A 144,179-nucleotide genomic window follows, 5' to 3' on the forward strand; every position below is an offset into this window, starting at 1 on the left:
CCAGGCACTCATTGAGCTTTAAATTATATGCCTATTTTATTTATTCTTATCAAAAATTTTGTGAGAAAGTTTCATTTTGCCAATAAGAAAACTGACACCTGGCAAGCTTAAATAATTTATGCAAGGTCACGCATATAGTGAGTGATGATCTTAAACCCAGTCAGTCTCCAATGCCTATGTTCTTATACTTCAAAAATTCAAGATTTTGACTTAATGTCTTTCCACCAAAAAGATTTTAGTGGACTTGATACAATGAGAGCGGTGAATTCTGGGAGAATAATGAAAGAGCAGCTGTTTGCAAAGAATATAGAATATATACTTATACCCCTACCCAGGTAGATTTCCCCTTCTCTATTGTACCCTCCCTATATCCCACGATTTCTTTTTCAGTTATCACCTGCCAACTGGTGTCTAACCAAAGAGAGTTTACCCGAAGTCAGTGATGACTGCTAAGCTTGGAAAGGTGGGGGTTGGGGGGGGGGTGAAGGGTAGATGCAGCAGACCCCAGAGATAGCAGAGCACCCGAAGAAGGAGCCTTATGTAGAAAACCAGACTTGGCCAGAGGCCCTTGTCCCAGACCCCCAGCTCTGAGAATGAAATGTTGCTTCCTAATGGACTTTAAATTACTAACATCGCTAAACTCTCCCTTAATAGACTTGTAAAGATCTGCTTGCTACCTTTCCCCCCCTTCATGTAGAATTTGTAATCAAGAGCCCAATTTTGTCATTTGGAAATACTAATTATCTAATCATGCCATGCTGCATAACGTACTTGTCTGCCCAATTAGCTAGGACAATTATTAAAATTCAGAGGCCTAATTATGTCTCAATTTAATGCTGGCAAACTTGCATACAGAGCAGTAATTAAAATCCTCTCTTTCCCTCTGCCTTTAGGGCAGAGGATGATTAGGCCCTGTCAGGGGGTGTACTGAACTGAACCAGTGAAGCGTATTGTGCAACATGACCCTGCATTGTTAAGTGTGTCAACATATTAACCTGAATTCCCTTCAGCCCCCACATAATCACATTTGGTGGAGGAATAAAGGAAGCTAAAACATGAAGCATTTTATTAAAAAAACATAAATTCTTTTTAATTAATGCTATGAGAGTTCTGATGAATTTCATGCTTCCAAGTGCTGGAAGACATAAAGACTGGCTCATCTAATTACTAGTAAATTTGCTCTTGTTAAAAGTACTTTTTTTACTCATTTAAAGAAAATAATTTTTTTGGTGGTATAATCAAAAAAAGAAAGGAAAAAACCCTAGCTAGTTGGCTTCCAGTGATACAGTTGATTACCAGATCTGTTTGATGATGGAACACAAGTGAATGTTGACTTCCAAAAGAATCAAACCCAGGGCTGGAGGCATTTTTTAAAAAGGCTAGAGTTTAATACATGAAACAGCAAAACATTAAAAATCATAATATTGAAATAAATTCAAAATATTTATCTTTTGAGCTCTTCAGTTTGATGTCTGAAATGAAATAATCATATGAAGACCAGGACACTGTATAAATTCACTGCTCTGGAAGCCCCTCAGCATCAGGAACCCAGACAGTGTATCTGCTCTGCAAGCACCTCAATCCTTTTTCTAAACTAAGGAGAACCACAAAATCCATCACAACTTCAGAGATGTCCTCCAAATTCTGGTACCATTCATGACAGAATGCATGGTAGATTATTCAAGTATTCAAGAGAAGAAGGAAAGTATTCCATCTTGACCAAAATTGGATTATTCTGGAGAAAACTTTCAGTTGCTTCCAAACGTCTTGCTGCATGGATAGCTTCCAGAGAGCAAAACACACACACACACACAAACACAAACACAAGCGCGCACAAGCATGCGCGCAGTCCCACTTATTTAGGCAGATCTTACTCTCAACTGCTTTCACTTTGAATCTGTGACAACCTGACATAGTAAGTAAGACAATTACTACATGGGGCAATTAAGATACTGTCCACTACTTCCTAATCATGGCCAGGGCAAGACTAAAACTGAGTTCCCCTTGCTGCCCAGTGCATTAGCCATCAGAAAGAGTGGCTGTGGACACCAATGAGGAATAAGGAATACCTGCTTTCATAGAATATCTCCAATTGAGACCAAAGTACAGATAATGTAAGTAACGAGGCAAGAAGGGACCAGCCTATATACTAAATACTGGAGGCCCTCTCTCTTCAATACTTATTTGTAACATATTAGTCACATCTGTTCACTTTTGATACCTTTGATATCTTCTCTCTTTAAATTTCTGTATTTGACTAGGTATGTATAGTTATATCTGACTGGGTGGTAGAAAAGGTAGAATTCCTTCCTCCTAATCTTGCACTGAAACTGAACACAATGTGGGGCAGAAGATGGTGCTGGGAACAATTCTGCCTGGTACATGCCCTCCTACTACCGACTGATCGTCTCCACAGGAGCTGGTTGGCTGGAGCTAGGACAGGCCCTTAGGCGCTTGTGCTATAAAACTAGAGGGGTGGCCCCTCCCCCCGACCTCCCACAGAGTGTGCCCTATGTCTTGAAAATGGCCTTGCTCTGAGTCTCTTTGGATGGCAAACTGAAGTGCAAATCTGTGTTCTGACTTGTTCCCGTGGCTGTCAGCATGTTTTCCTCTTGTCAGCAGCAATTGACTGGTCAGGCTCACCCCTGTACAGCAATTGTAACAGCTCATTGACAGACTAGTGACCCAGCTGGACCTGATAATGGAAAACTATTGATTTTTGTGGGCTCCACGAATCTAAAATGAAGGACCGATGTAATGTCATCAATTGTCTCAGACTCTGATAACCCAAGGGAAGAAAAGTTTCGGGACTGCTTGAATTTCCTGACAATGGTGTTTCAAAATCCCACTGAGTACATGTTTTTAAAAAAGATCATTTCCTGGTGTTTTCCTTAAATAACCCTGATTAGCCCATCAGGGCTTCAGTACCCTAGCGTTGGATGTTAAATACAGTGGGAGTTAGCATTGCCAACTAGCCAATAGGTCCAATACACCATTCAGGAAAGACATTGATGGACAGGCACTTTGAGAAGAAAATGTTAAAGGTGTTTTTTTTGTTATGAAACAAACTCACAGAAAAAAAAAAAAAAATTGGGAGAGAACCAAAACATATTGCCTCTCAATGTATGAAACTTTGATAGAATCCCAGGACTGTAATTAGCCTGTGTCTGTTAACTATGCTGATTTTTAGTAGAAAGGCCATGGGTGTCTGCCGGGAGAAATAACTATTTAGTTTTGTATTTAAAACACTCTTCTCTTTAGTGGATAATTTCAAAACTCTCATTGTTCAGTCTATTCTTCAGAAACAGTAAGTTTCTTAAACCAAATTAGCAATGGGTTAGAGCTAATTTTGCCCACTGGACAAGTCCAAATATCTCTTAGCAGGCCTCTGTGCTGAGTTATGGATAGTATGTCAGTTAATGGCTCTGCTGAGGGAACTTTTATGTTTTAGTCATCATTTTTTAGTCTATGCATCAGGGCCACATCAGTGAACAAAATTCTGCCCTCACTGAGTTTACATTTTTAAAAAGATTTATTTTTATTTATGCATACAAGAACTGGGGTGTAGGCTAGAGGTGCATGGGTGGGGTGAGAAGACTCATTAGAGAGAGAGTGGGGAGCAGAACAAGTGGATCTACTGAAATACACTGTTGAGGGGAGCAGCAGGTGAGACAGGAGAGGTCTGCTGCACCATATGGGTTAGCTCCCTGGCCAGGGATGGAATTCCTGCTGCAGTGGCTGCCCATAGCTTGATAGTGCTGAGACTTAAGCCCTTGTGCCACCAGGAAGACCCAGAGTTTACATTCTTATAGGAGGAGACAGATCATAAGCAAAATAAATAGGTGATTTACATAGTGTACCAGAAGGTAATTAGTATACTGAAGACAAACATAGCATAGAAGGGGACAATGAATGCTGGATGGTGTGTGTGTGTGTGTATGAGTGTCTGTGTGTGTTTCTGTGTTGGCATGTGTGTCTATGTGCAAACATAGCTTGCACAAAATTTAAAAGCTTGTTAGAGATGGCCTCACTGAAAATATGACATTTGAGTCTTTCTTTTCAATCTCACATAACTAAGTCAAGTCACACTTACACGTGTATGTTTGTATGAATGAGTATTTTACCAGCAAGATTATAGACTCCCCCAGGGACAGCAACTATCTTACTTGTCTTTAACATCATCCATGGGGCCCAGCACAGAAGTGGGTCCCTTATGTGTATTCAAAAATACTGTTTAGATGAATGGATGAAAAATAAATGAATGAATAAATAAAAATGGAATGAATGAATGAATGAAAAAGGAGTCTGAAGGGAAATTTCTTTAAAAAAAAAGAAAGAAAAAAAGGGAAGGTATTGATCTTGGATGCCAAGCTGATACATTTAGTTCACAGTCCACTTGTAGTGAGAACATAATCATCTTATGGTCCTGATCAAATTCAGAATTTCTTGGAGGAGAATTCTGAAGGCTAGATAAACCAGAGGATACAGAAATAACAGCCATTGCTCACAGAGGGCTGGGGAGAGAATTCTCAGCCGGGAAGAACAGCCCCCCGCCCCCCGAGGTGACAAGTCCAGGTGTGGCTGGGCTCCTATTCACACGAAGCTGCAATGTTCACACTCTCCTGTAATGGTCCCTTGATGGCCTTTGATTAGCTGCATCCGTTACAACACGACAGCTCCAGTTTTCTAGCGCTATCAGAATCAATGTTGCTAACTGCTCTGCTGCCTATTAGTAAAGACACACAAGGTTGACACCTGAACAAAATTAAACCAGAATTAAATAAAAAAGAAGAAGAAGAAGAAGAATCCACTGGCATTTGAACTCTAACAAATAGAAAGCAGTTGGTTTCAAGAGCACAAGATTTCCTGATGCCGTGATGTGTCTCGTAGCCCAGCCCAGGCAACAGCCACTGAAGGTGAGGGGCTGGGTCACACATGCTTTCAGGTTCTCTAGAGTGGCTGCAAGGAGGCCTTGCAGGTCACAAAACAGTCACTGAATAAAGAAACAGAAAGGCTACCTTTATGTGTGGATGGATGAAGGTGAACATTTTCCAGTCTATGTCAGATTTGGCAGAAAATAATTTAAATCAGTGGTTCCCATGTGCCCATCTGCAGACACATGCCATTCCACAACTCAGTTGTTTGAAGACAACTAAGTTTATGTGATGTTATAAAGCAAAATTTAATCTTTTAGAAATTCCAAAACTGTAGAGCCTTCCTGGTGGCATAGCGGCTTGAGCGCAGCGCTGTGAAGCCGTCTACAGCCTCAGCAGCGCCAGTTCGATTCCCGGCCAGCCAGGGAGAAACCCACATGGCGAGACAGACCTCTCCTGTCTCGCCCGCTGTTCCCCTCAGCAGTGTTTTCCTCAGTCCGCCTGTTCTGCTCCCGGCTCTGTCTCTGGTGACTCCTCTCACCCTCCCGCGCCTCTGGCCTGTACCCCAGCTCTTGTATAAATAAATCAATCTTTAAAAAAAGAAAAAGAAAAAAAAAAGAAATTTCAAAACTATAGTCTTTTGGGGTATTAAGTATTTTTATCAATAATGATAGTAAATGAAAAGTACTTTGATTAATATCCTTACTTGAAAAGGAAAGATAAAAGGTGGGCAAAATCATAACTGGTCTCAATACCTTAAAATTTACTTTTCTGTGAAAGTCAAAAGAATGAATGAATCTCAATAACCCATTCATAACCATCTTAAAAATAACAATTATAACCATATAACTGAGAATAAACAGAAATGCTTGCATCAAGACACATAGCACTAGTTGTGATAGATGTATCCACACTGGACTAAATTAGAGCTAGTCTTCTTAAACTTCTTTTAGATTTTTCTACTTAACCAGTTATGGATTTTTAAGCTCAAATCTGAATTTATTGAAATGCTGAAGGATATGATCATAATTATCAAAATTTTAACTTCAACGTGGTTTCTGATAACGTGGTTCTTACCTCCAGCTCTATATGTCAGATCTGCAGCTAGCTATAGTTCCACAGTAATGATCCATTGAAGGAGAAAATCAATTGTTTCCTTGCTTTTTAATTTTCTTATTCAAGTAAAAAAGTTCAATTAATATTTAGTGTTTTGCTGTGCTCTGTAACTTTCACTGTAGATTTAAATGTATTAATTATCTTTCCAATAAATCATAAAATAATATTTCTTTTTTAAAAATATTTATTTATGCATATAAGAAATGAGTTATAGGCCAGTGGTGGGGAAGAGAGGATTCACCAGAGACAGAGTGGGGAACAGAACAGGCAGATTGACTGAAATACACTGCTGAGGGGAGCAGCGGACAAGACAGGAGAGGTTTGCTGCACCATGTGGGTCACCTCCCTGGCTGGGGATCGAACTCGTGCTGCAGTAGTTGCAGATAGCCTCATAGTGCTGACACCCAACCAGAGAGGCCCCAACATAATATTTCTTAACAGAGGATTGCTAAGTACGCTAACTCTGGGTTCAGTATCACCTCTATTTAAACTCATTCCTCTTACATCTTTCAGAATGCTTTAGGCTGCAAGTAAAAGTTATCTCACAAAGAGAGGCAAAATTCTCTCAACTCTCCACCTAACATGGAGAATTAACAGTTAACTATACTGTATTGTGTATTTGAATTGCTGAGAGAATAAATCTTAAATGTTCTCCTCATAAGGAAAAAAATTTTGTAACATACCATCTAACTTGTGGCAATCATTTTGTAAAATCAAATCTATCAAATCACTATGTCATACATCTTAAATTAATACAATATTATGTCAGTTATATTTCAGTAAAATTATAGGGAATAATCTCATTGCTTCAGTGTTGATTGATTTAATATCTCAGTGATATCATTGGGCCTCAGATTTTTCCTCCCCATTCCTCTTCAGCCATTTCAGGATATTGGCTTGTCCATTTATGCTTTCTTCCTTCATGGTGGCAATATGATAATACAACTCCATGTGTCACATGCAGCTAATATCCAGCCACAGAAAAAGGGGACAGACCTCTGTTATGTCCCTCTTTAAGACTTGGAGAATACTTTTTCTGAAGTCCTTCTGACTATGCCTCAAGACTCACCCCCATTCGTTCAAATACCCTGAGGAACCATACTATGAGGAAGCCTAACTAGCTGCTTGGACAAGTACTGATATATCAGATAAATTAGGGAGATCATCTTGAATCTTCCAGCTCAGTCCAAATGGATGCAGCCAAGTGAAAAACTGAAAACAAAACAGCAGAACTGTTCAGCCAAGTCCTGCACAATCTCTTAACACAAAAATCTTGAGAGATAAAATGGTTGTTATTTTCAGTCTTTAAGATTTAGAGCAGTTTGTAAGTACAACACTCCACAACATGATGTCTAGAACAGAGACAATTCAAATGTAAAGACGTTGAGAGGATGAAATAAGAAAATAAAAAAGGGCCTCCCCGGTGGCTCAACGGTTGAGCGCTGGGTTGTGAAGCTGCCCGGGGCCTCTGTGGCACCGGTTCGATCCCCGGCTGCTCCCCGGCCACCGGAGGAGGGCCCCACATGGCGCACAGACCTCTCCTGCCGCCCGCTGCTCCCCTCAGCAGTGTACTTCATCACTCTGCCTGCTCTGCTCTCCCCTCTGGCTCTGGTGAATTCTCTCACCCTCCCACACTTCTGACTGTACCCAGTGCATGTATAAACAAGCAAACAAACAAACAAACAAATAAATAAATAAAAACATGCCTCTATTAAAAAAAAAGAAAAAAAGATATGCCATAAAAACAGTAAGTACATGAGTACTGAAATTACTACATTAATATTAGATCAAAGTAGACTTCAAGGCAAGGAGTATTTCCAGAGATAATGAGTAATATTTCATAAAAATAAAAGGCTTAATTCATCAGAAAGACATTATAATTATGAGCATGTATCTATATCAGAATTTCAGAATATATTAAGCAAAAAAAATGACAGAACTAAGAAAGATGAAATTAAGAATTATAAAATTTTTAATGCTTGCTCATAATCAGACCCCAGAAATAATAATATCGAAGAGCGGCCTCCTTGGTGCCCTACGGGTTAAGTTTCAGCACTCTCACTACTACAGCCTGAGTTCGACCCCCACCCAGGGAGCTAACCCAAATGGCGCGACAGACCTCTCCAGTCTCGCCCACTGCTCCCCTCAGCAGTGTATTTCAGTAGATTTGCCTGTTCTGCTTCCCCGCTCTGTCTCTGGTGAATCCTCTCTCATCCCATACCTCTGGCTATACCCCAAATCGTCTATGCAAAAAAAAAAAAAAAGAACATTGAAAAGCTGAACAACAGAATCAACCACTTTGACGTAATTGACATTTATAGACCCCTATACCCACCAACTGAAGAACAGACATTATTTCAAGGGCACATAACATGTTTACCCAGATAGACCATATGCTAGGCCATAAAATATGTGTCAATAAATTTTAATAAACTGAAATCATACAAAGTATGTTTTCAGATCACAAAAGAATAGAATAAGAAGAAGAGAGTCAAAATAACTCCCAAATTTTTGGAAATTAACACACTTCTAATAATTGAAGGGTCAAAGAAGAAATCACAAGGAGAACTGGAAAATATGTTGAATTGAATGATAATGAAGAGAAGTCTGAAATCAATTATCTACATTTTCCATGAAGAAACTGGGAAAATGATGAGCTAATCAGAGCTACAGTAAAAAGTTTTATTAGGAAATAACAGAAAATGTAAATCACCCTATATTATCTAGGAAGTTGAATTCACTCTTAGAACAACAATGAAAACAGCAAAACTCGAGGTCCTGTTGGCATCACTGGTGAATTCCATATAATCATAAAAGGAGTAATGATATCAATTTAAAGTGAAGGGGAAAGCATTTCCAAATTCTTTTCATAATGAGGCCAGCATAACTTTGCTGCTAAGACTTTAAAGACATTAGAAAGAAAGAAAACTGCAAACCAGGGGTCTCCCTGGTGGCACAGGATTTAAGGACAGCGCTATCAAGCTATCACCAGCCACTGCAGCAAGAGTTCGATCCCCGGCCAGCCAGGGAGCAACCCAAATGGTGCAGCAGACCTCTCCTGTCTCGCCTGCTGCTCCCCTCAGTAGTGCATTTCAGTGGATCTGCCTGTTCTCTTCCCCGCTCTGTCTCTGGTGAATCCTCTCACCCACGCCCCCCTACCTCTGGCTTATACCCCAGTTTTTGTATGCATAAATAAATAAATCTTTAAAAAAAAAAGAAAAAAGAAAACTGCAAACCAGATACACTGTATGACTAAGAAATCATTAACAAAATATTAACAAATTAAATACAGCAAGATATAAAAAGGATGTATATCATAGTCCAGTGAAGTTTATCCTGGGAAATAAAAGCTAGCCTGCCATTTGAAAATCAATGTCATTTAGCTCATTAACAAAATAAATGAGAAAAAAACCATCGAACTATTTCAATAGATTTTGGTAACAGTGCCCATTCATAATAAAAATTTTCAGCAAACTAAAACTATGGCAACTGTGATAATGTGATATAATAAGAAATATATTTTGTTTTTAACCCAGTGTTGTAATTTCTTAAGTCATAAGAGGTCTAAGGGCATTTTTTGGTCACATTATTCAGCTTTTATTCCCAGTTCCTGAAATAGTTTCAGAGCATAAAGGTGAAATGCGGGTTTTTGATGTACATAACAAGCTCTTTTCGACCACACCTGAGTTTATGTTAATGAGGTGATTTTGGGAAAGTCCTTAAGATTACCACAGGGTGAGAGCTAGTTGCCAGGGGAAGCAACCAAGTGATTACTGGATTGCAACTTTCCTCTCCCACCCCATTCACCCCCCACCTCTGGGGAAGGGAAAGAAACTGGAGGTTGAATCAATCACCAATGGACAATTATTTAAGCAATTGTCCTTATGTAATGAAACCTCCATAAAATTCTAAAGTATTGTGGTGGGAATGGGGGTGTGTGAGGGGGTGGGAATTTGGAGGGTTTTGTGGAGTTCACTGGTGAACATGTGGAGGTGCCAGGAGGGTGGGCAGAGAGGACTTGGAAGCACTACACCCTCCCCTCATACCTTTCCCGAGGCTTCTCCTCCATTTTGCTATTGCGGAGCTATATCCTTTGGGAATCTAGTAAGTAAATGTTTTCCTTAGTTCTGTGAGCCATTGGAGCACAAACTGAAACCCAAGGATGCTCCTATTTATGGCTGGTGAGTCAGATGCACAGATGATAACCTGGATTTGCAAGTGGCAGCTGAGTAGTTGCAGTCTTGTGGAACTGAGGCTCTCTCCAGGTAGTGTCAGAATTGAGTTAAATTATAGGATGTTCAGCTGGGGGCAGGAGAATCAGAGATAAGCTTAGTGTGAGGGAAAACCCACACACACATTTGGTGACCGGAAGTACCAGCAGTGAAGTACTGAGGGTGGAGTATTCCGTGACTAGACAGGACACAGAAGAGTTTTTCCTGTATAGTATCTATGAAATAGCAGCAGGTAACAGCATACATATTACACTGATTTTCAAGTAATATGTTGAATACTTTCTTCTTAACATTGGGAATGAGGCAACATTGCCCAATACAACACAGCACCAGAGTTCCTATCAGGGCAAAGATATAAGAAAAAAGCATAAAGATTTCAAGTAAGGAACATAGTATCTGTGTTATCTCTATTTGTAGATAAATTTAATTAACTAATGAGTAACTTTACAAATATGATGGCTAATTATTTGTGTTGTATTTTATTTATTTATGCATACAAGAACTGGGGTATAGGCCAGAGGTGCGGGATAGCAGGGGTGAAAGGGCTCACCAGAGACAGAGTGGGGAGCAGAACAGGCAGATCTACTGAAATACACTGCTGAGGGGAGCAGCAGGTGAGACAGGAGAGGTCTGCTGCATCCTGTGGGTAGCTCCCTGGCTGGAGATTGAACTCATGCTGCAGTAGCTGGTGATAGCTTGATAGCACTGAGATTTTACCCACTGTGCCACCAGGGAGGCCAGCACCCAGATACTTTTGATCAAGTATTATTCTGCATGTTTCTGTGAGGCTTTTTTTGGGTAAGGTTAACATTGAAATCAGTGGACTTTGAGGCTGCCCTCCATAATGCTGGGTGGGCCTCACCTGGGCAACTGAAGACCTGAATGGAACAAAGGACTGAACTTCCCTGAGACCAAGGAATTCTGCCAGTAGATGGCTATCACATTGGAAGTGCAACATTAGCTCCCATCTTGCAAATTTTGGACTTGCTAGGCTCCATTATTATGTAATAACCTAAAATAAATTTCTCCTTCTATATGTGCACACTTTATTGATTCTGTGTCTCTGGAGAAATCTACTACCACAAGATAGAAAAATCCAAAGTCAAGATGTAAAAATCAATTGTATTTCTTTTATTTCTGTACACTAACAAAAACCAGAAAAATGAAATACAAAAAACATTCCATTTATAAAAGAGCATCAAGTAACAGAGAACATTTAGTAATAAATTTAACAAGATGCATGTGCAAACTTCGTCTATATTAAAACTAAATAATGCTGAGAGAAAGTGATATTGCTGAGACAAAAAAAGAGGCATTTCACATTCATGGACTGAAACACTTAATGTTGTTAAGATATCAATGCCAGCAAACTTTTAAAAATAGAAATTGACAAGCTGATTTTAAAAATTAAATGAAAACGGAAAGGACCTAAGATACACAAAACATTCTTGAAAGAGAAAAACAAAACTGGAAAACTTAAATTATTTTATGTCATGACTTATTATAGAGCTCCATTAATTAAGAAAGCATGGTATAGGGCCTCCCCGGTGGCGCAGCGGTTGAGCGCTGGGCTGCGAAACTGCTCACAGCCTCTTGTAGCACCGGTTCGAACCCCGGCCGCCGGTGAGGGTCCCACATGTTGTGCAGACCTCTCCTGCCGCCTGCTGCTCCCCTCAGCAGTGTATTTCGTCGGTCTGCCTGTTCTGTTCCCTGCTCTGGCTCTGGTAAATTCTCTCACCCTCCCGCACTTCTGACTGTACCCAGTGCTTGTATAAATAAATAAATAAATCTTTAAAAAAAAAAAAAAAGCATGGTATCGTAATATATAATTAAATTGAATAGAGAATTATTTACAGATTCAATGCAATCCAAAATTCCAATGACAGTTTTCACAGAAGTAGAACAGATAATCCTAAAATTGCATGGAACTTAAACTACCCAGAGGAGCCAAAACAATCTTGAGAAAGAACAAAGATGGAGACATCATATTCCCTGATTTCAAACTATATAGAAAGTATAGTTAGCAAAACTATATGGCCTGGGCAGAATAAACAAGCACATAAGTGGAGGGAACAGAATAAAGAGGAGAGAAACAAATTCATACATAGACAGTCAATTAATTTATGACAAAGGAACCAAGAGTATACAATGGAAAAAGGACAGTTTCTTCGACAAATGGTGTGGGAAATCTAAACAACCACATATAAAAGAATAAAACTGGACCACTGTACATAAAAATTAACTCAAAATGGATCACAAATTTGAATGTTAGATCTGAATTCATAAAACTATAAGAAAACATAAGTGGCAAACTCCTTGACATCAGTCTTGGAGATGATATTTTTGGATTTGACATCTAAAGTAAAGATAATAAGAGCAAAAACAAACAAGTGGGACATCAGACTTCTAAAGTTTTTGCACAGCAAAGGAAACCATCAACAAAATAAAAAAGGCAACCTACCAAATGGGAGAAAATATTTGCAAATATGATAAGGGTTTAATAATAAAAAAATAGAAAGAACTCATCTCGTAGCAAACAAAACAATCTGATTAAAAAATGGGCAGAGAGCTTGAATAGATATTTTCTAAGGACATATAGATGGCCAAGATACATGAAGGAAATATAAAGAAAAATCACAATTTTTTTGTGATTTTCACTTCATACCTGTTAGAATGGCTGTTATCAAAAAGATAAATAACAAATATTGAGGAGGATGTAGAGAAAACATCCTGTGTACTGTTGGTGGGAATATAAACTGTTTCAGTCACTATTGAAAACAGTATGGAAGTTCCTAAAAAAATGTAAAATAAAACTAGCATATAGCCCAGTAATTCCACTTCTAGGAATTTAGCCAAAGAAAATGAAAACACGAACTCAGGAAGATGTGCATTTCAGCATTATTTACAATAGTCAAGATATGGAGGTAAACTAAGTGTCCACTGATAAGTGACTGGATAAGATGTGGTATATACAGCAGGTCCCCTAAAAATATAATTATGATATAACATTGGTGGAAAAAAAGAGATTCTAGCCTGTGTTGAACAAAATGGTATTCAAGAACTTGCTTTCATTATGTTGTTTCACTTAGTCAATTTCCAAGCGCCTACTTGAGAGCCTTATTTAGTAAGTGAGGACTTATTATATATGTCTATAGTTATGCTTCATTGAGTGATAAGGATATTTTGAGAAATGTGTCATTAAGCAATATCATTGTGTAACAGCAGCATATAATCACACAAAGATAGTATAGCTTACTATGTAACTGGGCTATACTATATGGTATAATCTACTGGAGTCACCGTAGTTTTTGCAGTCCCTTGTTGACTGAATAGTCATTAAGTGATGTGTGACTATATAGAGAATGGAATATTATTCAACCACAAAAAGGAAAATTTTACTATTTGGGACAATGTGGATGGTCCTTGAGGGCACTATGTTAAATGAAATAAGTGGGAGAGAGAAAGACAAATACTATATGATCTCACTTGTATGTAGAAGCTTAAACAAAATAATTAACTTCTGATAACAGAGAATAGACTGATCATTACCTCGGCTGGATTAGGGTGAAGGATGGACAAAATGGGTGAAGAGGGTTAAAAAGAACAAACTCTCAGCTATGAAATAAATCCGCGGGCAATAATATACAGCTTGGTGACTATAGTTAATAATACTGCATTGTATACTGAAAAGTTGCTGAGGGTGAATCTTAAAACTAAATCAGAAGGAACTTGTAACTATATCTGGTAATGTATGCTAAAAAACCTCCGGTGATTATTTTGGAATACAAACAAATATTGAATCACTATGTTGTATACCTCAAACTAATGTTGTGTGTTAATTATATCCAAATAAAAATAAATAAATACAAGCAATTGTGGTAAAATATGCATAGCATGAAACTTACCATCTTAACTACTCTTAAGTGTATGTATGCTTCAGTGGTATTAAATGTCAATACAGGGCCTCCCCTGGTGGCGCAGCGGTTGAGCGCTGGGCTGCGAGGCTGCCCACAGCCTCTGCAGCGCCAGTTCGTTCCCTGGCCGCCAGCGAGGGTCAAAAAAAAAAAAAAAAAGTCAATACATTCATGTGTGCAGCTATTACTACTACCCACCTCTAAAACTCTCATCACCATGTATATCACTAAAACTCTGTACCCATTAAATAATGACTCCTAATTCCCTCCTTTTCCAGGCCCTCACATCCACTATTCTACTTTCTGTCTCCATGAATTTGACTACTCTTGATGGCTTGTATAAATAGAATCATTTGTCTGTGTTCTCACTTTCTTCACTTAACAATGTCCTCAAGTGTTCATCTGTGGTGTAGACTATGTCAGAATTTTCTTCCTTTTTTAGGCTGAATAACAGTCCATTGTAGATATACAACACATTTTGTTTATCAGTTTATCTATCAATGGACAATTGGGTTGCCTTCACATCTTGGTTATTGCAATTAATGCTCTTTGAACACAGATGGGTATACAAGTACCTCTTCAAGACTCTGCATTGATTCCTTTGGGTATGTACACAGAGGTGGAATTGCTGAATCACACGATTTTATTTTCAACTTTTTAATGAACTGTCATACTGTTTTCCATAGCTGCTGCCTCATTTTATATTTCCACCATCAATGCACAAGGGTTCCATTTCTCCACATCCTTGTGAATACTTGTCATTTTCTTTTGGGACAGTATTCATCTTAATGGATATGATTATGGCTTTGGTTTGCATTTTCCTGAAAGCTAAAGATGTTGAGCATTTTTTTCATGTGTCCATTGGTCATTTGTATTTGGAGGAATGTATTTTAAGTCCTTTGCCCATTTTCTACTTGGGTTGGATTTGGTTTAGTTTCTTGCATAGCTATTTTATGATTTCAGCTTACTCATAAATATTTTTAATAGTACACAAGAACATTCAATCAATATGAAGACATATATACATAAGTAAAGTATCCCATTCATGCCTCCTACCCCAGCATGTCCGTCTCCCCTACCTCCTCGCCCTACAGGGCACGGAACCGCAAACTGGCTGTTCAAATTCCAGCTCTGATACTTACTAGCTGTCAGGTATCAGGTACTTAACACTTCCTTGCTACTACCTACCTCATTGAATTGTAGGGATACTAACAGTACCAGCTGCAGTGAGTTGTTTTAAATGAGTTAATTCAAGTAAAGTGATTAGAACAGTGCCAGGCACATAGTTTAGTACCATATGAGTGTTAACTCTATGATTACTTTGGCATGTCCCCTTGTAGAACTTTCCTGTATCTTTACATACATACATGCACCTTCAGAAACAGATCATTTGGGAGTGTTTTCCCGTATTTGACCAATGTTTTGCCCGCCTTCTCTGGCCATCACACTGTGCCCATTTATAACTCACATGCAATCAGTTTCTGATGCTGAAGGTACACAACTTTTAGCTTTGCTCCCAAGTAACTATAAGCAGATCATTTCCTCCAGCTTTCAGGTGGAATTACAGTAGAGGCTGAACCAATTTTTTTTTCAACTTGTATATATTTATTTTTAACATTTATCATTTTTTAAATTTTTTCAGACAATATTTGCTTCCCCCCACCCTGAACCAAAATTTTTACATTATCCAAAGGGTAATTTTTTAGTGGCTAACCAAAGATCCAGAAGGACTGGGTTCTCATTGGTTTTGCCACTAAGTGTACCTTAAGGTCCAGCTGACATTATCCAGTTCTAAAATCCTTGAGGAGAATGTGCACCTACTTGGAAGGATTTTTTCAGAGAGTAGCAAAGGGCAAACATACCTCACAACAGACAGGAAAACTCTCTAAAACTCTTCTCTGACTCCCCAGAAAGCCACATTTCTTGGCAACAGAGACTTGCTCTCTCTCCCCGTCCCTGCAGAATCCCAAGGCTCCGGGCTGTGGCTCTCCTGACTCCCTTGCATCCAAGGCCTGTGTGGGGCTTTGTGTTTTTTTCCCATGTGGAGTGATCCGGCCTCTTATAATCCCATCACCTTTCACCTCCAGGTCCAGTACTGACAAGGTCCAGTGACCAGGAAGACAAATTGGTAAGGAAAAAAGACTTACAATTTAATATATGTATATATATATATATATATATATATTTCTATTCATGGCACATAATTAACCCTGAGTCAGTCATTTCTTCCCCCGACCCAGAATCCTTGCCCTCCCCTTTGAATTTCATCCTACCCACTCTCTTCCCTTTTCAGGTCATGTCTTGTGAAGGCCCCACCACCTCCATTCAATATTACCTCAGTCCAAAACAAGTTGTAGCAATTCTGGATCCTTCTTTCCCCTCAGAAGATACTGTCTTCTGAGAATAACATATCCCGGGGAACACCAATCATTACATTATACAATTCTTTCAAAAAACAGAAATTATGAACATTTCAGAAATTATTCATATTAAATATGTTCTTAACAGTATAATTTTTTCCTCAGGGGTCTTAAGACTAACCTTATTTTTGTTCTCTATGGAAAGCTAGTTTTCCATATTTTTTTCTATTTGTTACAATAAAAGGCAAAGAATTTCTTTAATATTTCCTTTATGCAAGATTTTTTGAAACTCATATAGTCCCTGAAGTTTTTTTCCCAAGTATTAGCTAACTGTTGCTCAACACTACAGGGGTGGGGAAGGACAAACAGGAAGAGGAGGGACCCTTGCAAACAGCTCTTTTTAGTTGTATGTAGGGGACATCTTTGTTTTCAGAAATTAGTCTTGGATCAACTTAAATCCTTTCTGTTTGGCAGTCACAGCCCAACTCTCACTAATTTCTGTGGCATGGGGATACTTGCTTTCTCGCCACTGGGTATTCACAGCACTGTCAACTTTCAATGAAATTGCCTCTGCACTATTAAACACCTATTATTTCCTTGAAGTTTCCAAAGCTGTGAAAACTTGTGAGGTTCATAAGAGTTATTAGAGGTCCGCAAGTTGAGTTAGTATGGATTTGAGCCCCACACAGTGAGACACCCAGCAAATGTAACTAACATTTCCCTCATGATAGAAAAAGTAATCATTCACTTTCACATTACTATTTTGTTAAAAAAAAAAAAAATCCCTAAACCTCTCTCCAAAATGCCAAATTTCTATTAAGCCCAAATAGAAGAGTTTGAAATTTTAAATAAGGTACTCAAGGAAGGTGACGTATGAGAAAAGGCCTGAAAGGAGACAGCTTTGCAGAGATGCTATAGGAATGTGGCCGGTGTTTTCATAAAGCAATGAAGTGGCTGGAATAGCTGAGACAGAATAAAGAAGATTGTAGGTTATTAAACGTTATTGTAAATTTGCTTAACGTTTGCTTAAAGTGAAGCCACTATAGGATTTTGAACCGATAAATGGTGTGATATAACATGTTTTAATAGAATCATCAAAGTGCTATGTTGAGAATAGGCTGAAGTGTAATAAAGGGTGTAATAAGCTATGTGAAAAATGATGATTTTCATTAAGATGGAAACAGTGGCGGTAATAAGCATGGGTTGCATTCTGGATGTATTTTTGATCTTTACTGAGATGTAATTTATATACAATAAAATATACCCATTTAAGTGTGCATTTCTATTTAGACAAATTTGTGTAACCATTACCACAATCAAGACATAGACGAGTTCATCACCCCAAAAAGTTGTGTCCCCATGCAAAGCAACTTGCCTCCACCAGCCAACCAGGCACCAAATGATCTGCTTCCCGCCACTATACATTAGATTTCTTTTGTAGAGTTTCACATAAATTAAAACTATAACTTAGGTTCTTTTCATAACTAGTGTCTTCCACTCAGTTTGGTTTTAAAATTTACCCATTTTTTTTTCTGCATGGATAAGTAGTTCATTCTTTTTTATTGCTGAGTAGTAGTTCATTGTTTTGATAATTCACAGCTTACTTATTCAATAATGTTAATGATTATTTGGATCATTTCCAGTTTTGGACTATAATGAATGAAAGTGTTTTGCATACCTTTATGTAAGACTTTGTGAGAATATGTTTTTATTTTTCCTAAAAACAGAGTAAATACGTAGAAACTTGATTGTCCTGGTAAGTACATCACAGGACATGGTAAGCATATGTCTAACTTTTTAAGAAACTGCCAAAATGCTTTCCACTGTGTTTGTATCATTATATTTTCTTACCAACAATATGTGAAAGTCCTAACTGTTTCTTATTTTTGCCAATGTTTATTGTTGGTCTTTAATTTTGGCCACTCTGGTGAGTGTGTAATGTGTGGTTAATAAGCCACACATAATCCCATTGAATGTGTGCTGAATTCAGTGATTTTTATCTTTTGCAATTTAAAAAATTAAAATAGAATTCACATACTGAAATTCACTAAATTCTACAATTCCATGGATTTCAACATATTCACAGTGATGTGCAACCATTAGACTATATAATTCCACAACATTTCTGTTATACCAAAAAGAAATCTCCTATCTGTTATCATGCCCATTCCCCCTACCTTCCTACAAGGTACTGCCCCTCCACATTCTCAGGTAACTACTAATCTACTTTCTGTCTCTATGGATTTGCCAATTATGGACATTTTGTATATGGAATCATACTGTATTTGGCCTTTCATGTCACACTTCTTTCACTTAGTTTATTTTCAAGATAACTCATGCTTTCATTTGTATTAGTACTTCATTCACTCTTATGGGTAATAAATCACTGCGGAGAATTACTCACATTTTATCTATCCAGTCATAATTTGAGGGATATTTGGGTTTCCTTTTGGGCTGTTATGAATAATTCTACTATGAATAATTCTACCATGAAAAAATTCATGTGCAAATTTTTGTGTGAAAACATTTTCAATCCTTCCTTTTAGAAGAATTGCCAAACTGTTTCCCAAAGTGGTTGCACTACTTTTACAATCCCAGTAGTAATATATGAAGGTTCCAACTTCTCCACATCCATGCTAACATATTTTATAGTTTTTTTGCAAGCATCTTAATGGTTCCGATAGTCACAGAAACGATTCATCTTTCCCTATTGAATGGTCTTGGCACCGATGTCAAGGGTGTTAGGGTTTTCTATGTATAATATCATGCCACCTGCAAACAAAGATCATTTTATTTCTCTTTTTTCCAATCTGAGTGGCTTTTGTTTTTCTTCACTAATTGCTCTGGCTAGAACCTTCAGTACAATGTTGAATAAAAGTAATGAGGGTAGGGCCTCCCCGGTGGCGCAGCGGTTGAGCGCTGGCTTGTGAAGCTGCCCGCGGCCTCTGCGGCGCCGGTTCGATCCCCGGCTGCTCCCCGGCCACCGGAGGAGGGTCCCACATGGCGCGCAGACCTCTCCTGCCGCCCGCTGCTCCCCTCAGCAGTGTCCTTCGGTCCTTCTGCCTGCTCTGCTCCTTCTGCCCCGCTCTGGCTCTGGTGAATTCTCTCACCCTCCCGTGCTTCTGACTGTACCCAGTGCTTGTATAAATAAATAAATAAATCTTTAAAAAAAAAAAAAAAGTAATGAGGGTAGACTTTTTCTTGTTATTGAACTGAGGATCAAAGCTTTCAGTTTTTTACCATTAAGTATGATGTCAATAGTAGATTTTTCATAGGTTCCTTTTATCAGGTCGAGGAAGTTCCCTTATATTCCTTGATATTGAGCGTTTTACCATAAAAGATGTTGTTTTCAGCTTTATTGAGGTATAATCTATCCAGGAATTATATATATTTAGGATACACAACTTTGTTGTTTTGATATAGATGTACACTGTTAAATGATCACCATAATCAGGTCAATTAACATACCCATCACTTCAATTTCCCTTTTTGTCTCTGTATGATGAGAACACTTAAAATCTACTATCTTAGCAAATTCCAGCTATTATTAATAATAAAGCATAATTAAAGGTAGTCACCATGCTGTACATTAGAACTCCAGAGCTCACTCATCTTGCATAACTGAAACTTTGCACACTTGGACCAACATCTCCCCATTCTCCCCACCTCTGGCTGCTTTTCTGAGTTCGATAGCTTTAGATTTCATAGATGCGTGAAATGTATTTGTTTTTCTGTGTCTGAATTATTTCACCTAGCATATTGCCCTCCAGGTTCATCTATGTTGTTGCAAATGCCAGGATTTCACTTTTATAAAGCTGGGTATTTTATTGTGTACATGTGTATCACACTTTCTTTATCCATTCATCTCTTGAGAGACCTACGTTGTTTTCATATCTTGGCATTTGTGAATAAAATGCTACAGTGACCATGGAAGTGCAGGTATTTCTTTTTTTTTTTTTTTAGATTTATTTATTTATGCATACAAGAGCTGGGGTATAGGCCAGAGAAGCGAGGGGTGAGTGGATTCACCAGAGACAGAGTGGGGAACAGAACAAGCAGACTGACTGAAACACACTGCTGAGCAGCGGGAGGTCTGCTGTGCCATGTGGGTAGCTCTCTGGCCAGGGATTGAACTCGTGCTGCAGAGGCTGTGGATGGCTTCATAGTGCGGTGCTTAACCCCCTGTGCCACCAGAGAGGCCCGCAGGTATTTCTTTATGATATAGACTTCATTTCCTTTAGATAAATACCCCGAAGACAAATTCCTGGATCATATGGTAATTCTATTTTTATTTTTTTGTGGAACTTTCATACTGTTTTCCATAATAGCTGTACCACTATACATTCATACAACAGCATACAAAGGTTCCCTTTCCTCCTTGTCACCACTTAGTATTTATCTTTTGGATAATCACCAACCTAAGAGATAAGAGGCATTATCTCTGTGGTTTTGATTTGCAGTTCCCTAAAGAATAGTGATGTTGAACACTATGTTCATGTACCTTTTGGTTATTTGTATGTTTGTATGTCTTCTTTTGAGAAATGCCTATTCAGGTCCTTTGCCCACTTTTTAAAATCATTTTCTCCTATTACTGAGTTAGATGAGTTCCTTACATATTTTGGATGTCAGCTCCTCATCAGATATATAGTTTTCAAATATTTTCTCCTTGTCCATATGTTGTCTTTTTATTGTTGTTATTCTGCAGCAGCTTTGTAGTTTGATGCAATTCCACTTGTCTATTTTTGCTTTTGTTGCCGTCCTATTGATGTTTTGTAGGTAAGATCAATGTCAAGAAGCATTTTCCCTATTTTTTTTCCTAGTACTTTTATGGTTTCAGGTCTTATATTTAATCCATCTTGTTGACTTTTATATAGGGTGTGAGATGTTCAATTTTATTCTTCTGCATGTGGATATCCATTTTTTTCCCCAGCATCAGTTATTAAAAAGAATATCCTCGCCTCCCTGGAGGTGCAAAGGGGTAAAGCACCGCACTATGAAGCAATCCACAGCCTCTGCAGCAGGAGTTTGATCCCCGGCCGGCCAGAGAGAAACCCATATGGCAAGGCAGACCTCTCCTGACTTGCCTGCTGCTCCCCTCAGCAGTGTATTTCAGTCAGTCTGCCTGTTCTGTTCCCCACTCTGTCCTTGGTGAATCCTCTCACCTACCTCTGGCCTGTACCCCAGTTCTTGTATGCATGAATAAATAAATCTTTGAAGAAAAAAAAAAGGATATCCTTTCCCCATTGTGTATACTTAGCACCCTTCTTCAGGGTCAGTGGACCAAAAATGTTTGGATTTATTTCAGGGCACTCTGTTATCTTCTCTTTTTATGACAGTAACATATTATTTTGATTATTTTTCTAAAGATTTATTTATTTATGCATATAAGAGCTGGGGTACAGACCAGAGGTGGGGGTGGTGATGAGAGGATTCACCAGAGACAGAGTGGGGAACAGAACAGGCAGATTGACCAAAGTACACTGCTGAGGGGAGCAGTTGGCAAGACAGGAGAAGTCTCCTGTGCCATGTGGGTTGCTCCCTAGCTGGCTGGGGATTGAATTGCAGACCCTGAGGACAGCTTCATAGGTTGCGTCTTAACCCCTTGAGCCACCAGGGAGGCCCTATTTTGATTATTGTAGCTTTGTAATATATTTTGAAAACAGCATGATACCTAGAGCTGTTCTTGCTCAAGATTGCTTCAGCAATTTGTGTTTTGTGGTGCCATCTAAATTGTTTTTCTGTTTCTGAAAGGACTATCATTGGGAAAACTGTTAGTGATTGCACTGAATCTGTAGATAGCTTTGAATAAGATGGCCGGGCCCCCTGGTAGCGCAGAGGTTAAATACAGCACTATCAAGCTACTGCCAGCCACTGCAGCACGAGTTCGATTCCTAGTTGCCCAGGGAGAAACCCACATGGTGCAGTAGACCTCTTCAGTCTTGCCCACTGCTCCCCTCAGGAGTGTATTTCAGTATATCTGCCTGTTCCAACCCCGCTCCCACCCCCCACCCCCGGGTGAATCCTCTCACCCTCCCGTACCTCTCTCTGGCTTACATCCAAGTTCTTGTACACATAAAGAAATCTTTAAAAAAAAAAAATAGCATCATTTATGACTCATTTTCTACCAGAATTATTATTAATAGTTGAGGAGAATCAAAATGATTCTATAAAGGCCAATGATCACGAGGCACGCTATATATTTTGTCACTTCTTTCTAGGGCAGATTGTGACCTTACTGTTGACTGAAGTTTGCTTTCCTCCTCCTGCATCTTCCTTCTCCATCCTGTCATCTATAACGTCACCTTGTCAGTGATGTCATGTCAGCCACTAATGAGTCTAATTCATTAGTCAATGGTAATGTAGAATAACTGTGCTAATTCACAGCAATTAAGATGACTGGGTTACATTGTCACTAGCTGTAACTGTCAAGGAAAAACACAGAAAAGAAATAGAGTATGATCTTAGATATGTGGTATATACATAACATTAGTGAAATTCATTGACTTAGAGATGTGTTCATGTGACTGATATTCTGTTAATTACTCTAAAACAAAACCAGCCACGCCAGTAAACAAAACCTAGTAACAAAAATATAAAAGGTCTATGATAATGACTTATTTTGGTGTAAATCTTCCCTGTGATAAAATGAGACAAAATAAGAATTTCTTATAGTCTAAATGTGTGTCTCTAACCCACGGAAAGCTTATTATTGAAAAAAGAATACCTACTGAATTAATGCTACTTAGTGAATACATAATAATCATTGGTAGAGGATTAAGCCTGGACAATGAACATTTTTTTTAAGTTTATTTTTAAAGTTATTTATTTATGCATAGAAGAACTGAGATGTAGGCCAGAGGTGGGGAGGGTGGTGAGCAGAACAGAGTGGGGAGCAGAACAGGTGGATTTACTGAAAATCACTGGTAAGGGGAGTAGCAGGCAAGACAGGAGAGGTCTGCTGTGCCCTATGTAGGTTAGCTCCCTGGCTGGGGGTGGAACTCAGGCCATAGAAGTGACAGCGTGGAAACTTAACCCCTAGGTCACCAGGGAGGCCTCCTGGACAATGAAATTTTGTTTCCAACATTATTCAGTAGTATCAAGTGGGCAGTTCACTATAAATGACAATAAGGTGTTATGATGAACAGTATCTGTAGTTTACAATGAATATTACCCATACCATGAATGCTGTGACTGTCTTAAGAATTCATTTACTTACTCTCCTAGAATTCAGGGAAGCTATCTGAAAAGTTGCCAAATAGTTTTGTCTTTCAAATACAGAAAGCAGGAATTCATAAATAAATGCAAAAGCAATCTGATTTTCTAGTTCTTATCTAAGTTTTATCTTATGGACAAGAACCCAAGCTATCTGGCCATTCTAGCACTAAGGGACTTCATACCATTTTGCTTTACAAAAATTCTCCCTCACGGAGATGAAAAAGATTTGAGCTACCTGATGTGTATTGGGGTTACAAAGGTATGTGCCGGTATGGGAACATAGATGAGCCATGGCGGTGAGCCGTGAACTGCTATAGTAATTATGTTCTACTGCTTCCAGAAATTAGCAAATGAAGTCATTCTAGATGTTTGTGAAATGTACTTCCAGTCAACTTCTCAGTGTTGTCCATTTTTCAGAATGTTCAAATACTAAAATACAAAATAAAACTTTGCCTCCAAATTGTGTTCCTATTCTGAAGGTTGTGCTTACTGCTCCTAAAAATCAGTTCTGTTGACCTGTGTACAATTTCATTTTGTTTATGGCAATCAGAACATCTAAGGGACTAGGCGATATTACTACAGCAGTAACATGGGGAGTTTTCTTTTAAGTGGTAAGGTCTTCAGGATTTAAAAATAACAACTCAAACTATAAGGAGTCACGGTTTATCACAAAGAAGGAGGGAGAAGATAATGACAATAGTTATAGCTGTGACTGGCAGTGAACGACAGAGTGAAGCTTCTGATCTTTAAGTACACCTGACATAGGGCCACTGGTGTCCTGCAGCAACAACAGGTTGATTGCGTGCACCCCTTTCCAACTCTGCCTTCAGTGATGTCATTTGGTAGCTGCAATAGGACATGGTGGGGGTATTCTATCATAGAACTTGGCAAATGTTACAAATCAAAGTACTTGCCTCCCTCTTCCTCTTTGCCTGGAAAATCAGATAATAAACATTTATTATTACTTCACTGCACAGCAAGACTAAAATTTCTTGAATCTTATTCTTGCTAATGTTGAATCTACAATTCTAGGTACAGAAGAGTATGGTTTCTCGTGTGTGGAAGTCTAAAAATTCTAATAAAAAAGGCTACTAGTGTTTTCCTAAATCTATACCAACAGACAGAGTTCAACTTCAGTCAGACACAGTCGTATTCACAATTCTAGTACCCCAGGATCTAAGCCCTCAGTGTAATATACCTGGCACCGGTCTAAAATGGGTCTGTAAGAGTCTCTAAGATAGCTTGATTCTTCTGGAAGTCAAAGGCCATACTATGAAAAAGCATACGGTCTGATAAAAAATATTTCACAGATGCCAAATGTTTGTTTCATAATTCTCTCCAGGATGGGAATTCCAGAAACTGCATACACATCACAGATGCCAATAAGAATTGAACTCAATTCAAAATTGATTCAACTGACCAAGCATAAACTGAAGACTCCTTTGCTACCCGAAAGAAGCTAACATTGACAGTTTAATTAGCTAAGTGCTGTCGGTTGCTCCATATAGCTCTATTTTTGTGGTTATGTTTTCATGCTTAAATTTTGTGTAATTTGCTGCTTGTTGTGATAAATCCCTTGCTCAGAGACTTTCTAATTCTTATGTAACTCACCACATCTCTTACTTCAGGGCTACCCATGTTACAGATAATTAATGTTTTGGGCGACAGCAGTGACTTTCTTAAGATTTCCACAAGGCCTCCCCTGGTGGCGCAGCGGCTAAATGCTGGGCTGCGAAGCTGCCCGCAGCCACTGCGGCACCGGTTCGATCCCCGGCCGTGGGTGAAGATCCCACATGGCGTGGCAGACCTCTCCTGCAGCCCACTGCTCCCCTCAGCAGTGTACTTCGGTCCGTCTGCCTGCTCTGCTCCCTGCTCTGGCTCTGGTGAATTCTCTCACCCTCCCGCGCTTCTGACTGTACCCAGTGCTTGTATAAATAAATAAATAAATAAATCTTTTAAAAAAAAAAAAGAAAGAAAGATTTCCACAGAGTAAGATTCTCTCAATAACCCTTTCAATTAATAATATTCGTTCTCACTCTTTGTCCAAATCCTTCACACTGAAACTTATGCCCATTTTTTATTGTTTGGAACTCAGGGGAGATAGAGAACAGCTGGTCACCAACTTCAATATAATGGCCCTTAATATTCAAGTGAGGCTTATATTCAAGAGATAAGCGTAAGGGCTGGTATTAGACTGGCTGAATAGGCTTTATTCTTTTAAAATGTCAAAACTGTTATTACCTTGCCTACTGCTCTTTTAATGAGTTTACGAATTAAGGATTTTTGTCTAGACTACTTTTAGTGGCTTTCCAGGCTAGGAAATCCAAGCGAATACACATATGAAAACATTAGGATTCTGGGCTCTTTTGCAGTCTTCGGTCACCTCACTGACCTTCATAACAACTACAGTGGCTCCACTATGACTTAACTCCATGATATTTGGGTCAGTTCATGGAAACATGAGAACAGTCACACTGAACAAGTCCAGCTTGAGTAGGCTTTCCCCAGAACTTCATTTCTTACCTTTTTGTCACATGTTCCATTTCCTCTCTTTGTTTCTGATGATTCGTATGAAGCTGACATCAACATTTATTTCTTCTTTCGCATATCACTTTGAATTTTGTTTCTCATTTGTGAAATTATTTTGCTACTTCTCTGAGTTTGCTATGTCTAAAAAGAGGTTCTATTCCCTTTCCCTTCTATTAGTTTGAACGCAGTTCTTGGAAGTTTTCTCATGTTAATCCAATAAAGATGACTTCATGAAGAAAAATGGTTCTTTTAAAATTTTTTAAAAAAGATTTATTTATGCATACAAGAACTGCAGTACAGGACAGAGGTGTGAAGGGTGAGAAGATTCACCAGAGACAGAGTGGAGAAAACAGACAGACTGCCTGAAAACACTGCTGTGGAGAACAGCAGGCAAGCTAGGAGAGATCTGCTGCGCCATGTGGGTAGCTCCCTGGCCGGCTGGGAATCGAACTTGTGCTGCAGTGGCCTCAGATAGCTTCACAGTGCTGTGCTTACCTCCGTGCGCCACCACGGAGGCCCCAGTTCTTTTAAATTTTATACTAATTTTACATAGTGCTCCTTTATCTATCTAGCAACTATGTCAGAAAAGGTACCACAGACTATCAAAGTCTTGAGTATTAACCAGGGATTTGTAGATTTGGGGCGCTTTTTAAATAAAAATACATAGTCCTTCCTTCCCAATAAAATATTAGCAGTCTGAGGAATGTGAAAGATGTATTTAAAAGAAAAAAGCTTTTCTATTCAGAAAACTCATAGTTTTGATTCTCCTAAGGTGTAAAATATTCCTAAATTAATACAAGATAAAAGAAGACCAGAAAATATCGCAGAGATTGGAAATAATGAATGTGATTGCCTTTATTCCAGAACATGCCTGAAATTAGTTTACAGTATAAACTAAGAAATCAAAATTTTAAGAAAAATTTCTCTTATCAGTGCTCATTTGACACACTTCCCAGGAGATTATAATAGAGAACATAAATTTGATTTTTCTAATTCTCTGTTCAAAGTCCTGTGCTTCGAAAGTCAGATTACTTAAGTCAGAATCTAGTTTTTCTTTATGACTGTATTTTTTACCACATAAAGAATGAATTTTAAATAGGATCTGTTTGGTTTCTCAATTTCAGCTGAAAACATTTTTTTGAAATTGTGACTTTGATAAAGGGAATAAGATCAATAAATGTCTACTCGGAAGACTGTGGTTTTAATAACTTCCACAACATGGTTTACAGAATATAAAATTTGGGTGCTATTCAGTCTTTGTTATGAGAAGAGGATGTGCTCATGTTTAAGCAAATTTGGTGCATCCCTCTGGGCTGTGTGTCATTCAGGGGATGTGATCCCTGAGTCAGCAGCCAGATGGTGGATGCAGAAATCTTTTGCTAGAATACATCTCTATAGAGGGTGATATCGCAATGGGCCCAGTGACCAGGCTGACAATGAATGCAACTCGGTCACGGTATTTAAATCACATTAAGACTCTCTTTTTATTTATGGTTCTCCTTGTGATTTTGTCTGGCTTTATGTTTGTTAGCCTTCATGTGACAAAATGATGTGGTATCACTTCTGCTTTTTATTTGCCAAAATGAATTCTACAACCCTAAGGTAGAGGTTCCAGAAAAACTTTGTGTTACCTAATTATAATTAGCATGGACTTAATTAAAAGGACAAGTTACTCTATATGCTATTTTTCACATTCTTGATACTGTCCAGGCATTTTATTAGTATTAGTGTTTTAATTAGGACAAAGAGATCATAGTTATATTGAAACTTAAATATGAATTCAGGATACTGTGTTTGGCTAACACAGGGATAACTCTGGTCTAAACATCAAGTTATAATACCGGGTTTAGTATTCTTTCTACTACTCCCCTCAACATATCACCATCATCAACACAATGGGAAATGCTACATATTTTCTCTTTTTTTAAACTAGGGGAAAAAGTCTTCTATTTGCATAATTTTTTCTTATGGTCAGGGAAAAATTACATTTATTCTGTTAAAGTCCACTGAAGCTGCATTTGTCATCTGGATGTTTCTGATAATGTATCAGAGAAAAGTAAGTATGAAAATCAAAGCAATGATAAAGAAATAAAGCTACTCTTGATATAGAGGTCCCCTTCCTTCCTATCACCTTTTGAACAATTTTACTCTGAAACACTTCCTTTTTCCTCCACTCTAGTTCATAAGGAAAGAAAGATTTTGCTTTTTTTTTTCACGTTGACTCTTCAAACATATTCAGAGTTGAGTCTAAAACCGCCCTAAAGGAAGTCTCCTTCCTAACACCCACTAGCTATCGTACTTCTACTCTGAGCTCTACGCTCAGAAATTAAGACTTTAATCTGTTCAGCTTTGTCAAATTTCTCATCATTTTCTCTACAGCTCCTAATCATCATCCCTCTGGAGTACTTTTTAGTATAAATATGATTTTGTCCTCATCCACACTACTGGAATAACAACCTGAAGACCCTACTATAAGGATTAATATTTATATTTAATACATAAGCAAAGCCCTTTGCTGCAGCAGGAAATGGTGACATTCACATAGGTACAAGTGGATGCAGCACAGTAAAACTCTGGCCCAGAAACTGATAAATTACTTTCTTGGTCCTCACAAGCCTAGATAATATTGTGTTTGTTTAAATCAGTAATATAAAAAAAACTTTATTTACTAAACGTGATTAAGACAAAGGCCTAAGACAGATGTCTTAAAAAAAGGGATCCACTCACCCAAAAGCATACAGGAATTAAAATTTCAAGTTAATCCTCTAACAAGTTATTTTCTTTAGTACTAAAGTGATAAAAGTTTCATATATTATTCCTAAATGGACAAGAGTTTATCAATTTAAGGCTGGTTTAGCAAAACAATTCAGCATTATGCTTTCTAAGGAAAAAAAAAAAAAACTCAGTGAAAAGCAATCACTTGGGAAAATGGCTGGACTTTAAATCCACCACAAAGCTTTTAGGTCAATTCTTTTTAACTCTCTTGTAATGATTTTATATTAACATTAATTCTTTTGGACAGATTAGACCCTTCATTGAGAACTAATAAAATTCCAGTGTTTTGGCAAATTGAGTATTATTAAGACAAATGTGGGTACAAAAAAGATAGAACTACATGTAATTGGTTCAGAGGCAACAACATAGCTGGGAAAAGCTTGCCTATTCCACATTATGGGAGTTTTAAACTAACTGATAAGAATGTAACTTTCAAGAAGGAACCAAAACAAACAAACAATAAATAAAACACACTTAACAACTCCTCTTAAGTATGGCGGTTGATTCCACAACCTGCTTCACCCAGTAAAGGGATCAATCGATCTTGGGTAAGCCCCTCTGCCAGCAACTGTTTAGGAAGCAGCATGTATCCTCTGCCTGGTCAGTCAATGGGAGTGAGTTTCATCAGTTAGAGTGATTCTGATGTTTCCTCACTCATAAAACTTAACAGAACTTGAGGATTTACTATTAAAATGTTTAAATCAGTAGTTATTCCCAAAATATCTATATGAATGTTTAGCTGAATTCTTCCTCCCCAGAGATGAATTTAATGAAGAATGCAAAATAAATATTAAAAAGAAGTGACAAATTAATAATGGAATAAAGACAATTCTTTATGAATTCTCTCAGGTTATATCAGAGTAGTTTGTAAAAAAACAACAACTCCAAATTGATGCGCTTAAAAATTATGCCATTAGTAGGTTTTATTTTTTTTCCCCTTTTTTTATATAGTACAAGACGCCTGATGTTTGTTTTTGTTTCAATCTACCATCTATTGTCACCAGATTCCAAAACAAGTGCAGGGAGGGCAACTGAATTACCAATCTTATTCAACTCAGAGATTCTTTTTTCTGTACTAGAGACCAGGGTAGATCTTTTCAATAGCTTCTTTTCTCAGGACACCATACTAGTTTTGTACAGCCTACTATAAACTTGTAAAGAGCAAAGAGAAAGGTGGTCTTGAACCCTTTACCAATGTGCTTAAGTAAGAAGAAACACAGAAAAGCAAAACACAAAGAAACCAAAAAGGAATAAAGTAAAAAAATTACAAGAGAAAATGTTCTCAGACTAGAAGCAATCACTGTTAAACTTCTGGTTACATTTACCAAAAATGCACCCAGTTACATGAAATAACTTCTAGTAACATGAAATACTGTGGCCCTGCATTCAGAACCTAAGGTGAGGAATGAGGATTAGTGTAGGTTATATTTACTTTTTGGAGAGTGCTAACTGAAAATTGAGATTTAAAGCACATTTCGCTTTGGTCTTCTTTTGTTATTTTTTATTTTTATTTTTTTAAAGATTTATTTATTTATTTACTTATTTATGCAAGCACTGGATACAGTCAGAAGTGCAGGAGGGTGAGAGAATTCACCAGAGCCAGAGTGGGGAACAGAACAGGCAGACTGACGAAATACACCGCTAAGGGGAGCAGCAGGCGCGGCAGGGGACGTCTGCGCGCCACATTTCACTTTGGTATTAATAAAAGTATCTGGCTCTGACACTAGACTGACTGGATTTGAATTCCAGCTTCACTATTCACCATTTGTTGGGAAAGCAGATTGACATGTCTTTTTCTCATTGCAAAAGATGACATTTTCAATTTCACTGGATTGCTATGAGAATAAAAACAAGATTAACATATATAAAATATGTGGAACAATGCCTGGCATACAGAAAGTGTTCAACAAATGTCTATTATCGTTCCCTATAATCACAGAAATAGGCTAAATTAACAGATTATCTGCAGAAAGGTTAACAAGAAATTTGAAATACAAGATAATTAAGCAAACAAAAATAAGCAAATAGTTGAGGAAAATCAACACCATGAAATAAGGACATCAAACTCAACCAACAGAATTAATACCCAACAATACAACAGAGCAAAAGGGAGATTTAAAAATAGTCAATATCCTGAGTCAAGAGGAAATCACATCCATGAAATAAACAGGTTCTTAAGAACAATTAAGACCTTAGAAAGAAAAAGTGTCAGTGCCAAAAACCAAACCAATACAACAAATCCCCAAACAACTCATCAGATAGGCTGATAGCAAAATGAACATATTTTAGAGTTACTTAGTGTTTTGAATATTGAACTAAGGAATTCTCCCAAAGCACTGTGTATAATGACAAAAGGAAAAAAAATGGAAAAGGAAAAAAGACACATGGAGAAGACAGATTCAGGAATTCTAATATCTAATCTAAAGAAGTTCCATGAGAAAGGGCAGAGAGAATTAAAATAACCAACGAAATAATAAAAACAATATCCAAGAACTGAAAAAAGATACAAGTCCTCAAATTGAGATGGTCCACAAAGTGCTGGTCAAGATGAATGAAAAATAAAGGTACATTTTGGTGAATTTTCAAAACATTAAGGATAAAAAGATAATCTTAAAATTTCCAAAAAATGATCGACAAAGGAATTATATCAGATTGGTACCTGACTTTCCATAATATTGGATATAAGAGAATAATGGAACAATATCTTCAGAAGTCTAAAGATTCTACCTCTATTCAAACTGGAAATACATCTTCAGATGTACAAAGGTTCACAGAACTTACTCACTTTTTGCTGCTTAGAAGACTATTAACATGTAGGATAGCCCCACAAACAGATCTAAACACAATGAGATGAAAAAAACAAAAACTAAGGTAGCCAAGCAACCAGAGAGAAAAATTAGCAGGATAATCAGAACATATACTCAGTAATACACACATGTTGGAAAAGATGAAAATATAAATAAAAAGAACAATTTTTTTTTAAGATTTATTTATGCATACAACAACTGGGATATAGGCCAGAGGTGCGGGGGGTGAGAGGATTCACCAGAGACAAAGCGGGGAACAGAACAGGCAGACTGACCAAAATACACTGCTGAGGGGAGCAGTGGGCGAGACAGGAGAGGTCTGCCTCCCCATGTGGGTTGCTCCCTGGTGGGCTGGGGATCAAATTCGTGCTGCAGAGGCTGCGGATTGCTTCATAGTGCAGTGTTTTAACCCCTTGAGCCACCAGGGAGGCCCCAAGAAGAACAATTTAAGGAGAGTACAATGCAGTCTCAGTGCACACCCACACATTTTTGAGATTAATAACACTGTTCTTGAAACAGAATTTTAGATGGTGAATTTAAGACATGGTTGGTCACTGTAAGTGCAAGAAAAATCTCAAAAGTACAAAGCAAACATATATACATAGAAATCATGGAAATTTAAAGAACAGATCAAGGAATTCTAAATCTATATAATGAGAGTTCTGGAAGGGAAAAAGGAATGGAGAAAGTAAAATTATGGAACAGATAACAGCAGAAAATTTTACCTCTGTTAGAGAAAGATAAGAGTTTGCTCATCAAGTTTCAGGCAAAACTGATGAGAACAACATGCATTCACCCATGCCTGGTAAAGTTCCAGAACTCTAAGGATAAAGAAAAAAATCTTTAAATATCCAGCAGAATCAATTATTTAAAAAGAGAGAAGTCAGGGCCTCCCTTGTGGTGCAGCGGTTGAGCGCTGGGTTGCGAAGCTGCCTGCAGCTTCTGCAGCACTGGTTCGATCCCCGACTGCTCCCCGGCCACCGGAGGAGGGTCCCACATGGCGCACAGACCTCTCCTGCTGCCCGCTGCTCCCCTCAGCAGTGTACTTCGGTCCTTCTGCCTGCTCTGCTCCCCGCTCTGGATCTGGTGAATTCTCTCACCCTCCCGTGCTTCTGACTGTACCCAGTGCTTGTATAAATAAATAAATAAATCTTAAGAAAAAATAAAATAAAAAAATAAAAAGAGAGAAGTGAGACAGGCAGTGAAATAGCTGTCTGTGCATCCTGAGACAAATAGCATCTATATATTCCGACAGAAAAGGACTGCTTCCAAGGATCCTTGGCTCAGTCAATTTATTAGTACACACCCCCGCATAGCAAGACAAACAAACTAGAAGAGAGATCTCAAGATGGAATAAGAGAATGAACATAAAATTAACCATTAATGGATGAGAACAAACTTCTCAGGACTGTGAAAACAGAGACTTGAAAACTTATAAAACATTAATGACCTAATCACTCCCAAAGACTCAGCCTCTAAATCCTACCAGATGGTCTCACTCATAGCAGGAATTTAGAAAACCTAAATAAGGGACCAGGAAAAAAGACTAATAAAGTTAAAATCAAAATCAATAAGCAACTATAAACCAGAGACTCACTACGATGGGGGCGGGGGGGGGAGGAAGGGGGGAGGGTGTAGGATCAAAACAAGGGGGTAGGAATTGTATGGAGACTATAACCAAGATGAAAATACATACATTGTGCAGAAATGAAAAATGACGAAATACATAAAATTAAAAAATGTATGAGTGACAGTTAAAAGAAAATAAATAATAAATCCCATCACTTTGGTGGTTAGGATTTCAACGTACGGATTTTGGAGAGACATGAACATTCAGACCATTGCGAAGATCTGTTTTGGAAAAAAATTCTAAGAAAACCCATAAAAAGACATGTATTGTCTAAGAGATGTTTTTCTTTGGCCTGTATAATGTCACAAATGTATACAAATTAACAAAGAAAATTCAATAAAGGGAAGAAATCTCTGAGAAAGCACAAAAATATAAATGCTATGTTTGTCTATTCATCTCAAATTGAGTAAAATAATCAGAGAATCTAATTGTATGTCTTTGACAAAAGCAAATCCAAAAATACAATGGCATTAGAAAAGAGATAAAAATGACATTATCAAGCAAATAACAGAAAGAAAAATAAGGTTTTTAAAAAAAGTTCTATTGAATCCAATTAGATTTAATAGTCATAAACCTTTATATACTTAACAACTGGAAATATAGAAAGCAAAAAATGAAGATGAAGAGAAATGGACATAACAATCACCATACTAATATTATTTTACCTTTCACAGAATCTCACAGGTGAAGAACAGAATATATCAGTAAGATATAATTTAAAAAGCATCATTTATGTCTTTGCTATATAAGATGTAATTCACATTTAAATAGACATAAAATTCTGTATTCTAAAGTCCAGAGATTACACATTGTTTTCAGACACAAGACAATGATAAAGAGCTATATAACCTAGCCCACACATACATTTTCAAAATTCCCCAAAATTTTTCAAAAAACAAATCAACATTACCTGAAATGTCAGGTAATAAATAATGATAGGTCTACATATCTAAATCCATGGGAGGTCGTCAAATTGATAAACACAGAGAAACATGGAGACTTACATATATTTTTAGAAAGGCTGAAAATGAGCCTTAAGTTGTGGAAGGCAAAGTGTTGATGAATAAAATAGCAATAACAGGTTCTTAGGGAGACTAACAAAAACATAAAATTATTAAGTTTAATAAAGAAAAAAAGAGAAGTTAGAAGAAAATACCAGTAATGTGAGGAACTTAAGAGATTAAATAAACTGTTAAGACAAAAATTCAGGGCCTCCCCGGTGGCACAGCGGTTGAGTGCTGGGTTGCAAAGCTGCCCGCAGCCTCTGCAGCGCCGGTTCGATCCCCGGCTGCTCCCCGGACACCAGAGGAGGGTCCCACATGGCACGCAGACCTCTCCTGCCGCCCGCTGCTCCCCTCAGCAGTGTACTTCGTCAGTCTGCCTGCTCTGCTCTCTGCTCTGGCTCTGGTGAATTCTCTCACCCTCCCGCGCTTCTGACTGTATCCGGTGCTTGTATAAATAAATAAATAAATCTTTAAAAAAAGAGAGAAAAATTCATACAAATTACATCAAATTTTAGAAGATCTAGGAGAAACAGATTATTGAGAAAAATATAAGTAAACCTGGCTCAAAGACAGGAAAATAATCTAATAACCTATGATTATAAAAGACACAGTAAATATGGAAGACATAGCAAACCAACAAAATAGAACAAAAACAAACCTTTGAATTCCTATTACTGTAGCTAGCAAAACAAGAAAAAGAATTCAACTGTTTGGTGGTTAATGAGAACTAGACTTAGTGATTATCATAATGTACTGTGTACAGACGCTGAAATATAAAGTTATACACCTGAAACTAAAGAAAAATGAACAAGACAAAAACAAAGCCCTAGATTAAGAGAACAAAATAGTGGTTACCAGAGGGAAAGTAGGATGAGGCATACAAATTGGGTAAATAGAGTCAATTGTTAGGCAGTGGATGGAAATTAGACTTGTGGTGGGGATGAGAAATGTAGTATACACAGATGTCAGATTCCATTTTTCACTTGAAATTTCTATATATTATAACCCAAGGTTACTTTAGAAAACAATAGTCAAAAGACCTATTTCTCAAAATCTTCAAGAAAGCAAAACTGGGTATGCTATAAAAAAATTTCAGAGAAAAGACAAACTTAAACATCTCAACTTATTTTATAAGGTAGCTAGCCTTATAAAATACCAAGTATAGATAAGTATAGCAGAAGAAAGTAAATTTTGTCATTAAAAAACACACATGAAAAAATTCTTTAATTAAAAAAAAGCAAATCAAGTTCAAAGTATTATAAGCATCACATCATGACTGAGAAAAAATTTAATGATTCAAACTTTAAGAGCCTATTCATGTACTGTAGTAATATCAACACATTAGAGAAATAAAAATCACACGACAATCTCAATAGAGGCTGAATAAACATTTGCTAAACCTGATAGTCCATTTTTGTTTAAAAAGGGAAAGCTTTTATTTAATAATAAACTCTTTATAACTTAATAAACAATGTCTATAAAAAAACCTTTGGCAAAAATGAGTTTAATAACAAAAGGAAAATATCCCCAAAACAATCAGGAGCAAGAGAGGAATGCCAGCTATCACAGCTCATATTCACTATTGTGCTGGAGATCTTTGATAATGTAAGGGCACAAGGGAAAGAATGGGGAAGTACTGAAAGTAAGGTAGGTAAATGTCCTAATTTGCAGATCTAACTAGCTACTGAGAAATTTCAAGAGCACAAGCTGAAAAAATATAAGAATATCAAAGTTCAGTAATGTGAGAGGATATAAATAATACTGCCACATAGCCAGTACCAGCAACATTCAATTAGAAATGCTTTGGAAAAAAACTAAAAGTATCCTAAAAAGAAGACTTGGATTTTCCACAATTATTTAATAAATTTAGTGCAGTTCTAAGCAAAACCTTAGGATATTCCAAAGTAATTTGAGAAACCAATTCTAAAATGCATCTGGAAGAGTTAGGAATGTTCAAGTATAGCTGAAACTTACTTTCAAGAAGAAAAACAAGAAGAATGTACCCAAGAAGGTATTTAAGTTTACTTTAAAACAGCTACTCAATCATTCAGTGAGTAGTGACTGGTTGCATATTACATTCCAGAACTCTTATTTTTAAAAAAGTGAACAAAACACACAAAATCCTTTTCTTAAGAAATTTATAAAGTAACTTCTGACAATGGTAGACTAGGTAATCTGGATAAATTCTCACTGAGATCAATTAAAAAGACGGAATAAAAACAAAATCTTTATATAAGCATTAAAGAAATAACGACAGTAAAGAATTATGGAGTAAAAAAACTTAGAAAGGTCACCAGAAAATGAGACATTTTACTTTTGCCCTAAAACATAGCCTATCTGGAAGAAACAGCTATATACTAAGTCTCCATTCAATGGACTCACGGGGCAAGGAGAACAAAACTGTATCTGCAGGTAAGAAGTGATCCAGAAGTAAAGGAGTCTTCCCACGATCTAGCTCCTGAAGCAAGACGGTAGACCAAGAAAATGCACACCTTGAATATGGAGTAAGGAGTTCCAAACTAGTAGTGCCCAATGGCACTTGACAGAAGAAAATGAAAAACTTATGGGGAGAAAGATACTATGCTAGTCCTCAAAATAATTCTGCAATAGTTTCTAAAAATAATGTCCAGCATACTGTTAAACATAGGCAAACAAGAAAATAATATACCATGAACACGAAATAGAAAAGGCAATTATCAAACTTGAGTAAATAATTATGTCAGGTTCTGGAATCATCAGAATATAAAAATAACTATGTAGATCATATGTAAAGAAATAGTCAAGTCAGCTACTAGGAACCAATAAAAGCATATATGAGAAAAGAACCAATGCAAATTGTAGACCTGAAAAATTTATAATCAAAGTTAAGACCTCAGTGGGTGAGTTTAAACAGCAGCTAAAAAATAAATAAACTGGAAGATAAGTCAAAAGAAACTATCTACACTGTAGCATCAAGAGAAAAAGGGAAATGGAGTAGAAAATATAAAAATTTAAAGGATGCAGTGAGATGGATTTAACAAACATTTAACTGGAGTTAGAAAAAAAAAGAAAATGAGCTGAAACAGTAGTTGAAATAATGGCTAGGCTATTCCCATCTTGAAATGGTAAGTTAAAACATTAGAAAACTAGAAATAAAGGCAGTTGTCTTAAAAAAAAAAAAAACCCAAAAAACACCGGGGCCTCCCTGTTGGCTCAAGAGGTTAAGATGCAACCTATGAAACTATCAGCAGCCACTGCAGCACGAGTTCCATCCCCGGCCAGGACGGAGACACACATGGCGCAGCAGACCTCTCCTGACTCGCCCGCTGCTCCCCTCAGCAGTGTATTTCAGTCAATCTGCCTGTTCTGCTCCCTACTTTGTCTCTGGTGAATCTTCTCACCCTCCACACGTCTGGCCTATACTCCAGTTCTTGTATACAAAAATAAATAAATCTGAGCCTCCCTGGTGGCGCAGCTGTTGAGCGCTGGGCTGCGAAGCAGCCCGCAGCCTCTGCAGCGCCGGTTCAATCCCCGGCCACTGGCAAGGGTCCCACATGGCACACAGACCTCTCCTGCCGCCCACTGCTCTGGTCAGCAGTGTACTTCGTCAGTCTGCCTGTTCTGTTCCCCGCTCTGGCTCTGGTGAATTCTCTCACCCTCCCGCGCTTCTGACTGTACCCAGTGCGCGTATAAATAAATAAATAAATCTTTAAAAAAAAAATCTTAAAAAAGATAAAATACAAGACAATTTATTTTGAAATCAGTAACAGCTGAAATTTGTGAGAATGACACAAAAATTGGTAGAATGATTTTTTAAAAAGATTTATTTATTTATTTATACAAGCACTGGGTACAGTCAGAAGCGCGGGAGGGTGAGAGAATTCACCAAAGCCAGAGCGGGGAGCATAACAGGCAGAAGGACAGAAGTACACTGCTGAGAGGAGCAGCGGGTGGCAGGAGAGGTCTGCACGCCATGTGGGACCCTCCTCCGGTGGCCGGGGAGTAGCCGGGGATCAAACTGGCGCTGCAGAGGCTGCAGGCAGCTTTGCAATCCAGCGCTCAACCGCTGCGCCACCGGGGAGGCCCTAAAATGATATGTGGAGGGAGAGGGAGAATAACTGTCAATCATGATATAATTCCAAACACAGTGAAAAAAATCCTTCAAGAATTAAGGAGAGGTGTCTTCAATCAAGTAAGAACATCTGTCACTAAATATCTTAAATTCAAAAGAATGAATTTGATTATATTAAGAACTGTTCATAGAGTCATCATTAAGCAGGGGAGAGTGACAAAGTAGAAGATATCTGCAAAACATGACTAAAGGATCAGTGGAATTCCAAGGAGTCAATATGAAACAATACAGATACAACTGAACAGAAATATTGGGTGATTTGTAATGGTTTTTCTCAAGAGAGGAAATTCAAGTGGACAATAAACATAAGAATGGGTAGTTAACCATATATTAATCAGGAAAATGCAAATTAAATTCACAATGAAATACCATTAGTTCCCAAGTGGCAAAAAATGAAAAGTCTGACAATTTAGTGAGGCTATATAGAGAAACAGGAACTCTATGAACTCCTGGTGTAGTCACGAGTATCTCTGGAATTTGAGTATATGACAAGTGATATACAAAACCCCAAAGAACGCATATTGACACACACACAAACACACACACACACACACACACAAACACATAACTTTGTAATAATGAGTTAAAGATATTTTTACAAGACTACAGACACTTATACACTCCACTGTACCAGTGTCCAATTACAAAGTAGGAGTTGAAGTTATTTTAGACATAAGATTTCGTAAAACAAAACTAAACAAAATAAAAAATATATTTTTATTATTTTAAATCAAAAGTGAATGTCTTGGGCCTCCCCGGTGGTGCAGCGGTTGAGCGCTGGGCTGCAAAGCTGCCCCGCAGCCTCTGCAGCGCCGGTTCAATCCCCAGTGGCAGACGAGGGTCCCACATGGTGTGACAGACCTCTCCTGCCGTGCCCGCTGCTCCCTTCAGCAGTGTATTTCGTCAGTCTACCTGTTCTGTTCCCCGTTCTGGCTCTGGTGAATTCTCTCACCCTCTCACACTTCTGACTATACCCAGTGCTTGTATGTATGTATGTATGTATAAACAAACAAACAAACAAACAAACAAATAAATAAATAAATCTTTAAAAAAAAAGAAATCTTGTCTAGTAAATCACTACAATAAATTATCATCATCCTAATACATAACTAAATATGTGAAATCTAAAATAGAAATATGAGCTATGCCATGGTTCAAAATATTTTCTAAAGAAGCATAGTGGAAGGGCCTCCCCTGGTGGCGCAGCGGTTAAGTGCTGGGCTGCGAGGCTGCAACGCCGGTTTGTTCCCTGGCCACTGGCAAGGGTCCCACAAAAAAAAAAAAAAAAGCAGCAGCATAGTGGGAATATTACTTTTGGAGAACTTAAATTTTTTATCTTGATACTATTAAAAATATCAACACTTTGTTTTTGTTATTGCAGAACAGTCAAATTTAATTGTGTTCTTATAAGTCAAGTGTAAATCAACACTTTTAACCAGGTTTTTTAAAAAGCTCCAATTAATGGTCAAATAATAAGAAAATAAAGAAATCAGTCTCAATATATTTTCAGTCAAAAGTAATTGGTGTTTTTTTGGGGGGGCCTCCCTGGTGGCGCAGCAGTTGAGCGCTGGGTTGCCCTCCCGTGCTTCTGACTGTACCCAGTGCTTGTATGAATGAATGAATGAATGAATAAGTAATTGCTGTTTAGTTAGGTCTCACCAATATAGAGGAATTCATAGTTTCTACTGGGCTTTTTGAAAAATGAAAATAATCTGTAAGTACTTTCCCTTCCACGAGCTGTACTTCAGGGATCAGGAGGGCATTAATTGAGCACATTCTCTCTAGCTCAACTTCCTAATTTCACATGCAAGTTGGTTCTGGATTTACAGGCTTGATTAATCATGAGAGGTGAAAGAATGGCCATACTCATGTAAATTATATTGACCAATACTGTGTTTCTAGAAAAACTACATCTTGTGAGTAAAGCAACCTGGCTAGATATAAACAATCTAATCAAATGAAACGCAACCTCAAGTGGACAATCTCCACCACTGATAAAAATAAGAAATGTTTCACACTACAGACATTAAAATTTTCTTTTAATTCTTTTTTTATTTAGAGATTTTTCTGGTAAGGAGATATACCATAGGAAAGCAATTTCACTGGCAGTGAGGTATGTATATACTCTACCAAAATACTCCTTATTTTAATTGTTTTTAACTTTATTTACATAAGAAGAAAAGTATCAATGCATATCCTTGTTTCAACTATAGTATTAGCCATACTACATGAAATAAAATGAAATGGTGCTTGCATACAAAAACTGTTATTTGTAAAGGAATCTGATTTCAGATTAAAAGTACTGATTTGTTTTTGGAGAGTTCAAAAAAAGAATCACAATTTATCATAACCAAGACATCTGCACCATATTTTCCATTCCTCACAGCACATTTATTTCAGTAATTCTGTTATGTCGGTTCTTAGCATGAGCATAGTGTTACACGATTTTTGTACATATAATCACATCCAAAAACAAGTTCTAAAATTTAAATTGTAAACATTCTCATCATATGTAGAAATATTTCGATTGGTGTATTAAGTTTTGCTAACTGATCGAATTTGGAAGAGAATATAAATGAGAAAGCCTATTCTAAATTGTGTAGTGAGCATTGTTTATTAATTACATTTCTACAATGTTAAATAAAGTAAGAGGCAAACCTGTCCTGTAAGCATGTCATATTTTAGGTAAAACATTAAAAAAAAAGGTATCTGTTAACAAAAGGATGTCTTGCAATAAAGAACATTAGATTTCTTTAATCTATTATGATACAAAAATGTAAAGGGTAAAGAGCATCTTTGTTGACAAAGTAGGAGGTAGCATGGATGCACCACTTTATTGTCTGAGAAATGCAACTGGAGTAAAGAATATTTCCTTACCACAAATAATTTCCAGGACTATGTACATATTTCTTTTAGAAATACTTGTTTAAACAAATCTCCCTCCACTTTTTAGTATAAAAAAAACCGTTCCATGTGATTTAAAAAAAACACTTACACATCTAGATAGAATAGTACTCTGCCCTATTTGAGTGAACAGTCTCAAACTATGAAGTACATGATATTTAATGCCCTAAATTGAGTAAATTGAGTTAGCAATTCCTGGTATTATACAAAACACTAAATACATACAAATAAAATATAGTATCTTATTTTTCAATGCAAGTCTTGTGGGGAATAAACAGAACCTTGATTCTGGTAACACTGCAGAAAACATAATTTTCCAGTAAGTCTGTCTTTAAGTATCCATGTGCAACAGTTTATTAAGGACTGCTTACAGGTACTGATCTTTTATTGAGTGAACACAGTTAACTGACAAAACTTAATAAACCTTAAAAACACATCTTCCATCCTATATAAAATATATAGACTACTTACGGTTTGAAGTACTCAATTTGCTCTGATGTCACTGTAATTCACTTTTCCCCATTTTCCTGCTTTAGTATTTATAAATGGATAATTTAATGTGGCTTAAAAAAAAAAAGACAAAGAATTTCAAATTTACATCCAATTCAAATTTGCTATTTAAAAGGTTTCCTTGTTCTATGAAGCTGCTTCTGCCATTAGTAGAGAAAATGAAGTTTCTGTAATGGAGGCAGGCTTTTTAAGTAGTGACGTGACTTCCACCATGCCAGCTCCAGTCCGTGGAAGATTAGCGTTTACAATGTGTCGTTGTAAGTGCTTAATCCAGTCTTCCTGAACAGACAATGGTCCACGAAAGACTAGGCCACAAAACCTATAGAAGAAGTTGATAAGGTTCTCTTTATATGACCAATTTCCTTTATTTAAAACAAAGTAACACAAAATCTATAAAACATAAGGAGTAAGTTTTACCATATGTTGGCGATATTGCTTGACAAGTTTCTAAATTAAGGCAAATAATACACTGTAATATTAAAACTGCTAATTCATATGTTCATCAGTTTTAACAGCTCGTTTTATTTATAGAGGTAGAAACATTAGATTAAAATTAATTAAAATATCTTAACATCTACACATCTTGATACACATAAAACAACTTTACTTCCTAATGTATCATTCTTTAAGATCCCTCTCTGATTCACAATTCCATAAACTGCATGAGGGTGCATAAGGAATATGGAAGGAAGAAGTATGTATGCTTTATACAGTTAGAGGTATGAATAGAGAGAAAATTGTTCCTAATAAGCAGAAACTTAAGACAAAAAAAAAAATCCCCAAATCAAATTAAAAAAAAAAAAAAAGAACAAAAAGAGCTACTTTTATAAATCACAGTCTCATACAGGTTCTTAGCTAATGTTAAAAAACTTGATTAATCAGTTGCTGAAGTACAAAATACTGTAAGCTGAATAAGTTCACTTATAACTGAATTATTGAGAACGCCAAGTTGTACTACAAATGAAAAATTTCAAATAAAATAGCTAATGTATCTCAGAGCAAATTCTGAACAAAATGAACCAATTTGGTAATATAGGCATATACCTGCATCGGAGAATGTAAACCTCGTCAGCACCATGAGGTAAGGTTAGCATTTTCTTCTTGCTTCCGGATCTTGACCTTGATTTCTTTTGCTTACAATCTAAGGCTAAAAAAAGGAAGAGGAAGACTTAACATTCCTTACATATTCCAAAATATGCACACAGACATATATTTCTAGAGGGGTCAGATCATCTGAATCAAGTTAGAAAAAAAATCTGCATTCATTTGCATTTCCTGAAACATGCACTCACTTGCAGCTGGTTCTCTAGAATCAGTAATATCATCCTGTATGCGTTCTTCCTGTACTGCTTTTGCAAATAATACTTTACCGTACCAAACTAGAACTGAGAAATATCACTAAATAGCACGAAATGCCAATTATTATGATAACGGCAATCTTTGCCTTAGAATCATATATACTTTAAGCAAATGGTTAAAACTTCCTTATTTTTAGGAAAATTATAACCTCTTACTTAAGATCATTAAGTTTGCATTTGATTACTACTTAAGTAGATCTCACATGCTTTAAAAACTTATAAAGGAATATCAACAGCATAACAATGAATTCAACAAAAAAATCAGCAATTCACTTTGGGTTCTATAAAAAATTATACACTGGCCCTACATTTGAAAGGGCAAAACCAGCTTAACTTTCACTTTTAACTCAACCTTTAGTGCATGAACAATCATAATGTTTTTACTAGAAGTAAATATAAATCCAGATTATCTCACAAAAGGTTACAAATGGACTAGAGGATTAGTGCAAACTGCTTTTACATTAATTTTACATTTTCTCCTACACCTATTTTTACAAATATGATTATAAAGGGAAAAATCCAAAGATTTTTGTATTAAAGTAGATCAAAATTTTGGTGCTGTTCTTGAAAGTTTTCCATTGCTTGACTTTTCCTTCAATCACTTACTCTAAAAAATCAAATTTAGTAAAGGATAAAGAGATTTTTCTTATAGGTAGGAACAGATAGGACGTGTAACATTTTCTTGGTCTTTGAATACAACTACACCATTCCTTTGGACAAAGGGAAGATAGTACTCCAGGGTGCTGCTGGTCAATTAGCAGGAAGAGAATTTAAGAGTCTATCTCCAGGGATCCAAGGAGGAGAGATACAAATGTAACAAAAGAGTTATCCAATGGCTTTTCTTCTGTTAACCTGTCATGTGAAATCCCCTGGAATAATTCTAGGTAAGAGAGAACAGAACTGGCTATTTAATGATTCTTGAAATGAGCTGTTCCAAGGTCTATATTTCAAAAGAACAGATGCTATTATTACAAAACCAGTAAACACAGTCTCTTATAAGTGGTAATGCTAACAGAAATGTCATATAGAAAATTCAAAACCACAAGAAACCTAAATATTATTCAAGCTACTGGTTTCAGCTTCCTGCCATCTGCCACTTTGAAAGTAAAATCGAATATTGAGGGTCCATAGTCTTTCTCTGTTTAGTCTCAGAAGAAGAATCTAATTAAGTAAAGAACTGCTGGAAGTCAAGTATTAAAGAATAGCGAATTCAAAGCTACACAATCAAAATTTGGAACAGGAAAACCTTACAAGGTTCTCATTGGTTATTTCAATCAAGAACTGGTACATAGCGGGAATCCAACAAATACTTCTGGAGTAAAAAAATAAAGGAAAACCCAGCAATTTAACCACTGACATTTAGACAGCATGGAAGTAGTAATCTGTTCTACCACTAGGCAATTTAAGTAACTTTCCTGTAGAACACCTCTGCACATTTGACTGAATGTTGCTAGCACTCACATTTACATTCTTTACTATATTGGATGTTAATTCACTGACCAATCTAGTTTATGTTCAGAAACTAAGTTCTTCACAACCAGTAGGGAGAGTGAGGTACCATGTACTCTGTAAGAAGCACTTAATTGCTTTCATGAGCAATTTAAATATAAGTAGATTTTAAGGCGATTCACATAAAAGACGTAAAAGAGTGTAGGGAATGCAAAGGGCTAAATGCCACTACATGGCAGCTACTCCTTCGCTACCTATAAGATAAACGATACACAATCACTGCCTCTGCTACATGAAGAGAGCACGTGGTGTATCATGAGATTACATGTGATATACAGCATGACATTAAGGTAGACTCTTACTTTGATGAGCTTGCTGGTTGTCAAAATTGTCACACTCTATCCAAATTCCTTTTTTAATGTAAATATATTACTGTGGGATACAAACAGAATACATTATAACAATTCTTTAAGAATTTGCTTACAGAATGCTTATGTTAGGTGTTTAAAGCAAACAGAGAAAAGGGTAGAAGATGATGGGGTAGTACACAAAAGAATGTTTTATCAGTTAAAGCACTTAAGTTACATTCCGATGCTGTGATACTTTAAAAATAGCACTGGCCATTTTTACTCCAGGATGTATAAATGTTTTTTATTTTTTATTATAAGAAAAAAAGAATTTTCATGATTTTTATGCTACATGGACTCTAGAAATTGGAGTCTAGGTGATCTTATAAATAAATGATCAATTCTAAATTTTAAATGAGAATGGCATAGTTTTCCTGGTAAATAACATTTGAAGGTTTTATGACTTTGGAAAGTAGAAAAACTCTGCCAGCATGACTGAGAACTATAGTACCTAGGGTTCCAAAAAAGCTTAGAGAACCACAAGCATTAGTAACCCTTGGAAATTTGTCTAAAAGGCAGGACATAAAAAAACCTACAAACACGGGTCATTATACCGAAATACTTCAGTGTCTCAATATCTCCATCATCACTTTTAAATTTCTTATACCCTCAAATGAAGTTGGAGATGGTAAAACAGGCAATCGTTTTATAAGAAACAGTTTTTTCTAATACCAGCATCCACCTTTCACCCCTGTATTAAAGAAATATCTGTAAGAAAAAAACTGAGTATTTCACTATTATTAATATATATACAAAGGGTATGCTCTACAAGAAAAAGACGATTTACATAAATATTCCACTAAATGAAAAAGATGATGTACAAACATGTCTATTACACAAACGTTTTCATTTAACAAATGTTTTGGTTTAATATTGGTTTAGAATCACACTAACAGATTTTATTATATTTATAGGGAAAAGCAGTTTTAATCTGAACTGTACCAGCAGTCACTGAAACATTAGAACCAGAAGGTCACTAATACATTCAGTTTAAGTATAAACTCAATCTATGTTTGTGATATTAATATTCTACCAAAGTGATAATTTCACATAAAGCCTTTCTTTGTGATAGGTTTTTATTTGCATTCACTAATGTCAGAAACCAAAACACACGTACATCCCTTTTTTGGGTTCTAACTATTTTATAATTAATATTATTCTGTACTTGAAAGTTACCAGTTTCAGAAATTCTTAATTTTCTTCTCCTTATGTATAGTTATTTCTTGAGAAAGGAACAAAACAATCACACAAACCTTCCTACAATTCCTACTCAGGGAGGCAGAAAATGTTAAAGTGATCATTTTTAACCAGAAGACTATAAAAAATAATTTTGAAGTTACTGATTTATAAGGAATCTAAATTGCTAAAGAGCTTCTGCACAGCAAAAGAGACAATAACAAAAACAAAGAGAAACCCCACCGACTGGGAGAACATTGTTGCACACAATACCAATGATAAAGGACTGATCCCAAAAATCTACAAAGAGGGCCTCCCCGGTGGCGGTGGCGCAGCGGTTGAGCGCAGAAGCTGCCCACAGCCTCTGCAGTGCTGATTCGATCCCCCGCTGCTCCCCGGCCACCAGAGGAGGGTCCCACACTGCTCCCCGGCCACCAGAGGAGGGTCCCACATGGCGCGCAGACCTCTCCTGCCGCCCGCTGCTCCCCTCAGCAGTGTACTTCCGTCCTGCTCCCTGCTCTGGCTCTGGTGAATTCTCTCATCCTCCCGTGCTTCTGACTGTACCCAGTGAATGAATGAATGAATGAATGAATGAATGAATGAATCTTAAAAAATATATATATATAAAAAATCTGCAAAGAGCTGATGAGACTCAACAAAAACAAAGAAAATAATCCAGCCAAAAAATGGGCAGAAGAGCTAAAAAGAAACTTCTCTGAAGAGGAAATGCAAATGGCCAACAGGCATATGAAAAAAATGTTCAACATCACTTGTAATCAGAGAAATGCAAATCAAAACTACCATGAGATACCATTTTACACCAGTGAGAATGGCACATATTAAAAAAACCAGCAACAACAAATGCTGGCGAGGTTGTGGAGAAAAAGGAACTCTCCTGCACTGTTGGTGGGAGTGCAAACTGGTCCAACCACTATGGAAAACTGTGTGGAGATTTCTTGACCTACTAAACATAGAGCTTCCATATGATCCAGCAATTCCACTCCTAGGTATTTACCCAAAGGACACAGAAACATCAATTCCAAAGAGCACCTGCACCCCTATGTTTATAGCAGCACTGTTTACAATAGCTAAGCTTTGGAAACAGCCCAAATGCCCCAAAATAGATGACTGGGTCAAGAAGATGTGGTATATATACACCATGGAATATTACTCAGCATTCAAAAAAGATGAACACATGCAATTTGCAGCAACATGGATGGAGCTGGAAGGGATCATGCTCAGCAAAGTCAGTCAGAAAGAAAAAGAAAAATACCAGATGGTCTCACTCATAGCAGGAATCTAGAAAACTTAAATAAGGGACCAGGAAAAAGAATAACTATAAGAAAGAAAATATCAAAATCAACAAACAACTATGAACCAGAGACACTCTGTGGGGGATGGGGGCAGGGAAAGGAGGACTTGGGGTCAAAATAAGGGGGTTGTAATTGTAAGGGGGATATAAAAATAAAATTTAAATAATAATAAAAAAGATGCTACAAAAAAAAGAATCTAAATTGCTATTAAGAATTTTTACTTGTAAGGTGAGTGAACTGAGCTGTAAAGTTACACAAAAAGTTTTAGAATATACTTTTTAGTAAAACAGCCATTTTGATCAATTAGAAATGAAAGAGAAATACAATAAACTCATGAACACTCAAAAAAGAACACAATACTGCCACGCTATGAAATAAAAAAAAAATGTATCTAAAGCACTAAATTGGATCAGTGAAAAGCAAGTTAGTAATACAACAGATTTAAATTCAAATTTGTTTTCTGAGACATTATTTAGTTTTATACAAGAAAAATTTACTTTGGGCTCTAACAGTATAAATAAATCCTTTTGCCCTTTCTACTCTCTTGCCCATTATATACAATAATTGCTTAAATGAATCACATAATTTTTAATTCACTACAGGAATGACCTCAAAGAATGAGAGGATTTAATTCTTAAATCTGAAGCACATCAAAACAGAATTAAACATTTATCACCAAAATAGCTTACTTACACTCATTCTCCCTTGTCCAATTAGTTACAAGTCCTATTTCATCTCTTTTGTTCCTGCCTAATTATTGTTGGCATCTCTGGAGTAAAGTGAAACTTAACTGCCAGGTTATACATACCCAAAATAAGAGGTGAATCATAACCTTTTGAGAGGAAAGAAAAGTTCTCCATCTAGTTGGCCTATATAAGTTGGGGAGGAAACAGCAGCTATGAGCTCATTCAGGAAGCCAGTAAGGTATGAAAATGACCTTAACAGGAGAGCCATTTTAATGTTGCACCAGCATCAATTGTATACTTCTATATAAAGTGCCTACAAGACAGACTCCATCAGTGTACAACCTGTAGAGTTAGTGGCATAGGGCTCCATACTTGATTTAATGCTCTGCTATTACAGTCTTGTAATTCTTACTAGTTTGTAAACACAAGGCACTACATTTTCATTTTACAATGGAGTTCACAAATTTACAAGTTATGTAGCCAGTTTGGGGTTCTGAGTGCCTTTATCACACTGAGGAAGACTGTTAGTTTTACCTCATAATCTTTTGGTCCCTAAGAAAACAGCTATTAAAATAATGAAAAATAGTTAAATCCCTCTCTCTGCAGTCCATTAAAATTGGAAAGGACTTCCCTAGTCTCAGCATCAATTATTTTGCTGCTAGCTATACTGTTATAATCAAACCAGTCATTAGTTCCAAAATGTACATCTAAATCAGTTTAAGTGATTAATTTTTAAGAAAAGTAATGTTCCTTTTCTAGTCAGAATTAAGAATATAGGCACAACAAACAACAACTTGAAAATTATCTATTCTTATCATTTCCCCTTGATATTTTCACTCTAAATAACTGGACATATTTTCCAGTATCCTAGGTAACTTACATCAGTTTTCAGAGTTCCCATTCTAAAAAACAATCACTGAAAAACCACAGAGCAACAATGGTAAAATTAATTAGGTACTGCAAGTTTTAACATTTTACCCAGAAAAGAATGAAATGCAAAATATTTGAAAAGCAGATTTCCTTTGCTTTAAGCATAGGGCTTATGGCTTAACAAAAACTAGACTACAAGAGACAGTTTGAGCATGTCCTACAAAATAGGAGTTCCTATCATGGGTAACAACACCGTTATATACTTGGTTCAGTAAAAGTTATTAAAACAAATGAGGGTAGTCTTTTAAAACTTTGATTCATTCAGGAGAAAAAGTACATTCATCTGGAGAAGCCTCTGCTATTTCAAATTAGAGAGGATGATTATAAGAGAATATTATCAGCAAGCATTTTCAATATGTGAAGGGCAAAGCTAAACTTTGTCACATTTTTATAAACAGAAATTGGAGGCAGACTAGTTTTCTCAGTTGTTAAAAACCTAAGAATAATTCATCTACAAGTTACTGACTGGTCAGTTAAGAGTTAATAGAATAGCAAATATATTATTTCTCTGTGGTAAAAATAAGAAAAAAGAAAAAAATTCCTCTTAAGGTGGAATGATAATCTTACATGCTGTTTTATTAAAGCAAAATAGGCATTTATTATCAGTATCAACCACTTTTCTAAGATTAAGACATCTAAAACTGGAATAACAATTAATATATATATTGCTAATCCTGCTTTAAGTAATCTGCCTAGAAGAATTATCCAGCTATAATCACATTCCCTACCCTATAAGAGTCTCAATATTTCCAAGTTACCATTTACTAGGCACAATTATAAAAATTGATTACAATAGTTAATTAAGGGAACCACTTTAAATTTTGGTTAAATTATCTGTAATGTAAATTATCATGCCAGTCATTCAATTTAGATAGGGCTCAAAATAATTATAATAAATCTAAATGTCATAAATTCATAATACTAATTGCTCTGATTTGACTTGCTATAAAATTTTAAAGCTCTTTATACATTCCAGCCAAAATTCAAACTATAATCCAAACCAGATATTTTCTCTTTTAGCTAACTTCATTTTAGGCCACAAATAAGTATATATTTTAAAGATGGAATAGTAAGAATTAACTTTATTCCTCAAATTTCAGACACAAAGAAATAGAAAATACTACTGTTCTACTTCTTAGGTAAGGACCACCAATCTCCAACAAGACTTCCTCTTGTCCTGATTTCCAAAAGACAGAGTCTGTGTATTATTTTATTTCCATGAAGTCTCTTAAAGCAAATTATCCACAGTTAAGTTTTGGCCTGTAACATGCTTCATTACTGTAAGGACTAGCTGTATTTTAATGCAGATTAATGAAAGCTTTCAAGAACTTTCTGTTAGAATAGAAGCTGAGGCATACACAACACTACAACCTGTCTAATAAAGACATACAACCTGTCTAATACCTTTATTAGACAGGTTAAGAAAAGTTCAAACAACAACAAAAAACCAAACTAGATATAAAAAGCAAAACTCACAGAACCTAGGAGAACAGTAATACTTTTATGAAAAATAAGGCATTGGTCATAAAGATTATCAATCAAATGCCACTCCTAAAGTATAGCCAATGGGCCAGTAAAAGCAGGTATTATAAAAATGTAAATATTTTATGCTCCAATGGCACATAACTTCTAGGCTTAATTCTCCTAAAACAAATGTACTGAATCAATAAGCATGGTTATTTATTTGCCTTGTTACAGTAGACAGCTGGATGATGAAGAGTTGCTAGATGAATGATAGATAGCCAGAGAAGTAATGAAGCCCACACTTCTCATAGCAAGCACCACGTAGAAGATTCATTCATTGTACTGGTAACCATCCTTCCAGTAACAAGACATGGAACCCTTAGACATTGTCTCTTTTCCCATATTCTTATAATTAACTCATCTGCCAAATTCTGCTTTCATTACTTCCATGTTGCTCATACATCTACTATGTCTCTTCTAATATCCCAGCATCACTGTTCTGGTTCAGGACTCCTAAAACGCCTTCATCTATTATTTCTCTACCTCCACACCAAATTGCTTTTATTTAAAATGCAGTTTTAAAGGCTTTACACAAATTCTTACGATTATTTTTATTTATTCCACATTACAAAATTAATTGCTACACTACAGGTTAGCATTCTGCCATTCTAAATCCTTTATTTGTCCCATCTTTAAATGCCTTCTCTCGCACTTCCTAATATTTTCAATAAACTTCCCAAATAGTACCAAGTTGTTCCTTTCTTCATGAATGTTCCTTTCCCTCTCTTGAACTCCATTTTCCATTTCAATTGCTGTCCTTAAAGGTCCAAATTAAATATTACTTCCAAAAGCCATACTACATCCTGGTCTAATGGAAAAGTACCTTTCTTCTCCACCTTAACTTCCACAGTATTTCATGAATATCTCTAATGTTACTTATATCTGTCTTGCATTACAGTTATATGTGCTTCGGTTCCAATTTATCTCTGTAGTATTTAGGACAATGAATAAACCAGAATAGGAACTGAAAAAATGCCTGTTAAATGAGTTAATAAATCAACCGAAAACTTTTCACAATTGTGGGTAAAGAGTTCAGTTCTTGCTGATATAATAAAACACTTAGTATCCATAACTAAATACCCCAATGATTAAACAGTGTACTACCTCACAAGGTAGAAACAAGACAAACATTAAAAAAAATTATCATCAAAATGGTTAGGATAAAATTAAGTTTGGGACTAGTCTTTGATTACTGGGAAAATCCTTGAACAACTGATTACCTTGCTAATCTTGAATAAATGATACACTGGCATGTAGATACATACAAATATGCACTCTTAAAGAAAAATCATACCACAGAGGTAAGTCAGTAAAAGTCAAGAAAATATGGAAACCCACTTTTCATTGTATTAGGGATCACTTTTCAAATAAATGGTAAGTTTGACCATGACATTCCCTTAATTGATGACTTTCTAAATTTTTTTAGCAAACATTCAAAACATTAACTCCAGCTTCAAAGCATTAACCGTCTTCTCAAACTCCTAGAAGTGAATCTTCCAGGACCTCTTGAATTACTTATTTCTTTCCTTTGTGCCCACCACACTGTTTTTCTCTCTAAATGAAATGTTCCACTTCGCCTCTTCTTCCTAAAAACACTCATCCTTCAAATTCAAGATCTAGGTAATACAGTCCAAAATTTTCCTTATTAGCATCTATTAGTATATTTGTATACTGCATTATAATTACGTTTATGCAGCCAGAGTACAGGGTCTTTACAGCCTTGGCCAGCATGGTCAATACAATACAACAACTAAAATTTTTGTTGAGTGAATGAACTTGACTACTGCCTTTATTTTTCTCTCATTTAAAAAATAATGACACAAAACACACCAACTTGAATTTTATTTTTATTTTTGCAGTCTAATGAACACTGAGATAAATGGTAAAAAAGGCAGCAAGAAAAAAAAAAAAAAAAACTGAATTTGTAGCTCCCCTTGAAAGGAGGCCTATACTACAATGATCATCTTGAAGTCCAACAACACTTACAGCCATTATACACCATTTATTTGAATACTATCTTGCATAGTTCTTTAATTTTTAGTTTTACATGTGTTACCAATAATCCTTTCCTAAGTTCTCTAATGATAGGAACATGTCTTATTTTTCTCATGTATGCCCCCTCACCACACAAACTAGTCTTAGAGAAATTATTAAGGCATTTGCTTTAACTTGAAGCTGGTTTGCTCCTTTAGCATTTAATAATAACAAGGAGATTAAAATTTTCTATCTGTACTCTTTTGGGCCCAATGGACCACCATAAAAAGCATATAATGTCCGTGACGATGCAATACTGTAATAGTATTTTAAAAGATACTGTGGAGACATTCATGAAAAGTAATTTAGTGCACCTTGGGAAGCTTTCACAATACTATTTTTTCTTTCCATCACAGCAAAAAAATGTTCCAACAGCACTTTCTACAATACAAGAATTACTTTTCTAGTAGCTTATACACCCACTCAGCACCTGGCACTGTGTTATATTTTCATTAGCACTTATTGTTGCAGGCCTCTATTACCAATTATATCATTAAAGCTGAAAATAGGCAAAAGATCCTATTAAATAGCATGTAACTTAGTATTCCACTTAAAAGCAGATGGCATGAAAAACAAAATACTGACTTTATGAAAAAGAATTTCGATATATTACAGTAGTGGGATGACTGAAAGACTCTAGTTCCAATTCAAAAAATTTCTCGTAAAAATTTATGAGTGAATTATTGAAGAGCAACATTCACACTCCTAAAACATTATGGAAGTGTTCTGAAGATAATGAGCTGGAGCCCTTCCCCCTTATCTGCATAAATATATTTCTTGTATTAATTTTAAGTAATGAGATACTTTCAATTTATTTTAAGTATTAAAGGTCAGCATTTGATGAAAAAAATATGATCTACAGATAAAAATTTGATAACAAAGAGTAAAAAAAATTTCCTCTCTTACCATATGATTTCTATGATATTACCATTTTTGTTGATTCTGGTCATATTAGTCCTAAGAGAAAAAGTCACTTATAGTGAGTGTTTTCAATCTATGGATAGTGACTTCTTAGTGGGCAGTAATTTAATTTACTGAGTCAAGACTAACATTAATTTTTAATGAAAAAGAACAAAACAGAGTGCATCATAGTCAAGTAAGATGAGTGAGTGAACAGGTGAGTGTGGACGCACGCATGCGTAGGCATGCATGTGTCTGAATATGAATTTGTACATGGAGTACTCAAGATGTAAAATGGAGTACCAATAAAATGTTGCACACCACACCACTGCTGTTCTTTCTTCTTTCCAAGAGATAAGTACCAATAAAATGTTGCACACCACACTACTGCTGTTCTTTCTTCTTTCCAAGAGATAACAGATCAATATATACCACTGAGGAGGACTGTGCAAGCATGCAATCATCTTAATGACATTACTTTGAGCTCAAAATATTTTTACTCCTAACTGCTGATTAAGTTGATAAAATACACCTTGTCTTAATTCTATTTTAGAAATTTTATAACTATGGGCCTCCCTGGTGGTGCAAGGTATTAAGATGCAACCTATGAAGCTAACCGCAGCCACTGCAGCACAAATTCGATCCCTGGCCAGCCAGGGAGCAATCCACATGGCACAGCAGACCTCTCCTGACTCACCCGCTGCTCCCCTCAGCAGTGTATATCAGTCAATCTGCCTGTTCTGTTCCCCACTCTGTCTCTAGTGAATCCTCTCACCCCCCTCACCTCTGGCCTATACCCCAGCTCTTGTATGCATAAAAATAAAATAAATCTTTTTTAAAAAAAGGGCTAACCAGTGTGTAGAGTCACTCGACTGCTAACTTAGTAATACTTAGTTTACTGAGTAACTTAGTAAATTTAGTAATAACTTTTATACTTAGTATAAAAACATCACTGATTTAAATATTACTAAACACAAAAAACAAACAGCTAAAATTAAAAGTCAAAAACATCTAATTTGAACAACATGAAATTTCTGATTTTTAATGAAAATGTTCTAATTATGTTCTTATTTGATATATAAGGAATTAACTAGGACAAAGCTATATGCATTTCCAAAAAATTAATCTAAAGAAAGCAAAATCTGAAAAAGTCTACTAAAAGTGCAGTCTAGGGCCCCCCTGGTGGCGCAAGAGGCGATCCTCTGCAGCACAAGTGCTATCCCTAGCCAAGGAGCTATCCACATGGCACAGCAGACCTCTCCTGTCACACCTGTTACTCCCCTTATAAGTGTGTTTCAGTAGATCTGCCTGTTCTGTTCCCCACTCTGTCTCTGGCCCCCAGCACCTCTGGCCTGTTCCCCAGCATTTGTGTGCGTTAAAAAAAAAAAAAAAACTTAAATAAATAAATAAATAAATAAATAAATAAAGTGCAGCCTATATTAGTTGGGATAAATTCCTGAATATGGAATATGCCTTGGATTTACAATACAGGATTATAAAGGAAACCCTCTGGCACTACCACCTTTAGACAAAGACCATTAAATAAAAGTAAATGCTTCATAAATGATTATCCACAGCTGAAGGCACATAAAATTATAAACTGAACAATTTATTTGAAGCTGCCAAATGGCTGATCAACTGAGTCAGCTCTGGGCAAAATTTTAATCTGTGAAGTGTATTCTTTTTTGACAATTTAATTCTATACCCAGTACCGCCACCTCTCCATGTCTTTTATTCCAAAGTTTTCATTATTAGTTCCTTTTACTAAAATTAGGAATGATGTTTTCTTTTACTTTTGTGATAATATAAATTGTTTTTGATGTTACACAGTTCTGGCATTTTAAGCATTTTCTAATTCACTAATTTAAAAAAGACTTCTGAGTACCTGATTCTCAGTTCTGTGTTTCTATTACTTCATTTTATTTTTGCATTTCCCCACTCTCAGTATTCTGTCAAAGAAGGTCTATGGATGATAATCTTTAAGGGATATGCAAAGTCTAGATAAAAAATTTTGTTGTAATCAGTGGATGAATAAGGGTACATTTCTGGGATGGAGCACGTGACTTTTCTAATGACCCAAAAAAGATCAAGAATCATCATACTGCAAGTATTTGAGTAAGTAAATATATAGGAAAGCAGACAGAGTTTTTAAACTTAGATTTCCTGTATTTGGAATATGGACTATACCTCTCCCTCAAAAAGGCCACCAGTTCCTACAGAAGACAGGGGGTTGGGCACTTCTAAGAAAGCTTATAGATTCTTCTATCACAGGTAATCAAGCAGGTCTTTAGCCTAGGAATATCTAAGTATTTCCTTCAAGAGTGGGTCACATCATTTAAAATCCACATAAATGAAAATTGCTTGAGACCAAATACTAGACATTCTTATGGAAGCTTTATTCCTTCCTATTTTCCCTTTACATTATTCCAGTTTTGTGATAACTTGGATTAATGTAAAGATTTTAAAAGAGGAATGCTTTTTATTCATCAAAATATCATATATCTATATATTCTTGAACAATAATGCTTCTTATTCACATGAACTGATGAATTTCTAATAATAACCCAGTGGAACCCTCCAAGATGACAGGTTAGGACCACTGCTTTGTAGCAGTTTAGAATATGCCAGTGGGGAAGAGTATAAGCATGTGGAATTTATAAATACAATATAGAACTCTACATTTGGTCAACAAAAAAAAATTAATAAAGCTGATTTAAAAAAATCTTAATTGGCATGAATAAGCAGCAGACATCTGCGTAGCTCTACTAGTCAAGAACATTTTAAAAATCCAGGGAAAGTTTCAAAATTTCCAAGGAAAGGGAACATAAGTTTGTTTGTTTCTTCTATGTGGGCATCAGCTGTGGAAAATACTCCCTGCCTCCTCCCAACTTTCTTCAACTTTTCATTTTTCTTTGTCCTAAAACTGCCAAGCACACACACTATATTTTTTAACACTTCTAACATTTTGGTTAGTATTTAGTGATTTTGGTATATGTCCTCATTTTTTCTATTAATGACATTTTTTAGTTTATATAGTATTCATTCAAGTGTACTCTTGGTCAATGAAGGTAGGTCACTGAACAATTAATCCTCTTTTGAAGAATTTTCAGATGAGGTAAAGCACTTTTTAATGGACTATAATAAAATCTGTACTGGGGAGATCTGCTTTGCTGAAAGTTTGTATAATCTGCCTGAATAATCAGAATGGAACATTTCTAATATCCTCTAAAATGTAATTCAGGTCTAACTGTTCTTGGACTCCTATACTTTCTAATTAGACTCTTGTCTTCACCATAATACTACCCTGCTCAAACCCACCTTCATTTTAGGATATTCAAATGCTTTCATTATGTATATAATAATACTGATTAAAAACAAAAAGTTTAGGATAGGAGAACCTTGATTTGAATTTCAACTTCCCTAATATTAACTGTAGATGTCTAGGCAACTTGCTTTAAGTTCTCTAAGTCCTAGTATCCTATAAAATGAAAAGAATTATAGCACCTATAACTCATGTGGTGGTTGTGAAGATTAAATATTTAGCAAGTAAGCACCACAGTATAGCTTCTGACATAAAGCAAGTATTCAGTAAGAGTGACTATGATAACAATAATAGTGATTTCACGTTTCTACAGTCTCTTATTTTCACTGCTTTGCAGCCTCTAATGTCTGCAATCACCTTCCAAGTCTGATGAAGGTGGGAATATCATACTGTGGGGGAATAGCCCCACAGTAAGAGGGCTATTCCAGCAAAGCAAAACTCACTCTCTCCTCCTCCTCCTAATATTGATGGTCAACAGCCATCCTTGCTCATTTGTATATCAAGTCAAAGGATAAAGCAAAGAAGCAGAAGAAAGATACTAGCATGAACACAAGTGTTTCTTTGGTGGCAAGAACATACTGGATGTAAAGCCACAGGAAGACGTGAGGAAGAACAAAAAAGTTGGGAAAACAACAACTAGAAGAAAGCAGAACGCAGTGATTTAAAAGAGCAAGAGAAATAAAAAGATTAGAAGAGAATTTTAGGCAAAAGGATTTATGGAGATCCATTTAGAAAAGAACATATATTTTAAGATACAAGAGAAATGGAGTTGCTAAAGCACAGTAGCTTGAAACGCTACAAATGAAAAGAACAAGGCAATTTAGAGGGATTAAGAAGCAGTTATTACATATGAGTAAACTAATAAAATTGTCATAGGCCAGTAGTAGGAAGAGGTATCTGCAAGGTTGGGCTAACCAACCCAAAATAACACAGAAATGTGCATGTTAATATTTAAGCGCATAGCTATATTTATTAATCCTAACTACAGTTTGGGGGCATTAAAAGAACCTAGTCAGTGGTCCATGGGCCATTATTAAGAAAGACTTGCCAACCAAAGATTCTGAAGACTATTGAAAGTTCATTAATTTGCTTAGTTTTCTAATCAAGCCACACACTTGAAATTTCATTATAATTTCCTTTCTTGATAAAAGCATTTTCCCAATCTAGAACCACAATCTCTTTTAACCAAAGGGAGGTGTCTTATTGGAATCACCTAACAAATATAAATTTAAAAAAAAAAATGAAAAAAGGTCTAATTTAAAAATCATTGAGAAGAATGTAGACTCAAAAGTTCCACACCTCCAGTGGGCTCTTTTCCCCAAAAATCAAGCCAATAAGAGCCAAAGGAAAATGAGTAACTTGCTTAAAATTTTACCTAACGGTTTACAAGTTGCTGAAATTTAATGTGTATTCAGATTCAACTGTTGCTTACCAAAGGAAGCTATAAATATCATCTGAATTAGCACCAATCCGGTGAGAAAAAAATGTGTACTGTATCAAACAGGCTTGCTGTGTTATCTGTTCAAACATACCTGTACCAGTCAAAAGTCCAGCACTCTTCTTTCGTGCATAAGCGCGTAAGTGGTTGGACAGGCTAACAGCACTTGTAAACGTCGTATTGCAATGCACACATGTTCTAAGCTTCACAGGCATACCTATCATTCAAAAGAAAACTATAATCCAGTTCTCACTTCAAAAAGTGAAATTTTCTTAGCTAAAAGCGTGAAAAGTACCATAATAAAGGTGGTTTTAAAAAACGGTCATTGAATTAGCGTAACTTAAACTAGGGAGGGGGAGTCAAATTAACTACTGTTAGTTTGTAGTTAGTATTTAGAGCCAACCCATGCTTTGGAAAGGTGGAAGAGGAATGTCTTGAACCTCTGAACTTCTCTGGATTTAACACCTATTATCACTTTCTTGCAGATTTCTGTGTTACGCAGATCATTTCCTAAACCTAAAATACAATCCTGTGATTTGAATAGCACAGTTCTGTTGAGAAGTTTCAAAGCTTACAACATCACCAATAAAAAGAATTAAAAAGTCTAGTTGACAAAGTGGTAATTAAAGTGTTTTATCCACAAAACCGTAAAAGGCTCAATACTAAATTAGGCTTTCTGATGAAGGCTGGGAGAAAAGGTGGTAAAACACACCACTGAACAGCTGTTAGACACAACATTTTATTCAGGGCATTTTATGTTCATTACTCTGAATGCGCAATCAATAATGAAAGTTAATGATTTGAAGTTTTTGCTAAAATCTTTGTGCTAAATAAATGATCAACAAGCTAACATTTTAGGCATCACAGGAAAGAAAACAGTTGAAACAATAAGAAACTCCTAACTTCTCAGACAACCCTCATTCCCTCCACACATTTCAATTGGTTTCTTCAACATTATCGTGATAGCCACAAATATGCTTTACCTCTCTGAAGTGTACTGCACCTTGTTCAACACAGTTAACACATCTTCCTTACATTTTATCCTCCTGGAAAATGTTGAAAAATTGACTTTGAAAGACTATTCACATGAGAAAGAGCTCTATTAACCAGAAGCCCGTTAACCAGAAGCCCATACAAAATAAACTGTTTTTCATACTACTGCAATACCAGTAACTTTTCCTTGTATCAAAACTGCATTGAAGAATAGTTAGATATCCCAGTAGCTGCCCAAAGTAAACAAATTGACATGACAGTAACTTCTTATTAATCCATTCATCAATTACATTCGACACCGTACTAAAATTGTGAGACATCAAACTTAATATCCAACATTCTTAACCACCAAAAGGAACCTAAAGACACTTAAAATTGTTCAAGTCTAAAAGTATAAAACAGACTTAACAATACCAAATAAGGCTTGGCTACTTCAACCGCTACATCATTTGCCAAGAAATACAAAATATTCATTTGAAAAGGGAAAAACTGCTGGTGCACAAGCACTAAGCCAAACCACCCATTCGGTCCATTAGTACACCAATGGAAAATTTAAAACCTCAGACAAATATGTTTTATACTCACAACAGTTTTCCAAAACTAAACTATCCCACAATACAATGAGGAATTGGAGAGAAGTTTCTTTGGGTTAATCACAACACACATCAGACACCAATCCATTCGGCTTAGAGAGTCTGTTTTGTTTTGTTTTACCAAAGCAGTAGGAAAACCAACAGCTAAATCTTGAGAACATTATCACTTTAAAGAACTAGCAAACATATGACAAAGGTTTGCCTTTTCAGTAATGCTATGCTTTTCAACGTCAACCTCCCAGCCACAGAACCACCCAGGCCACAGCAAATTTCATTTTTACAGATCAGCTGTTTGTTTATGCTTTAGTTCTCACCTTACATTCTGACCAAGTAATAAGGCACACAGAATTCAGTGCTGATGAGCATCAATTGAAGATTTATATAGAAATGAGAGTATAACCAATCTGTTCTGCAAAAAAAGCAGCTTAAATAAAAGATTCTGAAAAAGCATTTTCTACAAATATTCCAGTAAAGTAAACATAATAATATTTGTTGATCTTAAATGAGATAGTCATAAGTGTCCTCTTACCTGAGTGCATAGTCAAGTCCATTTTCTGCGGTTGATACATCAACGGGCTGTCTTCATTTAATGGAAGAACACATTTCTGAACAAATCTCTTTCTTGCCGTCTGATTATGTATCTTTTGAGGAGAAATAGCAGAATTCCTTTCTTCTCCCATCCTTTTATTTTTAAGCAGTTCTATCAGTGTGAGAGACTGATTCTTTTTTCCACTGGGCAGTTCTGGTTTTGTTTCATCATATTCACTTAAAAAACTCAGACCTTCTTCCTCAGATGCAGACACTGATAAAGCTTCAGTCTTTAGGCCATTACGGTATGCTTCAAGAGGTATAACATTTTGGGATATGAAGTCATCACTTGATGCAAGTTTCTGAGCTACAAAAGGTCTAGGAATAATACGACGACTGTTCAATGCCTTTAAGATCTTTTCATATTTTTCTTCATTTTGCATCATCTCATTCAGAACACAGATTGGAGATTTGTGAGCATCCCATTTGGTCTTTCCAAGTCTTTTCAGGTGGCCTCTAACATGATTTGACAATCCAATTTTAGTATCAAACCAACCACCACAGAGCTGACAAGTGTGTTCTGAAGTGGTTTCAGACTTCTCTATAGCTAAAAAAAAATTTTTGTAAGAGTTATATCAGAATTTTAAAAATAAATTGACCACCTTAAAACTAATTAACTGACATGTGAAATTATGTGACTATAATAAAGACCAATTCAAATAAAACCTTCAAATCCTTCGAATTTGAATAAGGACAATTAGCCCAAATGATCTACAGGAACTTACCTTTTCTAACTCGCTTAACAGGTGTCCCTGTGCCAGCTCTTTTGAAATGTTGCATTTTGTCGCTTGTGGCTATTTGTTCTGGTGATACAACATGTCGGGCTTCATAGCTTAATCCTGCTCTGTGAAGATGTCCCCGGACATGATTTGACAACCCAACACCCGTTTCAAATGTTGCTGGGCAGTAAGGACACGATTTCTTCTCCAGAGACAGATCAGTCCAATGAAAGACAGAACCATGCTTTGACAATGAAGTCTCTGCATTTTCTAAATGCTGAGGATCATGTATCTCATGCAAAAAGTTATTAGTTGCAGCATCTTCATAATATTCAAAATAAAAACCATCATTCTGATCATAACTAAGGGTAGTATTTTCTCCAGACTCCTGACCTTCCACCTTGCTTTTAAATAGAGGAAATAAATTTACATGTTCTTGATTAATATCATTATAGGTTTCATCTTCTATGGTCTGTGTGGTATAGTCACCTAGCTCAACATTATCCCAGGAACTTTCATCTTCTGTTTCATAGCTATTTTTCTTTTCGGCAGAATTAAGTTTCTGTAAAACAACAACAGTCATTTTATGCAAGAAATCTGGATAGCTATCCAAGTCTTCTCCTCCAGTAGAACTTCCCTTCTTAGATTCTTTTACTCTCTTTGCAGCTACACGCCTATGGTCTTTGAAGTTTTCTGCCCTTTTGGTGTCAGAGTTATGCGGGTCTGAAATAAAACTATTGTGAGAATTGTTTGATGATGAAAACAGATGTAAAGAAGTTAATGAACTCGTGTCTTCTTTTTTGAAATGCACAGGATACGATTCACCTGATTTTTTGATCATCCTATAGTTTTCATATTTGTGTCTATAAAAATAGTTGCTATTTGCCTTGGCATTAGATTTTTCTTTTGCTGCTTGATGGAAATATTTGGGTTTTTGGTCAACGCTGTTTTTAATCATAACAGTCTTGTGAGAATTGCTTTGATTGCACACATTTACACCTGACTGGGTAACACTTTTCCGAGCTTTTTGTATTCTGTTTGTCCGCTTATGGAATTTTGAAAAATTACTTGATTGTGAGGATGATCCAAATGTTCGCTTTACATCTTGTTTTAAAGCAGAGTTCTTTGGAAATGTGGTTGACTGCTGTTTACTTAAAGGTTTAGTGCTATCGATATCTATAGGTTCTTCTAGGACGTTATTTTTTCTTTTATCAAGTCCAAGAGAGGTACCAAATGAATCAACACATGATGATGAATGCAAGTACTCCATGTGTTTTTTTAAAATACTTCTGGCTGAAGTAGTGAAAGGACACATCTTACATACATAGGCAGCTGATTTTTTGGATGATCCTACAACAGAGTCTTTCATGAAAGCCTTTTTTTGCGCTTTTCTCTGGGTTATGTCAGAATTGACAATCGGACATTTTACCACTGCTCCATGGGCAATGCCTCGATGGCATTCCAATTCATTTTCTGTCACTGCCATGAAGTTACACTCTTCACAGCAGTAGTACCTTTTATCTTTTTCATGGGTTTTAGCATGTTGCACAAATGTTTTAGGGCAGTTGGTACCAAACACACACTGAGGGCACTGTAATCGTGCATTTCTTCCTTCATCCTGAAGTTCTTTCAATTCACGAATTTCCTCCATCAACTTCTGTCTTCTTTCTTGGTGAATAATCATATGCTTTAGAAGTGAGTTACGATCTCGAAATGTCCGTCCACATTCTCTACAAGCGTATGGTCTGGGAACATTAAGATGGCGAAAGTGGCTATTCCCATCTAAATGATACATCATATGCCTGTGGAGGTGCTTTTTCTCCCTAAAATTCACATTGCACTTAGTACAGGGGTAGAATGATGGCTCTTCGGTGCTGAAAGTAGCAGGTGACTCAGAATCACTTTCTTCACATTTCTTTTTTAAGGTATTTGAAAGGAAAGTGCTAGTATGAACAGGTGAACTGTCTTCTCCACACTTATCTGGGTTATAAATTAGATGTTGAAAAGTATCCACAGATTCCAACTCTTCATCAGTTGATTCAGGCTTCACTTTTGATAACGTATATTTCTGTGAGTCTATTGCTTGTAGTTCTTCATTCTGTTCCAGGAAGTCTGTTTCTAGCATTTTTGACTTATTGGGTATACAATTAGAATCACTAAAGCAATCCTCAGTGTAACGGGTGATCTTGCTTACATCCATTTTTCGCTTTCTCTTTTTTTCTAAACCAACTTTAGAGTGACCTGGAGTTTTATCCGCTGCGTCTTCATTAGTCATAAGAAACTGAATGAATTCTTTTTGGGGATCCCAGTTTGGATCATTTTCTGACCTAAATTCATCTGTACCTGAGGAAATTCCTGTTAATGTATTGACACAATCATCCTTTACCAATAAATCTTCCCTATTCTCACCCACCTCTACTTGATTTATTAAAGTGCTATCTGATTTTACACTACTCCCTACTGAATTCTGAATGTCACAACCAACTGAAGCAGAGGTAGGTAGTTTTTTAATGGAATGGGTAGGATTCTTCGCATGTGCTACATCTGATAACAAAAATAGAACTTGGTGTTGACTTGCTTTCTGTGGTGTGGATGGCTGAAGATCAGCTGCCACTTTCAAAGTTGAACAAGATTCTGTTGTTGGCTGATCCACAGGCTGTCCAGTAGTCAATGAAACACTGCCTTTATTCATATTGGAAGTCTTAGTTAAGGAGGAGTGTGAAACTGGTCCATTAACAGTAGCTCCTTTAGGCAAGATAAAGTTTTCACTAGAAACGGTAGGAGCACCAGCATGTATAAATAGAGTAGACTGGCCTCCACTTAAGGCTTTTTCAGATTTGTCCTTTGACAGTTCTTCAGGCAGAGTGAAGGTATTGTTTTTCTGAAATGATGTTTGACAATCTTTTGGTGTATGAACTCTGCTTTCTTCATCTGAGATAAAACTGCTGTCATCCAGGAGTTCTTCTTTAGCACCAGAAATATCGGTGTTTGTCTTCAAATCATCCATATTGCTGGCAAGCCCATTTAACACATTTACTCTAGAAAATGGAAAAAAAAAGTTTAGATTTGCATGGGAAAGAATACCATTAGAATGCATGGAAGTTGAAAATACACATTTTTATTAGCTTAATTCTAATTTTTTTTAAGATTTATTTTTATTTATTTATTTATACAAGCACTGGGTACAGTCAGAAGTGTGGGAGGGTGAGAGAATTCACCAGAGCCAGAGCGGGGAGCAGAGCAGGCAGAAGGACCGAAGCACACTGCTGAGGGGAGCAGCGGGTGGCAGGAGAGGTCTGCGCGCCATGTGGGACCCTCCTCCGGTGGCCGGGGAGCAGCCGGGGATTGAACCGGCGCTGCAAAGGCTGCGGGCAGCTTCGCAACCCAGCGCTCAACCGCTGCGCCACCGGGGAGGCCCCTTAATTCTAATCTTTACATGGAAAATTGGGAATAATTTTCCCAGAATGAAGAAATACTTTCAAAAAAGGAAAGATTTCAAAAATGTGTAAAAGGTTATTTTTTTTCTTTGTGTGAGGCAACAACCACCCAATGTTTCATATATACAAAATACATAGGGAAAAGCAACATAAATCCACAGAGAGACATAAGCTAGATAAATTAGTATGTTAAAAGACAGAAAACAAACTTTAAAAAATTCACATAAAGATTGCTAATAAAAAAATGATCTTAAGTAGATTTACTAAGGACAGTTATTCTAAATAGAGAATAATATAAATTCTTACTGCAGAAATAAATTTTATCACTAAAAATTTATTTTTTGAGGAAAGTAAGAAAAATACCACTCAGTAAATAATCTTACATGAAGAACATATTTGTTATGAACATCAATAGCTAATGTATGAAAGAACACTTCTTACTTTTAAAAAAATTAAGATTACTTCATTCTTAAACACTTTACATTCTCCTAAAAAAGTTCTATCAACTTAAAAAAATTATCCTTAATTCTAAATTCTGAAGTCACAAACTAATGAAGTTTTACATTACTTTAAACTTCCATAATCCAAAAGGCTATTATCCCATTTTGATCTGACAGACTGCAATAATATAAAAAATTTTACTCTGAAACATCATAAGTATACATTAAGTTTTTTTGAGTTTACTCATATGAAATTTAGATAAAATTTTATCAGACATTTGAGAATACATTTAATCCTATAGGAAGAAAACTAAACATTTTAAGAGGAAAAGAGACTTCTGAAAGTTTCAGAGACATACAGTATGATGGCTATAATTATTCCCTGTTATGATGGGTTTCCCGTTCTTATTCTACCTTTAGAAATGGCCTCAGTGTATAGGAACTGCCAGTCTCCTTGGAAGAATGGACATCGTTGAAGAGAGAACCATGAGCTAGTCTCCATCCTATCTATAGAACTCATAAAATGGTTGGCCTAAGTCCTCAGGCAATAATCGTTGAATAAAAGACTAAAGCATTGAATAAAATCACAATTGCAAAATAGAAGCAAAAGTTCCTAAAGAAGAAAACCAGTTTTCTTCCAATGAAAGTTGATACCCCATTAAAATAATTCAAATTCCATCTTGTCTATGATTACATTCAACAATTGTGGGCAGGTCCTCAATATATCCAATAATATTCATGTACAGTTTGCAGAACCTCAAGTATTAACTATGTGAAGTACTTGCATAAAGTTCCACAGTTCTTTTTCCTTTATACATAACAGTAACTATAGTTTATTCATTCTCCAAATATTTGTGAGTCCTTACTGTGTGCCAAGCGATGTTCTAGTACTAAGAATACAGTAGTAAGAAAGACACACAACATTCATGCTTTCAGATCAAGAGTAAACGCTTTACATTTGTCTTTAAATGTATTTTTTCATTTGTATAATGAAATGATTCGTGTATAATGTGTGACAGCATGAACTTGTAACTCAATATTAAGAAATTAAAACATTTTCAAGAAAGTTCATTATTTTCTATCTTTTATAGTACCAACTACATGCTTTGCTTTATAAAATTTTGTATCTAGCTCAATAAAAGAATTGCTTCTAATTATGCTTCTTATTCCACAGTTAGAATAAGCACTTACAAATCTTACTAATGACATTATTCTTTTTATAAAATGTGTTCTTTGAATAACAAACATTACAAATGCATTTCTTAGACATTAGTATTTGTACCAACAATCACTTTCTATTCCTCAAGATTTTAGAATTCTGTTTTGAGATTGACAAACTCCCACAGTAATAAAAATAGACTTCCAATAAGATCATATTCAATGATATCACCCCAAAATGGTGCTAATGCAGCACCCAGCAGGAGTCTCTATATCACATACACAGAAGTTAAAAATGGGCAGCAAATAAACATGTGTTAGGAAAGAGTGTAAATGTTAATGTAAAGAAGCAGCAAACGTTAATGCTACACTATTACCCATTCCTGTTATTTCTCATTAAAGTAGGTAAAAAATACAAGTATAAAATGTTCTAAAAGGGACAGTATCAAAAATAGTTATGGATGACAGGATTTTTAAAAAGCTAGCCTGAAAGACACTTTCTGTTCCTTCCTATTTTTTATTATCATAGAGGTAGACAAATATATGCTCAATTTGAAAGCCTGTATTAGCTTTTCTCAACAGGAAGCAACGTTGCTAACGAAGTGGTAAATTCAGTGTTAATGAGTGGTTTCACTGTTACCACCTCAGAGGTAAAGCCTTCCATGTTCCATGTTCCACCCATCTGTTCTGGTGTTAGAGGTTCAGAGATGGAACAGACGCTTCCCATTTAAAGCAACTTCATTGGTACCCCCTGAACAGCAGGGTGACAAAACTATGAGAATATCATGTTGGTTTGGAGACTGCCTCCTCATTACCAGAATGGCTTTATAAGAGCTTCCCATAGTTCACACTCTGAAGATACTTTTCTCAAAAACATAAAAAAAAGTGTATAAATGTATAACAAATCTATTATCTATGAAACACAATGAGCAAAAAGACAAAAGATCAAATTAAATATTGTTAAAATACAAAATGTATTTATCAAAATTTTTCCTTCACACCTACATAATGAAATACGGTTTACCTGCTCCTAAATTAATCATCACTAGTCAAAAATAAAGTTACTCTTTTTCAGAAAAAAGATTTTTATTAGCACATTAATAATTAAAATATGCTATTAAGAAATTAACTCAGTAAGCTAGTATTTACACAAGAATAAATTTTTTTCCAGGTTTAAAGTATAAAATGTCCTAACAGGAACATCGTAAATCTGACATGGATGAGAGGATTTTTAAAAAGCTAGCCTGAAAGACACTTTCTGTTAAATTTCAGAATATATTTTGACTTAAAAATGCTCAAAATATATTTTCAATACTACTCAAGAATCATAAGCATTGTACTGAGATACAATGAAGAATAAGAGAGTATAAAAATCTGCACTGAATAACGGATCTAAAATTTTAACATAAAAATTTTCCCACATTAAGAAATGGTTAAATGTCCTCCAGGAAAGAAAAGATTTGAACTATAGCTAATGTCACACCATCTCAAATAGTTCCCCCCCACCCAAGCTACATCTATATTGGCAAATATATGTAACAGAGCCATCCATACAAATTTATGCCAATATGAAGTAGGGAACATTATTTGAAGGTAAGCATTATTCATTATGTTTTAAAAGGGAAACTAATAAAATAATGTTCTGTTGTTTCAATTTTTTAAATTTCATTGGATTTGCTGTATCAATTAGGATCTTTTCATAAAATGTTTAGACATTATTACTATGTCCATCTCTATGTAAAATCATATAAACTATAGAATCTTTCCTTCAACTGAATTTTAAAATGTTCTTTAAAAAAATTTACACTTTATAAAAAGCTGCAAATGGAATTTTAAATCTACATAAAACATTTCAGTTTCTAGAAAATCATAATGAGTTCTACAGCTATAACTGCCTGTAGTTATATATACTGTGAGCATTAAAAAAAAAGTACAAAGGTCAGATCTGTCTTCAACATGACAGATCATCACTTATATGCCTCAAGCTAGACTTATTGTCTCAGAAATCTCAAACATCAGTATTTTCACAAACTATCAGCACTTGCTATAACACCCTCACTACACTACATCTTGAGGTTACTACAGAAGAAATGAGGTGATAATTGCATATTAACATAATTATTCTGTAATTCCTCTGAGCAAGCTTCCTAGGTCACTCAGTAATTCAGATTAGATACAACCTTCCTGTCATCAAATCTATGCTGTCCACTTTCTGTTCATGAATAATTCTTTTTTGATAGAAAATTAGCTTAATTTCATTCTTTTATGTACATTATTAATTGTATTTATTGCAAGTAGGTTAATATTTTGTGGGTACTTATTACATAATGCCAACCTTTGTCATGTAGTATAATTTCACATAAAATATAATAATTTTAGCCTCTCTATATTAGTTCATTAATAACTATATTACACAGCTATAAATAAATTATAGTGTTACCTACTAGCTCAGTTATAGTTAGTATCTGTCAGATTTTCACAAATCCCTTTCACTTAAATTATCCTTGAGAACACATGACAACTTCAGTTAGTCATATGTGCAATGGGTCAAGAAGAAAAAAAAACACAACTGTCATCACAATTGCAAAACAAATATTAACTAGCTGAAATACTATATCTAAAATTACTACAGCATTTAGGCCCAAATCTACTATATACAATGTACAAACACATATACCTAAAGTTCACCTAGTATACAATGCATGTGAAGACAGAGTATACACTATAAAACATTACACACTGATAGAATCCTAGTCTGGATGTCACATTGACAGGAAACACTACATAAGTACAAGAACATTATAATGGTATCTAGCATTATTTTTCATTACTTTTCATAATAAAGAGAATATCTGGTATGTTAACCCTAACAGTTAGCCAATACAATTAACAATCTTCAAATGTTTGAAGAACTGATGTATAGAAAGGATATACAACTAATGTGTTTGAATAATAAATATGTAAAATTCACCTCACATTTAAGAAAACCTATAAACTGGATCCATTTAACATTGCAGAGGTTTGTCTTACACTACATTAAAATTAGATAGTTCAGCTGATTGAGCTACATGTATAAGAGAATAAGATATTAGAGATTGAGAAAGATGATTTTTTTGGACTATTTTTTTTTTTACTGCGGTAACATTGGGAGACAACACTGTAGAGGATTCAGAGGTATAGATGACTTCCAAGGTTCTTTCTCATATGTTCTATGCATTTAATGTTCCAGTTGAAATGACCCAAAAATTGAAATGACCCAAAAATTACACTAATTATAAAAGCATTTTCTAAATTCAAAATTACCTGAAATAATCCTTTAGTTAATTTGAAATATGCTGAAAGCGCACGCTGAACAATGAAAATATAGTCCTAAATGACTAGTACACTAAGGCCACAGAGCTATCTAAATCATTACCATTTTACGTACAACCAGAGGTTTTTTCCTATTGCACGTATGTTACTGACCATACAAAGAAACGGAATTTGAACATCTAGAAAATATATAACGGGCAGAAATATAAAATAAAATAGGTTTATAAAGTTTTCTTGCCAGTTGCAGTAGCACTGGCATGCAAACTAATCTAAATGTGATTTTACCACTTACCACCAAATTATAATGAACTTGCTAAGTTTCATTCTTGTTATCATTCACATATTTTCTCATTATTTAATAGGATATTATAAATAGTAAGATACTAAATCACAAACAACTAAGAACACAAAATGATTCTTACTGCAAATTTTACTAAATACTAAATATAATGAGACATCTCAAACTGCTAGAGTCAACTGAAGTATATCATGGCAAGGAGGACTGGGGGAAGGGTGTACAGGCAGAGAATGAGAAAAAAAACATTAACAACCTGGCAAAATTATAGGATAATGAGAAGCAACAGTAGTAGAAAAAGAATGGATATTCCTTAATCAAAGGTTTATTTCCTAATAAAGAATTTTGCACTTGGAAAAGGTAAGGCAATAAATTATGACCAAAGAGTACTAAGTCATGTTCAATATGGAATGACGACTAGTTGTACAGTTTATGCTTCATACAGTTAGAATAAGGTAAGTGATCATCTCAGCTTTGATAAATGACCCACACACATATTTTATTTTATTTTCTATGAAAGAATTGTTTTATTGAATGTGAACTCTCTTAATGAGAGTTCCAGCTGAAATCTGCCTGTACAAAACCGAATTATCTTCTAAGAAAAATATTCTAAGGTAAATAACTACAATGATCTTCATTTAGGACGGCAAATATCAAACACAAGAAATTCACTTTCCTTGAAGCAAAGTATGCACCTTTCTCATACTGTCTTTCTAAAAATAAGAAAAGGGCCTCCCTGGTGGCGCAGCGGTAGAGTACTATGTTGAAAAGCTGCCCGCAGCCTCTGCAGAGCGGGTTCATCCCCGGCCACTGGGCGAGGGTCCCACAAGGTGCGCAGACCTCTCCTGCCGCCCACTGCTCCCCTCAGCAGTGTATTTTGTCGGTCTGCCTGTTCTGTTCCCCACTCTGGCTCTGGTGAATTCTCTCACCCTCCCGCACTTCTGCCTGTACCCAGTGCTTGTATAAATAAATAAATCTTAAAAATAAATAAATAAATAAATAAAAATAAGAAAAGTGTATTTCTGTGATGTTAAATCATAGACTAGCCACTACTCTTTCTGATTTATTATTTGGGCTGCTAACAAGTTTCTACTAATTACATGTTTAACTCTGGGGTTTCATTTATAAAATCAGAAACATTTATTTAATGTGGATCTAAAGCATTACAAATTTTCAGCAAAAATGGAACAGAAAACAATAACATTTAGAAAATACAAGTGCTTATAACACTGAATGTATACTTCTATTCAAATGGGATAAAAAAGAATTTTCTTCACATGAAGAATACAGCATGTTCAACATTAACAATTTTAAACCATGGAAACAAAGAATACAGATTTCTAATTTACCCAATTTATAAAACCAAAAACATCAGCAACACTTTGTTATGGTTTCACAGAGGTGAACAGAGCTTATTTAAACTGAGATCATTTCAGGAAATTTTTTTATTATTTTACCACTAAGTAATCAAATGGTATTGCTGGTAGTTTTTGTTTGTTTTTAGTTTTATTGTACTGCTATCCAAATGAAGATTATACAGGATATATACATATATAAATTGTTTATCAACAAAAAGCAATACATTATGTCCCCAGTAATACAGACTATACATTCTATCATTTTGAAGAGTTAGAAGATCCTATAAAAATAACATGGCTAAAAAAAGCATCACTGAAGAGAGACTTTTAATACATTTTACAGTGCAGTGCCACAAGAATCAATCACCCTTTGAAGCACACATGACTAGGTTTGAAAAATAACTCCACAAGTTTTAGCGTAGGACAGATATTCCACTTTCCTTAAATTCCAGTTGTTACATCAATATAATAAGGATGAAACCTACAAAGGATTGTGAGGGTTAAATAAAACAATGTACATAAAATACACAGTATATGGCCTGGCATTTAGTAACTTCTTATTAAGACATTCCCTATGACCCTTTACATTAACTTGTTTCATTTACAAAATACTGAATTGTGCACTGTACCCATGTACCCAGCAGTGAAGGTCATCACAAGCAGAAACTTATTCTGAAAGGTGATACCTAGTATATCACCCCCAAGGTACAATAAACAGGATAAATGCGCATAAGCTAAAAAGTCTGAGGTAAAGAGATATAATAAGGAGTTGTTGAGGTAAGAACAAAAACACTTGTGGGAATAAAGCAAAAATTTTGTATAGTGATATCTAATTATTGAATAAAGGGGGGAAAACCTTATTTGACCTAGTGTTCTTCAGAAAAAGAACATAAAGTGACCAATCAGCATTAAAGAGTTTCCAATTCCCTGGGATCTATCGAGGGCATGACTATTTTTCTTCTCGTAAAATGTCAGTGAAATAAAAGTAGAGAGACTAACAGAGCAGAGACATAACAAGGCATATTAAAGCCAAAAACCAGAAGTCATAGGCAAGAGTTGCTGGAGAGAATGGAGATATCTCAAATAAAGCAAATATCAAAAACACTAAAAACAGGCTTTATATAAAAGAATACAAATCATAATAACATGAGACTTTTCACTATCAAGACTAAATATTAAATCAATAACTGTAACTTCAAAATTGAGAGTTAAAATTAATCGTATAAAGAGACAAATTACCTACTATTCAAGTATGAGGGCATATAATCTTTTAAGTTTACCCCTCACCTGTCATATAAACATTTTTTCAAAAAGTTGAATGTGTGAAGGGATCTGAAAATGAGTGCTATGTGAATTTTTATTATATTATACAAGTTATACTTAATGCTAATATGGTTGGAATATATAATTAGTAAAAGTATATGGCCAATAACAAAGAATAAAGAAAACATACTTAATATGTACTTTATATCCCCAGATTCTATAGCTATTATGTTTTTAAATAAGTATAAACTGCTTGAGGTGGGAGACTAACAAAGACGTTTGAAACAAAAAATTACAAAAAACAAAACAACCCTCAACAGGTGAGTAGAAGAGCAGAATGGATATAAATGATTAAATGAAGTTCTTCCAAAATAAAGGTCTTTAATGAAAGTCTTTTTTTTTTAAAGGGCGGGAAGAAGGTAAAAAGAGAGAGAGAAATAACACAAATTTTAAATCTATAAGTTATATCAAATAGAAATTATTGAACAAAATCCAAGGGGATAGGAAAAAAACAAGAAGTCAAAAACGGAAATCTTCAGATTACCAGGTATCAATGAGTACGCAGCAGTGTGAAGAAGACAGGCCACCTGACAAGTCTTAAGGAAATCTCACAACTCTGAGAATAAAAGGAAGAATTCTTCATTTTCAGAAATCAAAAAAGAAACAAAAACTAGACTACCTACAAAGGACCAAGAACACACAATTCATTATCAGTAGCACTGTCAGTTATCAGTAAATATGATTTTCTAAAATCAAATTTTCTGAAAAAGTATTTTAAAAGTAGACTACATTTTCTGCAATTTCCTCTACCTTTTCCACTCTCTCCCACTTTGGTTACCAATGTTAATAATTTGGTTTGGTATATCCTTTTACTCCTTTTCCTTATTGATACAAACATAAATGTGTATGTTTTGTGCTTATCTTTACATGCCACAGTAACAGCTTTACAGCAGTGCTTTTATCTCAATAATGTAGATTCTTTAAAATTGCACATGTAAAAAAAATTGCACATATACATTTTTAGTTTAATATATACTTTCAAATCATTTACCCAGATTTTGAGCAATATGCATTTCCACCTCCAATTTGTAAGACTGCCCGTTTCACATATTCTTAGAATTTGTCGCCAATATAATGATGAAAGTTTGAAATGATCTCTCAATCCAGAATTCTGTCACTAGCTAAACTAGCATTCAAGTATAATAATAATAATAATAATAATAACAAAAGCTGGACATTTTTGGACAAGCTGATTCCAAAAGCTTATCATTCACTGGTAAGAGAATTACTCATGGAGATTTTAAGGCATAAAGAGAAAATAATAAATGTAAAAGGAAGAAATAAGAATCAATAAACACCAGTCAGCAATTAAACCAGTAAATCAGTAACTACATATAACAGCTGTTGATAACTGTTCACAGATTCCTACAAAATAAGAACCAGTATTTGCAAAGGAAACTGTATACGCAAACTAAGATCCCAAAAAGATATCCACATGGTTAAAGCAGTGAAAACTTATTAAAACAAAATTTTTTATCAAATGTGTTAAAAGTAATCAACTAAAATAGTAAAACGATATGAAATTGCTAATCTATTGAATTTTTTACATGGAAATAAATTCTGAATGATACAATAATAAAACATAGCAAAGAGAAACTAAAAAAAAGCAAGCATAAAGTCCAAATACATTAGTATTTACAATAAATAAATGTTAAAATGTCATATATTAAGACAAAAAGCAAATGTCTTCTTTTTTAAAAGACACGTTATATGTGGCTTGTAAAAGAAACAGGTTACAAAAATGATAAATTTTTAGCATCTGTCATTAAAAAGTCTCTACTATCAGAAAAATCAGACAGAATTTAAGGCAAAGAGCACTAAATTTGCTAAAGACAAATGATACATGTCATATATTAAAGTATACAATTCACCAATAAGATAAATACTCACGAATCTCTATGGAAACAAAATGGCTATAAGATATACAAATCACAAACTTTTACAAGTATTAGGAAAAACTGACAAATTGAGTTACTGAGAGAGCTTTAAACACTTCTCCCCTAAAAGTCAGCAGATCAAGAAGGTTTCCTTTCCCATCTCCTCTTTCAAGACCAGATTTCTCTCACTTTACAAAATAAGATTCCTATTAGTGTTCAAGCCAATTACCTTGGAGTAATCTTCCTTATTCCATTATTCATACTTATATTCAAAACATGGGACATTCTACTGACAAAATCTTCAAACTACATCCATAACCTAACCAATTCTCACTACCACTATACCCAGGTCCACTATTACATAATCTCCCCTGTATTATTTATTACATATGTCTCCCCTGTATTATTTCAACAACTTCCTAAATATGATCTCAGTGTGCTACCCTCTCCATCTACTCAACATTGAGTTTATTCTCAACATTGCAACCAAAGGGATTGTTTTAAAATCTTTCCTCAAAATCTAGCAATGGCTCCCTGCATTTTCTTCTCAACGAAAAAAGTTAATGTCAAAGAAAAAAACCAACGTCCCTAGAAGAACCTATAAAGCCCAACAAAGAATGCATCTAGCAACTCTATAACTTCATTTCTTATTCTGTCCCCACTCACAAACTTTGATCTAGCCATCATATTTTATATTTCTTGGACATTTTCTCTCCCATGTCAGCAATGACTATTCCCCAGCTAGAATGCTCTACATTTCCCAGATACTCTTATAGCACACACCCTCCTGTAAGTCTCCTACTCAACTATTAACTTTTGAATGGTAACTACCTGAAAACTTTGGTGAAAGATTAACATCCCAAATTCACTTGCCTTCTCTACCATGCTGACACTCTAAAATATACTTGTAATAGATGATGCCCCTTCCTTTATAACATCACCCTCTAACCCCCTATGTAATATAATTATTTATTATGGTTATCGTTTGTACATCACTCCTCTAGAACTAAATTTCAGGTGCACAGATCTTATTGTTCAAATATCAAGTGCCCTGAATAATCTGAAGTTCTAGGAGAGTAGCGTCACCCACAATTCGTGTACTGCTCTGGTATGTAAAAACCTCTAGGGAACAAAAAAAAACGGGTATTGAGAACACAGATTTCTTTAAGGAAAATGGCAGCAAAATAAACAATACAAAAACATCTCATTTTCCCATTTCCCTCACCATACCTCCTTTTCTTCTCTTTCTTACACCTCTGTCTCCCAATTTTAATTAAAACTCAGAAATGAGAAGGTTGTCAACAATGACATGTACGAAATTTAAAAAGTGAAACCATATTTTTCATTTACTAAGAGTCACTTTGATTTAGCTTTTAAGATTGGCTTTGTTAAAAGACAAAACTAGCAAACAACTATAAACCAGAGGCATTCAGAAGGGGAGGGAGAGGGATTAAAATGGGGCAGGAAGAGCACAAGAGAATGGTGATCGTTCATGGGTGACTTGGTGGTATTATGTGGACTACACCTCGGAAGAGAAATCAAACATTGTACAAAAATGAACAATGATGTCAAATATAATATAAATATAAAAGGACTGGTTCTGTTCTGTTACATGGCAGTCATTTCTGTAAGCTGAATGAATTTAATCTACAGTGCCAAAATTTTGAAGAAACTGGATTTAAAGTATGTATGCAATATATAAATACTGGTATTTATTTTTACTTGTGACAAAAATCGCATGCCAACTTAAAAAATATCAGTTCTTCAAAATTCTTTAAAGGTATATGCAAAGAAAAGTTTGAAGACTACGATCAAATATACAAAGACCCTGACGTAACAAGAAATAGACATTCTAATTTCAAACCTAAGTATGACACTTACAAAATATGACTATATGACCAGAGAAATTTCTAACTATTCATAGAAATTATGTAGATCATACTCTTACCATGCACCAAACTGCAAAACTAAATACAATTAGGAAAAGATAAACAGTTGGAATTACATCAAACAAAAAAGCTTCTGAACAGCAAAAGAGACATTAGCCAAAACAAAGAGACACCCTACTGACAGGAAAAAAATTTCTGCACTCCATACAACTAATAAAGGACTGATTACAAAGATCTACAAAGAGTTCACATGACTCAACAAAAACAAAGTAAACAATCCAGTCAAAAAATGAGCAGTAAAAAGACACTTCTCCAAAGAAGAAATGCAAACGGTCAGGTCAACAGGTGTATGAAAAAATGTTCAACATCCCATATAATCAGGGAAATGTAAATCAAAACCACAATGAAATACCAACTTACACCAGTGAGAATGGCACATATTAAAAAACTAGTAAATGTTGTTCCCACCAACACTGCTAGTGGGACTGCAAACTGGTCCAACCACTATGGAAAGCTATGTGGAGGTTACTCAGACTAAAAAAAATGGAGCTACCATAAGACCCAGCAATTCTACTCCTAGAAATCTACCCAAAGGACACAAAAACATTAACTCAAAAGTATACTTGTACCCCTATGTTTACTGCAGCACTATTTATAATAGGTAAGATATGGAAACAACCCAAATGACCAAAAATAGATGACTAGATCAAGAAGGTGTGGTATATATACACAATGGAATACTATTCAGCCATCAAAAATATAAACTCATGCCATTCACAGCAATGTGGATGGAGCTAGAAGGGATTATGCTCAGTGAAATAAGTCAGAAGGAAAAAGAAAAATATTGGATGGTTTCACTTACAGGAGGAACACAGGGGGACCAAATAAGGAATCAGGGGGAAAAATAATAACCAAAAAAGAAAAACTGGCAGACATTCTGTGAGGGAGGGTCAGGGGGAGGGATCAAAAAAGGGGAGGGAAGAGCATGGTGGACTATGGCAATGGTGCATGGGTGAAATGGTGGTGGGAAATCTATGGGGACTACACCTTAGAGGAGAAAGCAAACATTGCACAAAAATGAACAATGATGTAAAACATACATAAATAAATTACATTAAATTAAAAAAATAGATACAATCAAATTAAACAACTAGGAAACTGACAAAACATCAAGCAATAGTTTCAGGAAGCATCAGAACTCTAACATGAGTAAATAAAAAGAAAACTAGACTAGATACATCAGAGTAAAACTGATAACAATGAAAGACAATTGAAAGTAGCCACAGAAAAAAAGGATATCTACAAAAAGACAATAGACTGAGAAAGACAAACAAATAGCTTCTTTCATCCAAAAACTAATCTGATGCTTTCAGCTAAATCATATTGTTCCCTTGTTGAACATAAAAATATATCACAGACTACTTTAGACAAGGTCATTTTTCTGACTACTAAACATCCCCTTCTCTAATTAAACGAGTTGATTACTGGCTTCTTTATTAACTACAAGTTTATTCCACCTTCAGTTCATCTTCCCTACAGATGAAATTTATTGTCAGTCTTGAGATGAATAAATACAATCTACAATATACCAAAATATGTGGAATGTACTAAAGGCAGAAGGAAATTTGTAGCTGTAAATACCTATAAAAAACAAGAAAGATTTTAAATCTCTACAGCAGCTGTTCCCAAAAGCATGACAACAACCCTAGGTTTCTTTAGGATTCTATTAGAAGATTTTTAAAATCACAACTATTTTCATAGCATTACTATGATTTTATTTACCTGTTCCACTACTATTCTCTCCATTCTCTTGCAAGTGTACAATGGAGTTTAACAGTCAACATGACTTGTGATATCCCAATAGATTTAAGCAATGATATCCCAATAGATTTGTGTATGAAACCTAGCTGTCTTCCAATAAGCTAGACATTAAAGAGACTGGCTATATAAAGTAAAATAATGCTACTCGTCACACTGAATTTTGTTTTGTCAACTATATTTTCCTCAAAATTATGCTAACTTTTAATGGAATGCTTTTGTTCTCCCCCAAAATTACCTCACCTAAAATGTCAATTTTTTTCCAAAGCTGAGAAACAAATGATACAACCAAATAAACAAAAGTTCTTTTAAAAACTGGAGAAAACAGGGTTTGAGACTCATTGACCCAAATACAGGAAAGAATAATGTCCATTCCTGAACAGGAAGATTCACAAAGATGTCCACTCTATTTATAATAAATATATTCAATTTTTATAAAACTGATAACGTGACTAAAAATTTACATGGAAGTACAGAGTCAAAAAGAACAAGAAGGGAAGAGAAGCCTTCTTAAATGTAAACTAATATAATGCCATGTATATTACCTGTGATACTGGTACAAGGGTAAATAAGTTAAACTAATGGGGAAAACAAAAACAGAGGCAAGAAAGACCCATATTATATATGGTCATGTGACTTAATGAAAAGGTGATAACAGAGAAGGGAAACAATCTTTTTGATAAATGATGCTGCATAAAATGTATGCACGTATGAAAAAGAAAAGGTGACCCCTACAATTCACATAATAAACAGAATCACTTCTATGTAGAAGGCAGATCTAAATGCATAATACACAACAGTCAGTTCTACGTAGAAAGAAAAATAATAATGTTTCTAGGACAGTGTCTCTAAACCTCATCCTCAGTGACAACTTTGGGTTAGGGAAATGTTTTATGCATTCTACAACAGGGTTCAGTAGCATCTCTTTTCAACCCACTAGATGTGAGGATTACTCCCACCCAGTTGTAAAAACTAAAAATGGCACCAAACATTGCTAAATATCCCACCCAGGAGATGGAAGATGTGACGTGAGGGAAGGATAATTGCCTGTAGGTGAGAATCACTATTTTAGAAGATAGCATAAGAGAATATCTTTATGTCTGTGGAGCAGGTAAAGACTTATAGGGAGTTTCATCAAGATGGCAGAAGAGTAAAGACATGGGGCTCCCAACTTCCCATAGAAACAATAAAATAACAGATAAAAACAACAGTCCCCGAAAAAGACCAGATGACTGGAGGATCAGCATTTCACAACAAAACAGAAAGTCAGAAAGGGTAAGAATAACTGTAACATAATTTCATTTAGAATGCCAGCTGAATACCACTATGTAAAAGAGGGAAAAGATGACTACTGCCAGCCTTTTTGTGGTGAGAGAATAGCTCAAGCCATACTGTCCCCACCCCCAGTACCTGGAGACATTGAAGAGGGCAGTGCATACAACCAAGTGTGGAAAACTGATGGCTGTTCCTCGAGAGAACAATTGGAAACTGAGAAGAGATATGAGGCAAAGCCTACACTGCAGATAAGACACCAGCAAGGATGAACATTGAGACTAGAAATCAACTAAGGAACCAGGGATGGATAGTGAAACACCCCATCCACCCCTGCTATTGGGGACAACTGAACCATCAGAGTCCTTACAACTACTAGCACTGCACTTGTCCAAGGTGGGGAATGTCACCTTGAGCCTACAACTACTGAGAAAAGGCAACCAGAGTTTAAGACTACAGTAAGCCCTGATAGTGGAAATTGTTGGGAGTGGAATAAGGTCCACCTGTGGCTTCCTTATATGAGAGGCTCCTGCCTACAACTGGCCTCTGTGTTATACACAATACCTGTTCCACCCATACCTGGGGCCACAGCTGGAATTATATTCATCTATGATGCTTACTTCCTCTGGTAGGAGTGTAAAACACCCAGGTTCCTGGTAACATTTTAGGAGAAAGCTCTGTTCCTTGAAGTTTCTGGGAACATGTTATAGCAGGTTCACTTCTGGGGACGCACATACCACAGAGAGAATTGAGAGAGGTCTGCAAGGAAAAAATCTATATGATTGGGGCCCACAGATCTTTAAGACATCTGACCCTCATCCACTTGTCACTGATACCGGGACTGAGGGCTGTTCACAGCCCAAACATGGAGTTCTCAGGTCACTCTACTCCTGCATGAACTTCTGGGGAAAAATGTAGGTTCAACAACCTGCCAATCAATATATGCTGGACAACAGGTGAGGGGGCAGTGTTAACCTGAGGTTCCAAATGAGGACCTGGCCTAGAAAGGATCAACAACACATAGTCATGAAACTCCTAAGAGTTTCAAAATAAAGAACACTGAAGTTGGCCAGGGGAGAAAAGTATGTAACCTATAAAGGTTCCCTGCCTGATTTACCTCTGATTTCTCTGAGGAAACCTCACAAGGAGAGAGGAATGATGTATTCAAAATGCTTAAAAAATTAAAAACATTCAGCCAAGAATACAATATCCTGCAACTCTCCTTCAGAAGGGAGAATTAAAGGTCCTCTGACAAAAAGCTGAAGGGTTTGCAAAAACCAAACCTCCACTACAAGAAATGTTGAAAAGAGCTCTTGCATCTAATTTGAACAGAACATCCACAAAAAGTTGAACAATGAAATAGACAGAACCAGAAAACTAAGGACAATATGGCAGTAGCAAATCCTCCTTTATCAACAATAACCCTAAATGTTAATGCACACAACTCACCAATTAAAGGAACAGAATGGCTGGCTGGATCAGAAAAATAAACTTTCTGCTATCCCCAGGGGACTCATCCGAGTTCTAAAGACAAACAGACTCAAAGGTTGAAAAATAATCCTACAAGCAAATGGCAAAGACAGGCAGGGACAGTCATATTTATACTACACCATACTATATCAGACTTCCAGTTAAAAAAAATTAACTACAGACAAGGATGGACATTTTATAATGATTATAATGAGGGAACAATACATGAGGTCTTAAAACACTCATCAATATATCTGCACCAAACAAAGGAACACTGAAATACATAAGGGAACTATTATCAAACCTGAAAACAGACACTGACAGCAACAATAATGGCAGAGGACTTCAACATCCCACTTTCATCAACAGAGAGATCAACCAAGCAGAAAGTAAACACATGGGCTAAACATACATTCACAGAGCAGCTGAGAACACAATCTTTTCCAATTCATGTGGAATATTATGCAGGAGAGAACACATGTTTGGTCATAAACCAAGAGACAATCAATTCATGAACTCTGAGATTATATCAAGTATTTTATCTGATCATAACAGCAACAAATTAAAAATGAACACAAAAAGTGGGGGGCCAGAGGGGTATGTAAAACTACTGACCACTGAATTATGAGGAAATCAAAGAAATTTTAAAACACCAGGAGAAAAATGAATATGAAGATACTACCAGAACCTATGAGAAACAGCAAAAGCAGTACTAAAAGTATGTTACACCATAGGACCACATCAAGAAATGAGAAAGAGCAAAAGTAAAATTCACCACATCAACAAAAGGAAATATAAAAACACATGAACATATCAACAGATGCAGAAAAATCACCTGATGAGATTCAACATCCAGTTATGATAAAAAAAAAAAAAAAACTCTCAGAAAATGGTAACAGAAAGAATATATCAACCAAACAAAGGCCATATGTCAAAATCACAGCTGGCATCAAACTCAATGGTGAGAAACTGAAAGCTTTTCCTCTAAGGACAGGAACAAACAAGGATTCCACTTTCGCCACTACTATTCAGTACAGTATTAGAAGTCCTATCTAGAGCTGTTTAGCAAAAGAAAGTTTTAAATGGAATCCAAATTGTGAAACAAGTAAAATCAGTATTTGCAGACGTACCCTAAGTACTCCACTAAAAATTTATTAGAAATAAAAAAATCAGTACAGTAAGCGATGGGCTGTAAAACCAATATGTAAAAATCAGTTGTGCTCCTATCTATGCAAACAATGAACTACAAGAAAAATAAGTTGAAAAAACCATCCCATTTACAGTCTCTCATCAAAAAGAACTAAATACCTAGGAATGAACTTAACAAAGAAATGAAGGCCCTGTAGATGAACAGCTTGTAGAACACAAACTAGAATATAATTAGAAGAAATAAAAGACACAGAGAAATGGAAAGATGTATCCTGGTCTTAAGATTGGAAGAATTTTTTTTTTTTACGCTGATATGAAACATCAGCGTAAAAAAAAATAATAACAGTATAAAACACAACAAAGCAAAAACAGACAATTATAAATCAGAGACATCCTGCAGGGGAGGAGGAGGGAGAGGGACCAGAGGGAGGGAGGAACACAGAGGACTGTGGTGATGGTGCACAGGTGCCTTGGGGAAGGAAATTCTACGGGGACTCAACCTGAGGGTGTGGGGGAGCAAATATTGTTTAAAAAATAAAAATTAAAAAAAAAAGATTGGAAGAATTAACATTATTAAAATAGTCATCTTGCTCAAGCATTACATTCAGTGTACTCCCTATCAAAGTTTCAATGGCATTCTTCAAAGAAATAGAACTAAAGACACCAAATAACCAAAACAATCTTAACCAAAAAGAAAAAGAAGTATTATACTTCTGGAAATAATAATAATGAAAGTATGGTATTGGAATAAAAATATACACAAACCAATATAATAAAATTGAAAGCTAAGAAATTAATCCACATTTATATGAATAGTTAATATACAACAGAGTCGAGTATACACTGAAGAAAGGTGTATACATACCAGGTGTATACAGGTGAAGAAAGGTGAATACCACAAACAGTGTTAGGAGAACTGGAGAGCAACTTCCAAAAGAATGAAATTAGACTATTCCGTCACACCATATGGAAAAATTAACTCAAAAAGGACTGAAAACCTGGATATATACTACATAGAACAACTTCCAGGCAAAACACATCATGACATGACTTTAGTAATATGTTTGGGACACAATTCCAACAGCAAGGGAAACAAAAGCAGAAATAAACAAATGTGACTGTATCGAACTAAAAAGCTTCTGCACAGTAAGAGAAACTAACATTAAATAAAAATATACTCACCACGTATAAAATGGCACATCTTACCTCTACTAAGGGGTTGATATGCAAGACCTAGAAAGAACTCAAACAAATCAACAAAAACAAATAACCCTAAAAAAAAAGGGCAGAAGAGCTAAACAGACACTTACTTCTCCAAGAAAGATGGGGCATGAAAGGAGGCTCAGCTCACTTATGATTAGGGAAATGGAAGTCAAAACCACAATGAGATACTACCTACACCTGTGAGAGTGGTCCATATCAAAAAGTCCAGTTATTGGTGAAGATGTGAAAATAAAAGGAATGCTTCTACACGTTGGTGGGAATGCAGACTGGTCCAGTCGTCATATATATAAGACAGTATGGCGGTTTCTCAAAATGATAAAAATAAATCTCTCATAGGATCCAGGAATCCCACACCTAGCTATCTACCTGACAAATGAAAACAGACGAATCTGAAGATATATATATATTATATATATATATATGCACTTCTATGCTCATTTCAGCAAACCATTTTGGAAAACACTATCAACTGTCCTAAAAATAGAGCTACCATGTGATCAAGTAATGCCCCATCCAGGTTTCTATCCCCAAAATATGAAATTATTAACTCCAATTGCATCATTATTTATAATAGCCTAGATGCAAACAACCTAAACATCCCTTGATAGAATGGAGAAAGATGTAGTGTGTATACACACACACACACAAATAGTATTCAGTTGAAAAAAATGAATTTTGCCATTCAGCAAAATAGAAAAATTCCAGGGAATTATGTTAAGTGAAATATGTCAAAAGAAGACAAATATTGGATGATTTCACCTACATGTGCAATGTAAGGGAACAATGCAGGTGAATGGACAAAGACAAAATAAACCAGTGACCATTGTGGTTACCAGAGGGAAAGACAGTGGAGGATGGTAGTAAGGGGGGGAGTGTAAAGGATGGTAGAGTGTGTTATATTATTACATTTATTAATAATAATTTAAAAAGGGCACAAGACATTGATTATAAAGGTGAACAATAATAAATTGGAAGGGGGGATTGGGGTCAAAATAAGGGGGTTGCAATTGTATGGGGAATATAAAAATAAAATTTAAAATAATAATAATAATTAATTGGACTACATTAAAATTGAGATCTTCCTTTCATCAAAAGAAAATATTAAAAGGGTGAAAATCAAGCCAAAGTGGGACATAGTTTTCTAACAAATGGCTTATATGTAAAACATATAAAATCTATTAAAAACAAAAGGGAAAGGATAGAAACTCCAATAAGAACTCAAAGAGTTTATATCCATAAACAATGTCAGTCTTATAAATCAGTAAGAAGAAAAGCTCAATAGTAATAATTAAGGAAAAACGTGAGAGAAGAGAATTAAAAGAAAAAGCACTCAAACTTATCTGGAATCAGGAAAATGCAATAACCAGAAGGGCTAATATTAAAAAGGCTATGGAAACCCTCACAACCAAATGATGAGACAGGTACAACCACTTTGAAAACAATTCTGATGACAGCTTCTAAATTTGAACATATATACACCTATAACTCGGTTATCATAACCCTGGTACATATGGGTGCTTCTGTGGATAAATGTACACATGTACCAAGATCTATGTACCAGAATGTTCATGACAGCATTACTCAAGCCAAAGGTCAACAGTGAAAAAACAGGGATTAGGTGAGCTACAGCTACTTCTCCCAAATATTCTGAATGTCAAGCAAAATAAGCAGAGACAGAATAGTACTACTATATAATTCTACCTACATCCAAAAGCTGGTTTAAAGTAAAAAGCTATATTTTTTGAAGCTAGGTTTAAGGAAACAGGAATCCAAAGAATAGGAAAAGTGTAGGAAAGGAAATTAAGGTGGCTCTGGGTTACTGGCTGGATATCTATTTCTTAATTATAGTCGTCATGGGGTATTTACTTTGTAGTGATTTACTAAGCTGTATATTTATACTTTGTGCCCTTCCTACATTCCAATTTTAAAAACAACACAGAGCACTCTATCTTTTAATATGCTATATATACAACCTAAAAAAAAAATACAAATACGTCAGTCATTATATTAAATATCAACTGTTTAGAAGTAAACAATAACTTTCCACATCTTATACTTCAGGATCCTTTGTCTAATTGAATAAGGCAAATAAAATATCTTAAAAAGAATTGCCTTAGTTTTCAATATGCTGTAAGAGGAGGTAATTAAATATATTTAACTTCTGTTTTCTGAGATTTCATTTCCTTTGATCACATAAAAATATTGTAGTATCATAAGACAAAATAAAAAATACAAGATGTTTGTTTCTAATATTAAAGTTTACTTTGCTGACATTTAGACACAAGAGGACCAAAGTAGAATATAAATGATGCTTGAAATAAAGATTTCAATCAAGAATGTGTGCGTTTCCCTCTCCATCAAACTTAAGTCCTGCTTTATATTTTCATATCCCATATGGCAATTTAATAAAACTCAATTATTATTTTATTTACAAAACAAGAATCAAACATTTATAAAATTAAGTTGCTTAATATCAAATAGATCCCCTCTGGACTTAATCATTGATGCAGAATAGCCTACAGTTAACAGTAAAGAATCTCATTCACTATGAAGCCAAGCAGTGCCACCAAGTGGTAGCAAATTCTTTTTTTCCAAAATACTACTCTCACGGAATAAAAAAAAAGTTGTACTGGAATATAACACTGGCATGGAAAAAGCAATATTGTGATAAATTTTAGTAAATAAGATTGAGAAATATCTTGGTACAAAAGTTTGAAAACAAAAAAAAGCAGTCAATCTTTTCGGGAAAAGTTGTATTACTGTGATCAGAGTTAGGAATCTAAGTTCAATTTTTCTGACAACAAGGAAACATAAATATAATGCTGGAGGGCCTCCCCGGTGGCGCAGCGGTTGAGCGCTGGGTTGCGAAGCTGCCAGCAGCCTCTGCGGCGCTGGTTCGATCCCCAGCTGCTCCCCGGCCACCGGAGGAGGGTCCCACATGGCGCGCAGACCTCTCCTGCCGCCCGCTGCTCCCCTCAGCAGTGTACTTCGGTCCTTCTGCCTGCTCTGCTCCCCGCTCTGGCTCTGGTGAATTCTCTCACCCTCCCGCGCTTCTGACTGTACCCAGTGCATGTATAAACAAAACAAACAAATAAATAAACATGCCTCTATTAAAAAAAATATATATAATGCTGGAGTGTTTCTTTTTTTATTGTTTGTTAAAATTTCATATTTTCTTTAAAGTCTTAAATTGTTTTAGAAATTAAAGACACACAGCAGAAGAAGACCTGGAACGTTTTTATAACCACCTGCCCTGTTAAGAGTAAAGGAGCAAACTTTTTGCATATTAGTTTGCTAGGAGTAATGGAACAAAGTACTACAGAATGGCAAGTTAAATACAGAACTTGACTGTCTCACAGATTATTATGCTGGTTTGTGTCCCTCTATCTCCCCTTTTTATAAGGACACCCACCAGGCTGAGTTGGTGAATATGTGACTCCAGAAATGTTAAGCTCACTCAGAGAAGGTATAGAAAGCTCTGGACCCCTTCCCCCATACCTCACCTTAAAGTTCTGAAAGAGGGCCTCCCTGGTGGCACAAGGGGTTAACACACAACCTACGGGGGCCTCCCTGGTGGCGCAGGTGGTTAAGTGCCGCACTGTGAAGCTGTCCGCAGCCTCTGCAGCGCGGGTTCAATCCTGGCCAGCCAGTGAGAATCCCATATGGCGAAGCAGACCTCTCCTGTCTCACCCACTGCTCCCCTCAGCAGTGTATTTCGTCAGTCTGCCTGTTCTGCTCCCCGCTCTGTCTCTGGTGAATACTCTTACCCTTCTGCGCATCTGGACTGTACCCTGGTTCTTGTATAAATAAATAAATCTTTAAAAAGAAAAAAAAAAAAGACACAACCTATGAAGCTATCCACAGCCACTGCAGCACAAGTTCGATCCCTGCCCAAGGAGATACCCACATGGCACAGCAGACCTCTCCTGACTAGCCCACTGCTCCCCTCAGCAGTGTATTTCAGTCAATCCACCTGTTCTGCTCCCCATTCTGTCTCTGGTGAATCCTCTCATCCTGACACCTCTGGCTTGTACCCCAGTTCTTGTATGCATAAATAAATAAATTCTTTTAAAAAAAAAGTTTCCAAAAGGAAAAAAGCAGACTAGTCAATTCCTTATTAACATAGATGTAAAAATCCTCAGCAAAAAACTAGAAAAATAAATCCAGAGCCTGGTAAAATTACTATATACCGTGACCAACTAGACTTTGTCTCAGAAAGTCAAGAGTTGTTCCATACATGAAAATCAGGTAATGTAATACCCCATTATTGATAGAATGAAGAACAAAAAGCAACTGGAGCATCTCAATAAATGCAGAAAATGCACCTGACAAAATTCCATACCCTTTCATTATTAAAAACACTCATTAAAATATGAACAGAAAGTTCCTCAACCCAATAAAGAGCATGAATGAAAAAAAAAAAAACACAGCTAACATACCAGATGGTAAAGGACTAAAAGAATTCTCCCTAAGATCAGGAGCAAGACAAAGATGTCTGCTCTCACTGCTTCTATCCAAGAATGTAGTCAAGAAAAAGAGATGAAGAAAAATAAAGCATCCAGATCAGGAAGAAGTAAACTCTAGCTGTAGTTGACACGATCTTATATATAGAAAACACTAAATAATCTATACCACAGGAAGCATTAGACTTAGTAAAAAAGTTTGGCAAAATTACAGGATACAACATCACTGTGGAAAAAATCAGTTGCAATGAAAAAATCTGAAAATGAAATTTACCATGGGCTCAAATGTAAATGTAATAATCCATACAACTTTTTTATAAAAAATAAATAAGGAGGGCCTCCCTGGTGGCGCAGGCAGTTGAGCGCCACACTGTGAAGCTGTCTGCAGCCTCTGCAGCACAGGTTGGATGCCGGCCGGCCGGTGAGTATCCCACATGGCACAGCAGACCTCTCCTATCTCGCCTGCTGCTCCCCTTGGCAGTGTATTTCATCAGTCTGCCTGTTCTGTTCTCCAACCTGTCTCTGGTGAATCCTCTCACCCTCCCGTGCATCTGGCCTGTACCCTGTTTCTTGTATAAATAAATAAATCTTTGAAATAAATAAATAGGGAAAAATAGTCATCATCTAGGATAAAGAGTTCATAGATTTCACAATAAAAGTACAATTCACAACTTGATAGGAAAACTTGATAAATGAAATCTCATCAAAATTTAATTTTTTTCCCTCTGCAAAAGAGCCTGTTAAGTGGATTAAAACATGAGGCCAGATTGGAACGAAAGTATTTAAAATTTCATATCTGACAAAGAACTAGTACCCAGAATCTAATATTCGAAACTCAATAGCAAAAAACAAATAATCTAATTAGAATACAGCAAAAGTCAGATAGAAAACATTTCACCTGAGATAAAAATGCAAAAAAGCACACAAAAAAGAGGTTGAGCCTCATTAGCCATAAAGGAAATGCAAATTAAAATACACAGTAAAATACCATTATATATTTTTCCGAAGGCTGATGTTTTAAAAAAAAAAAAAAGTGACACCACCCTCAATGCTAGTTAGGATATGGAAAAACTATCACCTATATCCTGCTGGGAAACAATATGGTTATTTCTGATAATACTAAATATGTGACTAGTTACAACAACTGCACTATTGGACATTTATTCTAGAACAAACACTGATGTTTAAACAAAAACCCACATATAAAGTTCACATCAGTTTTATTCCTAAGAGCCCCACAGATGTCCTTCAATGGGTGAACAGTTAAACTGCAGTGCACTGACACCATGGAATACTACTTAAAACAGAATGAACTAACCAATATATACAACAGCTTGGATGAATCCTGAGTTAACTGTACTGACTGAAAAAAGCCAATACCAAATAGTTATATATGACATATTTCAACTATGGACCATGTTTGAAATGACAAAATTAAGAAATGGCAAGAGATTATTGCTTACAAAAGATTAGGATTATGGGAAGGGAAGTGAGCTGGCTATAAAAAGGGATCACTAGGTATTCTTATGAGGGAACTGTTCAATAACTTGACAGTATCAATGTCAATATCTGGGTAATGTCACAGTTCAGAAAGATGTTACCATAAGCTAAAGAGTACAAGGAATCCCTGTGTTCTTATAACAGCTAGTGAAACTATAATTGCATTAGAATAAAAGGTTCAATTTTAAAAAACAAAGAAGGCATTACTGAAAGTGAAGTTTTAACATGAAATATGGGTTACGTAATAATAAAACTGTCAATATTACATTTCCTGATTTTAATAACTGCACAGTTATATCAGACAAGTTTTATTCTTAGGAAATAGACACTGAAATATTTACACATAAATGGACATGATATCGCTAAGTTACTCTCAAGTCATTCAGTAGAAAAATGACAAGTATATGTAGACAGCATAAATGTAAAGTGAATACAAATAAAGCAAATGTGGCAAAAGGTGAACAACTGAACAATCTGGATAGAAGTATGGAGAATTCTTTTAAAAGTCTTAAAACTTTTGTGTGTCTTATAACTTATAAAAGTCTTACAACTTTTTTTTTCTTTTAATTAGTGGAGGCCCAGTAATATGTCTAAAGTTGCTCCAAACTAATTTGAGGGTGAAATAAATTATAAGTCTTAATAAGAGGATACTATCAATTTGATTATAGCATTTGTATATGATTTCTCCTTTTCACAGTTAAAATATTTAACACTTTTGACACAAGGCTGCATTACAGTATTTAAAAGTACAGATGCTGAAACGAGACTGATTCAAATCCTAGTTCTTCTACTGCTAAATCAATTAAATTCATTCTATCACTGTTTCCTTTTCTGAAAATTGAGAATTCAATTAATACTTATGAAGTACTTAAAACAATACCTGGCATACAGCAAGTATTATATAAATGTTACACAAAATAAATTTGGACTTATGGTTTTTGTTTTTAATCAATCAGATAAAAAATTCTGTTAGGTATAAAGACAGTGCTTATTCACAGTACATAAACTTTGTTTCAAAAATAAACTTAGGGTTATCATAATTTCAGTTTTTAATTAGTCAGAAAAATCTGAAAGCCTGTATAGGATGCTATTTAGTGTCTTAGTAACTTGTTATGCTTTTCAAGTCATTCAATCAATAGGTGGTTCAGTGTGGAATCACTGCAAAGAAAGTGATTTTCTAGGAACTATAGCACCTCAAGAGAGGCAAGATCTGAGCTGAACTTTCTTGGTTTAGTTAAATTTCAAGCATATAGATAAATCAAGAACGAAACTGGTGGGAAAGTTATCAATAAAGGTAAAGGAGAAATACATACCATAATGACAAAGTAAAAGCAAAATGACCCCCTGACTAAACCTTTAAGACAGAAAATAAACAATGTAAATATTTGGAGGGATTTTGCTCTTGATACAAGAGACTGGCACTAGCAAGAACAGAATATGAAATTAGACATAATGTCAGAATATACAAATGAAAATGTCAAAATTGATTATTAGAAGTCACTTTTCAATAATGTCATTGTAAATATCTGATCAGTATGTGAACTATACATGCTCACTGAAAGGTTAAGTATATAAATGGAAGGCAATACAAACATGAATAAAATATAAAATAAGATAATTTAAGGAGGGAGAATAGTACCCAAATAAAAGTACAATCTTCTAAGTTAGAACTAACTTGCCTACCATTGTTTTCATTTAACTAAAAATAAAAAAATTAATTAGATATTAAACAGTATATGTAAATACTATTTAATATACTTATATTTAACATAAATACTATCATCCAACAAATATTTATTGAGTACCTGTATGTCAAGAACTGCTCGGTATGGTGATAAATAATGGTGAACAAAGGTAGAAAAAGGCCCTACTCTCACAGATACATTTTATTCTAATGATTTGCTGAATCACGATTAACTGAGAACCAGGAACATTTTAACCTAAAGTTCATTACTCAGGCTGGAAAATGTCTGCATTATCAAAATTCATATTCAGCTACTATGTATTAGACATTATTAATGGAAACCCATGCTTTAGCACATTTAATACATCCTTATTCAAGTGTCTTTGGTAAGACTCATGTCATCAGGAGCATGTATGTATGCTTAATTATGGTATTAAATCTTGTTTAATTAATACTAAGCAAAGGCCAGAATCTCTAATAAAAATATAGCTCGTAAATCTATAGAGAGCAAGTCTCTTCAACAATCTTCAGGTCAAATGAAGTTTTAATATATAAAAAATGTAAATGTATCCTATAGAGATACCAGAACAAAAACAATTACAAGATGTTATGGAAATTTAATGCTGATGATCTTAGATCTCTTTCTTAAGTTACAGGGCTCTTGTAGCTAACCTGACGTTTCCACTCAAATGTCTTAAGCTACTTCTAACTCAAAACATTTATCTAAAACTAATCTCTTATTCTCTACAAATGTGCTTCTTCTCCAGTTCCGATCTATAATATAAAACTACTACTCAGACTAGAAACAAAGGTATCATTCTTAATTTTCTCCTTTACACCCCTACCCTCAATGCCACTACAACTAATCACCAAAATTAATTTATTTTATTGTCCAAATCTCCTTCAAATCGTTTAATCTCCATTACCACCATGCTAAAGTCAGGCCAACATGCTCCCCTACTACCCTGTCATCCTGAATCTAATCTAGCTTCTCCAATCTCTGGTTTACATTTTAACAAGGGATCTTTTCTAAATCTGATCACATCACTTCCTCACATTTAAACTCCTTGAATGGTGTCTTACTGCTGTTAACCCAAACTACTTAAGATGGTTTAAAGACCTTCAATAAAATATCTCAAGTCTTACTCTCTGCCTTAGCTCTTGAAATTAGTTATTTCCCCCATTTTCACATTTGGAGAACTTTATACACAAGACATACCACCTTTCTTTCAATTCCACCAATATTTCCTTTCTCTTACCTCTCACCTTTTCCACGTTATTTCTTCAACTAACAGTGCTTTTCTAACTTTTTATCTAGATAACACCAGTAGCTCCTCCAAGATTAAGTGTTACTTTTAGGAGGTCTTGCCGTATTTCCATTTAGTCATTCATGATAAATCTTTAATGCCCTACTATGATTAAAGTACTGTCCTATGTGCTTATATATTAATAAATCGAACAGACACCATCTTTGCCATCCAGAACCAGACTATCACAACATTAATTGCACTTGAATGTAATTACATATTTAGTCACTGTCCCTTCGCATACTAGTAACTAGTATCAACCATGAACTAAAATGAATTTAACTACAATAATAAATCATAAAACACCAAATAAATAAGACATTAAACAAGTATTACTGAGCACCAATCATGCAGCAGGTGTTTAACCTAGGTAGAAGACCTTTAAAAGATTTCAAGTATCTGATTGAATGGTCATCCCAAAAAAGCAGTACAGAAGATCAGAGTTCATACGACTCAGATTCTGATTTTTCTTTGCAATTGTCTACCTCAAGCCAGTTTATTATTTACAAACCTCATACCTTCACATGTAATATATTAAAATTAACAATCAGTTTAGAGTCTTCTGTGGTAAAACTTTTTTCTTTTTTTTTTTTAAAGATTTGTTTATTGATTGATTGATTGATTTATACATACAAGCACTGGGTACAGTCAGAAGTGTGGGAGGGTGAGAGAATTCACCAGAGCCAGAGCGGGGAGCAGAGCAGGCAGAAGGACCTAAGTACACTGCTGAGGGGAGCAGCGGGCGGCAGGAGAGGTCTGCGCGCCATGTGGGACCCTCCTCTGGTGGCCAGGGAGCAGCCGGGGATCGAACCGGCGCTGCAGAGGCTGCGGGCAGCTTCCCAACCCAGCGCTCAACCGCTGCGCCACCGGGGAGGCCCAGTAAAACTTTTTTCTTAATGGGTTCAGAATCACACTTGTTTACAAAGTTTGAAAAACAAGACAGAAACATTTCTATGAATTCCAAGCTACAGTAAAATGTAAACTTTACTGTACTTAAAAAAATGCTAGTAATGAGCCTCCCCGGTGGCACAGCTGTTGAGCGCTGGGTTGTGAAGCTGCCCGCAGCCTCTGCAGCACCAGTTCGATCCCTGGCCGCCGGGCGAGGGTCTCACATGGCGCGCAGACCTCTCCTGCCGCCCGCTGCTCCCCTCAGCAGTGTACTTCAGTCCTTCTGCCTGCTCTGCTTCCTGCTCTGGCTCTGGTGAATTCTCTCACCCTCCCGTGCTTCTGACTGTACCCAGTGTTTGTATAAAATAAATAAATAAATAAATCTTTAAAAAAAAAAAAATGCTAGTAACTTTAACAATACAAACATCCAGTTAATTGAAACTGTTGCATGAAGTAACTTCTGGAAACCAGAATTAAGAACTTTAGTTCACACCCTCTCTATCCATATTTTCCCAAGGTCATCATACAAAAGTCTACTCTTAAGGGAACTCTAAAGTCATCTACCTTCCATGAAGTCTTTCCTGATCTTTTCCTTCAAAATTCCCTACTTAGTCCTTCTATACACAACTGACAGTATTTTTTTCGTGATTTATAATTACTTATATGGCACTGAGAACCATAATTACCAATGCATACTTAACGTACAGTACAGTGCCTAGAATAAAAGATTTCAGAAAAGGTTTACTGAGGGCCTCCCCGGTGGCACGGTGGTTGAGCGCTGGGTTGCGAAGCTGCCCGCAGCCTCTGCGGTTCCGGTTCGATCCCCGGCTGCTCCCCGGCCACCAGAGGAGGGTCCCACATGGCGCGCAGACCTCTCCTGTCCGCTGCTCCCCTCAGCAATGTACTTCGGTCCTTCTGCCTGCTCTGCTCCCTGTTCTGGCTCTGGTGAATTCGCTCACTCTCCCGCGCTTCTGACTGTCCCCAGTGCATGTATAAATAAATAATCTTTTTTAAAAAAAAAGAAAAAAACAAAAAAGGTTTACTGAATGTTTGTTTTATTTAGCACCTTTATTTATAGCTTAAATCTACCATAGAAGACTAAACCACACCAACATCAAAATTCTTTGGTCTGGGCCTCCCAGGTGGCGCAGCGGTTGAGCGCTGGGTTGCGAAGCTGCCCACAGCCTCTGCTGTTCCGGTTCGATCCCCAGCTGCTCCGCCGGCTACCAGAGGAGGGTCCCACATGGCACGCAGACCTCTCCTGCTGCCCGCTGCTCCCCTCAGCAGTGTGCTTCGGTCCTTCTGCCTGCTCTGCTCCCCGCTCTAGCTCTGGTGAACTCTCTCACCCTCCCGCGCTTCTGACTATACTCAGTGCTTGTATAAATAAATAAATAAATCTAAAAAAAAAAAAATTCTTTGGTCTGACACAGCAGATTTGATTTCCTGTTCACATGTTGGAAGGATTTTTGCCACGTACACTTTAAATGTTAAGTTGAAAACCACTTTCAATTTTATATAGAAACTTCATAGTTAATATGTAGGTCTGGAAGAAGCTTTCTTTGGAAAACAGATTTACAGCTCAAAATAGTTCAATAAAGTCTGTTTAACCCTGGAAAATAAATTAAGCACATGAAACCATGGCTGAGTTTTAAGAAATGGAAACCACAAGAGTTACAAATATATCCAGGAGTAAAGTTACATATTGTACACAAAAAGAAGAAAACAAAAGAAGGCAATATTCTCGTTCTTAAGAATAAATCACAGGGCCTCCCTGGTAGGGCAAGGGGTTAAGACACAACCAGTGCCCGCTGCTCCCCTCAGCAGTGTACTTCGGTCCTTCTGCCTGTTCTGCTCCCCACTCTGGCTCTGGTGAATTCTCTCACCCTCCCGCGCTTCTGACTGTACCCAGTGCTTGTATAAATAAAATAAATAAATCTTTAAAAAAAAAAAAAAAAGACACAACCAGTGAAGCTATCCACAGCCACTGCAGCACAAGTTCAATCTCCAGCCAGGGAGCTGCCCACATGGTACAGCAGACCTCTCCTGCCTTGCCCACTGTTCCCCTCAGCAGTGTATTTCAGTCAATCTGCCTGTTCTGCTCCCCACGCTGTCTCTGGTGAATCCTCTCACCCCCCCCCATACACACACATACACACACACATACATCTGGCCTGTACCCAGTTCTTGTATGCATATTAAATCTTTAAAAAAAGAATAAATAAATCACAGCCCACTACAGTAATGTTAGGAATTTTTTTCAGCAATTTTTCTTGTCATCTTCAATTCAGTAGTTTCTAGAATTAAAGAATTGGCGGGGGTTGGGAGAGTATTCATTGACTATAGAGCTGTATCTGAGATTAATGATTATAGCTTATCATACATGCTAAGGGCAGTAAGAAAATAACCACAAAGCAAAGTTTTCTTAACACTTGAGGTACGACAATCAATTCTGAACAGCATACTATTAATCTAGACTTACATAAATGAATACTTAGTAATGGTTTTAATTTTTTAATTACAGACTATGTTAACATTAGTTTGTAGAAAACAAGAAGTTCATCATAAGGAATTACTTATTCTAAATACACAATATGAAGTGAAATATCTGGTTATGCAAAATTAACAACTGAATGCAATACCTAAAATACAGAGATGTATTAACTGATGGGACTAACAACAATGGAGAAAATCTTTGCAAATGATATATTCTTCAATGGAATTAAGTTAAGATGAAGGTGACACTTCAAATCTTTGAGGAACCACACATTTAATTTTCACTGATGAAACTGGCAAAGATTAGAACACTAATTAATATTTAGCCTAATGTAGAAAAATATTTTCTTGAAAACTGCTAGTAAGAATGGATAAGAATTTCACTGAAATTTTGAATATTTATCATATATACTTTGACCCAGCAATTCTATGTCAATTTCATAAGTTGTAGCAAACTCAATGCTACAAATTCATCCTACAGATACAGAAATCCCATACTCACACAGTCCCAATGACTCAGTAAAGAATATTTATTGCAGCATTACTTATACAAGCAAAACAAAAAGCCCCAAAGATGTATCCACATACCTATTAATAAGGAAACATTAACACTGAATGGAATGCATATGAAAAAGGTCTAAGATATATTGACAAATGGAAAAAGGAGCAAAATACATACCAGTTATGTTTAGTAACATGGATTAACTGGTGGTTACGAAGAGAATTTTCTTTCTTAAACATTTCTGTACTATTTGTTCATATAGCTAAGCATATGTGACTTTGATTAAAATTTTTTTTGAAAATATTAAACATTCATTGGCAAAATACTTTTTAAAAAGGTCAAATGTACATTACAATCTCATCTAAAATGAAGAACAATAATTTTGTTCTTTTCGACATTGCAAATAGGGTAGGGTATTTGAAGTACTACTAATGAAATTAAAGCACAAAAAGGGTTAATTTGGAAATTAAGCTAATGTAAGACAAACGTTCATAAACAATTTCACATTCTTGAATTCAGGGATTCTGTAAAATGAAACAGCTTACAAGCAGATGACTATGTGAAATACTGAAGCACAAAAGGAAGAAGAGGAGTCTGAAATCATGGTATACCTATCAGCCTCCAAGAGAAAACTAGTTTAAAATCTTAGAAATGTGTAAGTCAAGCTTAAAATTTTCTGAATACTCAAATTTTACTTACAAGAAACAAAAACACAAACACACTTTGCATCCAGGATGAACAAAAAGAAACAATACTGTAAGAATCTATGCCGAAGAAAATCCTAGAAAGGAGCCAGAAGGAATAGCATGGGATGGGGTCAATGTCCAAACCTGTGTTCAACTTCCATGGCAGAAGTTGCAGAGAGGAAAAGCAACAAATTGATCCCATTGGGGAAGAACCTTTCCTTGCTTTGGACTTGCTAGAAGGCAAACAAGCTACAGGCATAAAAATCCCCCAGGTAACTATGACAGTAAACCCATCTGGCCAAATGTCACATATGGAAGAAGAAAACAAGTGCAAAATGCTTTAAATTTTTTTAAGTTTCTTCCTTAGGAAAGTATACTGTTTATATTTATTACAGATCTGCAATGATAAAAATTTCAAAAATACTTTTCAGGAAGCAGCAAGTTTCCTAAACTACAGGAATAAAAATTGTTATTACAATTCTACTCTATGATTTAATTTCTTCCTCCACACCCACAGCTTTTTACCTTGAGGAAAATGAGGCAGTTTCTTTACTTCTTAAAGATATGACCAGTTTTCCATTCTGCTTGTATTTGTCTAACACACCTTTTAATTTTTTTTTAATTAAAAAAATAACTAGTACAAACTTACATTTCACTTTTCCTAACATGGATTAATGCCTTCATTTAGAATGATAATCAAATTTACCAAAGACAGTCTTCCATCAGATGTGAACTAAGAATATTACTACTTGGGGAGAATGTTTTATTTCTCTTCCCAAAGTACCTATAGCATTGCAGCCTACAGATTGCCCCCACTGGCTTCTTCCTACAACCCAGTAGCAACTGAAGCACCAGTGCCACCATCCCATTCCAGTCAATATTCTGAATCACGATTTGAGAAAACAAACAATCATTAAGTATCTACAGTACCGTGGCACTATGTTTCTAAGATAAATAAGACATGGTTAAGACATGGTGTCTACCTCAAAGAGCTCACAGTCCAGAAAATAAAAGTCACTACAGTATGGCCAGGTCTGCCTAAGAACAAAATGTTATTTGAGATAAGACTATTTCTAGAAATAAGCTAACAATCAGGAGAAAAGGACATTGGTAGTTGGGGGACGAGAGGTTGTGGAAGAATGACAACATATATATAGGGTTAAAACTAGGAATATGAAATGTCATACTGTGTTTATTCAGAAATTCTAAGCATTTTGGAATAGCTGGAATAAGATAACTGTATCCACATTATAGAGCTTTCATTTTATTATAGAGGTGGGAGGAAATGATGAAATTTGGCAAGCAAGGTCAGACTTGAGACAATCAAAAAAATAAAAGAATGCATAAAAAAGTGCAATAAATTCACACAATGGAATATTACTCAGCACTAAAAATTAATGAACTACTGATACAACATGGAAGAAAGGCAAATACAAAAGAGTATGTATTATATATTTCTATATACATAATGTTCAAGAACAAGCAAAACTGTGCTAGGCTTATACAATTCAGAAAAGATAACTCACCTCAGGGGGGAAGGCTATTGGGTTTGGAAAGGGAGTAACACAAGGCATTTTCTGGGACAAAGAAAATGTTCTAAATCTTGATCTAGATGGTGGCTACACGTGTGAACAAGTATGTAAAAATTCATTCGACTTCACATTTTATCATATGTATATTATAATAATAAAAAGGTGAATCACACACTTTAATAAAAAAAAGAAAGAAAGAAAAAATGCATGTGATTGTGGTAGAATAAGGTCAGAATAAGTTAGACCAGTGTCATTTCATGAGCAGTATCTTATAGGAAATCAGAACACAGGTTCTAATGACACTATATTTTAAACTAGCAAAAAATATTCTTTAGACCTTAATGACAAAAATAAAAAGACTAGCTTCCTCTCTCCTCTGATGAAGATATATAAGCAAGTCTTCCTTACAATAAACACTACAAAAATACTCTTCCTAACGTACAATGCTATTAACCAAAAAAATAATATTTTCTATATAGCAGTACCTACCTTATAAGAGGTATTATTAAAGATTAATAAGGTATGAGAAGCAATTAACAATAGAGAGTATAAGAAGTAATCTTCAAACTACCACTACTATAATTATATAATAAAATAAAAAGGAAACCAGCTTCAAATTAATCCTAAATCACTTATTGGGAATTCATTATTTAACTGCACATTACTCAACTACAGCATTTTTCAACCTTGGGTTAAAAAAAAAAAAAACACTGATATCAACAAGTTTTTGACAACCAAAACATCTGGTTAGAGGAGAGAAATACCAAGTTAACTATAATTTTACCAAAGCTTTCCTTTTATTCCGTTTATATCTTGAAACCATGCTTATTTACTAATAATCAATGTACTTTTTAACATTTCAATAGTTTATAATATCAAAAATCACCTTTTTCACACATTACACCAAAAGTACACAATCATAATTCAATTTCCTGAAAGTGAATCTTAAAAATGTAAATAAAGTGAATGAGAATGCTGAGTTAAAATATTCTTTCCGTAGAGATACTTACCAGAAAAATATTAAAACTATCATTTTACAATTCTGAAACTTATATTAACATAAAGAAGTCACAATTTGGCAAATCTAACCAATTTGGGAAAATGCTTTTCTAACAAGAAATAAAGTAAAATTCACTAAAGACGACTCATGTATTAAAATGCGCTATAAGAATATTAAAGCAATGTAGCAAATTTCTTAGTGAACTGGTAACTGAGTGGCTGTACACCAAACATCAATTTGATTTTCAAACAAGTTTAACCGTCACTGGAAACCGCATACTTACAGCAACTGTAACATACGAAGAAAATCATAGTCTCACAATTTGTTATCTATTTTTTTACTAGACCAAGTATATCAAAAAATTCAATTCTTCATTTCTCAAAAATTTTATTTAAAAAACTCACTGAATCTGGACATTAAGTTAGTTTTAAAAGATAAGAGTTTTGTATTATCCCTACTTTAATATGTAACTTTTAACAAAATCATTTTCTACTTACCTAGATTTTGTCTTATTAACATCTCGCTGCAAGAACAATCTCATTCGAAATTAAATCAAACCTGAAAGAATACATGTAAAGGCCATCATTTAGTTTTTGCTTCAGGTATATGTAAATACATCTATGATGCACTATTCTTTTCAAATTACAAACTGCAAATAAAATTATATTCTTGATATATCATCTATCCGAAAAAGTGTTGAAATAAAACATGATTATTTAACCCTTAGGAAATGATTGCTAAGTTCCATTTTTTAAAGGAACAATTAGTCTGCTCAAACAAAAAATTTCAAGTATTTCTCTTCAAAAATTTGTAGAGTAACTGGTTTTCATTAATTTTAATAGCACGGCAATAGCAATACTTAAAATCAGTATTTGTTACTAAAACTCACACTTCTATCAAGATCAATGTTTATCTTAACACTATTCTGTACATACCAAAAAATATACTAAAATGCTGAAAATAAATACGTATAAAAGAATATACTAATAGTAGCCATAATAATGGCTAATATTAATTACTCACTAAATGCCAGAGACCTCTAGTCTAGAGAATAGCATACATTGATACTCTTCTACTTCCTTAATTCAATCTTTAGTATAATGTGACCTCCATCCCAACACTTTCTGAAATTTTACTTGTCAAAAGTCTATGTGCCACTAATTTATCTTCTTTTACAAATTCTGAAAACTCAGAATGCCCCACTCAGAGCTCTACACATCTCTATCCCCTACTTGAAAGCAGCTTATTACTCTTCTGAATTTTTTCTCAAAATGGAATTACTCTAACTAAACCTATTCACACCTAATTACTGTAACTGTTCTATTCCCAGACTATTATTTCAAATTCATCTTTTCCAGAACTATCTAAGTAATCATTCCGCAGTTAAAATCCTGAAGATGTCCTATCCATATCCTCCAATAGTCCTCATCAATCTCAGCCTTATCTATCCCCAATTTTTACTGCTCCATTCACTCTATGTCCCACCATTCCAAACCATTTCATCTCCAGCAGCAGCCCCCAAGCCCTCTCAGCTTTCATGCCTTTCTACATGGTGAATTAATGTACCTTCTTCTAGCTCTAACTCTGTTTAGCAGTTTTTCAATATTCAGCTCAGTCTCCCTCACAGATCTTTCTTTAATTTATTCATTTACATACAGCTGTGTTTTTCAATTGCTATAGCAACTATTAATAGTTCCTTATCAACTATATCTATCTAACCCATTCTAAACAACAGAGCGGACACAGAGAGGACAAGAATTCATTTACCTCATTTTGGCACTTTCAGTGCATGGCATACAGCAAAAAATATAATCACGCAGACTAAATGAAATAATAGAAATTTTGTGCTGTATCTCAAATTTTATATAGGGATACTAAAGACAAACAAAATTCAGCCTAAGGAGTTTAATTCACATTTTCAATGACTAGAGGAAAAAAAACCCTTATCATTTCTCGAGCCAGTCACATTACTTCATGAAATAACTATATCTAAATAAAAACAAAAGTGACAAAAATTATCCTAGAGCAATCTTTTGATGAGTGGATTAATTTCACTGATTATCCATATCAAGATTTTGGTACTAAACGTTTATATCACTACAAAAAACAAAGTTTATAAACTATAAATCCTGATTAAAGTATTAGCCTTAGCAGAAAAGAGTTGGGAAGGAAGACAAATATAATTTTAATACTAACAATGTCAGTAAACTAGAAAAGTGATTCTCAAGCTTTAGTGTGAAGCAGCATCACCTGGAGTGCTTGTTTTCTGCATCCCTTCCCCTCTTTACTGCCAATTAGTGTAGCTTTCTCCAAATAAAATAATACTGTGATTATAAAAATAAAAAAACAGGCAAAGGATTTGAATAAGCAAATATTCAAAAAAGAAAACAGGTCCAAGTAGGGTCTTCCTGGTGGCACAAGGGGTTAAGTCTCAGCACTATGACGCTATCCATAGCCACTGCAGCACTAGTTCCATCCCAGGCCAGGGAGCTAACCCACATGGCACAGCAGACCTCTCCTGTCTCTCCCACTGCTCCCCTCTGCAGTGTATTTCAGTCAATCCACCTGTTCTGCACCCTACTCTGTCTCTGGTGCACCTGTCTCCCACTGCACCTCTAGCCTACACGCCAGCTTTTATATGCATAAATAAATAGATCTTTAAAAAAAGAAAAAGTCCATGTATCTGAAAAGATGTTCAATATGGCCAATTGCAACAAAATGCAAATGAAAACCATAATGATATATAATTTCACACCCACGAGGATGCTTAAAAACATGAAGAACAGAAAATAACAAGTGTTGAAAAACAGGCGAGATCTGGAACCCTTTGAATCACTAGTAGAAATGTAAAATGGTGCAGCCATCATGTTATTATTTTGTGTTATTGTTCAAAAATTAAAAACAGGATTACTATATGATCCAGCAATCCCAGTTCTGGTCACATATCAAAAAGAATTCAAAGCGGGATCGCAAAGAGATACTTATACACTCATGCTTGTTGCAGCATAACTCACAATGGCAAACTCACAAATATGCCCAGCAAGATCAGAAAAAGTCAAATATATACCTATTATATGATTCAGCCATTCCATTCCTAGACAAAACCAAAGAAATGAAATCATTTGTTTATACCAAGAGGCACAAGAATAAGACATGTTTACAATATCTTAAATAGTGATAATTTCACGGGTCCATGTAGACATCAAATCTGTTCAGTTTGTGTACTTTAAGCATGTGGTTTCTTACATGTCAATTAGAAATCAACAATTAACATAAAAAGAACAGTGCCATTTATAATTCTTAAAAAGTAAAGGCAAAAATGAACAATCTTTTAACACTTACAACTGGCAATTACCCTACAATTGGTAATCAAGGCATGAATAATGCTTCCACTCATCAGATACAGCCTATCAAACAATGCTAACAAGATAATCTCACTACTGACCAGATTGATGTATTTTATTTGTACTTGTCCCAACTTCTCTACCCAAACACAATTCCCACTGAAATATGAGGTTCAATCTAGAGCTAAACAAACATTAGAAAGCTTGTCAGACAAACAGCCCCAATTCTGTACCAGAATTATTCATGTATTTGGCAATGAAGCATGCAGATTTTCTACTCAAGAAGTAAAATCTTCTGGGCTTGACTATATATGGAAGACCAGTGGAATGCATAATAGCGTAAATCCAAAGTTTGCCAGTTCTAAGCTAGGCCTCAAGAGACTGCATATTTCTGCTGCCTCTTAAAAAGCTGTCATTACCATGAGAATAAGTCCACTCTAATCTGCTGGGGAATGAAGAGGCTAGCCTGGATGTTCCACTGCGGGGCCATTCTACAGAACCCAGCCAAGAGAAGCAAAGTCATATTCCAACCTCCTGATAAATGCAAACTCACAAATACCCAAATATCACCCCTATCCAAAAGATACCATATTATATATGGCCCACGAAGGTGTTATTTCAGATTAACAATCTAGATGACCAAACTTCTGAAGGCAGTGGGGGAAAAAATGAAACATAAAAGTCTTGCTTCCTTTTATTAGCATTGATTATGAAACACTCTGTCACCGTTTGTCAATCTCAAAAATATATGAATTGAACAAAATGATTTTTGCAAGAAAGAACGTTACCAGTCAATAATTTTTCATGAAATTTCATTGCTTGAGAAACTGATTGGATTCAGTCATACAATAAAAATTTTCAGGATACTCTAAAAACCTAGGAAACTGTTACAGAGCAATTTGCTATCCTGCCTAACATTGTTTATACTATTTGTTAATGGCACCTTTATTCCTTTTCAAAGAAACACTTTTTTTTTTTTTAATAGAGGCATTTTTTTTTTTTTATTTGTTTGTTTGTTTTGTTTATACATGCACTGGGTACAGTCAGAAGCGCGGGAGGGTGAGAGAATTCACCAGAGCCAGAGCGGGGAGCAGAGCAGGCAGAAGGACCGAAGTACACTGCTGAGGGGAGCAGCGGGCGGCAAGAGAGGTCTGCGCGCCATGTGGGATCCTCCGCCGCTGGCCGGGGAGCAGCCGGGGATCGAACCGGCGCCGCAGAGGCCGTGGGCAGCTTCGCAACCCAGCGCTCAACCGCTGCGCCACCAGGGAGGCCCGAAACACATTTTTTTTAAAGATCTATTTATTTATGCAAACAAGAGCTGGGGTACAGGCCAGAGGTAGGGTTTGGGGAGGAGAGGATTCACGAGAGACAGTGGGATACAGAACAGGCAGACTGAAATACACTGCAGAGGGGTGCAGTGGGTGAGACAGGAGAGGTCTGCTGAGCCAAGTGGGCTGCTCCCTGGCCGGCCCAGGGATCACACTCATGCTGCAGAGGGGATTGCACTCGTGCTGCAGAGGCTGCGGATTGCTTCATAGTGCTGTGCTTAACCCCTTGCACCACCTGGGAGTCCCTCAAAGAAACACTTTTACTCTACTATAGTGGAATCAAGTCTAGATTTTGAAGCAAGGAATGAACAAGAAATATCCAGGTTGATCACAATACATTGTCTTCCTCACCATGGTATTTTGTTCATAAATGAAAAAGCACCATTTTCCAAAAGCATATGTTCAATATTTATGTCTCTAGGTCACATCTTGTAATTCTCACATTTCAAACTTTTTCATTATTGTTATGGTGATGTTTGATGATCACCATACCCTTTGGTGATCATTCATATTTGAAGAAACTGTTGTAATTGTTTTGGAGCACCACAAACTGTACTCATATAAGACAACAAACTTAATAAATGTTTGTGTTTTTCTAATAAAGATTGACATATGCCTATGTTCACAGCAGCGTTGTCCACAATCACCAAGTCACAGAACCAACCTAAGTGCCCTCAACAGAGGAATGGATAAAGAAACTGTGGAATATATACTCAATGGAATACTACACACAGCTGTTAAATAGATGAAACTGTCTTTTGGGTGACTTGTTAAATGAATTAAGTTTGAAAGTGAAAGATACTGCATGGTATCACTCATCTGTGACAAACAGCCAAAAAAAAAAAAAAAAGCCATACACAGGCAAAATACAACAGGAATAAATATTGGACTTAGTGAAAGAATTTAATGGTTGCCAGAAGAACAGAAGGGAGGTGGCAATGGGGGAGGGAGGCAGATGGGGTACTGGCACAGGTAGTTTAGTGGAGGGTGAATGGAACAGGTGTACATATGGACAGCAAAATGTAAGCCCAACATTAACATTTTAAATAGTTGAATGTTTGGGGGGCCTCCCTAGTGGCACAAGAGGTTAAGCACTGCCCTATGAGGCTATCCACAGCCTCTGCAGAACAAGTTCGATCCCCGGCCAGGGAGCAAGGGAGCAACCCACCTGGCGAGGCAGACCTCTCCTGTCTCACCTGCTGCTCCCCTCAGCAGTGTACTTCAGTCAGTCTGCCTGTTCTGCTCCCCGCTCTGACTCTGGTGAATTCTCTTACCCCCCGCATCTGTGGCCTGTACCCCAGCTCTTGTATGCATAAATAAATAAATATTTTTTAAAAGTTAAATGTTTGTGTTTAGACTCTTCCACCTATCAGCCTTTCCCCAGTCTCTCTCCCTTTCCTGAGACCTCCTTATTCCCTGAGACACAATAATATTGAAATTATGCCAATTAATAACCCTATAATGGGCCTCCTCTGGTGGCGCAGCTGTTGAGCTCTGGGCTGCAAAGCTGCCCGCAGCCTCTGCTACTCCAGTCCGATCCCTGGCCGACAGCGAGGGTCCCACACAGCACGCAGACCTCTCCTGTTGTACCCACTGCTCCCTTCAGTAGTGTATTTCGTCAGTCTGCCTGTTCTGTTCCCCGCTCTGGCTCTGGTGAATCCTCTCACCCTCCCGTGCTCCTGACTATGCCCAGTGCTTGTATAAATAAATAAATCTTTAAAAAAAAAATCCTATAATGACCTCTGTATTTACACATATACAAGTAAAAGAATTGTACACTTCTCATTTTAGTTCAAAAGTCAGAAATGATTAACTTCCTGAGAAAGGAATGTCAAAAGATGAGAGATTGAAAGGTAAGCATTTTAGCATTAACTAAATTGTGAATGCGAAAGTTCTTGACGGAAATTAAAAGTGCTCCTCAAGTGAAAACAGCCTATTGACAATATAAAGGAAGTTTTTGTAGTATATATAGAAGTTCAAACACTCCCTGAAGTCAAAGCCTAATCCAGAGTTAGACACAACTCTTCCATTGTATGAGGGCTAAGAGAGGTGAGGAAGCTGCAGGAAAAAAAGTTTGAATCTAGCAGAGGCTGTTCATGAGGCTTAAGGAAAGAAATCATCTCTCACATCAAAGTGCAAGGTGAAGCAGCAACTCAAAGTAGAAGCTGCAGCAAGTTATCCAGAAAATCTGGCTAAGATATTAATGAAGGTGGATACGCTAAACAGATTTTCAGAGTAGACCAAAGAGCATTATACTGGAAGAAGATATCTGCTAGAGCTTTTATGGACACAGAAATCTGGCTTTAAAGATTCAAAGGATGATTTTTACTTTATTATGATTAGTCTTTTTCCTGATCCCTTATTTAGGTTTTCTAAATTCTTGCCATGAGTAAGACCATCCGGTATTTTTTTTTTTCTTTCTGGCTTATTTCACTGAACCTGATCCCTTCCAGCTCCATCCATGTTGCTACAAATTGCATGAGTTTATCTTTTCTGATTGCTGAGTAATGTTATAATAAAGTAAAAATCAAAATCAACAAGCAACTATAAACCAGAGACACACTATGGGGAGTGGAGAAAGGAATAGGATCAAAACAAGGGTGGTGGGAATTGTACGGGGATTATAACCAAGATGAAAATGCATAATTGTACAAAAATGAAAAGTGATGTAAAAAATATACCAAATTAAAAAAACAAAAATAAAAATATATAACAAAAGAAAAAAAAGATTCAAAGGATGGGTTAACTATCTTATAAGGGCTAATGCAGCTGGTGATCTTAAATAGAAGCCAATGTCCATTGACCATTCTGAATGTCCTCAGAACCTTAAGAATTATGCTATAAATCTATTCTGTCTGTCCTACTTATAAGGAACAATAAAGCCTGGATGACATCTGTTTACAACAAGGTAGACTGAATATTTTAAGCCCACTACTACTACTTTGAGACCCTACTACTCAGAAAAAAGGGACTCCTCTTAAAATATAAGAGCTCTGATGGAGACACACAAGGAGATTAATGTTGTTTTCATGCTCTCTAACACAACATCATTTTGCTTCCCATGGAAAAATGAGTAATTTTGACTTTCAAGTTTTATGGTCTAAGAAATACATTTTGGAAGACTCTAGCTGCCACACACAGTGATTCCTCTGATGGATATGGGTAAAGAAAATCAAAAATCTTCCAGAAAAGATTTATTATTCTAGATGCCATTAAGAACATTCACACAAAAGTAATCCAGTTTGGAAAGTAGTAAAACTATCATCTGCAAATGATAGTTTTTATATATATGGATGTGGGTGCGTGTGTGTATAGCAAACCCTAAAATGTCACGAAAAAGGTATTAGAAACAATAAAGTGGTAGCTTAGAAAATTAACATGCAAAATCTGCTGCATTTTCATATACTAATAATAAGGGAAAAAACCTAATAATTCCATTTACAAGTGCATCAAAAAAAATTAAATATCTAGGAATTAATCTAAGGAGGTGAAAGTACAATGAAAACTACAAGATACTGTTAAAGGATATAGAACAAGACATAGAAATGAAAAGATATTCCATGTTTACAGATGGGCAGACTATAGTAAAAGTGACTTTTTTTTAACCAAAAGTGATATATAGATCTAATGTAATCCTTGTTAAAATTCCAAAAGTATTCTTCAAGAAAATAGAAACAGTACTAAAATTTACATGGAACTATAAAATACTCCAAATAGCTAAAGCAATCCTGGAAGGGAGAGGGAGGAAATGGAGGCATTATGTTACCTGATTTTTAAGCAACAAAAAATAAATTATGGTATTGGAATAAAGACACATGGGTCAATGGAACAGGATCAAAGCCTCAGAATAAATCATCACACATCTCAATACCTAATAGATGAAAATGAAGCCACAACCATACAACGGACAAAGGACAGTCTTTTAAAAAATGGTGCAGGAAAAACTGTATGGGTACATATAAAAGAAAGACATTGGATTAACTAACTCCATGCATAAAAATAAACTCAAGATGGACAAAAGACTTAGTTATCATTCCCACAACAATAAAATATATATAAGAAAGCATGGGCAAGATGTTTCTTGACATCACTGAGAGAGGTATCTTTGGAAACTCCATCCCTACAGCAAAGGAAATAAAAACAAAAATAAACAGTTGGGACTAGCTCAAATTCAAAAAATTTTACACACTGAAATAAAATATTAACAGATTAAAAAAGCACCCCAATGAATAGGAGAAGATATTCACACATTACATAACTGATAAGAGGTGAAAAACCAAGGTATACAGACTTCATACAACAATAAAAAAAAAGCAACCCAATTTAAACAAACAGCAGAGCTGAAAAGATAATTTACCAATGAGGACGCAGAAGTCAACAATATATGGGGGCAAATGCTCACCATGACTTTTAACAAGAGAGATGAAAGTCAAAAGCACAATGAGCTAGCATCTCACACCTGTAACATTGACATATATTAAAATTTCCAATAACAAATACTTGAGAGGATGTAGAGAAAGAGGAACCCTAATTCATTGTTGGTGACAATGTAAACTTGTGGAATCTTTTTGGAAACCTGTGAATCTACCTTAAAAGGCTAAAAATGGGGCCTCCCTGGTGGCGCAAGGGTTAAGATGCAACCTATGAAGCTATCCTCAGCCACGGCAGCATGAGTTCGATTCCTGGCCAGCCTGGGAGCAACCCACATGGCGCAGCAGACCTCTCCTGCCTCGCCCACTCTTTCCCTCAGCAGTGTGCTTTGGTCAATTTGCCTGTTCTTTCCCCATTCTGTCTCTGGTGAATCCTCTCACCACCACCCCCAACATACACACCTCTGGCCTGTTCCCCAGCTCTTGTATGCATAAATAAATAAATCTTAAAAAAAAAAGATAAAAATGGATATACCATATATCTACCAGTCCCACTTCTGGGTACCTATATGAAGAATATGGAACCATCCACTGAAAAAATTGCATGCTCCACAATGTTTACTGCAGAATTATTTACATCAGCTAGGATATGTTAATAACCTAAGTGTCCACTGATAGTGGACTAGATAAAGTATTGATGGTGTCACTAATATGTGGAATGTAGAGTAACTAAGAGTCAGAAAAAGACAAGCATAAAAACTAACCCTTGAAAAGCTGACTACAGAACTGAAGCATCTAGGCGAAAGAGGGGGGATGGGGAGAGTTAGAACAAAAAGGGAAGGAAGCACAATGGAGTATGGTGGTAGCCTATGGGTGATTTGGTGGTGGGTGCAATACTGTGGCAATACTGATGGCATAATCCAAATGTTACCTCAATTAAAAATTAATTAACTTTTAAAGATGTGGTATGTCCACACAACGGGATACTGTTCAGTATAATTAAAGATGTTACCATGTACAGGAAAATGGAAGATGCTAAAGGGTATTTATTATGTATAGATACAAGTCAGAAAGATAAAGACAAATACTAAATTTCACATGAGTAAAATAATCAAAGTGGATGAACTAAGAAAGCAAAATAATTATAAACTAGAAAACACTGATAAAGTGAGGTGTCTGAGGTTAAGAGGAAAGGGAGGGAAAAAGGGTTAAAGGGGTAAGGTGATTTAATTTTAAATTAGTTTTTTAAAAAAGGTTGCATATCACTTGCTGACAATATCAAAACATTAGCTATTTTATCTACACATATTTTACAGGTGTTCAAATATTAACATATAAAATATTCTTTAAAAATTTTTAAAATTTAGCCTAACTGTAAAATTACAAATGTGATACAGGTTTTCTTACATAACAAATGGGTACCAGAAGAAGACCAAACTGTCAAAAATTCAACAGATCAGAAGTTCCTATTCAATCCTATTTTTTTCAAGACATGGAAGAGAAATTTGACTAAATAAAATAAATTTTTCAAAAATAACTCCTTGGCCCATCATGTTGTTTTGTTTTCCTTATAACCACAATTTTTTAAAAAAAGGCATTGGGCCTCACTGGTGGCACAAGGGGATAAGCACCACACTATGAAGCAATCCGCAGTCTCTGTAGCACAAGTTCGATCCCCGACCAGCCAGGGAGCAACCCACATGGAGCAGCAGACCTCTCCTGTCTCGCGCGCTGCTCCCCTCAGCAGTGTATTTCAGTTGGTCTGCCTGTTCTGTTCCCCACTCTGTCTCTGATGAGTCCTCTCACCGTGTCCCCCCACCCCCCGCATCTCTGGCCTGCACCCCAGCTCTTGTATGCATAAATAATAAATCTTAATAAAAAAAAAGGCATTCATGATTTGTGGAAGTCAAAATGTCAACTTCACAGACATTTGGAAGAAGTTGACTTCAACTCTTCTGAAAGACTTTGAGGGATTTAACACTTCAGTCTAGGAAATAATTGCACATGTGATGCAAATAGGAGAATTGGAGCCTGAATATTAGACTGAATTGCTGCAATCTCATGATAAAACTTGAATAGATGAAATCAGGGAAATGGAAAATAAAACCACTATGAGATACCACTACATACCACCTAGAATGGCTACAAGTAAAGCTTAACAATACAAACTGCTGGTGAAAACAAAATCTGTTGATGAGATTGCAAACTGTTACAAAGTCTTTGGGAAAAAAGTTTTGAATGTCTTCTGAAATCAAGTATAATTATACTCTAATATCAAGCTATTAAAATTCCTAGGTATTCACCATACACCACTGAGAATGGCCCATATTTAAAAAAAAAAAAAAAACACAGAAACAACAAGAAGTGTTGGTGAGGAGATATAGAAAAAGAACCCGCTTACACTGCTGGTAGGAAGGTAAACTGGTTCAGCCACTATAGAAAGCTGTGTACAGGTTCCTCAAAACACTAGAAGTGGATCTGCCATACAACCCAGTCACTGCACTCCTTGGAATCTACCCAACGAACAAAAAAACATGACTTTGAAAGGAAACTTGCACCCTTATGTTTACTGAAGCACTATTTACAATAGCCAAGGTATGGAAACAACCTAAGTATCCCAAAACAGATGAATGGATGGAGATGTAGTAGATATACACAATGAAATACTACTCAGCAATCAAAAAAGATAAACTCATGCCATTTGTAGCAACATGGATGGCGCTATAATAGATAGGTTGATGCTAAGCAAAATAAGTCAGAAGTAAAAAGATAAACATCAGATGGTTTCACTTACATGTGGAATACAGAAAAACCAAACAAAGGGTCCAGCAAAGACAAACCCTGAAAGCAGACCATAGATACAGATACAAGGCAAGCAGGAGGGGAAGGGAAGGGAAGGGATGGAAACAAGGAGGCAGAGGGCAGAGTACAAGTGAATATTATGATGGACTATGAATGCTTTGGTGGTGGGAAAACTAGTGACTACATCTGAGGGGAGAAGTCACATATTGCCCAAAAATTAACAACGTTTAAAAAAAAAAAAGTACTACATCCAAACAAAAAAAAAATACTAGGTATTTACTAAATATAAATGTGAGTTACTCTGTATTAGGAGACATGTACAAGGAAATGCACAGCAGAATTATTTATAAAAGGCTAAAGTGGAAACAACCCAATTTTTTTTTTTTAAAGATTTAATTATTTATACAAGCACTGGGTACAGTCGAAGGGTGAGAGGATTCACCAGAGCCAGAGAGGGGAACAGAACAGGCAGACTGACGAAATACACTGCTGAGGGGAGCAGCCAGCATGGCAGGAGAGGTCTGTCGTGCCATGTGGGACCCTCGCTGGCGGCCGGGGATCGAACCAGCGCTGCAGAGGCTGTGGGCAGCTTCGCAGCCCAGCGCTCAACCACTGAGCCACCAGGGGAGGCCCGGAAACAATCCAAATTTCTATCAATCGTATGATGAATAAATTGTGAAATATTCATATACTATACTGCATAGTAATGGAAATTAATGAACTACAGTTATATGCAACAACAGAGGTGAATCTCACAAAAATGCTGGAAAAGCCAAGGTTCATATATACAAATTTCACTGATTAAAAATAAATAGTTCAAAATTTATATTTAAGTAGTAAAAATACAAAGCAATAAAGTGATTACCATAAAAGGTAGAATGGTAGCATCCTATGAAAACAGGGCTTTAGGGGGCAGTGAAGGATCTGGCAATGTTCTAAACTCTTGACTAGGAGGTGATTAAGCAAGTATGTACTTTTGAATACTTAAGTTGAACATTCTTTTCCAAGTACTACCCAGAATATTTTTTCCACATTAATGATGTTTTTCAAAACTGTAAAATCTAGACAGTTTAGGCTTTGAGTTTCTAAGTAAGGCTTGGGAAGCATTACCCTAGAATATGTTGTTTTATTTTAATTAATCACAGTTCTACAAATGCATATTTTAAAAATCAGATAAAGTTCTTACATTAAACAGTACTACCTCCCATGCTCGCCGCAGATACCTCTCTCCTCCCTGCATTTCTATACAATAGTTATACCACTATCTTGATTTTTCATTTTGGATCTGATTGTCTCCTATGTAAGAAAATGTAATTCTTATATCCCTCCCCAAACTATGCCACTGCCCAACATGAGGACAGCTAGCTGAATTTTTAACAAAAGTGCGAAAGTATTTTTCAACTTATATCGTAGAAATCAGATACAGAGATAATAACAAAACCAAACTATTTTTCTTTTCTTTTCGTTTGTCTTTTGCTAACAAGTCAAACTAAATCTCACATTTTATGTCAATATTAACTCAAAATGGATTACAGGTTTAAATTTAAAAAGTAAAGCTGTTCACCTTACAGAAGAGTGGAACAAAATCATCAGAATCTAGATCTAGTGAAAGATCTTAAATATGACACCAAAACCATGACCCATAAAAGAAAATTTTTAATAAGCTAGATATCATCAAAATGGAAATCTCTTACTCTGTGAAAGACCCTCCGATTAAAAGATTAAAAACAGGCCTCTCCGGTGGCGCCGCGGATTGAAGGCAGCACTATGAAGCTGTCTGCAGCCTCTGCAGTACAGGTTCGATTCCCGGCCAGCCAGAGAGATTCCCACATGGCGTGGCAGACCTCTCCTGTCTTGCCCGCTGCTCCCTTCCACCATGTATTTCAGTCCTTTTGCCTGTTCTGCTCCCCACTCTGTCTCTGGTGAATCCTCTCACCCTCCCACGCCTCTGGCCTGCACCCTAGCTCTTGCATAAAAATAAATAAATCTTTAAAAAAAAAAGATTAAAAAACAAGTGACAGATTTGGAGAAAATATTTACAAAGTACATAATTGACAAAGGCTTAACTAAAACATAAAAGAACTCTCAAAACTCAAAAGAAAGACATCTGGGAAAATAACAGTATTCAAACATCATTTCCATAAAACCAACAAGGACAGTGACAAAAATAATCAACATTTTTGATTCTGAAAAAAATCAGAAAACTTTATGGTACTTTAGTTTGCCCTATTCCCACCTTCTACCTTCAGACCTTCATACCATATAGCTCTACAATAGCTCTGAAAGCCTAAAGTTCACAAAGTCCAGCAAAAGCCTGGAGAATCACAGTTACCAGAAGGCAACAAAAGAGGGCGCAGCTCCTTTACGACTCCACTCTTACAGGAGAGTCATTATTTGACATGTCTGAGTTTCCTAGAAGACCCCTCTCCAAAAGCTTCCTTAATATGACCTAACTCAGAGTTCTCTCAGAGCAATAAAAGACTACCTAATGGGCACTTGTCAGAATCAGAAGTTAACTACTAAACTGAGTAGAGACTTCAGTGGCCACACATGACAAGAAGTACATTTTTTTTTCCAGGAAAAAACATACTAAACAAACAACATACCATAAAACAAAAAATACTGGAGAGGGGAGAACATCTAATTATCAGAACTGACACACTGTTCACAATGTGTAATATTCAACAACAAAAAAAAATAGCAACACAAGAAAAAGAAAGTATAGCTCATATACATTTAAAACAAACAGCTGTTAACAAAATCTGGAAGAAGCCAGTCATTAGACTTAACTAGAAAAAGTTATAAAATCAGTTATTTTAAATAAGTTCAAAGAAAAAAAGAAAATTCATGACTAAAACAGTAAAGTAAAAGGTATATGTGTCACTAGTGAGAACTATCAATGAAATCAAGAAATCTTGAAAAGGAACTAATTAGGAACTCTGTAGCTGAAAAGTAAAATAAGCAAAGTGAAAAATTTACTAGATTTCAGCAGCAGATCTCAACAGAGAGAAGAAAATAAATGAAACTGAAAACAGGTCAATTGAGATAATCCACTCTGAGGAACAGGAAGAAAAATAATAATAAAAAAAAAAAATCAGGGCCTCCCTGGTGGTACAGCTGTTGAGCACTGGCCTGCAAAGCTGCCCACAGCCTCTGCAGTGCTGGTTCGATCCCCGGCCACAGATGAGGGTCCCACATGGCGCGGCAGACCTCTCCTGTCGCACCCACTGCTCCCCTCAGCAGTGTATTTCGGTCCATCAGCATGCTCTGTTCCCCGTTCTGGCTCTGGTGAATTCTCTCACCCTCCGGCGCTTCTGACTGTACCCAGTGCTTGTATAAATAAATAAATAAATCTTTAAAAATAAATAAATAATCTTTAAAAAAAATTTTAAAAAAGAAATCAAATATAAGATGTTAAAGGACACCATCAAACATACCAACATACACATAATAGGAGTTCTGGAAAGAGAAAGACTATCTGAATAAATGACAACTGAAAAATCCCTCAAATTTCATAAAAAAACAATAACCTAAACACATAAGAAGCCCAAAGAACTGTAAGCAAGTCAAACTCAAAGAAATTGATACCTATACACATTATAAACAAGCCATCAAAAAAAACAAAAACAAAAACCAAGCGAATCCTGAAATGAGATTAAGGGATTTGTCAGAGATCCCTCAAGAAAGTTAATGCTCATCAGAAATCATGAAGGCCAAAAGTACTGAAAAAATAAACTGTCAACCAAAATTTCTATAACTACTTTTGAAAAATAAAGAAATTAAGAAATTCAGAGACACAATAAAAACCTGAGAACAGATTGGTTACTATCAGACCTGCAAAACAAGAAATAGTAAAAGGTGGCTGGAACGGAAGAAAACTAGACAGACAGAACTTAAATATTCCTTAATAAATCAAGAACATAGTAAATGGATAAGTAAATATACAAAACAGTATAATGTTTTAACATAACTTTTTTCTCCTATCTGATTTAAAAGACATTTAAAGATATAATTCGTATGGCAGTAACAGCACAAAGGAAGGGAAGGAACGGAGCTATATAGGTGCAAATTTTTGTGTATTATTCAGATTACATTTATATTCATCTGAACTAGATGGAAATAAAGTTATTAGTTTTAATTCCCAGGGGAACCACTGAGAAAATGAAAAAAAAAAATAGTTAAAAAAAAAAAACAAGGGAGCTGATTTAAATGGCACTAGAAAATAATCTACACAAAGGAAATAACAGAACAGCAGCAGGAAAAAAAGTCTTAAGGCATATAGAAAATAGATAGCAAAACGGCAGATATAAATTCTACCATATCAGGATCACATTAAATGCAAATTGGGCATTCCAGTCAAAAAGCAGACTGGCAGAATGGTTTAAGAAAAACAATTCAACTGGGCCTCCCCTGGTGGCGGCAGCGGTTGAGCACTGGGCTGCTAAGCTGCCTGCAGCCTCCCTAGCGCCAATTCGATCCCAGGCTGCCGGGAGAGGGACCCACATGGCTCACAGACCTCTCCTGCCACCCGCTGCTCCCCTCAGCAGTGTACTTCAGTCCTTCTGCCTGTTCTGCCCCCTGCTTTGGCTCTGGTGAATTCTCTCACCCTCCCTCACTTCTCACTGTACCAAGTGCTTGTATAAACAAACAAACAAACAAACAAATAAAGCTTTAAAAAAAAAAAAGAGGTTGTGAACAAGTCAACTGTGCTGGCTATGCAAAAATATTTAAAAAAAGAAAAAGAAAAACAATTCAACTACCAATATATACTCTTTACAAGAGGCACACTTTCAATTATAAGATACTTTATATTCCAAGTAACTTAAATGGTAGAAAAAGATAAACCAAGCAGTCACCAAAAAATACCTGGAGTGGTTACACTCTTATCAGACACAATAAACATTGAAAAGTTGATATTAAAAATGGAAGTTTTATAATAAAAGGGTCAATTCATCAAAAATTACACTGGAAATAGATACACCCCTAACAATAAAGTCTCAAAATACATGAATCAGACACAGAATTCAAAAGGAAAAAAAGCAATGAACCAAAACAACAAACAAGAATAGTTGGAGACGTATATACCTTACTTTCAGTAATGGGCAGGACAAGAATGAAGACCAACAAGGAAGCTGAATACTTCAACACTATAAACTAATTAGACTTAACAGACATCTACAGAATACTCCATTCAACAACAGCACACTACGCATTCTTCTCAAGTACACATGAAACATTCTCCAGAATAAATCATGCTAGGCCGTAAAAGTAGTCTCAAAATATTTAAAAGCAATGAAATCATACAAAGCATGTTCTCCTAACACAGTGGAATAAAATTAGAAATCAATAATAGAAGGAAAACTGGGAAATTAACATGAAATAAGCAATAAACTAAAGCGCTATTAGATCAAAAAAAGAAACCACAGGCTGTGGTACTGATGTTGAGGTGAAATTATCAAATGTAAAAATATGTTGCGAGGAAAACAAAAATGTAATACTCCAAAACTTACAGGATGGAGTGAAAGCAGTGTTTAAAGGGAAATGTATAGCTTTCTATGTGTACATTAAAAAAGATCAATTCAAGGGGCCTCCTTGGTGGCACAAGGGGTTAAGCACCGCACTATGAAGCAATCCACAGCCTCTGCAGCACAAGTTCGATCCCCGGCCAGCCAAGGAGAAACCCACACGGCGAAGCAGACCTCTCCTGTCTCGTCTGCTGCTCCCCTCAGCAGTGTATTTCAGTCAGTCTGCCGGTTCTTTTCCCCATTCTGTCTCTGGTAGATCCTCTCACCCTCCTACCCCTGCATCTCTGGCCTGTATCCCAGCTCTTGTATGCATAAATAAATAAATCTTTAAGGAAAAAAAAATCAATTCAATAACTTAACCTTCCAACTTGAGAAACCAGAAAAACTAATCCCAAAGTAGAAATAAGAAAATAATAAAATTTATAGGAGAAATAAATGAAACAAAGTAGAAAAACAATAAAAACAAAATCAGTGGAACCAAAAGTTGTTTTTTTGAAAATATCAGCAAAATTGACAAACCTTCAACTAGGCTACCAGGAAAAAAGGCAAATTTTTACTATAATCAGAGTATTATACAAGGTATTGACAAGGGTATTATTATAATTGACTTTTCAATAAAAAATTGAAAGGATTATAGGGAACACTTAACAACTCTATGACAAATTAAATGACCTAAATAAATGAACAAGTCCTAGAAAAAAACAAGCTACTGAAACTGATCAAGACTACACAGAAAATCTACATAGATCTGTAACAGAGACTGAGTAATAAAACAGAAAAACTTCCCACAAGGAACCATAGGACCAGATGGCAGCTCTGGTGAAATCCACCCTGAAACTAGGTTTATTTTGTTTTTTTGTTTTTGGGGGGACCCTTGCTGGCGGCCAGGGAACGAACCAGCGCCACAGAGGCTGCCAGCAGCCTCGAAGCCCAGCGCTCAACCGCTGAGCCACCAGGGGAGGCCCCACCCTTAAACTAGTTTAAAAACAATTGACACCAATCCTTCTCAAACTCTTACCAAACTATAGGGCATTTCCTTATTTATTTTACAAAGCCATTATTTCTGTCATGCTGAAACCTGATAAAGACACTACAGGAAAACCGCAGATAACTATCTTTATGAATAAAGTTACAAGTTTTCCCTCTTTTTTGTTGTTTTTTCCTAGAGACATACTACAAAGGCTCCTTGTCCTCATGTTCCAATCTGAACTTACTAAACTTCAGAGCTGCTGCACTCACCCTTCTTGGATACCAACCATCATATTAGGTGTTCACTTCTCTCTTGTAGTGGATCCTATCTTTTTTGACATTCGCTCCATTAATTTGATGGAGCCCATACCCCCTAAGTAATCTCCTGCAATACACTGCATATGAAGGGAAAATCCTAACGCTCTCCTCGTATCATGTATTTAGGCTATTCCTATAACTGACAGCTTAGCAAGGTATAGAATTAGTAGCTTGAAACTCACCTGCTGAACTGTAAAGGCATTACGCCATTATCACCAATTCCCTATCTCTATTATATACTCCATATCCAAAAGCATTTAGGATCTTCCCTTTATTTCTGGTGACTGAAATTTCACCATAATATACTTTGATGTGTGGTTGGTTTTTTTTTAAATCACTATGCTGAGCATCCTGTGAATTCTTTCAATGTGGAAACAAGGTTTTTAGTTATTCTTAATTTTCTCCCATTCTGTAATTCTTACCTTTCATAGCTTGCCAAGTGTGATCCTCTAATTTTCTTATTTTATCCTACTTTACACCTCTTTTTGTCTCACTTTGTGCAAGAGTTTTCTCAACTTCATCTTGTAGCCTTCTACTAAGAATTTTTTATTTATTTTTAAAAATTTTTTAAAAGATTTATATTGGGCCTCCCCGGTGGTGCAGCATGTTCAGTGCTGCACTGTGAAGCTGTCTGCAGCCTCCACAGCGCCGGTTAGATTCACAGCCGGCCAGGGAGAAATCCCACATGGCTCAGCAGACCTCTCCTGCCTCGCCTGCTGCTCCCCTCAGCAGTAACTTCGGTCCGTCTGCCTGTTCTGCTCCCCGCTCTGGCTCTGGTGAATCCTCTCACCCTCCTGCATATCTGGCCTGTCCCCTGGTTCTTGTATAAATAAAAAATAAATCTTTAAAAAGAAAAAGATTTATTTATGCATACAAGAACCTGGGGACAGGCCAGAGGTGCAAGGGGTGCAAGGAACAGAACAGCCAGGGATCGAACTCATGCTGCAGTGCTGTGGACAGCTTCATAGTGCTGTGCTTAACCTCTTGCGCCACCAGGAGGGTGGCCCTACTAAAAATTTAATGTAGTAAATTTCCAACTCTTTTACTAAGTATCTCATACCCTTAATTCCCAATCCTTTTATTACTTCATATTCTAAAGGCCTAAGTGTTTTTTGTTTTCTCCATAAAAATACCATAAAAATGGTTGCATTTTTATAGCACTGTTTCAGATATAATTATCTACTTTCTAAGATAAGCTTTAAAAGCTTTCTTCTTAGGGCCTCTCCCAGTGGCGCAGGCGGTTGAGCTCCACGCTGTAAAGCTGTCCACAGCCTCTGCAGCGCTGGTTCGATCCCAACCAGCTGGCGAGGATACCAGATGGCGCGGCAGACCTCTCCTGTCTCGCCCGCTGCTCCCCTCAGCCGTGTATTTCCTCAGTCTGCCTGAGGAATCCCCGCTCTATCTCTGGTGAATCCTCTCACCCTCCCGCGCATCTGGCCTGTCCCCCGGTTCTTGTAAAAATAAATAAATAATCTTTAAAAAAAAAAATTTCTTCTTGGTTTTCATTTCCTTCTTCGCTTTCATACTGTGCTACCCTTTCATACCCTCAAATGTTTGAGGGTAACCTCAAAAGTTTAATGATTTTGTTAATTTAAAATGAAATATCTAAATTACCTAGAAACTGTGTGTTAATTGGGATATTTCCCTAGTGAATCACCACCTGTTATATATGATCTCCTGGTCCTTTTTTCCCCCCTATCATCAGTTTGTTGTAGTAAGATAACTCTTAAAAATCTCACATCTGGAGGTAGGCACATGACACCCAGAATTCTCAAGAGAAGGAAGAAGTAGCAGGAGATAACTTCCAGTTCAGTACGTAGGTTTCTATACAATTCTGTTTTTCAATACGATACCATTAACCTGTGTTAAAACCAGTGTTGTGCCTCATGTTCTCAAGCACATAGATCTTTCCTGTGAATGTCAGAAAAGAAATATGGACTAAGATGACACCCCCCTGGAGGAATGCTGCTTACAAGTTATTATAGACAATTCTTTCAAGGTACATGCAGCCACCATTTCCTGAAGCATCCCAGGGGTCCAAAGCACCAAATATACACCAATTCTAGGGCCTTCCTCACTAACAATGGAAAGTTTGATTTTCTCAGGTCTATCAGTTACCACTTACTGATATCCAACTTCCAAAGAATTTTATTTTGTTTTGTTTTGTATTTTTGCATAGAACAGAGGTGTAGGCCAGAGGTGCAGAGGGTGAGAGGATTCACCATAGACAGAGTGGGGAGCAGAACAGGCAAATCTACTAAAATACACTGCTGGGAGGAGCAACCTTCAAGACAGGAGAGATCTGTTGCACCATATGTTGGTTACCTTTCCGGCTGGGATTGGAACTAAGGCCACAGCAGTAATCGTGCTGAGACTCAACCCCAGCCACCAGGGAGGGCCCCAAAGTTTTAGTTCTGCCATCAACCTTCCAGTTTTCCTTACCCTTGACAACCTATGCCTTTATTTTTTTTAAAGCATTGTAATTCTAACAGTGGTTTGATAGCAAATAAAGGGTTATTTAATGCAGCATGCTTCAGTGAATAATCATCTCATTGGTTCAGATGTGTCATGTCCTCACTGTTGTTCATTTCTAAATAGTATGAAACTTAGACTTAAGTTCCAATAGGACACTTTGAACTGTCCAAATAGTATGAATAATTTTGGCTTTAACACCCAGTTTTACTACAGTGCAATAAGAAAACACTGCTTTAGGGCCTCCCCGGTGGCGCAGCGGTTGAGCGCTGGGTTGCGAAGCTGCCCGCGGCCTCTGCGGCACCGGTTCGATCCCCGGCTGCTCCCCGGCCACCAGAGGAGGGTCCCACATGGCGCGCAGACCTCTCCTGCCGCCCGCTGCTCCCCTCAGCAGTGTACTTCGGTCCTTCTGCCTGCTCTGCTCCCCGCTCTGGCTCTGGTGAATTCTCTCACCCTCCCGCGCTTCTGACTGTACCCAGTGCATGTATAAACAAAAACAAACAAACAAACCAGCAAACAAATAAATAAAGCATGCCTCTATAAAAAAAAAAAAAAGAAAACACTGCTTTATACAATTTCTCTTATTCAAAATTATCAAATTCTCTGTGAAACCTGAGAGAGATGTCTATTTTATTAATTCACAGGAATATGAAAAGAATGTGTATTCTCTACTGGGAACAAAGACTGACGCACTCTATTAAGTCAAGCATATTGCTATTCATATCTTTATTGCCCCAATTTTTTATTTGAGCTATTAAATTTTGAGAGATGAATTAGTCTCCTAAAAAGACTTACCAATTTCTCTAAAGAAAGTCTACTTCAGGGCTTTCCGAGTGGCGCAGGCAGTTGAGCACAGTGCCGTGAAGCTGTCCGCAGCCTCTGCAAGGGTTCAATCCTGGTCAGCAAGATACCCACATGGTGTGGCAGACCTTTCCTCTCTTGCCCGCTGCTCCCCTCAGCAGTGTATTTCAGTCAGTCTGCCTGTTCTGTTCCCCCCTCATCTCTGGTGAATTCTCTCACCCTCCCATACATCTGGCCTGTACCCCAGAGCTTGCATAAATAGAAAAATCTTTAAAAAAATAAATGTCACTCTCTCTTTAAAAAAAAAAAGAAAGTCTACTTCATGTGTTTTGATGGTACATGTTTAACTCACAAAAGTTCAAGCCTATATTGCTCAGCAGTCCTAACTACTTTATAAATTAAAGTCTTTTTTTCATGCAATGGTTTTGACCTAAATCATCCTGTTTGTTATCCATGTCTGCAACTTTTTAATGCTTTTTTTTACCATTCCTTTATAATTCAACATTTGTGTCATTTCAACTTAGCTAAAAGTCATAAAAACCACACAGCAAGAATTTTTAATCTTATTTGTAAAGGGAAGCAAGGTGGGGCAAGGAGGATCAATTCTAACTAAATTAAGAAAAAGTTGCTCGAAGAATATTGGGTTATCAAACCTGAGAGAAAAACTGATGTGTAAGGCTTGGAAAATAAGATGAGTTACGAGATTAGACAAACAGTATCACACTAAAGGACATCTACTTAGAATGTCATTTGTATCACTGTTAATGGCATTGGGACCATTAAGACCTTCACAGCTATAGCACAAAATGTGGTTCTACCTGTCACTTGTTATCTGTCTCCTTCACTTCTTTCCTAAATGAGCTGCTTCAGTATCAGGATCAACGCATATGGAAGAGTCAATTTAATTTCCAATGGTCCCCATTCTTTTCACACTGCTGACTCCTTGCATGCAGTGATTTTTTTAAAAAAGATTTATTTATACAAGAACTGGAGTACAGGCCAGAGGCACAGGAGGGTGAGAGAATTCACCAGAGACAGAGTGGGGAGCAGAACAGGCAGACGGATTGAAGTTACTGCTGAGGGGAGCAGCGGGCGAGGCAGGAGAGGTCTGCTGAGCTATGTGGGTATCTCCCTGGCCTGCCGGGGATCGAACCTGCACTGCAGAGACTGCAGACAGCTTCACAGCACCGCACTCAACCTGATGTGCCACTGGGGAGGCCCAATGCAGTGATTTTTTAAATTTATTTTCAGCTTTCAGAAACTTAAGGCTTTCAGAAACCAGTGTAAACAGGTGAGGATGGGTCTGCTTCCAAGAAAGCTGAAGCCACAAAATGGCATAACAGAATTATTTAACAAAGAGATTCAGGGCAGGGTTTTCATGAAAACTCCTACTCCCATACCACTAATTCATCAAGGGAATTAGGGAACAATAGATAGTTCTGCTGTCACGTCTTCTCACCCACACTATACAGAAACTCCAAATACCAAAGATGTTAGATGAAATCTCCCAGTGAGAAGGGGACAATCTATTTACTTTGATTTTAACCTATTTATCTCAATAGCTAACTTAAAGTCAAATGAACCTCCTATTTTACTGTGTTGCCAGAAACCTCACTAACTTCTAAGTTAAGCCTATATTAATTATAAGAAAGGTTAAAATGTAAACTTGCTAAAACAAGACTAACATACTATTTTAGTCTCCAAGATCTATGAACTCCCAAAATCCTCCATCTACTGATTCTAAAAATATAGAAAAAGATGTCATAATTGTATTCTACAATTATTTTTCTGACTCTCCTATTTTAAGATTAACACTATTCATTATAAAACACAGTATGCATTCAATTTAAAAACTTTTAAAAACTCCAGTAAAAACAAGTATCTTACATCCTAATTTTTAAGAAAACAGTGCTCAGAAGGAATTATATTTTGGGGACTTTTTCCCCCTATAAAAACACTGTTCCTAAATTTTAATACATATATCTATTTCAAGACAAATTTATTATCTTTTTTATTTTTTTTATAGAGGCATGTTTTATTTATTTGTTTGTTTGTTTGTTTTGTTTATACAAGCACTGGGTACAGTCAGAAGCACGGGAGGGTGAGAGAATTCACCAGAGCCAGAGCAGGGAGCAGAGCAGGCAGAAGGACCGAAGTACACTGCTGAGGGGAGCAGCGGGCGGCAGGAGAGGTCTGCGCGCCATGTGGGACCCTCCTCCGGTGGCCGGGGAGCAGCTGGGGATCGAACCAGCGCCACAGAGGCCACGGGCAGCTTCGCAACTCAGCGCTCAACCGCTGCGCCACCGGGGAGGCCCTCAAGACAAATTTAAACATTAGTAGTCCAGATTATTATTTTTTATTTATCTCCTGCTTTTCTATCAACTCCTATACTGATCAGGATGTCTCTTAAGTTATGGCTAAACTGTACTATTTTAATTTAAGATTTCACATTACAATTATAAGTTATTCTTATTATTCATCTCCAATACTTTTTGTTATTGAATGTCCCAGCAATCTGGAAAATACAACATAACTTTCTTGGGTTTCACTTAGTTTTTCAAATCAAACTTTAAAAAAGAAACTTCATCAGTATTTTTTACAGAACAAGACAGATATAACTCAGTCTAAACGCATTTAAAAAAACTGTGTCAAAGTACATTTATTTCCAATACCAGAAGATAATAAAATTGTTATCTAAAAACTTAGAAGCCATATTTCTTCACTTCAATCTCGTTTCCAATCATACTACATCTGATTGCTCATCTTTTTCATTTTCCTCCATGTATTTCTGTAGACTTCAGTAGAAAAGAACTCCTTATTTCTAATTTCTAATTCAGATTGCTCCAGTTCAAGTCATAATTTTGTCAACTTTATTTTCAATTATATGTAAAAGAAACTCTACTTTAAAAAAAGAAAATGTTCGTATTCCACAATTTCCATCTGTTTCTTAACACACCTTTTTCCCGATGGTATCACTTCCCTGTCCACCAATCTGCAAAGATCAGTTCTTCAAAGTATAAATAAAAAATTATTTTGCCAAAGGCTTTATTAATTAGCCCAGTCTACAGACCATTTACTACAGACCATTCATATTACTTGTGTCAATTCAATCATTCGAAAGTTCCATTATTTGAAGCTATTCAAGCTGTGTCTTAAATCATGAGCACTTTGGAGCAGGAAACAGTGCTCTGCTCTGCATATCTGAGGTACTAAATGAATTTGTATAAAGGCTAACTCAGTTAAAACGAATAAAGATTGGGAGAAATAAAGCCAGGCAAACAAGGTTTTTATGAAAACAAAAACTCAAATCTCCCACAAATAAACTGAAAAGCATTTTTTGGTCAAAAAAGAATTGAGTATACCTATAAATGTATATTTTCTGCACATAGAAATTAGCTATTGAAACTGCAGTAAGTAGTAACATTCCAATCATTTTGCTTTTCTAAGTATAGGCCCAGAAAGTTATTAGTCTCAGTATTTTGTAAATAATACTTTTTCAAAGTCTAATCTAACCAATTTTGTTTTAGTCTCCCATAGTTCACAAATACAAAAGCTACACAAGAAAAGTTGACTGATGAGATTTTATTTGAAGACAACTATTAAAATTCTTGGGCTAAGTAAGGGCCTCCCTGGTGGCGCAAGGGGTTAAGCACTGCACTATGAAACAATCCACAGCCTCTGCAGCAAGAGTTCGATCCCCTGCCAGCCAGGGAGAAACCCCCATGGCACAGCAGACCTCTCCTGTCTCGCCTGCTGCTCCCCTCAGCAATGTATTTCAGTCAGCTGCCTGTTCTGTTCCCCACTCTGTCTCTGGTCAGAGTCCTTTTACCCCCCCTGCATCTCTGGCCTGTACACCAGCTCTTGTATGCATAAATAAATAAATCTTTAAAAAAAAAAATTCTTGGGCTAAGTATATTAAGCATATTACAAATCCCAAAAACAAAATTCTTTATATATTTTCATTCCTCGCAAATATTAATGAGAAAATATTTTCATGTCCATTTCTGCAAAATTTATAAAACCTCTTTTCCTTAAAACCAGGCATACTAAAAAGTGAAGATACACATACTCACTGTTAAATACTTTTTACAATTTTATCACAAATTTCAGGAAAAAATCTGTCAAAAGTACTGTTATGCTACAAGTAAGCTTCCACTGCTCAATATTTATGAAAAACAATGCATAACCATTAATTCCATTTTAATAAACTGTTTCAAACACCAGAAGTCTAAATCATAACCAATTGTATCTCAGTTCTCAATTTATAAAGTGTCCTTCATGTATTTTAACCATTCAAATATCTGTGCAACCATCCTGAAGGTAACATTCTAATTCTTTAAAGCATGAACGTTCGACTCTTTCTGAAGAGAGTAGATTCTTACCCGTAAAAAACAGTCCACCCATTTATTTCAACTTCCACAATCACAATCAGAAATACTTAAATATCTTATTAAGTGACCCGAAATGTCTAAAAGCTAACTTACATAATGTCTAGAAGCCACTATTAAAGAGGTTCCAAAAGACATCTATATAAGGAGGCAATTCAAGACCTCCTCCACCTACTTCTTGGCTATATGCCTAGAGAATACTGTAATGAAAGCAAGTCAGACAACCATGTTATCTGTGGAAACAACTAATCTCTGCATTCTAAACAAATTTTCTCGTCATAAAACTAACCTATAGAGTTGCTAGTAATGAAAACTAAAAAATATCTCTCTGATTTGGGCACAAACCACACTTGGGGGAGGGGGAGCAGGGGAAAGGCCTATATAGTACATGCTACCTATCATATCATTTACCAATTTACCTTCATATTCATATAATGCCATACTAGGAGAGAAAAAGAGACAGATCCAAGCAACAATTCTCATGAAGACAAATACACCATAGGCAAGATCAAAAAAAATAATAAGTCAAATGTTTTTATAGTGAGAGCGTAGTAACAGTTACTTCTGTGAGGGAGAATTGGGGATAATGGGGGAGGGGAATTGACACAAGGAACCTTTTTCAGTGAGGATGATGTTATATATTTTGATCAGGGCAGAAATTATATTTTGTATTCATATATTTATATGTAAAATTTCAATGAGTAGTACCACTAAGATTTCTGCACCTCAGTGCAATGGAAGTCATATTTAAATAAAACAATTAAAAGCAAGTCACCAGTAACTGTCAACTCCAAAATCTTTTTCTCAATTCTCACCCTTTTTGATTCTCCATTTTATCACTAACTAATCACCGAACACCTATAGTCTTAATGTGACCTTCCCTCCTTAGGACACCCCAATGGCTGTATTATTTTCTCCAGCAATTTTCTTATTCTGCTTAATATTAACTCACTTAAATATTAATACTCATCAAGTGCTCATATACAGGACATGGATTAGGCACCCTTCGACAACGACTCTTAGACATGGACACACCATACAAACCAAATTTCCTAAACTGGATTCAAGTCACTCTGTTATCTGGTTTCAAATTATATCTATTTTAATTTCTGTCACTTCTTCTCAGGCATACTCTTTTTTTCTCAGCCATCTTTTAAAGGTCAGCTCAATTTCTACTTTATTCTTTCTACATACTTACATCTACACCTACAAGGCTCAATTCAGCAGCAATATGTAGCAACTGGAAATCTGGCTTGTGTGAATGGAGATGTATTTTAAGTATGTAACACACACTGGCTTTTGAAGACTTGGTATGAAAAAAATGTAAACTATATCAATTATGTTTATATGTTGAAATCATGTTTTGGATATACTTGGTAAAATAAAATAGAATCATGAAATTAATTTTACCTATTTCTTTTCATTCTTTAACAAGCCTATAGGAAATTTTAAATCACATTCGTGACTCAACAAATTTTTAATTAGCAGTACCAATCTATACAATATTTATAAATGCCCCACATACATCACCCACCATGAGTATAAAAATTCAATGTTAAACTTTTCATTTTATAAAGATTACATTAGGAATTACTAATATAAACTTAACAGTATTTAAGTGCCTAATTTTTTTTAACTTTTTATTTTTTTAAGATTTTTTTTATTTATACAAGAACTGGGGTACAGGTCAGAGACGCGGGAGGGTGAGAGACAGAGCGGGGAGAAGAACAGGCAGACGGACAGAACACTGCTGAGGGGAGCAGCGGGCAAGACAGGAGAGGTCTGTCGCACCATGTGGGTTTCTCCCTGGCTGGCTGGGACTCAAACCTGCACTGCAGAGGCTGCAAACAGCTTCATAGCGCAGCGTTCAACCCGTTGCGCCAACGGGGAGGCCCTTAAGTGCCTAATTTAAAGGGCATTTCAAAGTGTAAAAAAATAAAAGAACTGCTTTTCAGGTAGCTATAAATCAAAAATATCATTTACATTTTACATACATGCACTTTTGAGACAAATGCATCACCAGAAGAACAGACACATTTCCAATCTCAGAGTGTTCTGATTAAGGTAGGGTTTTTTTTTTTTTTTATCTGAACCACTCAGTAAAGTAAAAGACAGCTTCCATTTTGATGAGTATCACTGTACCCATGTCCCGCAGTCAAGACAAAGAGCCTTTATATTGTGGTATGAATAAACAATGTGGGCAGTAAAACACCACTTGATATAAGGGTAGACATAAAAATGCTTTCATAATGGTGTTTTGTAAGTAGGAGATAAAATTATGTACTGTAAAACAGGTAAAAGGAAAGTAACATACAAAGGACAGGAAGGCAGAATTGAATGGTCTTACCTGTAAATTCAAGAAATGGCTAGGTTCAAATGATACCACTCTATTTACTATCAATGAGACTTGAGTCTCAGTATTTCTTTGCATGTAAAATGGGAATACACATATCAATTATTATAAGGACCATATAGGAGATGCTTAATTAATGTCAGTCTCATCTCCCTCACCTTTAATATTAATGATTATATATAATGGTGTTAAATTATAGGTGACTTCTTGCTCCTTCATTGTCCAAACTGCTGAAAATACTTTTTAAGCATGTATAAAACTTCTAATATTTCATACATACAGCTCTTCTTGTGAATTTAAAATTACTTTTACTAGTTGCTTTTACAATTTTCTAAAAAGCTTACAATTTGTGATGTTTATGGAGTTAGGCGGTCGAAAAAAAACTAAAACAGGAAATAAGCTTAAGTCTATACCACAGCACAGACAAGTACAAAATGGCAAAAGAAAATGCTGTTTTGGGGCCTCCCTGGTGGCACAAGGGGTTAAGACGCAACTTGTGAAGCTGCCCTCACCCCCTGCAGCACAAGTTCGATTCCAGGCTGGCCAGGGAGCAGTGGCCAGGGAGCGAGCAACCTCTCCTGACTCGCCCACGGCTACCCTTAGCAGTGTATTTCAGCCAGTCTGCCTGTTCTGCCCTCCATGCTGTCTCTGGTGAATCCTCTCACCCCCCACACCTCTGTCCTGTACCCCAGTTCTTACATGCATAAATAAATAAATCTTTAAAAAAAAAAGAAAATGCTGTTTTGAGGAAACTTCCCCTACCAAGGCAAAGAAATAAAGATAATACTCCTTTCCTCAATCTAGGTACTGTTGAAGCAAGCCACTTACTCTCATCTGAAGTTGCATGTACATTACATACAAATACACATTCACTCTCTCATCATCACCATCCTCATAGTCAAAAATTTACAAAGTGGAGAATTCAGGATGTTGTAACAAAGACAAACCAACACATTGATTAGGAAATAACTTTACTAAAAATGCACTCATTCCCAAGTGCATTTACTCATCAGCTGGCAGTCATAAAGGGAAATGTTTTCCTGAAATACAGAACCTGGTTTATAGCTTTTGATGCTAGAACTGGAGAAGGCATAATTTGATGCTGACCTCTAACTTCCATTTTTACAATCTTGGGTTTTGGAGACACGGGCCTAAAAATGGAGTATTAGCAAAAGTATACAGCTCCAAGTCATTCAGATAAAAATTTCAAGTTAGTGTAAGAAAAAATAATTAAACAATGGTAACAACTATTATTATTACTTCAAAAGCTAACATTTATTCAGCATTCATTGCATACCAGAAAGACAAGGACTTTATATGAATTATGTAAACATTAAAAAGCCTACATACACAAAGATAGTATTATTGTTAAGTCCACTTGTTTAGTGTTCACAGCTAGACTTTAACCCCATCAGCTTTACTTTAAGGCTTATTTTTAAACCTGATCCCATCTGCCCCTTTATTTACATATACAAATTACAAATGCAACGATTTTCTCTATTTAAGTGTGCATATATCGCATATATGTTGGGGGTGTTTATGTATGTAATTTAGAAAATCAACAGTAACCAAAAGGCAATTAATTCCAACTTTGGCAATGCTTTTTGTTGACCTTCACAAATCATTCAACAGCAGGGAATCACCACCTTCCTCAAAAAGTATTTTGAAAAACATATTTTACATCTTCCTCAAGAAACTGATGAAAAGGATACGCAGTAAGCTTTCAAGAAAAAGGATCATCATAGAAAAGATAAAAATATTAATCCTTTATAAAATTAGGTAAGCAATTGATATACTTTGTAAACTGTGAAGTACTTTAATCTTGACACTTTACTGGGCCTTTTTTATTTCAAATGATCTGTATGGTTCATAACATATTTAAGCCTGGCTCTTGTACAAAGTCTTTCAAAAGCTGTATTTTCAACGGCAATGAATAATACACATACTAAAAGGCTTAATATCTAAAAATCTATTTACCACTCTCATTCTAACCAACTTCAATTATATCACTATCTAGAGTAACAGAATTAAATCTCAAGGAACAAATCATTTCTCTATGCTTTTAACAATTATTTACTAGATCATAATTCCAATCCCAAATGAAACAGGCAGGCTACAGCTTGTAGACAGAAGAGGTAGGGCAAAGATTAGCAGAGGGAGAGTGCAAAGGAAATCTTAAACTAATCTTGATCCAGTCTCACTTCCCCCCATCCTTGGGAAAGCAAGCACTGCCGCTGCTTTCTGCCCTGCCATGCTCTTCTCCTCTTCCTTTTAAAATCCTGTGTTTATCCTACTGGAAAATTTATCTCCCAGGATTTTTTCTTTGTCTTGCTAACACCTCTCAATTGTCAAAGGACCTATTACTTATTCTGAATTTAAAAGCACAAAAACATAACTCTCCATAATCATTTTAGAGTTCCCAGTAAATTGAGGGGGCAATACCACCACAGTTCAACTTTGGCAGATCTAAAAAAAAAAAAAAAAAAAGTTAAAATTTCACAGTCGGTAGAGTAACTGAGGTCCTAGAGATAAGAAAAAACCTTTTTCATGAAGACTTCATCTTCCTGAAGACACTTTGGATTGAATCTGAACACCTTCTACAGTTCCAGTGATCTGTCTTCAGGTCTGCTTTTTTTTCCCCCAAAGAGGAAGAGAAGTACTTTAGCCAACCAGCAGGGTGAGCTAGTGCCAGAATCAGTTAAAATTATTCCCAATTCACTCAAAGTTCAATTGAATGGTTTATACTATTATTATTCCCTCTAATAAACCTGAATTCAAAGACACTACTTCTAGAACAGCTTCGCTCAGTGCTACATCTCATAAATTTGTTCAATATTTACAGATTCTCCATATGCACAACATTCTCAACACCAGAGGGATTAATGATAATATAAAAACAATTATAGTTCATTTGAATAGCTATCCAAATTTTTACAGAATCCATCCTTTATTCTCATGTTTTATTATATAGGGCTGTCAAATTTAAAAATTTTTTAAAACTTTTGAAAGACTCACTAAATGTAGTATATCTATGTAATTGGGGCTGGATAATTAAACATTTAGTATCAGCTAGAGCTTGCCTTAAGGTGTCATGAAAAAAGTATTCCCACACTCAAGAATAAGACTCACTCTTTCTCTCTGGAATCACATCCTGAGAGAAGTCTAAATAGTAACCCTAAACACTTAACAGACTATTGGGGATGAGAGAAAGATGAACCTTATCTTTTCTATTTTCTCTGAATTAGATACCCCAAGCACTTTCTGTGACACTCCTCATGTCTGTTTTCTCCCCTCTTGTTAGCCAATAGTTTCAATTCAACTACAACTAAAACTCTTATAACTGAGATAAATTCAGTCTCCTAAATATGTAAGGTTTGCAGGTGAGAGTTACTTTATAGTTACAAATATATCACAAAGCTAGTGTCATTAAACCCACTCACACAGTGCTGAAAATTAATAGCTTATAAACTAAGAAAAATCAATAATTTAAATGCATCTAAAATGGTCCATAAAAGCTTTAAAACCTCAAGAAAACTGAACTGTTTTAAATATGACATTCAAAGAAGTTAAAGATAACTATAGGTTCCCACCCCATAGTTACAAATAATTGTATCACTTGTTGAATTTTCTATAGATCTTATGAAGCTACTACTCAACAGCAGCAGTGATCAGTCTTAACAAGTTTTTAACATGGCAAAGTCTAAGTGATATGGCCATTTACCCAAGTAAAATGCTATTACAAAATGAAAGGCACTACATCATTATTTGCAGCACCTCATGTCTTAGGTAATAACTGGTAGTAATAGCAGATAGCTAAAACTTTCCAGTAAGTTTATCAAGCTGTTTTTTTTTCCCCTGAAATCATAACTGCTTTTTTAGAGCCTCAAAATTGAAAAACATTTGTCTGAAATGTGTGCATTTGTAACTGAATTTGTTTCACTGAAAGTCACTTTAAAACTAAGTCCCCATATCACCTTAAGTTTTCAAGGTTGAAGAGAAGTTATCACTTACATAATAAAACACCTAACAAGTATTTCCAAATACACTCCCTGCTTTGTTTAACCATTTTTAGTGAGATAATCACTCGCTCATCCCAGGGATGTGACCAATGAAAAAAGCAATAGCATTGAAATTGACACAATTTTCTCTTACGCTACTAACTTAATCTCTATCTCTGATTCTCAATATCTGGTAAAAGAGTGGGGTAAGACAAGTCAGTTAACTGTTTTGAGATTCCTTCCACTCTAAAACTCAACACATTTTGCTAATTATTCACTGATCACCTATGCAAAAATTGCTTTTTACTGAAAGGTAAAAGGAGGAACGATCATAAAAAGGTGGAAATGAAAGATTCAATTTGAACAGAGATCTCAAGTATCCTAAGTGTGTTTAAACATCCCTTCAATCATGTGTTAACATGACCTGGGCAATACACAAAGTACAATGTACCCATAAAATGCTGTATGACTTTATGTTCGATATTCTGAAACTTACAATGCTTTTAGCAACACTACCCTTAACACTGTATTAATACTAGTCAAGTCTTCATGTTTCACCTATTAAAATGTCTAACCTAAATTATGATTTCTTCATAGGAACTAAATTTTTTACCAAACCTGCCAAGGCAGTATTGTTGCCATGAAGTTCCCTGGATACTTACACATGACATTGAAGGTAAACAGCAGGTTTCCTTTCTTTGAGTAACTTGAGTTGTCTATTTTTTCAAATGCTTTCCTTCTTGTGGGATCGAAAAATAACTAAACTACTGCAGAGAGGCAACATACTTATTAAGGTGAATCTAATCTATCATCCAAAGGCAATAAGCCTGGCATTAGTTAGGACTCGCCAGAACAGATGATGGTGTCTGGAGACTTCTGTTGAGATTAACTTTATAGAAAACAGGACCATCATTTGGGCCCCCAACTGTTTATCCCCGCCTGGTATGCTTCTTAAAGGCCACACAAAATTCGAAGTCTACACATAAAAGTTTTATAACAACTAAATTGGTGTCAATATTACTTAAACAGTTTATAAAAAGTTTTCCACTACTGCAGCTAAACCATGGATGGATCCCAACACGAGAGTCGTCTCTGGAAGTCTCGTAACGAGAAACCTTTAGCTCCACCACCCAAGTTTCCAAGCACTGAGAAGGGTCTGGGGCAACTCATCTTCAGGTTCACGGGAGAAGTGGAGCACACCTGCTTTCCTCTGGCAGAGATTAAGCTCCCAGGGACACAAAGGCCAGGGAATCAGACCTGGAGAAGCAAAAAGCTTTAGCTGGACACCCACCAAGCCCCTGGCAACCCAAACACTGAGCGATTTACCTCTTGCTGTTACTTCCCAGGCACCTAGTGGCATAAGATCTCGCAGAACCGGGGAGAGGGGAGGGCTCAGCAGTCCTAGTCCCATGTCAGGGGAGGGGTGTGTACAGTAAACGCTAGAGCCGGTGCTGCTGGCCAAGAGGGAGCAGCCCCGAACGGAGGGGTTGGGGACTGCTCTCGGACCGCCCCCGTTACTCAGTGCATTGCAATGGCGACCGCCAGGCTCCCCAAGCCGAGTGATCGCGGCCCCTTCCCCCAACTGCTCACTGGCTGCTCAGCTTCATGTGACTAAACAAAACCCCCAAGTCTAGTGCCCAGCTCAGCCCCTTTGTGTCCGCTACCGGATCCTCCGTCGCCGCCGAGGAAAGGCCCCCCCGCCCCCACCCCGCCTGCGCCGAGTCCCGCCCCGCGGCGGCGGCCGCCGCTCACCTCAGGCTCCGCCGCCCCCCGCGGCCGCCGCGGCCGCCGCCTCCCCGAACCCGGGGCCCGGGCTCCTTGTGTAGCACCAACTCCGCCTCCTCGGCCGCCGCCGCCATCTTAGCCTGTGCGGCAAAATGCGTCCTTTCGGATGGTCGGGACCCAGCCTAAGGCGTCACTCCCCGGGCCGCGCGCCGACGGCCGGGCCGCCCAAGTTCTTCCGCCACCCTCCGTCCCGCCGCCGCCACAGCCCAGAGGCCCGAAACCCACTCGGCTCCCAGCGATTCCGACCAAATAACCCCTGAAACTCACAGTTTGGTGCCGTGTGCGTCAAACCGGGGCGACGTTGGGAACGCGCGGCGTCCCCGCGTCACACGCCGCTCTGTACGCTACTCGGCTCCAACGGCCCCCCTCCGCTCCCCGCTTTTCGCCTCAGGCCCCGGTTCCCACGGCGCAGGCGCGCTGCTTTCCCGCCTCTGCCGGGCTGCGGGCCGCGGGGGTGGCCAGCGAGGAGCGCCGGGGCGGCTCAGCGCCGCTGGAGCGCCTGGGCCAATTAGACAAACGGGGGCAGCAGAAACAGTGCACCACTGTTCTCGGGTGCCAGAAACAAACAAGGTCACCTCCCCCAGCGCTGACCTAATCACTCCCAAGGAGGTTCCCGCCCCAAAGTAGGCACGCTCCAAATATGGTGGTGCCCAAACTCTGCAAGACCCGAACACTTAGGCGAGCGTAGGCCCTTTAAGGTGGAACAGGCCCGTATTTCATTTCCACAATCACTAGCGGGTCGCAATTCCTTTTATTTTCCTGCTGTTTGGGGGAAACAGCTGAAGAACTCAAGATTGCCAGTCACAGCTGTAGAGCAAGGTTTTGGGATCTTAACGGGACCCGTTGGGAGATGCTTGATGGGCAGGCAAAGATCAAATGTGGCATCTCAATTAGGGGCACAGCCTGCCCTCTCTTGGGCCATGTGTTTGTCCAGTTCAATTCTGTGAAGATACCCTCTCCCTGCTTTACAGAATGTGATGGGGGGCGGAGGGGGTCTCCAAATTAAAGTTCTATAAGAAGCACCTGAGATCTGGTTAACCCTTCAAAGAATTTGCAGGTCTTGAGAGAGTTCTGGAAATCTTCCTTTTTAACACGCATCCGCACGGAGGGGTCTGATGTTTCACAGACCAGGGTTAAAAAACACTCATTAGGGCTATTCCCTCCCTTTTTCAACTAAACTAAATGAGAAGTTGCTACCATGTTTGAGGTGAACAGTAGTTCCCTAAGAAGCTGTTAGTCCTACTTTAGTAAATTCTTTGACTTTTTTGAATGTTTCTTCATTAAAAAAAAAGTTTTCACTAGCTTAGCAGCTTATTCATACATAAACTTCACTTCTACAAATCCCTAGATGTTACTGACATTCAGAGGAATACACTATAATTGCACTTATTTTGACAAGAATGATCAACATTCGCTTTCCTTTAGGGTGGTGACTTCAGCAGTAGCAGCAAACATGGATTCCAAACATATTTGCATTTGCTGAATGAGTTAATAATAATTGCTAACACTTTTGAGTGCTTACTGTCTCTATATTAAGCATGGTTCTAATTCATTCAACTCATTACAACATAATGAGGCAAAAGAGATTAGGTAATGTTCCCAAAGTCACACAGCTCTTTAACTCTTTCAAATGGGTAAACGATAAAATATAAATGAATAATTTTTTTCTCAGACAGTTTGTGGGGGTGCCCTTTGGGTCATTTTGTCTGTAGAATCCATTAAAGTTAGACATTCTCAGTTTATTACTGGACATACAATAAATGAAAATATTGTATATGTGGAAATGGTTCATTCTAGCACTACCAACATAGTTACCAAGAACAAAAATTCTCTGCTGGAATGTACACCACTGAGTAATTTTCACACAGATAACTCCACAAGCAGATAGAATCACTTAGAACCCAGCCATGATCAGGAATTTGTTTCACTAATGAAGCCATTATAAATACTAGAATCCAGTAACAAAACTGTAATCTACAGAAATAGGAATAGTATAAGCCATAGTAGTAATTGTAACAATAAGAGTAGTAAGAGTTGACAAAACTCTTTATAAAAAAAATAGATGGAGGGGCCATCCTGGTGGCCTAGGGGTTAAGTCTCAGCACTATCATTGCTGTGGCCTGAGTTCAATCCCCAGCCAGGGAGCTAACCCATATATGGGAGAGCAGACCTCTCCTGTCTCGCCTGCTGGTCCCCTCAGCAGTGTATTTCAGTAGACCTGCCTGTTCTATTCCCCACTCTGTCTCTGGTGAATCCTCTCACCACCTCCCCCTTACACCCTTAGCTTATACATCAGTTCTTTTATGCATGCATGCATAAATAAATAAATCTTTACAAAAAGGAAAGAAAAGAAGAGATGTCTTAAAAAAAAACTTTCTATGAGTGTGAGAAAACTTGAAAAGGGCAGGAAGTTTGAATACTAAGATGTAAAAAGAAAGAAAATGCAGGCTACTGGAAAAATGCAAGGGTCAGTTATGTGGCTCAATGCAAAAATATTTCAAAATGTTCAAAGGAAATTGGAGCTGTGACTGAAAATCAAGATGTGGAAAACAGTTGGACCCTGGAAGAAAATTCACGAAGCACATATACTTACTGCAATAAAATAATGCTTTGATGAATACACCTGGTGGAGAATCTTTAAAAACAAACTAAAAAGGAATGAAAAGCAAGAACTGGTTATTGTTAATATGTTAAAATCTGACAATATTAACTCAATATGGGAATCCACTAGTTATTCCAGTGAATGGAATTGCTGAATGAAATAAACTATGGGCTCAAATGACCCAATCAAAAAGAAGATGCAACTTAATGTCGCCTAAAAACAGAAAATTACCACATTCCAATACTTATGAATTCCAGTCAAAAAGAAAATAATGAAATATTGATTAATCTACTATTTCAATAGTAGTAATAAAGCCAAATCTGGAATTTATCTAATGTTCTTACTAGTTCTGGACCTTCCTCTGATTATCAAAACTGTAAGACAGTCTCATATGTAGAATCGCATGTATTACAATATGGCAATAATTAGGAAGGAGGTAGTAGGATGTTGGACATACAAAAGATGAAAAAGAAAACAGAACAAGACTTCTATTTCTTTTTTGTATTAAACTAACCCTGACTCAGAGTTTTACATATAGCAAGCATGCAATCAATATTTCTATTCAATTCAATCAATATTCACCAACTATTTACTCTATACAAGGCACTGTACTAGTCACTGTCAGCAAAAAGAGGAATAAGGCAGTCTCTTGCTGATATTCAGTAAGCAGAAATTGAATGGTAGAGGATCTTTTATAGTTCAATAAAAGAACTAGACAAAAAGATACAATCAACTCTCAATTTACCCTGCAATGGAAAGATGAGAAAAATAGATAATCAAAATTTCAAAATCAAGGTTAAGATAAACATGGTATAAAACAGGTTTATCACACATATATTTAGTGAAAATTGTATCTAATATTTAGGTACATATTTACCTACACATCAGCATATCAGAAGTAAACTCTAAGAATACATGAGCTTGTTCACTGAACACATGTAGAGAAAGAAAATAGTGGGCCATGGAACTTAGATTAAAAATATTTAGGGAATGGGTAGAGAACTCCAAGAAAATAAGAAATGAAGGGACAAAGGAAAAGAGGATATTCAGGCTAGAGTACAGCATCACAGAAACCAATAAAGTATTGTTAATAGTTTACTACAGGGGCCTCCCTGGTGGCCCAAGGGGTTAAGACACAACCTATGAAGCTATCAGCAGCCACTGCAGCACAAGTTCGATATCCAGCCAGGGAGCAACCCACATGGTGCAGCAGATCTCTCCTGACTCGCCCACTGCTCCCCTCAGCAGTGTACTTCGTCAGTCTGCCTGTTTTGTTCCCCACTCTGTCTCTGGTAAATCCTCTCACCTCCCACACCTCTGGCCTGTACCACAGTCCTTATATGCATAAATAAATAAATCCTTAAAAAAAAAAAAGTTTACTACAATAACAAAAACCCCTGAATCTCAGTGGTTTAACACAATGAAGTTTCATTTTTTTTAATTCACTTCACACTCCACTGAAGACAGCAGGAAGGGTAAAGGAGGCCTTAACCTTAAGAGCAGTTATTTGGGTATCTAAGTTCTTCCATCATATGACTTTGCCATCTCTTGACTTCTCAGAGTCTTCTAGGGAACCTTCTGCAGAGAAAGAGCACACATGGAGATCATGAGTACAGTAAGCTGAAATGACCAGGCCCAGAAGTGGGACACATCACTTTTCTCTTTCCACCAGTCAGCACTTTAAGCACATGGCCTCACTTAACTGCAGGGGGAGAATAGGAAATATAGTTGAGCTGATTGCCGTGAAGGAAAAGAAAATGGAGTTTGTGAGCACAGAGCAGGGTCTCTGCACACGTGAGTATGGTAGAGATGTTATTGAAGATAAGAAGTATCCATTGGGTGTACAAGGTCATTGGTAACCTTGGTGAGAGCAAGGGAGAAGAATGGTTCAGTCCACTCAGTCATCTTAGGAGTTAATGAAAAGGAAAGGAGAAATAATAATCAGAACTGGGTCTGATTAACTATGGAAACCTAGCAAGACAAGCAACTAGACTTATAAGACTAAAAGATTAATCTGAGGCCATAGGTAAATGCTATTGCTGAAGGATTCTTGGCAATTAACTAGCTAGCATTCTCCTACTAAGAAACCACCATCACTTGGCCTTCATCAAACTTCCACACACATTAAGCTTGAAAAATGCCTTTATTGTTTATTTTTTCCAGAGTGAAAGATTCCAGATGTTCTGGAATATTTGGTTGAGAGCCATCCAAGGGAAAAGGGCATCTGTAATTTCAGCCATCCCATGTGCTTTACCAAGAGAAAATGAACATAAAATAGCAAGCCAATGTATTACATCATCTGTATTGATCTCCCTTGCAATCAATTATTGAGAGATAACAATTGTAGAAATATATTCCCTTAGCTACATGGTAATCATTAGAAATTGGATTTTGATATCACTAGTTTAATTTTAAATGAAATTAAATGCATTCAAAATGAACCTAAAATTCTCTATCATAGATTGTTTACTTAAATTTTCTAAATATGTTGTCAAAAAGGAAAGAATGATGGATGTAACCTTCAAAAATACATTAGGAAACATTTAGTACTAAGTAGAAATACAGTTCTAAATATATAACATGATGTTATTTTTATTTTTCAATTCTCTTTTTATTTCAGGATATCAAAATTTGTCTCACAAACTCCTGTCATATACCTTCCTAGTTGCCACACTTCACCCTCAACACAGAATGACTGTGCTCTTCAAACAGCTGATGGATTTAATACTTTTCCAACCAGACCTAAAAGATGCACTAAAACTATAGAGCCATCCTCTCTTCTAATTTCACATGGTGTCTACAACATTCCAGGAATTTATATTGGACCCCTTGGAAGATGATGTGAAGATAAGTAGAATATACTCAGCTCTCAAATATCTTATGGTTGAATGATCAAAAGCTGGATGTTCACAATGCTGTTTGCATTTTAAAGTTGTCAAGAAAAAATTTGAACTTATTTTTCAGCTTGTGCTTCCCATGATGACAATAATGCCATGGAATCATTTTCCTGCAGGTTTGGCTCTTAGCTTTGTAGGTTAAGAATCAGACCAGAATTGATCAAGCTCAGAGGCATGGAACATATAAGAGATTAATGTGTAAATCACAGGTTAATATATTAATCTACAGTAAAAGTTTTTACTGACAAGCATAAAGTAATACTGAGGCAGATTTGTCAACATCTTCTCTCCCCTATCATATCAAGAAGGGTGCCAGGAACACCAAATTACTTGTTCAATGAGCAGGAATTATATGAAATGATCTTAACAGATGGTGTCATGAAACTTTGATAGCAAACTGCACTCTGCCATGAAGTTGTACCTTTCAGGGGGATTTGAACTCTTCGTTTGCTTTCAACAGGAAAATAACTCATTTTCCTTATAGATACATAGCAATATATTAAAAGCACGAAAAGATGAAGTATTTTATCAATTCTGTAATACTTTTTTAAAAATATGGTTACATCTCTGAAATCAAATGTGTTTTACAAATCATAGTTTGCAATTGGCATTTCTTTCTTCCTTAGCGGTTCTTACAATAATGGCCTATCTTTCAATCAGCAATATCTTAGATAACTCCCTGAAATGTTTAGAAATTCCTCTAGCTCTGTTTTGATAAATTGATATTCAAAAACTTAGTGATTGTCCTAGTATATCATTATTTACTCTGTAAGTTCAAAACTGTCAAGTTTTGTTCTCCTTAGTTCATACTCTGATCCAGGCTGTTATAAATGAGCTACATTCCCAAGGAATACAGCATGTTGGAAGATAGGTAATACAAAAGTGCATGCTTTGCAACTAAAGTGAACCAAGAAAGAACCTTCACTGGGTTTGTCACAATTTTTAATTCCAGGACCCTTAGAACCCCTGCAAAGTTCCTTGAAGGATTCCAGATTCTAAAGCAACCCTGGAATTCCTTGTCAAGGTTTTATTTTTATGGACTGTTTTTTAAAATATTTACCTACAATATGTCTGACTCTTTACTGCAAAGACTGTAGTAAAAGTTGATAGGGTCACTATGCACAGTTGTGGAATTTGTGCATTGCCCAAGGACCCTCAGCTAAGCAGCGAATGAAGGATAAAATCTAGCTTGTTCTCCACTCATTCAGTCATGCCTCTAAGTGTACGGCTGAATTTTTCTTTAAGAGATGTCATTTCTTTCTCCTGAAAAAGTACCTTTCCTTGTGAAACAATCTTCATACCCACATGCCTAATTCTTCTGCACAAAGCATCACCTTTTCAAGTCTCTTACCAGAGAGGGTCTTTCTCTAATTCTTTTCCTACTTCACACAAAGGGAATTGATAGGCTACTTGACCCTAAATACTCACCCCCTACCTTCAAAGAGCTTGAAGTCTTATAGAGGGAGATAATGTTAAGAAAGAGACCATTGTGATAAGTATAATAAGTAGAAGTTAGGAGTAAGCCCCCTGTAGGGCTTTTAAAGCACCAAGAGGGTAAAGGATCTAAGATAGCCTGGCTTCCTAAAGAAGGCTTTCTCTGCCTAAAACCATCTTTCCATTCATTCACCTAGGCTAATTCCAATTCATTTTTTTTTATAGAGGCATGTTTTATTTATTTATTTATTTGTTTGTTTGTTTGTTTGTTCGTTTTGTTTATACATGCACTGGGTACAGTCAGAAGCGCGGGAGGGTGAGAGAATTCACCAGAGCCAGAGCGGGGAGCAGAGCAGGCAGAAGGACCGAAGTACACTGCTGAGGGGAGCAGCGGGCGGCAGGAGAGGTCTGCGCGCCTTGTGGGACCCTCCTCTGGTGGCCGGGGAGCAGCCAGGGATAGAACCGGCGCTGCAGAGGCCGCGGGCAGCTTCGCAACCCAGTGCTCAACCGCTGCACCACAGGGGAGGCCCAATTCCCATTCATTTTTAAGTTTCAAAAAAATCTCTTTCTCTCTCAGAGAGGTTTTCCCCACCCCCTTACCTTGCAAAGCACAACACTCTATGCTTTCCTTTTGAAATATTTGTCTTACGAGTGTAGTAAACACCACAATGACTGAACAAATGGAGACCAAAGTCTATTGCAAAATTACAAAGTCATGTCAGTTTGAGGTTAATGAAATGACTGGAGTGTGCCTGCATAGTTTACTGGGTAGAGTTCCAGGAGTCTGGCTGTGTGATCAAAATTCACTCTGATCTGAGCAATCTGCTGGCTTCTCAGATTAAATATCCTGGGAGTGATTCTAGGTCCTATGACAAGCAGAGAATTCTAAGACCACAGCACTGGTTTAAAGAATCTTCTGGTTAGGGGCCTCCCTGATGGCACAGGGGTTAAAGATACAGAGCTATCAAGCTATCCCCAGCACCAGCTACTGCAGCAGGAGTTCAATCCCTGCCTGTCCAGGGAGCTTAAAGCATGTGGTGCAACAGACTGCTCCTGTATGGCCCACTGCTCCCCTCAGCAGTGTATTTCAGTCGATCCGCCTGTTCTACTCCCCACTCTGTCTCTGGTGAATCCTCTCACTCCCTGCACCTCTAGTCTACACCCCAGTTCTTGTATGCATAAATAAATCATTTTTTAAAGATTTATTTATTTATGCACACAAGAACAGTGGTCATGTTGTAGAGCAACCCCGATACAAAACGGGGTGCCTGATTGTGGGTCCTCACCCGCGTGCTTAAAAGGACTTATCAATGCTCTACTGCAGGCACACGTGAAAGGTTAATAAAAGGTTTATTTACAAGGAAAGGGGAAATGAGGAAATGTACAATTCTGGGAGAAAAGTGGGAGACAAAGTTTTAAATGAGTCCTACCCGATCCGCCGATCAGGAATCCCAAAATGGCTCTCTCAGAGTTGGCCGCCAGCCAGGAGTGGTGAAGCCAGGAGGCGAGCGATCGCGAGCCAGAGCGAGCCCAAGGCCCACGTGTTTGGTTTTTATATCCAAACTGGCTACCCAACTCCACCCTCAGGTCCCAGCCACCCTCCCTTGGTGGTGATGGGATTTGTCTTTCCCAATGTCTTGATGGCTTTAGTCTGGAGTGGGGGTGGGGTCCACAAAGCCTGTATGGGATTAACTCAGGACATCATTTCCCCCTAACAGTCAGAGGTGTGGGAGGATGAGAGGATTCACCAGAGACAGAATGGGGAGCAGAATAGGCAGACTGATGAAACACAATGCTGAGGGGAGCAGCAGGCAAGACAGGAGAGGTCTGCTGCCCCATGTAGGTATCTCCCTGGCCAGCCAGGGATGGAACTCATGCTGCAGAGGCTGCGGACAACTTCATAGTGCGGTGCTTAACCCCTTGCACTGAAGAGGCCCTAAATAAATCCTTTTTAAAAAATGTTTTTAAAAAGAATCTTCTAGTTAGCTGAGACCCATTTTATCTGCCTGATCCAGAAGGGTTTCCTTGGGAGAATACTGGAAATGCAGCCTACTACATCCATTCCACTTTGCCTTTCTCCATCCCAAGAAAAGAACTTTAACCCCATCACCTTTGAAAATGAGAACTAGACAGAGGAAAAGATTAATTGCCATATGTGTAATAGTTAATTTTGTATTAAGAAACATGATTTTAATATTTATTTTTGTGTCATAGATGGAAACTTAGAGTAGAAAACTGTAGGATAGAAGATCTCACAAGGACAGTCAGAAGTGGGGGAAGGGATGATTAACAAATTTTAACTAAAGCAGCTATGGAAGTTTCCAGGAATCTAAGGTGGGGTCTGAAAAGATTATCAGCCAGAGGTGGGGCAGAAAGGATTATTGATCTTAGAAGACCAACTCAACTAGACCCCAAGGCAATAATTTCCACAATATACACTGCAAATGAATACCCCTTGTGCTGGCAAAATGGAGTCTTGTCATTTAAAACTTTTAAGACTTTCCTTTTCTCCTTTCCTCAATAAACTTGCCACCTATGGGCCTCCCTGGTGGCGCAAGGAATTAAGCACAGCACTGTGAAGCTGTCTGCAGCCACTGCAGCACAAGTTTGAGCCCTGGCCAGGGAGCTACCCACATGGCATGGCAGACCTCTCCTGTCTCACCTGCTGCTCCCCTCAGTAGTGTGTTTCAGTAGATCTGTCTGTTCTGCTCCCCACTCTGTCTCTGGTGAGTCCTTTTATCCCCCTCCCCCACACCTCTGGCCTGTACCCCAATTCTTGTATGCATAAATAAATAAATCTTGAAAGAAATAAATAAAGTTGCTGCATGCTGATGAATGGGAACACCTGCTGAATTTTCTCAGAGGGCCCCAGGAACCCTGCACAGTGAACCTTATCATCTGAACCCCAACATCATGATAGAGGTGTATTTTACTATAATTAGTTGCTTAATGTCCACCTCCTCTGTACTCTAAATGACGTGAAGACATGTTAATCTTGTTCATATTATCTCCCTTACTCGTAGTCTAGTTCTTAGCTCGTATTAGTTGCTTAATAAATATTTGCTGATCTGAATTGATATTATATCTAAGCTGAGACCTAAAAGACTATTAAAAGTTATGTGTGAAATGGGGGAGCAGGAAGTAGGCTATGCAGAGAGAAAAACATGAGAAAAGCCTAAAAAGAAAGACTATGTGTGGCATATCTGGGGATCCACAAGTAATCCAAAAGGCTAGGGTTTAGTAGAGGAGCAGAGAGGGTGAAATGGTAAGAATTGAAACTAGGAGGGGAAGCAGAAGTCAGATCA

The 144,179-nt window shown here is 36.5% G+C and overlaps 1 protein-coding gene across 3 annotated transcripts; it reads right to left on the reverse strand.

Moving 5' to 3' along the window:
- Nucleotides 1-42,107: 42,107 nt before the first annotated feature.
- ZNF644 (zinc finger protein 644) lies at nt 42,108-100,029 on the reverse strand (the record flags this gene model as incomplete). Of its 3 annotated transcripts, none has more annotated exons than XM_084244350.1 (6): nt 42,108-42,300; nt 43,026-43,128; nt 60,634-61,239; nt 61,418-62,134; nt 62,237-64,449; nt 99,986-100,029. In XM_084244350.1, 6 exons carry the CDS (start codon nt 100,027-100,029, stop codon nt 42,108-42,110), a joined length of 3,876 nt encoding a protein of 1,291 aa, XP_084100476.1. The 3 variants fall into 3 exon arrangements, with proteins under 3 accessions (XP_084100476.1, XP_084100474.1, XP_084100475.1); XM_084244348.1 differs by adding an exon at nt 58,613-58,735 and having other exon boundaries at nt 61,418-64,449; XM_084244349.1 differs by having other exon boundaries at nt 61,418-64,449.
- Nucleotides 100,030-144,179: the final 44,150 nt, after the last annotated feature.

Source organism: Talpa europaea (assembly GCF_964194135.1).
Source record: "Talpa europaea genome assembly, chromosome: 9".
Lineage (NCBI taxonomy): Eukaryota > Metazoa > Chordata > Mammalia > Eulipotyphla > Talpidae > Talpa > Talpa europaea.